General features: G+C 40.1%; 5 protein-coding genes across 35 annotated transcripts; 2 read left to right on the forward strand and 3 right to left on the reverse strand.

Annotated features, from left to right (window-relative positions):
* Positions 1-5858: 5858 nt before the first annotated feature.
* Positions 5859-10072, forward strand: LOC124115863. Its single transcript, XM_048393811.1, has 3 exons — positions 5859-5959; positions 7825-8186; positions 9916-10072. Exons 2-3 carry the CDS (start codon positions 7835-7837, stop codon positions 10008-10010), a joined length of 447 nt encoding a protein of 148 aa, XP_048249768.1. The 5' UTR covers positions 5859-5959; positions 7825-7834; the 3' UTR covers positions 10011-10072.
* Positions 10073-15019: 4947 nt separating this feature from the next.
* On the reverse strand, positions 15020-18261 carry LOC124115864 (neuropeptide-like protein 31). The gene is made up of 3 exons (XM_046477015.2): positions 18149-18261; positions 16008-16311; positions 15020-15084 (listed from the first exon to the last, which is right to left on the reverse strand). Exons 2-3 carry the CDS (start codon positions 16300-16302, stop codon positions 15080-15082), a joined length of 300 nt encoding a protein of 99 aa, XP_046332971.1. The 5' UTR covers positions 16303-16311; positions 18149-18261; the 3' UTR covers positions 15020-15079.
* A 5436-nt stretch (positions 18262-23697) lies between these two features.
* On the forward strand, positions 23698-32215 carry LOC124115835 (NF-kappa-B inhibitor alpha-like). Of its 2 annotated transcripts, none has more exons than XM_046476976.2 (2): positions 23698-23772; positions 29148-32215. In XM_046476976.2, exons 1-2 carry the CDS (start codon positions 23768-23770, stop codon positions 30202-30204), a joined length of 1062 nt encoding a protein of 353 aa, XP_046332932.2. In that variant the 5' UTR covers positions 23698-23767; the 3' UTR covers positions 30205-32215. The 2 variants fall into 2 exon arrangements, with proteins under 2 accessions (XP_046332932.2, XP_046332933.2); XM_046476977.2 differs by lacking the exon at positions 23698-23772 and adding an exon at positions 26877-26943.
* A 19640-nt stretch (positions 32216-51855) lies between these two features.
* Positions 51856-75009, reverse strand: LOC124115865 (fibrillin-2-like). Of its 29 annotated transcripts, XM_048393648.1 has the most exons (52): positions 74923-75009; positions 74590-74715; positions 74081-74206; positions 73748-73873; positions 73234-73359; positions 72901-73026; positions 72387-72512; positions 72054-72179; positions 71540-71665; positions 71207-71332; positions 70693-70818; positions 70360-70485; positions 69846-69971; positions 69513-69638; positions 68999-69124; positions 68666-68791; positions 68152-68277; positions 67819-67944; positions 67305-67430; positions 66972-67097; positions 66458-66583; positions 66125-66250; positions 65611-65736; positions 65278-65403; positions 64764-64889; positions 64431-64556; positions 63917-64042; positions 63584-63709; positions 63070-63195; positions 62737-62862; positions 62223-62348; positions 61890-62015; positions 61377-61502; positions 60863-60988; positions 60530-60655; positions 60016-60141; positions 59683-59808; positions 59169-59294; positions 58836-58961; positions 58323-58448; positions 57990-58115; positions 57476-57601; positions 57143-57268; positions 56629-56754; positions 56296-56421; positions 55782-55907; positions 55449-55574; positions 54936-55061; positions 54423-54548; positions 54093-54218; positions 53772-53903; positions 51858-52471 (listed from the first exon to the last, which is right to left on the reverse strand). In XM_048393648.1, the coding sequence occupies exons 1-52, from the start codon at positions 74987-74989 to the stop codon at positions 52461-52463; spliced, it is 6384 nt and encodes a 2127-aa protein (XP_048249605.1). In that variant the 5' UTR covers positions 74990-75009; the 3' UTR covers positions 51858-52460. The 29 variants fall into 29 exon arrangements, with proteins under 29 accessions (XP_048249619.1, XP_048249632.1, XP_048249631.1 ...); XM_048393662.1 differs by lacking the exon at positions 74081-74206 and having other exon boundaries at positions 51856-52471; XM_048393675.1 differs by lacking the exon at positions 73234-73359 and having other exon boundaries at positions 51856-52471.
* A 16079-nt stretch (positions 75010-91088) lies between these two features.
* Positions 91089-102227, reverse strand: LOC124115836 (nidogen-2-like). 2 transcript variants are annotated; one of them, XM_046476979.1, is made up of 8 exons: positions 102084-102227; positions 100932-101501; positions 98998-99066; positions 97757-97888; positions 96014-96127; positions 93694-93810; positions 92241-92372; positions 91089-91171 (listed from the first exon to the last, which is right to left on the reverse strand). In XM_046476979.1, the coding sequence occupies exons 1-8, from the start codon at positions 102145-102147 to the stop codon at positions 91161-91163; spliced, it is 1209 nt and encodes a 402-aa protein (XP_046332935.1). In that variant the 5' UTR covers positions 102148-102227; the 3' UTR covers positions 91089-91160. The 2 variants fall into 2 exon arrangements, with proteins under 2 accessions (XP_046332935.1, XP_046332936.1); XM_046476980.1 differs by lacking the exon at positions 93694-93810.
* Between the last annotated feature and the right edge of the window lie 12654 nt (positions 102228-114881).

Raw genomic sequence — 114881 nt, forward strand, 5'->3', positions numbered from 1 at the left:
CATATTTGATAAGTTAAATGTTATTACGAAAAGTTGAATTATAATGTAGGTGCATAATGTGGCCTTCGTTTACGCCTTTACGTCCATTTTATTGATCTTTATATGAAGCACAGTTATTTTTATTTTTTTCCTTAAGCATATATGTAGTGTAACACATAACTGGACATCAGATATGTGGACATGAGTGGTCAAAGGATATTCCTTGAGTAATCATTATTTATATTATGTGACTAAATGGACAAACGTATAAATGGACAGGATTCAACAAACGAGAGAACACTGTAGTTAGTTACAGTGACAAAAATCATACAAATCTTTGTACGATTTCGACTACAGCTTATTTGTGTATTTATGAATCGCTGTCAAATAGCATTGATAATACTTGTACCTTTATTCAGGGAGAGAATGTCTGGATGTCAACTTCTTTATTATGAGGAAACCCAACGTTTCGGAGTATATGCTTACTGCTTCATCAGGTGAATGAATGCTTTGAGGCAGAGAGTATTGGCTATTGTCGTTGCAGTTGATTCTGAGCCAGGAATTCACTGGACATTCTGAACCGTTGTTTCAACAAATAAAACTGCAAATATTGGTCAATAGGCACAATTATAGAGAAGATATCTCTCTCTCTCTCTCTCTCTCTCTCTCTCTCTCTCTCTCTCTCTCTCTCTCTCTCTCTATATATATATATATATATATATATATATATATATATATATATATACACTCTGCATCATAGCATTCATATATATATGAAAGAACAACAAAAGTAATCAGATAACATTGCCCATCAACAATCAATGATAATTTAAGGGCTGGCTTCCAGTTGTCCATAACCATCAGCGCTAATTACAGTAAAGTGTTGGCTTCCATTGTCTTTTGCTAATCAGCCATCTGTTGTGATATCTGTTGGCCTTGTTAGTTTCCACCTGTTGTTACCTTACTACTTTTGTTGTCCTTACATGTACATATAGATGCTCTCTGTCTCATGGCATTCAAGTGAGAAACGTTAGTCAGTCAGTCATTGTTTTCTCAGCTTCCGTCATGAGCGGTCGTCTCACAGCCTTACAGCCCCCTTCAACATATTTATAAACCAAACTCACCTTATTCACCAAATGGGATAACGAACTGTGCCTAAGATCAGCTTCAATGAACAACATGCTACCTGTGTGTTTTTTTTAAGAGTAAATATATAAGACACAAATACTATCCAAAATAGACTACGCCGCTCCGGTTCTCCACTATATAATGATAAACTTGAGAGAAAAAATCAATTCAATTCAATATAAAGCACTAACAATAGCCCTTGGGACTAGAACCGGTACTTCACTTAACACATTACAAATACTAACAGGCACAACATCATTTCAACTTAGACGCAACCAAACAATACTCAAAAATTGGGCTGGCGCACAACACAACCCAATCTGCAAAGAAACACACTCAGAAATACCAAAATGCTCGACCTTCAACACTTTAAAAATTTAAAAAACAGCCACCTTATGGCACCCCTCCTCACCCACCTGCACAAACTCATTAAACCCCACAGACTAGAACATATCAATCACACCCCATTACCTAACACATATTTACATGACAACCAGTAGTACCAGTAGTACAACCAGATACAATCACAACCAACTTCCACTACACTAGCTATACAAATACAGTAAACTACGGTTATAACGAACACGCTTATAACGAACTGACCGATATAACGAACTTACTTTTTAGTCCCGGCCATTTGTTGTATATATGCTGCATATATTCCTATAACGAACTACGGTTATAACGAACTGAAATTAGTGATCCCTTTGAGTTCGTTATAACCGTAGTTTACTGTATCAGTACAGCAGAACTACGAGCCATTCTTTGTGAATACCACCAAATAAAAGTATCTAATTATAAAAATGTCATTATCATTTCGGACTCTTTAGGCTCAATTAAACAAATAAATACTCCAAAACACGACCAGATATCATAAACAATGTTATAAACATACATTCCATTCCTGACCATGCAGCCAAGTTAGCAACAACACACCTACAACCCATCATAAATCTCAATACAAGTAAAACCGAAATAAAATCATTAATTATAATAAAATTTATTAACATTCAAAATTGTAAATCCACATGGAAATCCCCTTTTAACAAACCCATACTAAAATGCTGCAATTTTACCAATTCGGTCCTCTCAAAAAAGTAATAAATAGAATACATTGCGGCCAAGTTAACCTAAATGAAAAACTATATAAACAAAACAGACACCCACACCCAAACTGTACACACTGCAATACCATAGAAGACCATAATCACATATTGAATCACTGCCCCCAGTACAACCAACAACAACAACAACAACTCTACAATTCCAAAACACCAACCTTCAAACACGAATCAAGAAAAATCTCAAAAATAATTCCAGCCTCAATTCTCTCCCAATAACTCCCAACTTTACGATTCGGATCGGGATCGAAATTCCATGCGCAAGTTGCCTTCTACGACGTCCGCACGCAAAATTCTCCCATATCCATACACACTAATGGTAACACTCTCTAAAACAGCCACCTAGCCAATGTCAAGGACACTCTCCGCCACCCCCACCCATGCCACGACTCCCCGCACTAGGCCCAACGTTTTTTAGCACAGGTTTACTCAGTTATCGCCATTTTCTTTAACCAGTTTACTTATAATACACATAAATATCAGCTAAACTGATCTTATTATTATCTTATGCTTTATATTAACAATATATTTTATGTTTCAGATTAGGACTTTTATCAGCTCTCTACGTACAACCTGTTGTCACCCTCAACCCTCCTGTTCTTATTTCCTAACTTACTCCCCTTCTCTTACAGTTTTTTGGGCCAGACGTTTACGACTATTCCCCACTATTTGTTATTATTGAAAACCCGACTGGCACCGACTGCGACATAGCCAGAGGGTTGAGCGGTCGTTAAACGCAAAACTCCTAGCATCTATTCACCTGATGAAGGAGTAAGTATATACTTCGAAACGTTGTGTTTTCTCATAATAACGTAGTTGATATCCATAAATTCTCCCTCCTTGTGTGTATCGCCTCTATATGCCATTCAAAGGTGTGAACATTTATTGTTCTTACTTGATATGTGGGCGTCACATCATTAACAACGGATCATATTGTGGCAGTCACATCGTGCAAAGTACTTCATCACGAGCTCTGGAGACCTACCGGCGTTGCACCGGACAAACATAGCCATGCTTGACTGGGCACCTTGGACCAGCACTTGATTAACTCTTATGGTTAATCCCACAAGCCAATACACGAATTCATGGCTACAGTGAGTGAGTTGGGTTTAACGCCGCTTTTAACAGTATTCCACTTATATCGCGGTGTGTCAGCTTAATGTGGGAGGAAAGCCCGAAGTGATGCAGGTCTCAGACGTTTACCACTTCGGTGAAACCCATGAACATGGGTATGGTGCTGACAAACCTAGAAACATAATTGGGGCGAACCGGGATTCGAACCCACAATCACAGGTTTCTGGTGTGCCCAAGAGACGCAATTCTGCACAGCGAATCGCGGCGCCTTAGACGACTGGGCCACCCGTGTCCCCTCATGGCTACAGGCACAGATGGCTGCGTGAATATGATGGAGAAGAAATAAAGGGTCGATGTTGACAGTCAAATTTATCATTACGCGTCAGACAATTCATCTAAATCCCATAGAAGTCGATCGCCTGTCTGTACGGACATTATGACGTCATGGTGTTTCATATGACGTCATCTGCTTGACACGTCATAATTGACCATATCACATTTTGAGTTACTACACCGAGCCCACTGTGGTCACAAGGTAGGGGACCGCCTCCGTGGTCTAATGATAGAGCGTCCGCCCGGAGAGGGGAAGGTCCGGGGTTCGATCCCCAGCCGCGTCATACCAAAAGACGTTAAAATATGTTACTTGTTGTTACCCTGTCTGGCGCTCGGCATTAAGGGGCTAAAAACAAGGACTGGTCGGCTCGGAGTCAGTATACTGTGTCTGAGTGGGGTATTCATGTTAAACTGTGGCATGGTATCTCAGTGTGCTAGCACTATAAATCGGCATCAGTCCGGACTAGCACAAGCAGCAACACACACACACACACATACACGTGCATGCACGTCGCTATATAAGTGCAATAATCTTGGACGCGACGTTAAACCCCATTTCACCTCACCTCACAAGGCAGGGCGAGCTAAGCCAAAGAAATCCATGACAGGCATTTTATAAAACTATGCATTTCATTCTTCAGTTTGAGTAAACTTAACTGAACAAAAGATTTCACAACATTTCCTATTCATGGCCTACTCCACCCGGACTATTCGAGTTAGCTCCATCGTGTGGAGCAGCTGGATGAGAATTGTTCTTCAGCAACCCATGCTTGTGGAAAGCGGCGACTACCCGGAACGGGTGGTCAGGCTCGCTGACTTTGTTGATGCACGTCATCGTATCCCAAATACGTAGATCGATGCTCATGATGTTAATCACCGGATTGTCTGGTCCAGAATCGATTATTTACAGACCGCTGTCATATAGCTGAAATATTGCTGAGTGCGGCGTAAAACAACGAACAAACAAACAGAACTACTACTACTAGAATTGTTTCAGCTTCTACCACAACTACTATTATTACTACTACTACTAATAATACCACTACGACCTCTACGAACACCGTGAAGATCCGGGTTAGAATAGGTCCCCGGGAACCCATGCATGTCGTAAAAGGCAACTATGCTTGTCGTAATAAGAGGCGACTAACGGGACCGGGTGGTCAGGCTCGCTGACTTTGCACGTCATCGTATCCAAAATGCGTAGATCGATGCTCATGGTTTTAATCACTGGATTGTCTGGTCCAGACTCGATTATTTACAGACCGCCGTCATATAGCTGGAATATTGTTGAGTGCGGCGTAAAACAACAAACAAACAAACAAAACTACTACCACTAGAATATTTTCAACTACAACACAACCACAACAACAACTACTACTACTACTACTACTACTACTACTACGTCTTCTACTAACACTGCCCCTACCCCTAATACTAATACTACTTATTATCTGATCAAAACTTCCGTATTTACAGACCGTCGTCATATTGCTGGAATATTGCTACGACTTCGTGAACCGCTACTGAACTTGCTACTGCGACCTACGACCACCTCGACCATAGGTACCGTATCGACGTAATAAGCGCCCAGGGCGCTCTCAAAATTAGAAATAGGGACCTCTTATTAGAATATAATTTTAGTGAGAAAAAACAGAGTTGAAAGATCGTAAATTTCGTGGTTTATGCTGACAGCCTGAAATGAAACAAAAGAAAAGTCTGTGCTTATTATACATGACAGATATATTTTCCTGAATGTAATTGACCATATTTAAGGGTGCATATAACACATGAGGGCGTATCATACACGAATAAATAAATCTTGTGTACATTGATCAATCGGAACGGGTGCTAATTGGGATCGTTCACTTGCCAATATATTAACAATATCACCGTTGGCGCTTATTAGAGAAAAGCCCTTATTACGTCGAATACGGTAAGTGAAGTACTGTTCAATGAATCGTAAAACCCCACGTCTCCCTAGGCACCTGCTACAGTGAGAATAAATACAGACAACATCTACATACATTAACATGTAAGCTAAGATCGGTTTAATGTCATTTCGTGTTATTTCTTAGCAAGAAATTATTAGAGATTCACGACATCTTAATAAACGATAGATCACGCGAGTAATAAAATACTGTTGCAGAAAACGTGTCGTTTTGATTGGCAGGTTGAAATATTAATGATGATTCACCTGACAATACTTACGACAAACACGACCGCATATGACTCTTCTAGGTGATATATATAAGCCGAGTAGGTAGTTGGAAATAGAATAGATACTGACGGCTTGCTTCATTGAGATCTCAGAAGCATCTCTTTTGGTAAGTGTTTTAAAGACATTATGTATTGCTTGTTTTTCATAGGTTAATTAATCTGATACTTGTTTGTTTTGGGGTTTGTACTAGTCAAGAAAGATTAAATTAAAATCTCAATTAATCGACAGGTTTAACATTGTCAAGAAATTTCAGAAAATGATTTACCTTTATCAAGAGCTCACGTACAGTACCAAAGAATGAGAAACACTGTTATTAAAGGTAAGTTATTCATTGATCTTAACAAGTGTTCCTTAATACCAGGATGCGACACTATTCTAACTGGAATGGGTTTTTTTCATCCATACATGTAAATAAAAGCGTCAAAATCCTTTCCCTATTCATAAGAAATCTCAGCTTAAAGCAGAATCAATTGAACGATTCCGACTGTATCATGAGCATGTGTTTATGAATCACTATCAAATAGTGATGACACCAGGTGTTCGCGAATACTGTGTGCTCATCTTGCCCCGCCAGTCGCACCCGTCACAAACACGTGCCAAGGCAAGTCAACTGTTTACCTAAAAAACACAGGAACACACGGTACAAGTCAAAATAGGGAATTGCATCGAACATAACTGTCCTAACTAGTAGTTATATATACACTAGTGTGGGAAATGGGAATTCCTTTGTGGGAATCATGAAGTCGATTATCAACGTATACAAGGGGTATAAACACACATTCTGGTTTTATCATCTTTGGAATCAAAGAGAATGCATTTATCGGTATTTTTATTCCCATGACATTCATATCAGAAGTGAGTTTTGACTCTCACTGTTTCCAGACATTCAATTTATTTATTGGTAAGTACCGCGATTCGCTGTGTCCCTTTGGGCAGGCCAGAAACCTATGATTGTGGGTTCGAATCACGGTTCACCCCGATTATGTTTCTAGGTTTGCCGTGCTCGTGGGTTTCACTGAAGTGGTAAACGTCTGAGACCTGCATCACTTCGGACTTTCCCCCCAATTAAGCAGACACGCCGTGATACAATTGGAATACTGTTAAAAGCGGCGTTAAACCCAACTCACTCACTCACTCTTTGTAAGCAAGAACCAGGTGCTCTGACCGACGAATGACATGCAGCGCTAACGGTATATTTCGTGTTGTTAAATCTGAGACAAACTTATTTTTATCATTTTTTTTTAACAAATATTTCTTTTCAAATCTCTAATAACATTTGCTAAGCTGCATTTGAAATGTATCTTGTTTAAAAAGAGTTATATAGCGACGTGCATGCACGTGTATGTGTGTTTGTGTGTGTGGCTGCCTTTACTACTCCTGACTGATGCCGATTTATAGTGCTAACACACTGAGATAACATGCCGCAGTTTAACATGAATACCCCACTCAGACACAGTATACTGACTCCGAGCCGACCAATCCTTGTTTCAGCCCCTTAATGCCGAGCGCCAGACAGGGTAACAACAAGTACCATCTTTTAACGTCTTTTGGTATGACGCGGCTGGGGATCGAACCCCGGACCTTCCGCTCTCCGGGCGGACGCTCTACCATTAGACCACGGAGGCGGTACGTATGGTCATGATCACAGTGTCCTCTGGTTGATCATGTCCCGTGAGGATCCGGGGTAGAAATGGTCTTCAGCAACCCTTGCTTGTCGTAAAAGGCTACTGTGCTTGTCGTAAGAAGGTCAGACTCGCTGACTTGTTTGATGCATGTCATCGTATCCCAATTGCGTAAATCGATGCTCATGATGTCAATCACTGGATTGTCTCGTCCAGATTCGAATATTGACAGACCGACGTCATATTGCTGGAATATGGCCGATTTTGGCCTTAAACAACAAACAAACAAACAAATCGGGCTATACATGTAAACACCTCATGACATAGAAAATGCATTTCCTTTTTCTAGAAAACTCACAATGAACGGAGCTGTCATCTTTCTCCTCGTAGCCCTTGTGGCAGGTCCCGTAGTCAACGCAACAACGCTGTTCCCCAACCGTATACATCCCAGTCGATATAGCCCCAGACGAGACGCGTACCCTTGGGCCTACCGTTGGAAGTACCCTGGGGCCTACCCTGACGCTGGTTTCCAAGGCGGTTTCCCTCAGCCACTCCAGGGTGGATACTACAGGGATGAGTTGTACGACCGTCGAAGGTCAGGTTTAGGACGACCTATCGGACCCACACTGTTGCCTCAGTACGACCCTTACTACGCGGGTCCTGGCAACAGCTACTTGCATGGAGCACAGTTTGACTTGTTTGACACACAAGGTAGAGTGTATATATCTGATACAATCATATGAATAGCCAATAACACATTGTACATTTTTGTATTGAAATGTAGAGGTGAGGTAAGGTGTGACGCTACTTCCTGATCAAGATGGCACTTATTTAGCAACGTGTGCGTGCGTGCGTGCGTGGGTGCGTGCGTGGGTGCGTGGGTGCGTGCGTGCGTGCAGAATTATGCCGGTCCAATGGAGCAAGCCTTCTGAGATACTATATTTTAATATGGAATCCCCACTCACAACTCCGATGCGACCAGCCCTTGTTTCACTTCCTTTATGCCGAGCGCCAGGCAGGATAACAACAAGCACCATCTTTTAATATTTTTTGGTATGACGCGGCCGGGGAATCGAACCACCGACCTTCCGCTCCTCGGGCAGGCGCTCTATCCACAAGAGGCGGTCCTGACAATTAACATACCGTGGATTACAGGTTAATATGCTGACCCATTGTGTATCAGCCCCAGATTCGAATCACACGGATACAATGTAAGAAGTCCGATATAAAATATATCATATACTCTGGTTTTATATTTACGGGTGTTATTGAATATTTGATGCGCGAAATGTAAACATTTGAAACCTTCGCCGTCAGTTCAAAATAAATGCTACGGCCATCGAATAATGGATACAAAGAAATTTTGGTATTTCTTCTTAACATGTCCGGTGAAGACGGCCATGTTTTCTTTTGTGTTCAATGCCAAAGCCAATATAATAATAAATAAATCTGGTCGCGTTTATATATATTAATATGAAAAGCTTCGTGCGAACAATACTTTTGGAAACGAAAGAGTAAGCGGTACAGATCATTGTTTTGTTTGTTGTTTAACGCCACATACAGCAATATTCCAGCAATATGAGAGAGCCCTGTAAATAATCGAGTCTGTGCCAGAAAATCAAGTAATGTATTATCTTCACAACGACCAAGGCCGCCGGGGTACGATCAACCTCATCGCTAGTTTGTTTGTTTGATTGTTTGTGTGTTTGTGTGTTTGTTTGTTTGTTTGTTTGTTTGCGATTGATATCATGAGCATCGACCCACGCAATTGGAATCGACGACGTGCATCAACCAAGTCAGCTAGCCTGACCACCCGATCCCGTTAGTCGCCTTTTACGGCAAGCATAGTCGCCTTTTACGGCAAGCATTGGTATGTGTCACATGTGGGTTCGCCTTAGGCAAGTGACTGTTCTTACATATACCCTGTAAGGTGAGATGGTAATGTGACTGTAAACCCTCGAGATTATTTTTTACAAATAACAATACAACAATGCAGCAAAGAGAGTTTGGGTGATCAGGTCAGGGTCCTTGCCCGCTCTACACGCTGCCCAGATAGCGCAAGGGAATTCCCCCAGGAAGCGCTGCCTAGTCAAATCCACTCTGATCTTTTGGGAGAATGTGTACTCCCCAACACCCCAGCCTTCTGCATTACCCAGATTGTCAGAAGGGCTGTATTCCTGGTAGCAAACCCGGGTCCAAACAGTTTCACTTTTCAGGCCAGACGACTTCATCCAAGCGAAGGACTCTGCAGGATTGCTGATCCTTTCAACACACTGCACATAGCTCGATGCAGTGGTCTTTCAGTTAGCCTCTCCTTGAAAAACTGAGTTTTATATTATTATTATTATTATGATGATGATGATGATGATGATGATGATGATGATGATGATGATCATCATCATCATCATCATCATCATCATTCCAACCTTGGTCATTTCAGCTTCCAGACGGTCAGGTGTACTCCCAGCAACCGCCGCCGCCGTTCCAATGAACACACAGACAGGAGTGTATCCGCGTGCACCCGCCATGATTTAGCGCTGTCTTTACGCTGTTTAAGGACCGAGTGCATTATTAAATCCACGGTGTGTTTTCTCATTTGCTTTTGTTATCCATATGTGTTCTCATTGAGCGTGTTCAAACACAAGTGACACACATGTGTGTGATGCAACTCCCTATGTTCACTTGTATAAGATGTTCCCGTGTGTGTTTAAGGTAAACAATTGTCTTACCTCTGCATGTGTTTGTGACGTGTGCCACCAGTGAGACAGGATACACCTCTTGACGATCACCGAGTATAATCACTATGGGATAGCAAGTCATAAATATTATAGAGTCAAATCGTACACTGGACTCTTCTGGAAGAGACTTCTTATTGACACGAAAAGGGTTTTGCCGCATGTATTTATTGATAACCGCCTGAAATTGTTTCTATGCCTTATATTATGTTCAGAGGCGTTCAAACACAACACAACTCAATACAACGGTAGGGCAGGACATGCTTATCTTTTTCGCGAAAACCTGGTGTCATCACTGATTTTCAGTGACCTATAAATATAATTGTCACTTCTATTTAGCCTTTTACGTTCAACGGAATCGGTTTCGTTAGATAATCGAGACTAGTTATTCTCCGGCGTTGACGTGATATATGTACATGAATATTCATGTTACTTTTTATCATTAATAGGTCGAATTCACAAATCTATTTATTTTATTTTAATTGATCTTAAAGAAAAAGGCGGAAAATGATCCAACGATTCAGATATAAGATCTCACTCATCTGTGTATTGGCGTTCTTGGAATTCTGCAAGTAAACTCATCTGTGCATTCATGTTTTGAAATTCAGCAAGTGCACTCATCTGTGCAATCAGCAGAGTAAGTTTTTGCTTAATCTTTTGGGGGGCGGTCGGGTAGCCTAGTGGTTAAAGCGTTCGCTCGTCACGCCGAAGACCCGGGTTCGATTGCCGACATGGGTACAATGTGTGAAGCCCATTTCTGGTGTCCCCCGTCGTGATATTGCTGGATTATTGCTGAAAAGCGGCGTAAAACCGTACTCACTCACTAATCTATAGGATATACATCATTTCAAGGCTTAAGTGGTCCAGTTATCAAAAGCACTGCAATTCGCTGCTCAGCGTTCAAAGTCCCTTAGGCATGTCAAAAAATAAGGTCCTGGGTTCGAATCCCGGTTCACCCTGATTATATTTGCCTACATATCACCAAAGTGATAAAAATCTAAGACTTGCAACCCTTCTGGCTTTACTCCCACATATACCTGAAATACTGCTTGTAAACAACCTCTCATTTAGTCAACAAATAAACTGTCCGTGTGTTTTCGACAGCGGATCTATCAGGTGTGACAGTGACATATCTGCGGAAAGAATTAAGCCAGACATCAATCAGACATATATGCTGTCACTATGTCTTAGGGGGCACGGGTGCCCCAGTCGTCTTATTCGCTGTAATTCGCTGTGCAGAGTTGCGTCCCTTAGGCACACCAGAAACCTATGATTGTGGGTTCGAATCCCGGTTCGCCCCGATTATGTTTCTAGGTTTGTCAGGTCCATACCCGGGCTCGTGGGTTTCACCATCGTGATAATCATCTGAGTCCTGCATGTTTTCGGTCTTTCCTCCCACATTTTAGCTTACAAGTCGTGATGTAAGTGGAATACTGTTAAAAGCGGCGTCATATACCTGTTACTCACTTCTGTAGCACTTATGAATACTTTTACATAAAACAATGTCCTTAAGTTCATAAATGCCCGGGGGGCACGGGTGGCCCAGGCGCCGCGATTCGCTGTGCAGAGTTGCGTCCCTTGGCCACGCCAGAAACCTATGATTGTGGGTTCGAATCCCGGTTCGCCCCAATTATGTTGCTAGGTTGTCAGCACCATACTCGTGCTCGTGGGTTTCACCGAAGTGGTAAACGTCTGAGACCTGCATCACTTCGGGCTTTCCTCCCACATTAAGCTGACACGCCGCGATGTAAATGGATCACTGTTAAAAGCGGCGTTAAACCAAACTCACTCACTCACTCATAAATGCCCCGCATGACTTCGGACTTTCCTCTCAAATTATGCTGAGTGAGTGAGTGAGTATGGTTTTACGCCGCTTTTAGCAATATTCCAGCAATATCACGGTGGGACTCAAGAAATGGACATCACACACACATTAAGCTGACACGCCGTAATAAAACTAGAAAACTGTTAAAAGCGGCGTTAAACACAACTTACTCACTCGCCATGTCGGCGTCTTTTATCACTGTGACATATGCAGTTTGAGTTGTGACATGTCCTTATTATTAGATGACGGATGGTCGATGTGGAATGTGGGATGAGCCAATCAGGACAATCTTGGCCATATCCTACTGAGAGATTCCTGTCGGGTTCAATGGCGGATGTTTGTTCTCGGGAATTCCATAAGTTATTAAGATCCGCTTCATAAAATAACAAGAATCATAAATAGACATATAATGAAATCCTTTTTGCACGCAAACCCTACTTTTCCCAACGATAAGGTTCTTTCTACCAGGGAACTGAGAATTAGACGGATTTACAACGTCTCAATGTGTACAGCTGAATGTTTGTTGTATCGAACTAGTATTGCTCGATGCATACGGGGTTTTGTTTGGCTTTTATTATGAAGATATTTGTTTATTCAATCAGATCAGTGTGTACAAATGAGTCAATCAAGCAAGCAAGCAAGCAAGCAATCATTCATTCATTCATTCATTCATTCATTCATTCATTCATTCATTCATATATGCAATCAATCAATCAATCAATCAGTAGTTTGACCAAAGAGTGGTTGTTCACATAAGTATGTTCGTAGGGGCTACTTTCTGGAGTACATGGCAAAATTCAGAGTATACGTGCGTTACTACCGACGTTGCCCCTAAAATTAATCACTGACATATCTGATCCTGACTCAGTTTTTTTACAGGCCATGGTGATAAAGCTGGAACATTTTGACTGCGAATGTGTACATAGATGGCGATACAGGTTTCGATATTTGTGTGTTGATCTCAGATACCTCACATTTGTTGTGAGGGTCGATAATGGTATTAGGTGGAAGCATTGAAGTTTGTAAATTATGAACAGCACATACCTATTGCGAGTGTTCACATCATCAACCACTAGTTTTTCTGGTAAACATTACGGTGCGCGGTTGGCCTGGTCGGCATGGTACAAAACCCTGCAATCCCGCAGGGGGCACGGGTGGCCCAGTCGTCTAAGGCGCCGCGATTCGCTGTGCAGAGTTGCGTCCCTTGGGCACACCAGAAACCTATGATTGTGGGTTCGAATCCCGGTTCGCCCCAATTATGTTTCTAGGTTTGTCAGCACCATACTCGTGCTCGTGGGTTTCACCGGAGTGGTTAACGTCTGAGACCTGCATCAATTCGGGCTCTTCCTCCCACATCAAGCTGACACGCCGTGATATAACTGGAATACTGTTAAAAGCGGCGTTAAACCAAACTCACCCACACTGCAATCCGCTGAGGAGGACTGCGTTCAAGAAACCTACATGTATGATCGTGGGTTCCAATCCTCGAGTAGCCGTGAATATGTTTCTTGGTTTATCAGCATCATATCCGTGCTCGTGGGTTTCACTATAGCACTAGAATAGGCCTTCAGCAACCCATGCTTGTCGTAAGAGGCGACTAAAGGGATCGGATGGTCAAGCTCGCTGACTTGGTTGATGTATGTCATCGTATTCCAATTGCGTAGATCCTCTTAAGATGCCTATCGCTGGATTGTCTGGTCCAGACTCAATTATTTACAGTTACTTACTTCACATTCCGTAAAACAGCAGTCGGTGGTGTCAGAAGCAATCACAGTTTATTCCGTTTGGACCTTCAATATATCTTAACACCATTCGACGACACCGATCATTTATGATGACATGCGGGCGGTTTAATGCGAATGATATCCATTTTAACTATAAAATAATGTAAAGCGGGATGTTTTGTAGTCAGGTTGGAGCGGATGAAAATATGATAGTTAATTTTGTATTTCAAATTGGTCTATGAGAATTTTCCCTTTCCTGAATATGCTAGCCGTGTGTGAAATTGCCTCATGGAGAAACTCACTGGCCTGTGATTATTTCTGTAACTGACTGTGTAGCCGCGAATAGCTGCAATACTGCTGATGCGGCTTTAAGCAATATTTCTCACTCACTCACTGACGGTGATAGTTTTGTTTCCAGCTTTCGGACACATTAATGTTTTCACTACCATTGGACATTCATGCACGCAATTTATTTTGTAAATTATATTGAGCACGTTGAGGGTTTTATTATAAAGTACATAGGAAACTGTAACAACGGGAGATGACTCAGACTTTATGTATGTAAATTACATAGCATTTCCAAGCTCAAGTCATAATTTTGCTAAATGCTACTTGGAGAATGAAGAGCATGAAAGAAGCATGACCATAGGACTACTAACGTGCGCATGCGCTTGACCTTATGATATTACGCATGCGCACGGACAGCGTCTAAAACGCGAGAACACGAGAACGCGAGATCGCGAGAAAATGAAATGTCGCATTCTCGCGTTCTCGTGATTTCGTGTTTTTGTGGCCTAATTTGACAAGTCGAGATTGCGAGATTGCGAGATTTTGCATCATGTCCAAATGTCGCATTCTCGCGTTGTCGACTTTTGACAAAAAGTGCTATGTACCAAAAACACGAGAATGCGAGATCGCGAGAACGCGAGATTTTAGCCGATCTCGCATTCTCGTGTTTTGGGCATATTTAGCTCGTTTCCAAAGGTCGAGATCGCGAGAATGCGAGATCGCGAGAATGTCCCTTACAGTATTCCATACTTACCACTATCAAAAGATAGGAGAAAAAAAGAATACGCCTATGTTTGAAGCTGGTACGGGTATCATAGTTCAGTATTTTGGACGTTAAGTTTGCAGTGTTTGGGCGACATTTTTCAGAACTTTTCATAACGGTTGTAAGTTTTTGTTCAAATATAATTTTCAAGTGTATACGTTCTATTTCCCGGCAGCTTACGGTAACAGGCAATAAACACAAACAGGGTGTATGTTTTTACTCCTTTATTGTGTTGTAAGGTTTGTGTCAAGACACGAGGATCCGTCTGCTCAGTCTGAAAATTAAGATGCATAAACCTGTTAAGTCAAATACATAACGCAAAATTATGGCTGTTTTGATTCGATCTTTCGCAAATAAATCTATATGTAGCTTAAATAACTATATATGTTTACATTAACCTTCCATAAAAAGTATGAATTATTCATTTGATATCATGCCCTATTGTTATACACTTTATAACCGGTGTATAATTATTGGTTTTAGCAAAACCTTGGCTCCTCCAAAGTCGGATGTGAAAGTGTAATTTTTATTTTTTATTTTAATTCAGGGTGAATGAAAGAGATAGTCAGAAGAATATAATGCAATGCATGCATTTATGAACTTAGAACGTTGTTTTATGTGAGTGAGTGAGTGAGTATGGTTTTATGCCACTTTTAGCAATATTCCAGCAACATCACGGCGAGGGACACCAGATATGGGCTTCACACATTGTACCCATGTCGGGAATCAAACCCGGGTCTTCGGCGTGACGAGCGAACGCTTTAACCACTAGGCTACTCGACCGCCCCTTGTTACTATGTAATAGTGTTCATAAGTGCTACTGAAGTGAGTGAGTCTTGACGCCGATTTTAACAGTATTCAAGTTATACGGCGTGTCAGCTTAATGTGGGAGGGAAACCCGAAGTCACACAGACCTCGGACGTTTACCACTTCGGTGAAACCCACAAGCTTTGGTATGGACCATAAACATAATCGGGGCGAACCGGGTTTCGAACCCACAAGCACAGGTTTCTGACAATTGCAGCGCCTTAGGCGACTGGGCCAGCCGTGCACCAAGTGCTACAGAAAAATATATTATGCAAATCCTCTTTTTTTGTAAAATATAACAGAGTCACTCATCACATTTGTACGCAGGATGTATTTCATGAATTAAATGATATAGCAAAGAAGATAATTAAACAATGACAGTCAACTTACGTCTACCGTAATAGCCTCGTCCAAATCCACCAAAGCGAGCATATCCACCGTAGTTACCGTACCCGTAGCCATGACCGTCGTAGCTTCCGTACCCGTTGTACCTGACGTAGCCTCCGTTGCCGGCATAGTCACCGTACCCATACCCGTATCCAACAGGTCCGCCGTAACTCCTGTACCCGTAGCTGTAGTCAACTGGGTCGTAACTCTTGTAGCCGTAACTACGGTACCCTAGAGCAGAGGCACAGGCCATGGCGGCCATGCATGCGAGAACAGTGAGGACGAGAAGCTTGGCCATTGTAGAGCTCTAACAATTGAAAAAAGTGATAACATGCTTGAAATTAAAGTCCTGTGTGACTAAAGAACAATCTGGAATGGTTGTTAACTTGCAAAGAGAGAATCCCTTCTGTTACTTGTACCATATGTTCCCGTGTTGTTTCAGGTGAACGCTTGACTTGCCTTTGCACGTGTTTGTGATGGGTGCCAACGGTGGGGCACCTATTCGCGAATACTTAGTATCATTACTTTTTTTTATAGTGATTCGTAAACACATGCTAAAGAGTACAATCGACTCTGGTTTCGGCACAAATTTCTTATGAATATGGAAAGGGTTCTGCCGCTTTTATTTATTTGTAAGACTTGTAGGTTTCGTGAAAGGTTCATTTGACGAAAATCTGACATCGAAATTAATTATTTCGACCGAAATTTCATTCATTTTAATTCATGTTACTTTCATGAATTATCACGAAAACTAATTTATTAATATGACGAATGCTTAAAATGACAGTATTAAATGGACATTACTGTTCGAAACAGTCAGTCTGAAAATACATGGTATCGACTTCTGATACACGTATCTGTACATACGCCATCTTTCAGTTATATGTCGGCGTGTCAGTCTAAAGTGGGAGGAAAGCCGGAAGTGACGTAGGTTTCAGGCTCCTACCACTTTGCTGTAACCCACGTGCCCGGCTGTGGGGATGATAGACCAAGCATCACAATGAAGGCGAACATGGGATTCGAACCCAGGGCCATAGCAAATCTAAGGAACGAACAATTACGCATCGACTGGGCTACAAGTGCCACCACCCCACGTACAAGATCAAGATACCCGACGCGCGTGTCCTGGTCGGCTTGAAATCAATTGTGGTTCTGACATTCATATTGATAGCATAATAAATTAGGGTACAAAAATGTGTCAAAAACGGTTAAAGGAAAAAATATATGAAACACAGCTTCAAACTATGACAATTAACAATATGAGCAAATGTCACCGAGCCTACTGAATCTGCATTCTTTTACGAACGAATACCTTTTTTGAGTAAGGTTTCAAAAAGTAATTGATATGAGAAGAATTTTCTAGATCTGACACATCAGTGATCAAAATTATGTCCGATGCAATTAATTCCCTATTTCGACTTGCAACATGTGTACCCGCGTTTGGTCAGGTGGAGACTTGACTTGCCTTCGCATGTATTTGCAATGAGTAAAACCCGAATCAAAGTTTTTTTTAGTGTTTTCGGGAACAAATTTAAAACATAATCGCAAGCCGTCCTTGATAATCAATAGTCTGTCCCGCTCTGGTATTATGTGAAACTCGAAGTGTAAGCTCACATATCCTGACCGCCTCCGTGGTCTAGTGGATAGAGCGTCTGCCCGGAGAGCGGAAGGTCAAGGGTTCCATCCCCGTTCGCGTCATACAAAAAAGACTTAAAATGATGTGTTGTTACCCTGCCTTGCGCTCGGCATTAAAGGGCTAAAACAAGGACTGGGAGTGCGTATACTGTGTCTGAGTGGGGTATTCATGCTAAACTGTGACATGGTATCTGCGGCATGGATTAGCACAACAAACACGGCGTCAGCCACACACACACACGTGCATGCACGTCGCTCTATAAGTGCGATAATTTTGGACGAGACATTAAGCCCCGTTTCACCACACCACCTCACCCAAATATACTTAGCTACATTAGATCACTTTCGCAAAGGCTTTGTCTAGTCACATAAGTATAATGTCAATTAAACCGAGTTTAATCGTCAAGCAGGATGCATAATTTGAAGTTAAATGTAATATTTCAAAACAGTTACAGCAGTTTGTCATTGACAATCTCAGATCACTGAATGCGTAAAATAAGGCTACTTACCGGTCACGAGAGGCGATGATTGACCCTTGATTGAAACACTCAACGTGTCTTTATATACAATCAAGATACAATGTCCATCGCAATAAGATGCTTGTCCAACATTTTATTCAAACATACAAAACAAACTATCATGAATTTACATTTTGTAAGTACAAATCCAAAGGTGATGTCCAGGTGTCAATTAAACCCCGGAACCACCTTAGAACCACATTCTGTTTACTTCCGACAGACATTCAGACGCATTTAATGTCAACCTGGTATTAGGGGTAAATCGAATAAACAGTGACGGTGATGCATGGCTGTGGTTAAATATTGAATTTTAATTAGTCTGTCGTGACGATATGTCATCTTGCATAGACTGTCAGTGTATCGTCAACACCGTGGAACTATTTACTGAAGGAAATCGAACGAGAGAAGTCGGGTTTGGAGATATTAGGCTGATTAAATAGAACCTGTCAACACGCATAGATCAACACTGACGCTACGATAATGTAATTAGGACAGTGTTGGCGTGGGGGTCAGACATCTGGACGGTCATCGTACTCTGTCGTGTTTGGTAACATGTTTAAATGTCATCGGTCAGCAATTATTAAAGAGTGACTCACTTGTTCAGAAAATGGTTTCGATATGTTGTTAATAATTAACTTACAGAATGCGTTTTGGTTTACTGTTTTGATGAATGGTGTTTCGCTGTATAGATAATGTAATGTGTGTTATGATCTTATACATGGTCAATGTCTGGCAGGATCCGGGTTAGAACCCATGTGTGTGTGTGTGTGTGTGTGTGTGTGTGTGTGTGTACTGTGTGTGTGTGTGCGTGTGAGTGAGAGAGAGAGAGAGAGAGAGTGTGTGTGTGTGTGTGTGTGTGTACTGTGTGTGTGTGTGTGTGAGAGAGAGAGAGAGAGAGAGAGAGAGAGTGTGTGTGTGTGTGTACTGTGTGTGTGTGTACTTCGTGTGTGTACTGTGTGTGTGTGTACTGTGTGTGTGTGTACTGTGTGTGTGTGTGTGCACGCCAGTACCTATTCCTGACGGGCGGTCGGGTAGCCTAGTGGTAAAAGCGTTCGCTCGTCACGCCGAAGACCCGGGTTCGAATCCCGACATGCGTACATTTCTGGTGTCCCCCGACGTGATATTGCTTGAATATTGCTAAAAGCGGCGTAAAAACTATACACACTCACTCAACTATTTCTTACCTCCTACCATAGAGATTCAGGGCCAGAATACATAGGCCCCAGCCGCCGTCATACATCTGCAATATTACGTTGAACAACAAATAAACAATAACAAATACCTAATTCTCCCGTGAGGCCTTAATTGTTCATTCATACAACAATAACAGGCATTCCTGATCTCGACTGAGTACTGAGTATGGTTTTACGCCGCTTTGAGCAATATTCCAGCAATATATCGGCGGGGGACGCCAGAAATGGGCTCCACACATTGTACCCATGTCGGGAATCGAACCCGGGTCTTCGGCGTGACGTGCGAAAGCTTTAACCACTAGGCTACCCTACCGCCCCCCTGATCTCGAAATATGTTGGACAATAATCACGCAAATTCATAACCGTCGTCTAATATCTCACGCACAACATGTTTTTTTCTGTTCCATTACAGTATTTAAGATAGCGTCGTGATTGACCGAATTCCCTGAACATCAAATGCTAAGCGTAAAACTGACGACATATTTAAACAATCATGATCCACGTACTCTCTGCATAAGCGAAACTTGGATCCGTCGAATGTTAAAGTGCGGGAGTTTATTTCCGGCTCACAGATCATGGTGACGTGTCGATGTTTATGATCTCATATAACTACAGTGAGTGAGTGTTTAAGGTATGTCAATCTGCTCTCTCGGAACACACCGATTATCTGAGTTTTAGAGGCCGCGGTGCATATGCATATGCCAGAACCCGTCTCTTTGGGGTCGGCCTGATATATGGATCTACACAAACCGATGTTAGGTAGTGTCAACCGTAGAACCCGCTTCCGTGGTCTGGTGGTAGAGCACCTATCCGGAGAGTGGAAGGTCCGGGGTTCGATCCCCGGCCGCGTCATATTAAAAAAGTTAAAAGATGGTACTTGTTGTTACCCTGCTTGGCTCTCGGGATTAAGAGGCTTAAACAAGGACTGGTAGGTTCGGAGTCAGTATACTGTCTGAGGGGTATTTTATGTGAAACTGCGGCATGGTATCTGATCAGTGGGCTGAAACTATAAAGTCGACATAAGTACTTGCACAGCACACACCCCTCCCCAACGCACACACACCTCCCCAACGCACACACACGTGCACCTCACCTAGCCTCACCCAACCGTAGACAAACATACAAACACATCGAATCCCGGTTCGCCCCGATTATGTTTCTAGGTTTGTCAGCACCATACCCATATTCAATATCGTGTGTAACTTTAAGCTGTAGTTTTATCGGGGGCACGGGTGGCCCAGCCGTCTAGGGCGCCGAGATTCGCTGTGCAGAGTTGCGTCCCTTGGCCACGCCAGAAACCTATGATTGTGGGTTCGAATCCCAGTTCGCTCCGATTATGTTTCCAGGTTTGTCAGCATCATACCCGTGCTCGTGGGTTTCACCGAAGTGGTAAACGTCTGAGACCTGCATCACTTCGGGCTTCCCTCCCAAATTAAGCTGATACGCCGTGATATAGCTGGAATAGTGTTAAAAGCGGTGTTAAACCCAGATCACTCACTCACTTCGGTCTTTCCTCCCACATTAAGCTGACACGCCGTGATATAGCTGGAATACTGTTAAAAGCGGTGATAAACCCAGCTCACTCACTACAATCACCCGAGCAGAACAGTGTCAATCGATATCACCTCTCGTCTCAGTACTGTCACATTTGGGCAACTCGGCTGGTCACTCTGAGGTGTGTGTGTATTTTTGAAGCATATAACTCCTTGTGTCAGTACATTAAACCTATTAGCTTTTGATGAATGGTGTTTCGCTGTATAGATAATGTACTGTGTGTTATGATCTTACACATGCTCAATGTATGGCAGGATCCGGGGTAGAATTGGTCTTCAGCAACCCATGCTTGCCGTAAAAGCCAACTATGCTTGTCGTAAGAGGTGACTAACGGGATCGGGTGGTCAGACTCGCTGACTTGGTTGATGCATGTCATCGTATCCCAATTGTGTGGATCGATAGTCATGATGTCTATCATTGGACTGTCTGGTCCAGACTCGATTATTTACAGACCGCCGCCACATAGCGGGAATATTGCTATAACAAAAACAAAAAACAAATCAATGTATGGCGGAAACAATGTCGCTGCGACGTTAAAAATAAACTCACTCAACTCAACTCATGAAATGCATGCCACTCAATAAAGTTTCAAGATACGAACATTTACTATGATTACAATCCATTCATATTTTGAAGGATAATGCATAATTATTGTATTGTCTTTTACGACACATGCAAATAACCAATATGCATGTATCACGTAATTCATTCCTCGGGCGGTAGGGTAGCCTAGTGGATAAAGCGTTCGCTCGTCACGGCGAAGACCCGGGTTCGAATCCCGACATGGGCACAATGTGTGAAGCCCATTTCTGGTGTCCCCCGACGTGATATTGCTGGAATATTGCTAAAAGCGGCGTAAAAACTATACTCACTCACTCACCTACCTACCTACCGCAGAGATTCCGGGCTAGAATATATAGTTCCCAGCCACCGTTACACATCTGCAATATTACTTGATTCAGCGTTGAACAACAAATAAACTATAACAAATACCTAATTCTCCCTCGAGGCTTTAATTGATCATTCGTCCAACAATAACAGGCATTCCTGATCTCGAAATATGTTGGACAATAAAATCACGCAAATTCATTACCGTCGTCAAATATCCCACGCATAACATTTTTTCTGTTCCATTACAGTATTTAAGATAGCATCGTGATTGACCGAATTCCCTGAACATCAAATGCTAAGCGTAAAACTGACGACATATTTAAACAATCATGATCCACGTACTCTCTGCGAAAGCGAAACTTGGATCCGTCGAATGTTAAAGTGCGGGAGTTTATTTCCGGCTCACAGCTCATTGTGACGTGTCGATGTTTATGATCTCATATAACTACAGTGAGTGGGTGTTTAAGGTATGTCAATCTGCATTCTCGGAACATACCGATTTTCTGAGTTTTAGAGGCCGCGGTGCATATGCATATGCCAGAACCCGTCTCTTTGGGGTCGGCCTGATATGTGGATCTACACAAACCGATGTTAGGTAGTGTCAACCGTAGAACCCGCTTCCGTGGTCTGGTGGTAGAGCACCTATCCGGAGAGTGGAAGGTCCGGGGTTCGATCCCCGGCCGCCTCATGACGTTCAATATGGTACTTGTTGTTACCCTGCTTGGTGCTCGGGATTAAGGGGCTAAAACAAGGACTTGTAGGTTCGGAGTCAGTATACTGTCTGAGGGGTATTTTATGTGAAACTGCGGCATGGTATCTCAGTTGGCTGACACTTTAAAATCGTCATTAGTACTTGTACAGCAAACACTCCTCCCCAACGCACACACACGTGCACCTCACCTCGCCTCATCCAACCGTAGACAAACACACAAACACATCGAATCCCGGTTCGCCCCGATTATGTTTCTAGGTTTGTCAGCACCATACCCATATTCAGTATCGTGTGTCACTTTAAGCTGTAGTTTTATCGGGGGTACGGGTGGCCCAGCCGTCTAAGGCGCCGCGATTAGTTGTGCAGAGTTGCGTTCCTTGGCCACGCAAGAAACCTATGATTGTGGGTTCGAATCCCGGTTTCCAGGTTGGTCAGCCCCATACCCGTGCTCGTGGGTTTCACCGAAGTGGTAAACGTCTGAGCCCAGTCGATTAAGGCGCCGCGATTCGCTGTGCAGAGCTGCGTCCCTTGGGCACGCCAGTGGATTCGAATCCCGGTTCGCCCTGATTATGTTTCTAGGTTTGTCAGCCCCATCGTGGGTTTCACCGAAGTGGTAAACGCCTGAGACCTGCATCACTTCGGGCGTTCCTCCCACATTAAGCTGCCCCGTCCTGTGATATAACTGGAATACAGTTGAAAGAGGCGTTAAACCCAACTCTCGCACTCACCAGCATCACCCGAGCAGAACAGTGTCAATCACCGCTCAACTCAGAACTGTCACATTTGGACAACTCGGCTGCTCACCCTGAGGCGTGTGTGTATTATGAAGCATATTATTTATCCTTGTGTCAGTAAATCCAACCTTTAATTTCTCTACTCTGTTCGCTGTGTTGGTAAATTAAGCGAATATGTGGGAGGATGAACTAACACAATTGTTTCATCACCATCTTCAAATACTTATTTCTGTTACATTCATGCATTACATAAATTAGTTAAGATAACATCATGATTGACCAAATTCCCTTAAAAAATGGTCAACGTAAAACTGACGAATTATTTTTAGTACCATGATCCACGTACTCTCTGACTAAAGTGAAACAAGGATCCGTCGAATTGGAAATGTACCAAAGAGTATTTACGGCCAACAGCGCATGGTGACGTGTCGATATTTATGGTATCAGATATAAAAACTGGTTAGGATTTGTTGGCAGCAGTGTTACTGGGTATCCGATGTGAAATTTCCCCTCAAGACAAACCCTGATGAGGTGAGTTGACTATGCAAGTAATATGATATGTAGTTGATGTGGTAATTGGGTATTTTGTTAGGGAAGGCCAGCGTTATCTACAATAGTTCAGTGATGTAGCTGCATGTAACAATACAGGGATGTTGTAGTTACATGTAACAATACAGGGATGTTGTAGCTACATGTAACAAAACAGGGATGTTGTAGCTGCTTTTAACAATACAGGGATGTTGTAGCTACATGTTACAATACAGGGATGTTGTAGCTACATGTAACAATACAGGGATGTTGTAGCTGCATGTAACAATACAGGGATGTTGTAGCTACATGTAACAATACAGGGATGTTGTAGCTACATGTAAAAATACAGGGATGTTGTAGCTACATGTAACAATACAGGGATGTTGTAGCTACATGTAACAATACAGGGATGTTGTAGCTACATGTAACAATACAGGGATGTTGTAGCTACATGTAACAATACAGGGATGTTGTAGCTACATGTATGAATACAGGGATGTTGTAGCTACATGTAACAAGATAGGGATGTTGTAGCTATATGTAACAATACAGGTATGCTATAGCTACATGTATGAATACAGGGATGTTGTAGCTACATGTAACAAGATAGGGATGTTGTAGCTATATGTAACAATACAGGGATGTTGTAGCTACATGTAACAATACAGGTATGCTGTAGCTACATGTAACAATACAGGTATGGTGGTGCTACATGTAACAATACAAAGATGTTGTAGCTACATGTAACAATGCAGGGATGTTGTAGCTGCTTTTAACAATACAGGGATGTTGTAGCTACATGTAACAATACAGGGATGTTGTAGTTACATGTAACAATACAGGGATGTTGTAGCTACATGTAACAATACAGGGATGTTGTAGCTACATGTAACAATACAGGGATGTTGTAGCTACATGTAACAATACAGGGATGTTGTAGTTACATGTAACAATACAGGGATGTTGTAGCTACATGTAACAAAACAGGGATGTTGTAGCTGCTTTTAACAATACAGGGATGTTGTAGCTACATGTTACAATACAGGGATGTTGTAGCTGCATGTAACAATACAGGCGTTTTTATCACACTTGACTTTTGACAATTGAGAAACTAATTCCGTTATAGTGTAAGAAATTTAAGAAAGCATGTCGCTATGGCTATTTGCATGATCCTTTTGATAATTTCGCCATGTAGTATGATCACATGAGTGAGTGAGTTGGGTTTTACGCCGCTTTTAACAGTTTTACAGACTTATATCGCGGTATGCACGCAGAATGTGGGAGGAATGCCCGACGTTTATGTAGGTTTATGACAAACCTAGAAACATAACCAGGATCACAATCATAGGTTTCTGGCATACCCAAGGGACGCAACTCTGCGCAGCGAATCGCGGCGCCTTAGACGACTGGGCCACCCGTGCCCCCTGCTCACATGAAATGGTTCAAAAAGTATTAAATGACTCCTAATTGTTGTGACTTATTGATGGTACCCAAGACTATATAATTAAAGAGTGTCTTAGGTATTGCATTAGGTTGTCATTGTCCTGCACACTCGACTACAATTCTCGTCTCGTCCATTTCTACCCTAACCCTTAAACTATATCGTACGAGGTGACTACATGGATTGAGATGTAAGGCGGGGTGACTTTGTTGATAGAGTGTCATAGTAACACAACGCTGTCATTGCTCTCGTGTAAACAGCTGCTTTGTTTAGCCCGGGCAGGATTGTTTGTTTACAGATCTGGAATAGTATTGACTGCGGCGTTAAGCAAGAAATTTAAACAATCAATCTTTATTTGCATTTTCTTTAAATATACCTCTTCATCACAGGGCGGTTTATACCTGGGGATATTTCTATAGGGGTGCACAGAATCTCTACATTTCCAGTACCGGGCGGTCGGGTAGCCTAGTGGTTAAAGCGTTCGCTCGTCACGCCGAAGACCCGGGTTCGATTCCCGACATGGGTACAATGTGTGAAGCTCATAATCTGTGACGTCATTACGTATGGATTACTGCATCTATATCTCTGAAATGTCATATATTATGACGTCACATTTTAATCGAGAAGCACAGTCAAACAAAAGACGCGAATCAGACAACTAGCATGACTCAAAATATGTTTTTTCAGTGAGATTGCCCAGAAATATGTCTCCGATATCCCCTTGCTTTTAACGGAAGCATGACGACGAGAATACCCACTCAGTACTATAGTAGATCATAATATCGAGCAAGTTCCTACATGACGCAAAAGTAAAACTATATTTGATAAGAAGTATATTCAATGAAAGCCACCTGAAGTGGGCATGCCCGCAGATGACATCATCAATTGTCCCCTTCCAACTAAGCATGACATTAGTTTATTTTAAGTCCTCCAGAAAGGAAAATTCGTTTTGAAAAAAAATCAATATTTCCGCCTTGTATATAATATACTTCAAAATGTTATATATGTTGATTATTTAATATATATAACTCTTTCCCAAACGCAAATCAACTCTATATAATATACTTCAAAATGTTATATATGTTGATTATTTAATATATATAACTCTTTATCAAACGCAAATCAACTCTTTGTATAGAATGGATAGGGTGCGCAATAGGGAACAACGAAAATTATTGTTGCGTGTTATAATTACAATAAAAAAAGTCTATTCATGCTGCGCATGCAGTCAGTACAATGTTTATTCATAACGACTGAAATATATGTGACAGTTGGCATTCCAATGCATACATGTCGTCGGGAAATCCACACGCAATAAATTCAAGTCGCTATATGGGGATTCCCCGCTATATGGGGATTCCCCGCTATTTATAGCTTATAACGAATTTCATGGAATGACGAAGAGGATAAGTGTAGCGGTGAAGTATAGCGTCTGTTGCTCTGTAGCGTCACTGTAGCATATTTATAAACATTAGTTCAGGGGGATAAACTGTACAATGTGAATGCTACGTAATAATAACGCTGTTTCCAGTAACAGGAAGCGATAGGGAATGTCGGTTAATGGAAAATGACACGAAGGGGTTATCGCCCTTCCTTGTGACGCTAGGTTTATTCATTTCAGGGATTTCCAAACCCTTCACGATAAATAAACCGTTGATCGTGAGTGAGTTCACAACTGACTCATAGCGAGAAGCGGAATACTATATTTGAATATTGGGCATACAATCTGGGTAGGTGTTTCGGTCTCAATAATTTCATATTCAATCTTGTCAAATATATGTCCTGCAGAGTCACCTGTTATCACAGTTTTATGAATCCGCCAATGCAGTCATAATGAAGGACTCGGTATTATCTTACGATGTGTTTATTGTATTATTTTCTGTTATCAAAACAAACCTGCAAACAAAATTTATTCATTTTTTAAAAACATTTTTTAAAGCAATGTCGGCCATTAGTACAGAACGATGCATGCATGTGTTACAGTCAATGTCTAGAATCGGCCAATACAGTAAACTACGTTTATAACGAACACGCTTATAACGAACTGACGGATATAACGAACTTACCTTTTTTGCCCTGACTATTTACTGTAGTTATGCTGTATATATGCATATAAATATAACGAACTACGGCTATAACGAACTAAAATTAGTGGTCCCTTTTAGTTCGTTATAACCGTAGTTTACTGTATATATATATTGAGTGACTCACACAGGTATGCACATATTGACTAAAATGTTCAGTCAATATACATATTGCCTGAAATATTATACTGACTGACTGAAATCAGTCCGCTTCCTTAATTTAATCTCTCATTTTAAATTGGATTTATTTTGATCTTAGGATGATCAAAATAACTTCTGTTTACACAGAAAAATTCACGAAGAATACTCGTATCCATTGTGTATGTTTTTTATCTTTATTGACATAACATGTAGTTCAATTAAAAAATGCACACAATTGAAATTGTGCCAAAACGTTCATTTGAAACTGGAATAGCTCTTCAAACACGATTAATTTATATATAAGATATTGTAAACAAATATGTGAAAGGATAACAGTGGTATTGTTTAAACATACGTTTTCGCATGCTTGTGGATATGGAAAGGGTTTTGTCGTGTTTATTTAAATTTCAAGTAACGCAAACAAGTCGTTCTTGGTCAATTCATTTACGAAAATCTGTCTAAAATCCAGCCTATCTTACTTTTCCAGCATTATGTATATTGACTGACATATTCAGTCACTGTACATATTTCCTGATAATGGACATTGACTGTAACACATATACCAGTTGACACGATTTAACAGTGCCATCGATATATTTTTAACAATAAATCTATGAAATGACGACCTTATGACAAAACAGAAATTAATTTATTTACTATTGAATCTAAGTGTGCATAGATTTATTGAATAAGCCACATTTAAGCCGAGGCACATTATATGTTATGGCGTTGAAGATATTTGAATATATCAAACCAGCCTATCTGATTTAACTAAAAAACAGATTCCTAAAGTAAGGTGAAATAGGATTTAACATCGTGTTCAAGATATGACACATATATAGTAAGTCGACAGGCTTTGTTTTATGCTCTTAATGCCGAGCTAGGCAGGATAACAACACGTACTATTTAGTAAGTCTTTAGCATTGCATGAAAATAAACCAACAGGTTCACCGAATTGAAGTTCCAAGAAAACCTTCCGTTCTCCGGGCAGTCGAAAGTAGATATTGTGCACTATTATTAGGTTGGACTCAGGTGAATGTTAACGGAGCACACGCGTGACGTGAGATATAGCACATTACATTTATGCATATTCTTGGAACTTTCGGAATTACCCTTCGATTACTTCCTTTTACCCCTGTATAGATCGAAGCTTCACTTGTTATATGTTACATACTGCCAATGACACTTTCCTCATTCTGGTCAGTGGAAGAATGTATTACGTTAAGAAAATATTCCATTTGAGTGAAACCTATGATTGTTGGTTCGAATCCATGCTCGACCCAATTATGTTTCTAGATTTGTCCGCACCATACCCGTGTTCGTGGCTTCAATCAAAGTGGTAAATGTCTGAGACCTGTATCACTTCGGGCTTTCCTCCCACATTAAGCTGACACGCCGTGATATAACTGGAATACTGTTAAAAGCGGTGTTAAACCCCACTGACACACATCCTTTCTGTAATCTGAAATACTTGTTAACTTTTACATGTTTGAACCGCTGGGTATGTTGTATTCACATATGCAAATATGCAAATATTGATTCTGTCTGTCCAATTAACTTAATGTCCACTTGCCGGGTTGAATGTATGTCATCATCGCACTACACTCATTCGACGTTCGTCTCAGTATAAAATCTTATTTTTTGTTCCTGGATGTTTTTTTGCAACGTGTTTCTTTGTATCCGACTTATTCCCCTTTTTTTGTTTCCAGGAATATGAAACCACAAATGATATCTCCACCAGAGGAATGGTCTTGCTCTTGCGACTTGATGTGTGTTGTAGAACAAAGCCAAGAGAAACGTCCAAAAACCGATGGCGTGGACACCGACTCTCTTGCAAACTCATTTAAACAAATGAAGGTGGCAGATAGAGGGGAACATCACCACCCTTCTCTAGACGACGGCTATTTTAGTCAATCAATCAATTCACAAGACTTTTTATCAGACACAGGCCACGTGGATGAGATTACTGATAACAATATCGACTGCGATGGCATATGTCGACAAGAATGGTCTACAGAGGAGAGCGAAGTTTGTTCTGATTGTGACTGTAATTCAAACTGGAACGTTGTTTATACCAAAGACCAAGATGGCGACACTCATCTTCATCTGGGCATCATCCAGAAACAATCCAAGTTAGTTATGTGGTTTATATCGTTGGCGCTGAATCCGGACTGGCTCAACATAACCAATCGTCTTGTACAGACCCCCTTGCATATTGCTGTCATCATGAAAGATGCTTTGACGACACGTCGTTTAATGGCAGCAGGGTCTAGCGTTGAAGCTAGAGATATCAACGGCAACACACCACTCCATATTGCCTGTCGAGAAAGACATACCGAAATTGTATCCATTCTTCTTAAACCCGTTATGTTCGAGGAGACTCGGGGTAACAAATACGAACTACCTTATCAGAGAATACCCCAGGATCTTGAAATAACCAACTATGACGGGAACTCATGTCTTCATCTTGCTGCCATGGAAAGCAACATCGATATTCTTGAACTTTTGTTGCATCGTGGTGCAAACGTGAACTGTCGCGAGCACAAGAGTGGTAGGACTGCACTTCACCTTGCTGCGGAGGCAAATAACATCCCAGTGATGCAGTTTCTGCTTCGGAGGTCTAACATTGACGTGAACGCTGAAACCTATGGTGGACAGACACCTCTTAGACTTGCAGTGGGGAGGAATTACACAGAGGCAATTCAGCTTCTGCTTGCTCGAGGAGCGTGCAGTTTCAACGACTCTTTGGATGATTCTGACACGTAAAATGACTTCTTGTTAAGAATTATTTAGAACTCACAATACCAAGAATGTACCCTGGTAGTTGTGATTAATTTATATGTACTTTGTCAATACTAATATAGGTATCGATTGTCAACTGTTAGAAATACAGATTAGTGATTATTCCAATGTAATACGTATTAAGATGCTTCGTGATTGACATTGTAGGCATTCCGTTTGTGTATTTAAGTCAGATAAACCTTGACTGACATTGGCTCAGAATGATTTATACTTAATATAGTATAACGAGTTCATCGTTTTGCAACAGTATTCGTTACAATTGTGTAGTTATTGGAATCTTAGGACCTATACAATTAATTGATGCCATAAATGTCAGTTGGGGAGACGGGGTAGCCTGGTCGTTAAATAGTTCGCTCGTCACGCCGGAAACCCGGATTCGATCCCCACATGGGTACAATATGATACCTTTTGTGGTATCGTTATCGATAGTCCTGGAATATTGCCAATAGCTGCGTAGCAACTTACTCATTCACTCAGCCAGATGTCATTACACACGAGAGGCGCTGGTTGTGAGTTCGAACCCTATAGCATCGGTTTGTCGGAACCACGTGTAAACTTGTACCAATCGTGCAGGGATTTGTTCTCCCGTTAGGCTAATCGCAGAATTACATCCGCAAGACCTACAAGAAAGCTGAAAGAAAAACTTTTTTTTACCGGGAGTAAGAGATACATGGAATCTGAACAACAACCAAAAAATGTTTGGCTTTTATCAAACGTGTATTAAGTGTGTTTATCATTTTGCGATACTTATTGAATATTATGCAAATGCATGAAGGCATTTAGGTGTACTTGTGCACCTCGCAGCTCTTATATTGGAACATATTCTGTCTGTATTTACATTCCAAACATAAATGACAAATAATCTTTCATTTTATTTTGTCAAATTATTCTTTCTTAACAAATTACCATATACAATACGTTGTTAGGGTTTCCATTAATTGTGATAAAGAAACAGTTTAAAACCCCATTTTGTCTTTACATTAGTAAATGTGGAACGTATATTCAATGATATTTCTGGTTTATTAACATGAAATAAAAAATGCGTGATGTTACATCGACTCGTAACTGGGTCTCTGTTAAGGTAACAAATGCAAACCAAATAAGCAAAGTGGTTTTGAAAATATTATTCCTTTAATCAGTTGACTGACACAAAATATGAAGCTCATGCTTTAAGAGCCATTCCTCTGCTCTGTAGATGTATATGAAGTAGTAGTTGATTTAAAATATTTTGAATTCATTATATACACAGCTTAAGAACAACAACATTTAATTTGATGTTAGGTGGGCTCAACTGATGGGGTGCCCTTTAACGTAAGCAATTTTAGAACATGATCTCTCAGAAGCAAGTGAAATATAAGTCTCCATTCCAATACCATAACTGAGTTGTCGTTTCCAGCAAAAGTAATTTACTCAAACCGTTTCTTCACACATAAAAAACTGAATGGAAACATTTTCAGTGATTATATTTATAACATAAAATTGTTTTTCCAAATATCTTCTGTCATAATTCTCTTCATGGCCTCACCGCGGGTCCATATCACAATGTTTAAACAAAAATGCAAATGACGAAATGCTGCCATCGTAGGCAAGGACGTAGATGAAATGGCTAAGGGAAAAGTAACCTATGCACATGATGTAATTAGGTGCGGTGGGGTAGTCTAGTGGTTAAAGTGTTTGCTCGTCACGCCGAAGACCCGGGTTCGATTCCCCACATAAGTACAATGTGTGAAACTCCTGGTGTCACCCGCTACCATTGTTTGTCGTAAAAAGCCATTTGTCGTGTGTTTAGATAGAAGAATGAGAGATTCCTTAGCATCATAATTAATGTTGAATGTCAACAATGTCATTTTGTCTTTGAATATATATATGTACGTCATTTGTAATGTGACATGCTTGTTTGCTTTTAACTGTTAGACCTGTTTGATATGATTTATTCACGTGCATTATCGGATTCAAATAAAGTCTGTCGACTGAACATAATGTCTGTGTGTCTGTTTGAGCGTATGTCATACATAGATAATATAAGTACACTCATTCTCGTCAGATACAAAATATTTTCACAAAACGAGTTGACTTTATCTGGTATCTGACCGAGCGAAAACGAAGCCAGATACCATTGAAAGTCCACGAGTTTCGTAACAATGGTATCTAACGAGAATGAGTGTGGCATCTTATTTATAACCCACGTTACATAAATATTAGTATTTAAGTGTAAATACATAACAAATGTCCGTTAACAGACCAAACTGAAACCGGTTGCAAATCTGGTTGTGTATGAATATTAATATATGCCCAAACATGGTCATTGTTGACATTTCTATGCATACACATTAACAACATGTTTCTGCTGTTGTGTGTGCAAACCTGGTAGCACCAATGCTCAAAATCTTTATTTAAGAATTTCTGCAACTTTTGGTAATCCAGGGGCATTGTTGTTAGTACACGGGACAACTGTAAGAAAACTAAAAAAATTCTAACAGCCCCGCTCTTTGAATCTCGGATCCAGCAGTCGGTCACTCGCACCGACAGGGCCCCGTCTGGGCAGTCAAAATGGTGCGGGTACCTTGATCTATCAGCTGAATTTATGTCCTGTACGTACGGCTTTGGGGAACCAGAGTGTTCACCAAAGACGCTGATGTTACCTGTACGACCCTATACTGAAGACGTGAAAATAAACAAACTCGAATCCGCTTGACAGCTTCAAACGAAGGGCAAGGTCACCAGGAGGATAAGAAAAGACAACCGTAATCTACTCACAGCGTTATACGCTTGAGGTCCATGGGGAATGGTAGTGATCACATTTGGGCCACAAAATCAGAAGTAAGGCACGCTTCCACGGAGTTTTCTAATGATGTGTATCGGAACTGTTCACCTTGAGTAATCGGATATTGCAGTCGTGTACGTTGATGCATAAACAAATACCTTTCCAGAAACAATGCCACAAAATACGCTTCGAAAGGGACACTGATGGCACAACCGGAATATAGAACGGAAGTCTAGATATCTGTCCAGATAGTTTAAACTGACTTTCCTTCTGAACTGTTTACGTTTCAAATCAAATTGAAAGTAGAGAATGTGGTTGGGTGCACCCTACTCATACGGACTTCGATCTATCGGTAGTCGTACATTTCAAAGAAGTTATTAATATTACTTGATTATATAATGTTTGTAGTAGCTCTATGCATACATAGACTGCACAGCGAATTTGATGCGTGTGGTTATCTTGTTTGGTTTAATAACGTGAATGCCGTCTCGTGATTTTTTTATGAATGAAGAAAGTAGTCCCGATGTGAGAGAGGTCAAGGTTATGCAATCAAATGGAATATAACGATGTCAACCTTGTACGACACACGTGTGACGTACGGATTTAGTATCTTACCACCTGTATCTTCACCACGTGGGTAATATACAGCATTACCTGAGTGTCATATCATGGGGGTCACGTTCAGTCGTGTGCGATTATGACCAGTAGTTTGGACCTCATACAACGTAATAAAGCAACGAAACAACCTGGGACAAGAAACCTCATACAACTTCCCATTGACTCGAATTGTGCAGGAATTGTATCATGACTTTGAAAACCTGGCTCTTCTGATTAATCACTCTCTGGTTTAATATCACAATAACCACCTCTGATTGAATTTGACAGCCGCATCACGGCGGATTTCGAAGCTGCTCGTTCAGTTCCGAATTCAATTTAGGAAGGTAAAATCTACAAATCAATCTAGCTTTTACAAGTGTGAATGCGTAGATCGTCAGTGAGTGAGTGTAGACATGCATGGACCCCTTTGTATACAGTAAACTACGTTTATAACAAACACGCTTATAACGAACTTACCGATATAATGAACTTATTTTTAGTCCCGGCCATTTGTTATATATATGCTGTATATATGCTTATAACGAACTACGGTTATTACGAACTAAAATCAGTGCCCCTTGGAGTTCTTTATAACCGTAGTTTACTGCATTTGTATTAGTACATCAACTGTTTGATGACTTGAACCTGGCAAATATATACGAGTTGGTAGAATATGGCGTGGTCACTGTGGGCGACTGGTGGCGCCTCATTCTATTTGGAGCTCTGGTGTCGGTTTCAGTTTCTAAACGCTCCATTCGTCGTGCAATGAAGAGCCGGACAACTTTAATTTCATTCCACAACTCCATTTCTAGGACATGCAACATATGCTGCGAACAATTACATAAATTTGGGGGCGAAATCTGAGACGGTATTTTCTCACCCTCCCTAAGAATATGAAATTGTTCCACTTTAACGTTATAATAAACATCCTGATAAGTTGTTTACTTGACTTGGTTACTTCCGTAGTTTAACTAATACCATCGTGATCAATTGGTTCACTTCGCCGAACCGAGATTTGTTGAGGTAGTGTAAGACGAAGCGCATGCCACATAAGAGAAATATCCGACAAAGGTCGTCATTCAAACATGCACGAAAGAGTTGTTCCCCTTTGCAAGAAGATTTAACTTCAGATCGTGTTCGACATGTGGCTGCTCATGTATTGATCTTCAGGTGGAGAAATGTTGAGCTTCGTATATGCATAAAACTACAGCAAGTCCTCACCTTATGATGCGGGTGTGGTTGAATGTTTAACTTTAAACAATAGTTCTGACTTATCCCGGCCTTTGTTTGTTTGTTTGTTTGTTGTTTAACGCCGCATGCAGCAGTATTCCAGCTATACGACGGCAGTCTGTTAATAATCGAGTCTGGACAGACAATCCTGTGATTGACATCATGAGCATCGATCCACCCAATTGGGATCGATAACATTCATCAACCAAGTCAGCGAGCCTGATCGCCCGATCCCGTTAGTGGCCTCTTACGAAAAGCACAGTCGCCTGTTGTGGCAAGCATTGGTTGCTAAAGACCTATTCTACCAAATAGACAAATATGTAGCGTAGCGTCTGTTTGGCACAGTGTCTCGATTGTAGTGGCAGACAGGATACCAATATCTAATTCTGAATCTGGTTCTGGTTGTCCCGTTTTGTTTGAGTTAACGAAACCTTGAACTCTCGTTCGGTTTTATCACTGTAATGCTTAACATCCCAAAGGTTACAATAACAATTGCGCACATGAGTAGGATAACGCGAGTAAGTGTTGACAACAGAAGGATAAAACTGTCACTAGACGTCAACTTCGAATTCTAAAGTAATGCCCATCAAACAACCTATGTTTACTGCCTGTTTTCGTTATTTAGTTCATTGATGTCTCACAAGTCATCAACACCGGTACTTATCAGATACATGAATTATACGTTGCAATAACAGAAGAAGCGCCCGTAAAATCGTATTTCAGTAAGCTTTCGTTAAACAAAACTTTGGCAATCGTGAAATAATTCTGAACTTGCTGTGAAATTAGTCGTATCGCTTACTCTGTATTTCTTAACACTGTTTAAGAAATAAACGACTCGTGGTCGTACAATAAAACACTGCAGGGAGAATAAACCACGAGGGGCGCCCAGCAGCCGTAGAAGGCACTGTGGGGCAACAGGTGGAGGGCAGTGGAGAAACAAGAAATGGTTATTCGGTGTTGATGCATTTGATAATATCCTATTTTCGTCACAAATCAGGTTTATTAAGCAACGTTGGCGACGGAGAGTAGTTGGATGGGTGACCGTGTTCGGCAACATCACTCCCGAGAGTTTCTAGGGCTTCGGACCTGCCTCACACTGAAGCATATGTAACACATTCGTTGTCTGCTTGGGTATGTGACCCTGTTCACCCAGCAGTGAATGGGTACCCGGTAGGATGAGAGGACATTGTGGTTGTCAACCATCAAGCGCCTCACAGGCAACTTGGGTTGTATACTCCCCAGGGAGCTGAGAATGATTGTTGAGTGCACACTGATCCAGTGAACGGGGTAAAAATGTTAAAGTGCTCAGAGCATGTTTATGCATGGAGTACAACGCCATTATTACGTACAGATTAAAATATATAAATGCAGGAAAGAGGGTTCGGGTGATCCTGGCACAGTCAGGCTGGTGAGGCTCATCATCAGCTCAGGGTCCTTCCCCCTTCTACACGCAGCCCAGATAGCGTATGGGACTTCTCCCATGAAGCGCTGCCTAGTCGAACCCACTCAGAACTCCCCAACACTGTAGCCTTCTGCATTACCCAGATTGTCAGAATGGCTATATTCCTGGCAGTAAACCCGGGTACCCTCCCAATGTCAGTCAACAGATTGGGAGGTACCAAACCTAAGGCACCGAGAACATTTGGGAGTCGGACAACTTGGTACTTGGGATGCAAACGTGACATTTCGAAAACGAGGTCATATTTGCCATGTTTTTCCTCAATCTTGTCAATCACATTAGTGTCGAAATGGACAGAAATTTAAATGATATAAATGATTTCATTGGATTTATCAAAAAGGACAAGATCAGGTCTGTTGGCCTGGATACGTCTGAGACTGTAAATGCGCCTATTCCAAAGAATTTTATATTTATCATTTTCCATGACGCCCTCTACATATTCCGTGTCGTACCATGAGTGGACCTCTGTGTCAAAACCACAAGCATGGCGAAGACGGTAATAAAATGATCGAGCTACACCATCATGTCGCTTAAGATACTGTGTTTGTACCAAAGCTGGGCATCCACTGACAAAATGTTTGACAGTCTCATTCAATTAATTAAATAATCTACATTTCATATTTACATGCAAAAATTATGCAAAATCACACATTGACGGTTTCGAGTTGGAAGTGACTGGTCCTGAGCAGCAAACAGTTTCACTTTTCAGGCCAGACGACCTTATCCAAGCGAATGACTCTGCAGGATTGCTGACCCTTTCAACACACTGCACATAAACTCGATGCAGTGGTCGTTCAGTTAGTCACTCCTTGAAAAAATGAGTTTTATTATTGTTGTTGTTGTTGTTGTTGTTGTTATTATTATTATTATTATTATTCCAACCTTGGTCATTTCAGCTTCCAGACGGTCAGGTGTACTCCCAGCAACCGCCGCCGCCGTTCCAATGAACTTACAGACAGGAGTGTACCCACGTGCACCCGCCATGGTTTAGCGCTGTCTTAACGCTGTTTAAGGACCGAGTGTATTATTAAATCCACGATGTGTTTTCTCATTTGCTTTTGTTATCCATATGTGTTCTCATTGAACGTGTTCAAACACAAGTGACACAAATATGTGTGATGCAACTCCCTATGTTCACTTGTATAAGATGTTTCCGTGTGTGTTTAAGGTAAACAATTGTCTTACCTCTGCATGTGTTTGTGTAGCTCAGACAGCGCAAGGGAATTCTCCCAGGAAGAGCTGCCTAGTCAAACCCACCCAGAACATTTCGGTGAATGTGAAGACTCCCCAACACTGTAGCCTTCTGCATTACCCAGATTGTCAGAAGGGCTGTGTTCCTGGAAGTAAACCCGGGTACTCTCCCAATGTCAACAGATTGGGAGGTACCAAACCTAAGGCACCGAGAACAATTGGGAGTCGGACAACTTGGTACTTGGGATGCAAGCGTGACATTTCGAAAGCGAGGGCCGCATATGTCATGTTTTTCTTGAATCTTGTCAATCACATTGCTGTCAAAAGGTACAGAAAGCTTAATGATATAAATGATGTCATTGAATTTATCAAAACGATACTGTGTTTGAGCCAAAGCGGGGCATCCACTAACAGTGTGTTGGACAGTCTCATTAAATTCATTGCATAATCTCCATTTGCATATTTTTATGCAAAAATGATGCAAAATTACACATTGAACCCATTTGGGGAATCAAATCCGGGACTTCGGCGTGACGAGCGAACGATTTAACCACCACCGGATGATGATGATGATGATGATGATGATGATGATGATGATGATGATGATGATGATCACAAAATAAAGGTTCGTCCACATGAACTAAACATCTGCCTTTTAGAAAAAAGAATGGGGATTAATATTATGTTTAATGTCTAGTATGATTAAAGTGTTACCGAAAGTGATTTGCTTAATTTCCATAAATATGAAATTAACTGCCTTTATCACCTGGCATACGGGCGTTTGGTATTGATAGATAATATATAATATATTAATTATAGTAAGAATAATCTTGTAATCCCCACGACAGATGGACATGAAGTTTTAATGTGTTATAGATTACAGTTACTGCACCGCACCACCCAGAACACAGTGTAAACGTTCCAGCATTTTACCAGTGCTTGATGTCAGTTTCTAAGCAGTCCGTATCATGCACTGAATATAAGGTTCAGACAAAATCTGCTTTGACATAATTTCACACGCCCAGATTAAATCAAATTAAGCTCATGATCTGTTTGCGTGAAATGATCTTAAGGCGTGTCTTGTGTGAGTATTAAAATGTGTTATAAGTGATAACGTTATAACGTTATATCGGTGCTCAGAGACACCTTGCGTATTGACTATTTGCCTTCCCGCCCAAAGAGACTTAGCTAAAGCCTCATAATTGTCTCCGTGTCTAATGGACCTTTCGTGCAGCTAGAAATAGTATGTTTTTTATTTAAAATGAAAGATAAATATTTCTGAAATAGTATCCTACAATAACCCTTCAGTGTCGAGTTATCACCCGGTTCGAGATCCAGATTCAAAAAAGAAAACCAATTTGTTTCATTTCTTTTCACCGTTATCTCCCCTGACGTTTTCACAGCACATCAGAATGACCACCATATTGCATTTATCAAAAACTGGGATTCACAAACGGAAAATAAGACTTATAGCTGTCTGCTTCTTTGAGATGCTTTGTTGACAAGGTTGAATACAGAACAGATATAGAACTACTTGATCTACGTTTGGGGCCCCTTGTGTTGTAATTATAATGTGTCCACGTATATAAGGTTTATAGGTTTGTATTTAGGAACATATTGTGGAACACATTCTGGAGAATAAAAGTTAACTATGTAAATAAAAACGACAAGTCCATTGACGATTCCGAGTATATCGAATGCATGTGTTTCTGGTGTTCGCGAAATGGTTTGCGCATCAGGTTCCCTGGTTTTGACTTTGCCAGTCCGAGCAGAAAGTTTGACTTATCTGCAAACATAAGCAGTTTTGCAAGAAGGGAAGGACAATGTCAACCCATGGGGATGTCTGGTACCTGCCTAAATGTCCCATGCCCATATTTCACACAACTAGTATCAATGAGGAAGTCCAGCATTTCCAAGTGACTTGTTTTCACAATAAACTTCCAATGACATTTGCTTTCATTTTGTTGCAAAGACAGATATGTAACTGCATCTATGGTCACAACGCTAATAATGACAAATGTTCCATGATTCAAGGAATGAAGCTTTCCCTTAAGTTTGTCCTGTGGGATAGTGGTGTACCAAGTTTTATATTTTGGACGTGGTTCTGTTCTAAGATGTCAAAATTTCAAGCAAATCCTTTGAGCTTTTGATAATCCATTGCGAATGTAATTCCACCGGTCTTACATACTCTCTATGAATATAAAGAAATAACCATTCCATGATTGTGTTAGGCATTTTAGATAAATTATTGAGACAGGGATTTGGTGGTGGACTTGCTGGACCCAGCAATATATCACACCTTGTACGGAGGTTTTTGGAGCTTTGAGATCCTGTAAGAGAGGAATAAATGAAGAGTGAGACAACATAGCAAAAACGACAAAAACGGAAAGTATCTCCATTGTCTGCCAGAGTGAATGTCGCTTTGCTATGTAGAGATCAATCAAACAACAGTAGCGGAACAGATGTGCATGTATAAGGGATGGAGTACTTGATATTTCGCCTCAGAAAATTCTTGAAATGAATAATTATGCCTCACACTGTTGAAAGAAAAGAAAAATGACATTTTTGCAAGGTGTTGTTCTTTTTAATAAAATTAGGCTCATGGTTTTGAAATAATAAAATATCTGTTCTTTTAGCTGTAGCTGAAACATACACCACACAAACACACACGCACACGCACACACACACACACACACACACACACACACACACACACACACACACACACACACACACTAACAACCACACATTCGTTATATAGAAACAGAATACCATATTCATCCTCAACATCTAATCGAATTTGAAGTGTGATACAGTGAAGTGTGTACGATCGATATAACACCTATACATTCGCACCAATAAGCCATACATCATTTTTTCCTCCCTGACATTAATTACTAAATTTAATAAATCAAGGCAAATGTATGACAAGTATCGGACCAGATCAAGATCAAGATTTGCATAAAAGGTTTCCGACCCATATACACGTATAAAAATACAATATAAACACAAAAAATTGTGAATTAAATGACTCATTGCTTGTTTCCTTAATTCCAATGAATGTTTCCAGAATATAGCTAAATTCATGTGTACAGAGTCACTGAGGTGTCTTAAGTCGAACGATAGATAATACATTATTGTTAACATAGAAATATTTTTCACTATACATTTTTTTTAAAACATTATATTCGTTATATAGAAACAGAATACCATAATAATCCTAATCATGGGACTTGCATAATGGACAAAAGTCGTAAATGTTTAGGAATGGATTTATGCCGACCAGAATTAATGGCAATATCCGTTGGACCAAGTATAAAGCTACTGACTATATTTCCTAAGTGCCTTGATGTTAAGGAAGAGAGATAGTTTTGCAATTTGACTTATAAAAGGCCAATAGGCATCATACCTTGTACCATCACATAGAGCATCACATGTCAACTATCTTTTGTCGAAATATATCAATAAACATAATTTAATTCCTAACTCCTTGATTTAACAACACATAACTAAATCCATACGTTAAAAAACGTTTCGTATCTTGAAAGCCCATGTTGTGTAAACAATAATATGAAAATGAAGCATCATATTATATGACTTTCCGAGCCATCAACGTATACAGCGGACATTTAGAATTAATAGTCTTTCTTAGTTCTAATACTTGGTATTAACATTTTATACAGCTTGGCCCTCACGCTATGAAGGTTTATACTCCAATGAACCCACACAAAGTGAAAGTCAATTCTTATAATTTTTATTTCATTTTTTTACTTCAAAGGATGTATGCCTAGATCTATTCACAATTTTATTTGGTACGTGTGACTTCATGATTACACAGTCAGCATTACAACAACCAGCTGTATCGCGGAATACAATATTTCCTCAGCAAAACCCATCTGACACAACACATGTATTCAAATAATATCACCATTAGATGAGAATGATCTGTTAATATATAATACGTAATACATTTACATCAAGTACAAGACGTCAAAATGGCCGACCCGATAAACAGCAGAGATTTATAATATTGTTAATAAATATGTGGCAGTTACATGTTTTAGTCATCATGGATCAATGGACCGGTCATTGAAAGGGCTTACCACGGTCATGTGACCGAACCCTCGTTTAATGGAAAAGCCGTACATCGTGTGAACTTCAAATTAAAAAAATTACATAATGAGAAAACCTACCGCATTCGCCACAAACCATAGTATCAAGGGCCGGTAGACGTAAAGAAAATTTTACATGCTCGTAAATGTATTTTTTGCAATGGACTCAAACCTCTGAAAACCCCATACTTCAGAAACATACAAACGTATTGCAATTAGTTGAATTTGATAAATAAAAGGAATCACCTCTATATGTTCATTTTGCACTTTTAGATACTTTTAGATACCTCTCCTAAATATATAAATATTAGTTTTATTCAAATTAACATTTAGCTTCCATTCAAATATCCCATCAGAATATCTTGCCAAAATAAGAAAGAGAATTTATGGATATCAACTTCTTTATTATGAGGAACACAACGTTTCAGAGTATATGCTCACTCCTTCATCAGGTGAATGATAAAGGATGAAGGAGTGAGCATATACTCCGAAACGTTGTGTTCCTCATAATAAAGAAGTTGACATCCATATATTCTCTTCCTTACGTTTTTCACTTCTAAATGCCTTTCAAAGACCTGACCTTTCCAAAATGTTTAACTGATTCTGGAGATTAGCTATGGTATTAGCCACAAGTATATCATCGCCTGCAAACAAAAGCATTGATTTACTATTTCCAATAGATCAGGACATAACTGAACACCCTGTTTACTTTTTTTCTGCATAACTCATGAATAAAAATGAAAAACAATTATGGGCTAAAGAAACAACCTTGCTTTACACCAATGGCGCAGCCAAATTATTCGCATAATTCTCGATTGCATCGCACGCATGCTTTAACCTAACCATACATACATTGTAACATAAGTTAATTTCGCCTAAGACATAATGGTGGTGGTGAAATGGGGTTTAAGGTCGCGTTCAAGATTATTGAACTTACATAGCGACGTGCATGCATGTGTGTGTGGCTGCTTTACTAGTCCGAACCAATGCCGACTTTATAGTGCTTGCCCACTGAGATACCATGCCGCAGTTTATAATGAATACACAGTATACTGACTCCGAGCCGACCAGTCCTTGTTTAAGCCCCGTAATGCAAAGCGCCAGGTAGGGGAACAACAAGTACGGTTCTTTTTATGTCTTTTGGTATCACGCGGCCGGGGATCGAGCCCCCGACCTTCCGCTCTCCAGACGACGCTTGCCGCTACCACTAGACCACGGAGGCAGTCATGAACAAAACAAAGAAATCATATTTTAACCGGAGCCTTGGCAGGAGGCTTACAATATCAAATATATGATGACGATAACCTTATACGATAGACAGAACCAAACGCTTTATGAAATCTACAAATCGCACATATAATTCTTTTAAGTAAAAGTGTCTATTTAATAGTGTCATCACAAGAATAGCCCTTTCTACTTCCTGCTTGTGATTCTAGAATCTTATCTCTGGTACTAGTCTATTTGGTAAGTTTATTATTAAGAACTAACGTAAATAGTTTACCTAAAACACCAGATAAAAAAAATACCGCGAATGTTTGGCAGCTTCTTCGTGTCACCTTTCTTATGTAAAGGAATTATTATTGATTTTGACTCGGGGGGGAAACACCAAAGGTGAAAACAGGATTTATATATTTATCTCGAACAGGTCAGATTAGATTACATGGCTTTTCTATCATCTTCACTAAAATCTGATAAGGGCCAGGAAATATGCCATTTATATATTTTACGACTTCGCAACCGTCTTTGTACAAATGATGTTTAATTATTCTTGAGTTTATTTGCCTTTATTAATCAAAAGCTTTAATCTCCTCTTGTTGTATTGTGATGTGATTTATTTTCACAAAATTGTACACGTGCACATCTCTGTGCATATAAGTCTGCATGTTTATACTTGTACAACATTGTATATATATAATATTATTGTATGTATATGGGCTTATGGCCTGAATACAATAAATTATGATGATGATGATGATGATGATGATGATGATGATGATGATGATATTGTATGCCATATTTTGAAGTGGGTCAATCATTGACAATTAGTAACTGAGAACAGTGAACTACGTTTACAAACGCACACGTTTATAACGAACTGACAGATATAACGAACTTATTTTTTTGGCCCGGCCACTGCTGTATATATGCTATACATATGCTTATAACGAACTACGGTTATAACGAACTAAAATTAGTGGCCCCTTTGTGTTCATTAAAAGCGTAGTGTACTGTATTTAGATGTGGACCGAGTTTTCAAGGACTTGACTTCTTTCCAAAACTGTTTGTAAGTGCGTATATTGTTGCTAAGACGTTGTAATTACAATGACATGTTTATTAATATGTGGAAACCCTCATAAGATTTCAAGATAGAATGTGCAATATATTTTTGTAATACAGTATACGTTGTGGAATTGCGGTAAATGAAAGATAAAAACAGGTTCGATTTATGTGTGTGAGATTTTTTTACCTTATCACAAATGTAGACTACCGAAACAAGGCCGATGTAGGCCCAGCTTTTCTAATCTAGGTTACTAAGAGTAGCCTAAAACGTAGTGTTTATTTGTTGAAGGAGTGTATATATCTGGTTGGCATTTTCAACTTGTAACTTGTACAAAAGCAATATGAGAATGCATGAAAATGTATAAATGCCCCTGAGGTTTTTCAGTTTACATATAGAAGAACATATTTACTCCAATCGTCGGAAATAGACAGACAGAAAATCTTTATTTCCTCCAAATATTGAAGAGTAGATATCATATATAATATCATATCATGTAAGTGTTAAACACCAGTGACACACACGGCATTAAGAGGAAGTATATACATTGAAATGAAGTTTCTAGCAATATAACGGCGGCCTGTAAAGAATCGACTCTGGAAAAGACATTCAAGTGATCGATATTGTGAGCAACGATCCACGCAGTCGGGGTATGATGACACGCAACAAACCACGTCACTGAGTCTGCCCCCGATCCCATTGGTCGCCTCTTACGACCAGCATAGGTTACTGGGGACCTTTTCTAACCAGAAATGCCTACGGGAGACAATTAAAGTTGATGCCATGTGTTTGATTATAACATATTCTCAACATTGTAGGGGTGCACAGTATATGTGAAGGTATTGAGGACGATATTCTTGATAGTGAGGCAGAAATAGTTGGGACATATGGGAGAGAGAAAAGAGTGGTTTTGTCTAGACTAGTTTTCAATGCAAGAGTTTCTGGTACACAACCGCATAGATTAGAGAGAAAGGTTGCACAGACTAAATTGGGACAATTCAGATTGTCATTCTTTGAGCAAACACCTACTGAAACCATAATGGAGATCCTATAAAAACAAATACTCAATTCATAAAATCAGGTTCTAGGTTAAACCAAGAAAAGCAATACATGTAAATACAGCGAAAACCCCTTTAAAGAATCATACGAATTCTCTACTAAATAAAAGCGGTAAAACCCTTTCCATATTCTTAAGAAATCGCAGCGAAAAGCACATTGGTTGTACGATCCCGACTATATCATAAGCATTTGTTTATGAATCACTATCAAATAGTGATGATACTAGTTGTTCGCGAAAAGGTGAGCATATACTGCCCCATCTATATGACTACAATTACAGATACATGCAAAGGAAAATAAAGTGTTTATTTGAAGAATAAGTCAAAGTCAACATTTGGAATTGCATCAGACATATTTTTTGCAGCCGATTTTTTTCGTTGTGCTTTGTTTTCGAATTCCCATATCACAGTAAATGTGGTTAGTGTACTTACACGGGTGTATGTGAAAGTCAAATGCCATGGCAGGGTCGAACCCAGAACCGTCCTAAACCATAGCATATGTTATTCCAAAATCTTATACTTAATGCATATCCAAAGTCATAGTTGCAATGTGGTAAAATAAGTTATGTAAATAAGTTGATTTATAATTATGAACAGGAAAACATTGTGACCGAAGTCTCTTCGCGTTGCCAGAGACAAATGGCATAAGGCCATTGTAATAATTTTATTAACGTTTAATACTACACTTTCAATATGTTACCACATTTAGAACATGTTTATAACAATCAGACAATGTCCCAGAAAATGAACCTATCTGAAACCGTGGAACGACAAGGTTGCCAGGCCAGAGATCAATAGGTCGATACTCCACGAAACGTGTTCGCGTATGTCCAGTGGGATATACCATATCTCAACAACTCAATTCAAAGCATGTTTTTGTCCCGCACCATGTATTGCCTCTAACAGGCTGTGAAGGTTACCTTCAAAATGTTATCAATATCTTAGCTACTGACGCCTGCTCTGACAGGAAGGGGGGCACGGGTGGCCCAGTCGTCTAAGGCGTCGCGATTCGCGGTGCAGAGTTGCGTCCCTTGGGCACGCCAGAAACCTATGATTGTGGGTTCGAATCCCGGTTCGCCCCGATTATGTTTCTAGGTTTGTCAGCACCATACCCGTGCTCGTGGGTTTCACCGAAGTGGTAAACGTCTGAGACCTGCATCACTTCGGGCTTTTCTCCCACATTAAGCTGACACGCCGTGATATAACTGGAATACTGTTAAAAGCGGCGTTAAACCCAACTCACTCACTCACTCACTCTGACAGGAAGACAGAGACATTATATTGAACCTTACGTGCATGCAGAAGGTGACGAAAAACTTTCGCTGTGTTGTTATTTCTCACAAACAAACATAGTTCCACCGTTTTAAACAAAACACAACCATTACGCTCTTTAATAATTTCATGTGATCCCGATATTCAGATATTCCTTCTTAAACTTGCATTATGTTAATATTACCTGTCCGTGTAATTGGACTGATCTTGCCTGTAGGACAAACATTGCTAATACAAAACAATGCAGCAATTACAGTGTTCCATACGTAAACATATCCGGCTATAGCAATCCCCTGTACCAAAAAGTGCTACGCTTATGGTTCTTATAATTTTAAATATATAAAGTGAAAGCTGTTTCTAAAATAACACGATATTGGAAATATATTATTCTGATATACTAATAATTTCAGATACAATTTCTTCCGACTATTACATCAAATGTTTTGAAGATGTATCAATGGATACTTTTTAACTGAATCACCGGTAGATGCGGGAGGAAACGTGTATAAGTGAGTGAGTGAGTATGGTTTTACGCCGCTTTTAGCAATATTCCAACAATATCACGACGGGGGACACCAGAAATGGGTTTCGCACATAGTACCCATGTCGAGAATTGAACCCGGGTCTTCGGCGTGACGAGCGAACGCTTTAACCACTAGGCTATCCGACCACCCGTAACGTGTGTAAACCTGTATGTGTCTTGTGTTTTGTTTTAGCGAAGATGGCGGACGTTTCCGAGCGAAAAGGTATATGACGAACAACGTATATAAGGAACCGATTTGTCCGGTCCCTTGTACTTCGCTATATCCATGTTCTACTGTACTTATACTGGTAGAATAGGTCTTCAGCAACCCATGCTTGCCGTAAAAGGTGACTATGCTTGTCGTAAAAGGCGACTAACAGGATCGGGTGGTCAGGCTCGCTGACTTGGTTGATGAATGTCATTGATCCCAATTGCGTGGATCGATGCTCATGATAATAATCACTGGATTGTCTGGCCCAGACTCGATTATTTACAGACCGCCGCCATATAGCTGGAGTATTGCTGAATGCGGCGTTAAACAACAAACCAACCAACCAACTATAATACTGAATTATATGCTTCATATATTCAATTCAAAACGTCAAGGAATAAGAGAACAGTTAGCCTCGAAAATCTGTCGAAATGGATTTCAAAGGTGATGAGACCGCCTCCGTGGTCTAGTGGTAGAGCGTCCGCCCGGAGAGCGGAAGGTCCGGGGTTCGGGGCTCCTACTACAAAACCAGCTGTGAATATGTAAATGTCAGTATATCCTCATTGGCTTTGACCGCGGATTTATCTGGGAACTGCAGTATATTTTCGCCATTCAAACACTTTTTTATCAGACTTCATGTCACGCCTCAGTATATCTATGAGCAGGGTTGGCAAAGCCTTCTTTAACACAGTACCAAAATATTATATTCAATGTTTGAAGTTAATTTCGGAATATAGCTGTACCTCAATTGTGCATGAATATCTTGCAAGAAATTTAAGTGGCCCTTCCACAATTTCGATGTTTTTCGATCACTTGCATATTGAAACCGGAAGGTACCAGAATGAGGTCGATTATGCTCTTATTGCTCTTCTTATAAACATTTATGCACCAAATATAGACAAGAAGAACTCCGTGTACTCAAAATCTAGCTTGTACAATTATCATTATATGGACCGCCTCCGTGATCTAGTGGTAGAGCATCCGCCCGGAGAGCGGAAGGTTAAGGGTTCGATCCCCGGCCGCGTCATACCAATAGACGTTAAAAGATGGTACTTGTTGTTACCCTGTCTGGCGCTCGGCATTAAGGGGCTAAAACAAGGACTGGTCGGCTCGAAGTCAGTATACTGTGTCTGAGTGGGGTATTCATGTTAAACTGCGGCATGTTATCTCAGTGTGCTAGCACTATAAATCGGCATCAGTCCGGACTAGTACAAGCAGCCACACACACACACACGTGCATGCACGTCCCTATATAAGTGCAATAATCTTGGACGCGACGCTAAACCCCATTTCACCTCACCTCACCTCACAGGTGATGAAACTAAATGAATGGATCACCGAAAACAGTGACCCCAGCTGTTCGCGAAAAGGGTAAGAATGTCCGTGTTCGAGCAGCAGCATCCGTCTCTCACTCGTTTTTCATAAAATAGTAAGTGCCAGTGGTCATATCCTATGTCAAGGTGGGGGCACGGGTGGCCCAGTCGTCCAAGGCGCCGCGATTCGCTGTGCAGAGTTGCGTCCCTTGGGCACGCCAGAAACCTATGATTGTGGGTTCGAATCCCGGTTCGCCCCAATTATGTTTCTAGGTTTGTCAGCACCATACCCGTGCTCGTTGGTTTCACCGAAGTGGTAAACGTCTGAGACCTGCATCACTTCGGGCTTTCCTCTCACATTAAGCTGACACGCCACGATATGACTGGAATACTGTTAAAAGCGGCGTTAAACCCAACTCACTCACTCACTCACTATGTCAAGGTCTAAGCATGGATTATATTTAGCACCATGCATCAAGTTGACCGGCGACGTGCATGCCTCTCAATGGCCACACATTGCCTTCCTTGTGGTAAGTTAAGAATTCATAAAGACTGTATTGGGCTGTGGGGCTGTAGGTTCATGTTACACGTGACACTTTTATAAAGTATGAACTAATTGGAAAAAGATGAATCGATGTGGTCCGTTGAACAACATTTGAAAATTGTTCCCGGTAGATAGAACCGTATTTTGAAAGATGGAAACAAATCTTCGATGTTACGGCATGGGAAGTTTAAATTATCCTCAATGATTCTCATTAAGCATTATTATGTTTGCTAGTTAACGGCAATCATTCCATTGTTTACAATGTCCGTGATGTTGCCTATATCAACTTGACGTTGGGGTGCATGGTTGATGCATGTCATCGTATCCCGATTGCGTAGAGCGATGCTCATGATGTCAATCACTGATGTGTCTGGATCAGACTCGATTGTATATAGACGTTACAAAACAAACAAACCATCAACTTATTGATAAACTTTCGACCGAAGTCTATTTTATATTCATCTGCCCGCATAAATCGTATTTAAGACAAAGGTATTATTGTCAGATTGTATATCAATCCGTCTGTCAATTCAATCTCTTAAATAGAAGATATGACTGTATACTCAGAAATATAGCTAAGTATGTGAAGGAAGCTCTATTACCACGTACAAAGACCAAGTATTGTTTTCAATATTATTGCCTCAATTGTGTGTGCATGGGCCCATGGTAATCCCATACATGAAGAAAATCTTGCTCGTTAAAAGATTATCGGCACGTCTGCAAACAGATCACACATGTCTCTGCATCTCTATGGCGCACGAGAACCCAAATTAAAGAGATCGAATCCCAACTTCCTTCTGATTATGGTTCTAGGTTTCTCATGGGTTTTACCACAGTGGGGAGCTTCATATTAGTATGTTTTATTCTGACTTCAGAAAAAGTCACCCAGTGATCTTTGAACCAAGGCCCGCCAGGGAAATGAAGCTACCAACTCTATCATCTTTTTATAGAACGCTGATAATACGTTGAGCGTGCAAACATCCGGTACACTCGAATAATCAAATATCTGGCCTAAGAATCAGTTTCAGCTTTCTCATGTTTCATGGCCTACAAAAAATGTTATTCGTCTCAGTTTATTAAATATACTACATCATTTGTATAACTATAAAAAAAACGTAAACATCCCACCTGCCAGAGAAAATATATTACATTTCATAGATAAAGAATCCTTGTTTTACCCTTGGAGAGATATGAACCCAGACGAGGGACGATATACGTGGAGACAAACCAAACCCATAAAACAAGCCAGATTAGATTACTTCTTGTTGTCAAGAGACCTTGACAAATCCGTAGATACAGTTGGTATAGACCCTGCTTACAGATCAGATCACTCTATACATTGGATCTCGTTTAAACTTATTAGTATCGAGAAAGGATTAGGCTATTGGAAGTTTGATAATTTCCTACTAAACCACAAAACGTTTGTTTAAAAAACTAAAGAAGTAATTAAAAATACAATTTAACAATATAAAACGGGTGTCGACGAGCAAAGCAATGACAGATTTAATATAGACGACCAACTGTTTTTCGAAACATTAATGTTGATGATAAGAGGTCAAACTATAAAATACCCCTCGAAAAGGAAACAAAAGCGAGAACTGAAAGAAAACGACTTACAAAAACATATCGAAGAATTGCAAATCAGTCCAGACACCTCAAAGGATATAGAAATTAAAATCGAAATACGAAAAAAAATGAAAATGGCAAACACTGAACTGGAAGAAATAAATAACATAAAAGAAGGAATAAGCATGCGATCTCGGGCAGAATGGAGAGAAATGGGCGAAAAAAAACCAACAAAATAATGTCTCCTATAAGATGGCATCAGCAACAATAGCATATAGATTATAAAAAGTTCTGCCAACAATAGTTAACGAAGATCAAAGAGGTTTTATGTCAAAACGATGCACTGGAGAATACACCTGATTAATTTATGATATTATGGACTTTACTGAATGCATGGTAATCCCAGGGTTCCTGTTACTTATAGACTTGGAAAAGGCGTTCGATTCAGTAGACTGGGTTTTCATCCAAGAAGCTTTGACCTTTTTTTTAATTTTGGACCTTCAGTTAAGCAGTGGATAACAACCTTCTATCACGCTATAAAAGCGGTTTTGCTTCAGAAGTTTTAAATTAACAAGAGGATGTAGACAAGGTGACCCGTTCTCTCCTTTTATATTCTTGTTATGCGCTGAAAGTTTGGCAATAATGAAACACTTTGTTTTCGTTTTACATGGAACAGTAAACCAGACAAATTCAGAAGAAATATTATGATGAAATCTTATGAAAAGGGAGGTATAAGAGTGTCTGATATTAAACATACAATCAATGCTCAAAAGATGTCTTGGATTAAAGTTTGTTCCATTCACATCTACACTCTAAACTTACAACTCATGATTAATAATATAACTCCAACACAAATAGATTTTCTGCAAAATTGTCATTTCTACATTTTGGAAAAGGTTATAAATGATAGGACCAATGCTTTCTGGAAAGATGTTCTGTGTGCATGGGGAAACGTAATGGAAAAAAAGGAAATTCACTCAAAGGGGAAAAATATATATTATAACCCTTATGGCTAAATACGAATATAAGAATTGGGAACACTCCGGTATATTATAAACATTACTCGGGAAAAGGTATTAATCATGTAAATGATTTGACAGACGAGAGCGGAATTTTTCTAGGTCTTTTCAACCTAAAACATGCATACGACTTTAAAACACATTTTCCGGAATATTTAAGTCTTATCCAAGCAATAAAACAATATCTAAAGTGTAAGAGTATACCCCTAACATCTAAGTTACATCTGCCCTTAATACCATATTTCCTTGAAAACTGAGTGGAGAGAGGGGAGGTAGTGTATTTTATGATATTTTAAATAAAGTATCCAACAATATGATATACTCAAAATACATTCAGATTTGAACTAGATCTTGGCCTTAACATGACGGAAAAAGATTGGCAAACGATTAATCGTAGCCCCCACAGATATAATGTGTCCTCAAAACAAAAATGGTTCCAATACAGTATTATTCATACAATTATACCAACAAACGAGTTTCTGTAGGAAATGGGATATAAAGAATCATTTCTTTGCATTTTTTGTAAACGAGAAAAATAAACCTTAGTGCACATGTTCTTTGGGTGCAAAATTGGAAAACATATCACGAACAACCTTACAAACTGGATCAAAGACAAAACTGGAATAGAACTAGAATTTTCAAAATTGACAATTTTATTAGGGTATCAACAAAAACGAAATGATGTATTAAATCATATTATAACTGTAACAAAGCAAAACATGTAAACATTTCCGACTCAATACCAAATCACCCACACATCAAACAAGAAATAACCGATTCATATTACATCGACAGAAATATATTATATTTACAATGTAAATACACATAGTTCATGACAATTTGGTCTCTCTGTCACCACCTATTCGTGTAAACCTACGAACTTTCACAATCCAACAATATGATACTGGAATAGCTTTTGTTTGTTATCATCCATAGGTATACTTTGAAACTTGTATTTAAGATTGCATGTGAACCATATTCTGTAAACTTATTGTTTGTGTACTCTAAAAAAAAAAATAATTAAAAATAAAACTACACGATAAATTGTAGAAAGATCCAAGATTCCTCGCTGGACATCGTTTGTTATGGACAACCTGTGAAATGGAATATACATCGATAGACATGCTTTAACAAACAAACAGGCAACAAACGCATAGTTTTACTTTTACTTTTACGCAAAGTGTGTGAGTGACCGTCTCTTGCCACCAGTAAGGAATGACATATTTAACATTTTCGCAAACACCTGATTTTTGGTGATCCATTAATATAATGTTAAGTGCTATTTTCATTGTAAGCACAAAGGAATCTGTTTCGTGGGATAATCGACACTGGTTAGTCCCTGGCGTTGACGTTTTTATATTAAACTCAATTCAAAATTCCATATCGAACTTAGGTTCCGACAACAACAGTCATGTGTAAGTTATTTTAATCTGAATATTGACAATGAACTTCACACGTGTACATATGTGGTGTGAACAATATCACAACAATATGTACCTACAGCGTCTTTGATTATATAACTTGCACCGACACCATACATTGTCAATGTGTTGTCAATATGTGATACCCTGACTATGATCGCTGACATATCCAGATCCTTATCGTGTTACCAATCATCAAAGAATATCTGCCACGTTTTGCTTCTCTAAAGCAAGTCGCTATATAGCTGAAATAATGCCGATGCGAGTTTAATGTTAACTCACTCACTCGGAAGCAAATCGTGAAGAACTTCGTTCAAAGAACTTTATGATCAAACTGATTTGCTTTTTTGGTCGTTCGAAACGTAAACTCCAGAGAATAATCAATCTCTAATATCTGCCAAAACAGTTTTACATAGGGCGTAAAACACAGCGAAGCAAATTCTATGACTGGATCACTGAATGTCGGTGATGACACATGGTATTCGCGACAAGGGAAAGCATACAATGCTTCCTATATGCTAACTATGGCGTTTGTTTGTTGTTTAACTCCGCACTTAGCAACATTCAAGCTAAATGACAGCGGTCTGTAAATAATCGAATCTGCACCAGACAATCCAGTGATTGACATCATGAGCATCGATCCACACAATTGGGATACGATGACATGCATCAACCGAGTCAGCGAGCCTGACCACCCGATACCGCTAGTCACCTCTTACGACAAGCACAGTCGCCTTTTACGACAAGCATGGGTTGCTGAAGACCTATTCTAAACGGATCTTCACGGGGCTGCTAACTATGCAGTAAGACATGATAATGTTATGTTTCACTCGCCTGATTTATAGATAGCACGACGGATATCTTCATGTCACAGACCAATAGATACCGCAACATGATATTGGCCTCAATTGGAAAGGGGTGACCTAAATTGAATTAGTCAGTTAGAAATAAATATTAACATTTAGGCACATACCCGCACAAGTTCCGGCTATGCCATCACCAAAGAACCCGTCATTGCAAAAACAATTAAATCCTCCAGTTGCTGTTGGTGTACAGAAAGCGTCATCATCACAATTGTTGTTTGAGCTTGAGAGGCACGGGTTCACTAAAACAACATCAGAGTGTGAGTGTCACCTGATAAGACATGTCGTGTTTCAGTAATAAAAATCTGAACAACTTGAAGACAATACATTTAGAATCTGCCATGTAATAATAGTCACTTGAATGTTTTTAGCTCGCAGCAACACTAACTGGATAAAGTTTGTCTAATCAATCTTCACATGCAGACACCTACCAAAACAGTTGGTGCCATCGCCAACAAATCCAGCAATGCAAGAACAGGTAAAGTTTCCACTCGCAGTTGGAGTACAGGCCGCGTTGACATCACAATTGTTGTTTGAGCTTAAAATGCACGGGTTGACTGAAACAGCATTATTCCGATTGTGGTTATGATAGTCATCTGGTAACACACGTGTATTAACTATATATTTATCTGAACAATGTAAAGTCAATTTCCTTGAAAACTTAAAAGTGTATCTAACCAGTTGGTACATTTGATACTTTTTTTCGCGGAACCTTATATGGATGAGGTTCGTCGAATCGGTCTACACATGTAGGCACCTACCAAAACAGTTGGTGCCATCGCCAACATATCCATCATTACAAGAACAAGTAAACGCTCCATTCGCCGTTGGAGTGCAGGCAGCGTTGATGTCACAATTGTTGTTTGAAGTAGAAAGGCACGGGTTCACTGAAACAGCATCATTTAGAGTGTGGTTATGATGGTCATCTGATAACATATGTGTGTTAACTGTAACTTTATCTAAACAATGTAAAGTCAAAGTTTATGAAAGATTAAATATGTATCAAACCGAGTAGTCACTTCGATCTTTATTTATTCGGAGTAACCTCATAAGGATGAGGTTCGTGTGATTGTTCTACACGTACAGGCACCTACCAAAACAGTTGGTGCAATCGCCAACAAATCCATCATTGTAAAAACAGTTAATTGTGAAAAAAGTATCTATGAGGAATGAAATATTTACCATCACAAATAGTCAGTTGTATCGCATTTTGTTAAGAAGAACCCTTAAATTTCACATGTTTTCCCAAAGCGTCGTCGCATGCAGGCACCTACCAAAACAATTTGTGCCATTGCCAACAAATCCAACATTACAAGCACAGTTAAACGCTCCATTCTCCGTTGGAGTACAGGCAGCGTTGACATCACAATTGTTGTTTGAGCTTAAGAGGCACGGGTTTCCTGAAACAGCACCATTCAGAGTGTGGCTATGATGGTCATCTGATAACACACGTGTATTAACTGTATATTTATCTAAACAATGTGAGGCCAGTGTGTATGAAATATGAAATAGGTATCAAACCAATTAGTCGCTTTGACCTTGATTTACTTGCAGTAACATTATATGGATGAGGTTCATCGAATCGGTCTACACATGTAGGCACCTACCAAAACAGTTGGTGCCATCGCCAACAAATCCATCATTGCAAAAACAATTAAATGTGAAGACAATATCTATGAGGAATGAAATATTTACCATCACAAATAGTCAGTTGTATCGCATTTTGTTAAGAAGAACCCTTAAATTTCACATGTTTTCCCAAAGCGTCGTCGCATGCAGGCACCTACCAAAACAGTTTGTGCCATTGCCAACAAATCCAACATTACAAGTACAGTTAAACGCTCCATTCTCCGTTGGAGTACAGGCAGCGTTGACATCACAATTGTTGTTTGAGCTTAAGAGGCACGGGTTTCCTGAAACAGCACAATTCAGAGTGTGGCTATGATGGTCATCTGATAACACACGTGTATTAACTGTATATTTATCTAAACAATGTGAGGCCAGTGGGTATGAAACATGAAATAGGTATCAAACCAATTAGTCGCTTTGATCTTAATTTATTTGCAGTAACATTATATGGATGAGGTTCATCGAATCGGTCTACACATGTAGGCACCTACCAAAACAGTTGGTGCCATCGCCAACAAATCCATCATTACAAGAACAAGTAAACGCTCCATTCGCCGTTGGAGTGCAGGCAGCGTTGATGTCACAATTGTTGTTTGAAGTAGAAAGGCACGGGTTCACTGAAACAGCATCATTTAGAGTGTGGTTATGATGGTCATCTGATAACATATGTATGTTCACTGTAACTTTATCTAAACTATGTAAAGCCAAAGTTTATGAAAGATTAAATATGTATCAAACCGAGTAGTCACTTCGATCTTTATTTATTCGGAGTAACCTCATAAGGATGAGGTTCGTGTGATTGTTCTGCATGTACAGGCACCTACCAAAACAGTTGGTGCAATCGCCAACAAATCCATCCTTGCAAAAACAGTTAAATGTGAAGACAATATCTATGAGGAATGAAATAGTTACCATAACAAAATAATCAGTTGTATCGCATTTTGTTAAAAAGAAAACTTAAATTTCACATGTTTTCCCAAAGCGTCGTCGCATGCAGGCACCTACCAAAACAGTTTGTGCCATTGCCAACAAATCCAACATTACAAGTACAGTTAAACGCTCCATTCTCCGTTGGAGTACAGGCAGCGTTGACATCACAATTGTTGTTTGAGCTTAAGAGGCACGGGTTTCCTGAAACAGCACCATTCAGAGTGTGGCTATGATGGTCATCTGATAACACACGTGTATTAACTGTATATTTATCTAAACAATGTGAGGCCAGTGTGTATGAAACATGAAATAGGTATCAAACCAATTAGTCGCTTTGATCTTAATTTATTTGCAGTAACATTATATGGATGAGGTTCATCGAATCGGTCTACACATGTAGGCACCTACCAAAACAGTTGGTGCCATCGCCAACAAATGCATCATTACAAGAACAAGTAAACGCTCCATTCGCCGTTGGAGTGCAGGCAGCGTTGATGTCACAATTGTTGTTTGAAGTAGAAAGGCACGGGTTCACTGAAACAGCATCATTTAGAGTGTGGTTATGACGGTCATCTGATAACATATGTATGTTCACTGTAACTTTATCTAAACTATATAAAGCCAAAGTTTATGAAAGATTAAATATGTATCAAACCGAGTAGTCACTTCGATCTTTATTTATTCGGAGTAACCTCATAAGGATGAGGTTCGTGTGATTGTTCTGCATGTACAGGCACCTACCAAAACAGTTGGTGCAATCGCCAACAAATCCATCCTTGCAAAAACAGTTAAATGTGAAGACAATATCTATGAGGAATGAAATAGTTACCATAACAAAATAATCAGTTGTATCGCATTTTGTGAAAAAGAAAACTTAAATTTCACATGTTTTCCCAAAGCGTCGTCGCATGCAGGCACCTACCAAAACAGTTTGTGCCATTGCCAACAAATCCAACATTACAAGTACAGTTAAACGCTCCATTCTCCGTTGGAGTACAGGCAGCGTTGACATCACAATTGTTGTTTGAGCTTAAGAGGCACGGGTTTCCTGAAACAGCACAATTCAGAGTGTGGCTATGATGGTCATCTGATAACACACGTGTATTAACTGTATATTTATCTAAACAATGTGAGGCCAGTGGGTATGAAACATGAAATAGGTATCAAACCAATTAGTCGCTTTGATCTTAATTTATTTGCAGTAAAATTATATGGATGAGGTTCATCGAATCGGTCTACACATGTAGGCACCTACCAAAACAGTTGGTGCCATCGCCAACAAATCCATCATTACAAGAACAAGTAAACGCTCCATTCGCCGTTGGAGTGCAGGCAGCGTTGATGTCACAATTGTTGTTTGAAGTAGAAAGGCACGGGTTCACTGAAACAGCATCATTTAGAGTGTGGTTATGATGGTCATCTGATAACATATGTATGTTCACTGTAACTTTATCTAAACTATGTAAAGCCAAAGTTTATGAAAGATTAAATATGTATCAAACCGAGTAGTCACTTCGATCTTTATTTATTCGGAGTAACCTCATAAGGATGAGGTTCGTGTGATTGTTCTGCATGTACAGGCACCTACCAAAACAGTTGGTGCAATCGCCAACAAATCCATCATTGCAAAAACAGTTAAATGTGAAGACAATATCTATGAGGAATGAAATAGTTACCATAACAAAATAATCAGTTGTATCGCATTTTGTTAAAAAGAAAACTTAAATTTCACATGTTTTCCCAAAGCGTCGTCGCATGCAGGCACCTACCAAAACAGTTTGTGCCATTGCCAACAAATCCAACATTACAAGTACAGTTAAACGCTCCATTCTCCGTTGGAGTACAGGCAGCGTTGACATCACAATTGTTGTTTGAGCTTAAGAGGCACGGGTTTCCTGAAACAGCATCATTCAGAGTGTGGCTATGATGGTCATCTGATAACACACGTGTATTAACTGTATATTTATCTAAACAATGTGAGGCCAGTGGGTATGAAACATGAAATAGGTATCAAACCAATTAGTCGCTTTGATCTTAATTTATTTGCAGTAACATTATATGGATGAGGTTCATCGAATCGGTCTACACATGTAGGCACCTACCAAAACAGTTGGTGCCATCGCCAACAAATCCATCATTACAAGAACAAGTAAACGCTCCATTCGCCGTTGGAGTGCAGGCAGCGTTGATGTCACAATTGTTGTTTGAAGTAGAAAGGCACGGGTTCACTGAAACAGCATCATTTAGAGTGTGGTTATGATGGTTATCTGATAACATATGTATGTTCACTGTAACTTTATCTAAACTATGTAAAGCCAAAGTTTATGAAAGATTAAATATGTATCAAACCGAGTAGTCACTTCGATCTTTATTTATTCGGAGTAACCTCATAAGGATGAGGTTCATGTGATTGTTCTACATGTACAGGCACCTACCAAAACAGTTGGTGCAATCGCCAACAAATCCATCATTGCAAAAACAATTAAATGTGAAGACAATATCTATGAGGAATGAAATATTTACCATCACAAATAGTCAGTTGTATCGCATTTTGTTAAGAAGAACCCTTAAATTTCACATGTTTCCCCAAAGCGTCGTCGCATGCAGGCACCTACCAAAACAGTTTGTGCCATTGCCAACAAATCCAACATTACAAGTACAGTTAAACGCTCCATTCTCCGTTGGAGTACAGGCAGCGTTGACATCACAATTGTTGTTTGAGCTTAAGAGGCACGGGTTTCCTGAAACAGCACCATTCAGAGTGTGGCTATGATGGTCATCTGATAACACACGTGTATTAACTGTATATTTATCTAAACAATGTGAGGCCAGTGTGTATGAAATATGAAATAGGTATCAATCCAATTAGTCGCTTTGATCTTACTCTATTTGCAGTAACCTTAAATGGATGAGGTTCATCGAATCGGTCTACACATGTAGGCACCTACCAAAACAGTTGGTGCCATCGCCAACAAATCCATCATTACAAGAACAAGTAAACGCTCCATTCGCCGTTGGAGTGCAGGCAGCGTTGATGTCACAATTGTTGTTTGAAGTAGAAAGACACGGGTTCACTGAAACAGCATCATTTAGAGTGTGGTTATGATGGTCATCTGATAACATATGTATGTTCACTGTAACTTTATCTAAACTATGTAAAGCCAAAGTTTATGAAAGATTAAATATGTATCAAACCGAGTAGTCACTTCGATCTTTATTTATTCGGAGTAACCTCATAAGGATGAGGTTCGTGTGATTGTTCTACATGTACAGGCACCTACCAAAACAGTTGGTGCAATCGCCAACAAATCCATCATTGCAAAAACAGTTAAATGTGAAGACAATATCTATGAGGAATGAAATAGTTACCATAACAAAATAATCAGTTGTATCGCATTTTGTTAAAAAGAAAACTTAAATTTCACATGTTTTCCCAAAGCGTCGTCGCATGCAGGCACCTACCAAAACAGTTTGTGCCATTGCCAACAAATCCAACATTACAAGTACAGTTAAACGCTCCATTCTCCGTTGGAGTACAGGCAGCGTTGACATCACAATTGTTGTTTGAGCTTAAGAGGCACGGGTTTCCTGAAACAGCACCATTCAGAGTGTGGCTATGATGGTCATCTGATAACACACGTGTATTAACTGTATATTTATCTAAACAATGTGAGGCCAGTGTGTATGAAACATGAAATAGGTATCAAACCAATTAGTCGCTTTGATCTTAATTTATTTGCAGTAACATTATATGGATGAGGTTCATCGAATCGGTCTACACATGTAGGCACCTACCAAAACAGTTGGTGCCATCGCCAACAAATCCATCATTACAAGAACAAGTAAACGCTCCATTCGCCGTTGGAGTGCAGGCAGCGTTGATGTCACAATTGTTGTTTGAAGTAGAAAGGCACGGGTTCACTGAAACAGCATCATTTAGAGTGTGGTTATGATGGTCATCTGATAACATATGTATGTTCACTGTAACTTTATCTAAACTATGTAAAGCCAAAGTTTATGAAAGATTAAATATGTATCAAACCGAGTAGTCACTTCGATCTTTATTTATTCGGAGTAACCTCATAAGGATGAGGTTCGTGTGATTGTTCTGCATGTACAGGCACCTACCAAAACAGTTGGTGCAATCGCCAACAAATCCATCATTGCAAAAACAGTTAAATGTGAAGACAATATCTATGAGGAATGAAATAGTTACCATAACAAAATAATCAGTTGTATCGCATTTTGTTAAAAAGAAAACTTAAATTTCACATGTTTTCCCAAAGCGTCGTCGCATGCAGGCACCTACCAAAACAGTTTGTGCCATTGCCAACAAATCCAACATTACAAGTACAGTTAAACGCTCCATTCTCCGTTGGAGTACAGGCAGCGTTGACATCACAATTGTTGTTTGAGCTTAAGAGGCACGGGTTTCCTGAAACAGCACCATTCAGAGTGTGGCTATGATGGTCATCTGATAACACACGGGTATTAACTGTATATTTATCTAAACAATGTGAGGCCAGTGGGTATGAAACATGAAATAGGTATCAAACCAATTAGTCGCTTTGATCTTAATTTATTTGCAGTAACATTATATGGATGAGGTTCATCGAATCGGTCTACACATGTAGGCACCTACCAAAACAGTTGGTGCCATCGCCAACAAATCCATCATTACAAGAACAAGTAAACGCTCCATTCGCCGTTGGAGTGCAGGCAGCGTTGATGTCACAATTGTTGTTTGAAGTAGAAAGGCACGGGTTCACTGAAACAGCATCATTTAGAGTGTGGTTATGATGGTCATCTGATAACATATGTATGTTCACTGTAACTTTATCTAAACTATGTAAAGCCAAAGTTTATGAAAGATTAAATATGTATCAAACCGAGTAGTTACTTCGATCTTTATTTATTCGGAGTAACCTCATAAGGATGAGGTTCATGTGATTGTTCTACATGTACAGGCACCTACCAAAACAGTTGGTGCAATCGCCAACAAATCCATCATTGCAAAAACAGTTAAATGTGAAGACAATATCTATGAGGAATGAAATAGTTACCATAACAAAATAATCAGTTGTATCGCATTTTGTTAAAAAGAAAACTTAAATTTCACATGTTTTCCCAAAGCGTCGTCGCATGCAGGCACCTACCAAAACAGTTTGTGCCATTGCCAACAAATCCAACATTACAAGTACAGTTAAACGCTCCATTCTCCGTTGGAGTACAGGCAGCGTTGACATCACAATTGTTGTTTGAGCTTAAGAGGCACGGGTTTCCTGAAACAGCACCATTCAGAGTGTGGCTATGATGGTCATCTGATAACACACGTGTATTAACTGTATATTTATCTAAACAATGTGAGGCCAGTGTGTATGAAATATGAAATAGGTATCAAACCAATTAGTCGCTTTGACCTTGATTTATTTGCAGTAACCTTATATGGATGAGGTTCATCGAATCGGTCTACACATGTAGGCACCTACCAAAACAGTTGGTGCAATCGCCAGCAAATCCATCATTGCAAAAACAATTAAATGTGAAGACAATATCTATGAGGAATGAAATATTTACCATCACAAATAGTCAGTTGTATCGCATTTTGTTAAGAAGAACCCTTAAATTTCACATGTTTCCCCAAAGCGTCGTCGCATGCAGGCACCTACCAAAACAGTTTGTGCCATTGCCAACAAATCCAACATTACAAGTACAGTTAAACGCTCCATTCTCCGTTGGAGTACAGGCAGCGTTGACATCACAATTGTTGTTTGAGCTTAAGAGGCACGGGTTTCCTGAAACAGCACCATTCAGAGTGTGGCTATGATGGTCATCTGATAACACACGTGTATTAACTGTATATTTATCTAAACAATGTGAGGCCAGTGTGTATGAAATATGAAATAGGTATCAATTCAATTAGTCGCTTTGATCTTACTCTATTTGCAGTAACCTTAAATGGATGAGGTTCATCGAATCGGTCTACACATGTAGGCACCTACCAAAACAGTTGGTGCCATCGCCAACAAATCCATCATTACAAGAACAAGTAAACGCTCCATTCGCCGTTGGAGTGCAGGCAGCGTTGATGTCACAATTGTTGTTTGAAGTAGAAAGACACGGGTTCACTGAAACAGCATCATTTAGAGTGTGGTTATGATGGTTATCTGATAACATATGTATGTTCACTGTAACTTTATCTAAACTATGTAAAGCCAAAGTTTATGAAAGATTAAATATGTATCAAACCGAGTAGTCACTTCGATCTTTATTTATTCGGAGTAACCTCATAAGGATGAGGTTCGTGTGATTGTTCTGCATGTACAGGCACCTACCAAAACAGTTGGTGCAATCGCCAACAAATCCATCCTTGCAAAAACAGTTAAATGTGAAGACAATATCTATGAGGAATGAAATAGTTACCATAACAAAATAATCAGTTGTATCGCATTTTGTTAAAAAGAAAACTTAAATTTCACATGTTTTCCCAAAGCGTCGTCGCATGCAGGCACCTACCAAAACAGTTTGTGCCATTGCCAACAAATCCAACATTACAAGTACAGTTAAACGCTCCATTCTCCGTTGGAGTACAGGCAGCGTTGACATCACAATTGTTGTTTGAGCTTAAGAGGCACGGGTTTCCTGAAACAGCACCATTCAGAGTGTGGCTATGATGGTCATCTGATAACACACGTGTATTAACTGTATATTTATCTAAACAATGTGAGGCCAGTGTGTATGAAACATGAAATAGGTATCAAACCAATTAGTCGCTTTGATCTTAATTTATTTGCAGTAACATTATATGGATGAGGTTCATCGAATCGGTCTACACATGTAGGCACCTACCAAAACAGTTGGTGCCATCGCCAACAAATCCATCATTACAAGAACAAGTAAACGCTCCATTCGCCGTTGGAGTGCAGGCAGCGTTGATGTCACAATTGTTGTTTGAAGTAGAAAGACACGGGTTCACTGAAACAGCATCATTTAGAGTGTGGTTATGATGGTCATCTGATAACATATGTATGTTCACTGTAACTTTATCTAAACTATGTAAAGCCAAAGTTTATGAAAGATTAAATATGTATCAAACCGAGTAGTCACTTCGATCTTTATTTATTCGGAGTAACCTCATAAGGATGAGGTTCGTGTGATTGTTCTGCATGTACAGGCACCTACCAAAACAGTTGGTGCAATCGCCAACAAATCCATCATTGCAAAAACAGTTAAATGTGAAGACAATATCTATGAGGAATGAAATAGTTACCATAACAAAATAATCAGTTGTATCGCATTTTGTTGAAAAGAAAACTTAAATTTCACATGTTTTCCCAAAGCGTCGTCGCATGCAGGCACCTACCAAAACAGTTTGTGCCATTGCCAACAAATCCAACATTACAAGTACAGTTAAACGCTCCATTCTCCGTTGGAGTACAGGCAGCGTTGACATCACAATTGTTGTTTGAGCTTAAGAGGCACGGGTTTCCTGAAACAGCACCATTCAGAGTGTGGCTATGATGGTCATCTGATAACACACGTGTATTAACTGTATATTTATCTAAACAATGTGAGGCCAGTGTGTATGAAACATGAAATAGGTATCAAACCAATTAGTCGCTTTGATCTTAATTTATTTGCAGTAACATTATATGGATGAGGTTCATCGAATCGGTCTACACATGTAGGCACCTACCAAAACAGTTGGTGCCATCGCCAACAAATCCATCATTACAAGAACAAGTAAACGCTCCATTCGCCGTTGGAGTGCAGGCAGCGTTGATGTCACAATTGTTGTTTGAAGTAGAAAGGCACGGGTTCACTGAAACAGCATCATTTAGAGTGTGGTTATGATGGTCATCTGATAACATATGTATGTTCACTGTAACTTTATCTAAACTATGTAAAGCCAAAGTTTATGAAAGATTAAATATGTATCAAACCGAGTAGTCACTTCGATCTTTATTTATTCGGAGTAACCTCATAAGGATGAGGTTCGTGTGATTGTTCTGCATGTACAGGCACCTACCAAAACAGTTGGTGCAATCGCCAACAAATCCATCCTTGCAAAAACAGTTAAATGTGAAGACAATATCTATGAGGAATGAAATAGTTACCATAACAAAATAATCAGTTGTATCGCATTTTGTTAAAAAGAAAACTTAAATTTCACATGTTTTCCCAAAGCGTCGTCGCATGCAGGCACCTACCAAAACAGTTTGTGCCATTGCCAACAAATCCAACATTACAAGTACAGTTAAACGCTCCATTCTCCGTTGGAGTACAGGCAGCGTTGACATCACAATTGTTGTTTGAGCTTAAGAGGCACGGGTTTCCTGAAACAGCACCATTCAGAGTGTGGCTATGATGGTCATCTGATAACACACGTGTATTAACTGTATATTTATCTAAACAATGTGAGGCCAGTGGGTATGAAACATGAAATAGGTATCAAACCAATTAGTCGCTTTGATCTTAATTTATTTGCAGTAACATTATATGGATGAGGTTCATCGAATCGGTCTACACATGTAGGCACCTACCAAAACAGTTGGTGCCATCGCCAACAAATCCATCATTACAAGAACAAGTAAACGCTCCATTCGCCGTTGGAGTGCAGGCAGCGTTGATGTCACAATTGTTGTTTGAAGTAGAAAGGCACGGGTTCACTGAAACAGCATCATTTAGAGTGTGGTTATGATGGTCATCTGATAACATATGTATGTTCACTGTAACTTTATCTAAACTATGTAAAGCCAAAGTTTATGAAAGATTTAATATGTATCAAACCGAGTAGTCACTTCGATCTTTATTTATTCGGAGTAACCTCATAAGGATGAGGTTCGTGTGATTGTTCTGCATGTACAGGCACCTACCAAAACAGTTGGTGCAATCGCCAACAAATCCATCATTGCAAAAACAGTTAAATGTGAAGACAATATCTATGAGGAATGAAATAGTTACCATAACAAAATAATCAGTTGTATCGCATTTTGTTAAAAAGAAAACTTAAATTTCACATGTTTTCCCAAAGCGTCGTCGCATGCAGGCACCTACCAAAACAGTTTGTGCCATTGCCAACAAATCCAACATTACAAGTACAGTTAAACGCTCCATTCTCCGTTGGAGTACAGGCAGCGTTGACATCACAATTGTTGTTTGAGCTTAAGAGGCACGGGTTTCCTGAAACAGCACCATTCAGAGTGTGGCTATGATGGTCATCTGATAACACACGTGTATTTACTGTATATTTATCTAAACAATGTGAGGCCAGTGTGTATGAAATATGAAATAGGTATCAATTCAATTAGTCGCTTTGATCTTACTCTATTTGCAGTAACCTTAAATGGATGAGGTTCATCGAATCGGTCTACACATGTAGGCACCTACCAAAACAGTTGGTGCCATCGCCAACAAATCCATCATTACAAGAACAAGTAAACGCTCCATTCGCCGTTGGAGTGCAGGCAGCGTTGATGTCACAATTGTTGTTTGAAGTAGAAAGACACGGGTTCACTGAAACAGCATCATTTAGAGTGTGGTTATGATGGTTATCTGATAACATATGTATGTTCACTGTAACTTTATCTAAACTATGTAAAGCCAAAGTTTATGAAAGATTAAATATGTATCAAACCGAGTAGTCACTTCGATCTTTATTTATTCGGAGTAACCTCATAAGGATGAGGTTCGTGTGATTGTTCTGCATGTACAGGCACCTACCAAAACAGTTGGTGCAATCGCCAACAAATCCATCCTTGCAAAAACAGTTAAATGTGAAGACAATATCTATGAGGAATGAAATAGTTACCATAACAAAATAATCAGTTGTATCGCATTTTGTTAAAAAGAAAACTTAAATTTCACATGTTTTCCCAAAGCGTCGTCGCATGCAGGCACCTACCAAAACAGTTTGTGCCATTGCCAACAAATCCAACATTACAAGTACAGTTAAACGCTCCATTCTCCGTTGGAGTACAGGCAGCGTTGACATCACAATTGTTGTTTGAGCTTAAGAGGCACGGGTTTCCTGAAACAGCACCATTCAGAGTGTGGCTATGATGGTCATCTGATAACACACGTGTATTAACTGTATATTTATCTAAACAATGTGAGGCCAGTGTGTATGAAACATGAAATAGGTATCAAACCAATTAGTCGCTTTGATCTTAATTTATTTGCAGTAAAATTATATGGATGAGGTTCATCGAATCGGTCTACACATGTAGGCACCTACCAAAACAGTTGGTGCCATCGCCAACAAATCCATCATTACAAGAACAAGTAAACGCTCCATTCGCCGTTGGAGTGCAGGCAGCGTTGATGTCACAATTGTTGTTTGAAGTAGAAAGGCACGGGTTCACTGAAACAGCATCATTTAGAGTGTGGTTATGATGGTCATCTGATAACATATGTATGTTCACTGTAACTTTATCTAAACTATGTAAAGCCAAAGTTTATGAAAGATTAAATATGTATCAAACCGAGTAGTCACTTCGATCTTTATTTATTCGGAGTAACCTCATAAGGATGAGGTTCGTGTGATTGTTCTGCATGTACAGGCACCTACCAAAACAGTTGGTGCAATCGCCAACAAATCCATCATTGCAAAAACAGTTAAATGTGAAGACAATATCTATGAGGAATGAAATAGTTACCATAACAAAATAATCAGTTGTATCGCATTTTGTTAAAAAGAAAACTTAAATTTCACATGTTTTCCCAAAGCGTCGTCGCATGCAGGCACCTACCAAAACAGTTTGTGCCATTGCCAACAAATCCAACATTACAAGTACAGTTAAACGCTCCATTCTCCGTTGGAGTACAGGCAGCGTTGACATCACAATTGTTGTTTGAGCTTAAGAGGCACGGGTTTCCTGAAACAGCACCATTCAGAGTGTGGCTATGATGGTCATCTGATAACACACGTGTATTAACTGTATATTTATCTAAACAATGTGAGGCCAGTGGGTATGAAACATGAAATAGGTATCAAACCAATTAGTCGCTTTGATCTTAATTTATTTGCAGTAACATTATATGGATGAGGTTCATCGAATCGGTCTACACATGTAGGCACCTACCAAAACAGTTGGTGCCATCGCCAACAAATCCATCATTACAAGAACAAGTAAACGCTCCATTCGCCGTTGGAGTGCAGGCAGCGTTGATGTCACAATTGTTGTTTGAAGTAGAAAGGCACGGGTTCACTGAAACAGCATCATTTAGAGTGTGGTTATGATGGTCATCTGATAACATATGTATGTTCACTGTAACTTTATCTAAACTATGTAAAGCCAAAGTTTATGAAAGATTTAATATGTATCAAACCGAGTAGTCACTTCGATCTTTATTTATTCGGAGTAACCTCATAAGGATGAGGTTCGTGTGATTGTTCTGCATGTACAGGCACCTACCAAAACAGTTGGTGCAATCGCCAACAAATCCATCATTGCAAAAACAGTTAAATGTGAAGACAATATCTATGAGGAATGAAATAGTTACCATAACAAAATAATCAGTTGTATCGCATTTTGTTAAAAAGAAAACTTAAATTTCACATGTTTTCCCAAAGCGTCGTCGCATGCAGGCACCTACCAAAACAGTTTGTGCCATTGCCAACAAATCCAACATTACAAGTACAGTTAAACGCTCCATTCTCCGTTGGAGTACAGGCAGCGTTGACATCACAATTGTTGTTTGAGCTTAAGAGGCACGGGTTTCCTGAAACAGCACCATTCAGAGTGTGGCTATGATGGTCATCTGATAACACACGTGTATTAACTGTATATTTATCTAAACAATGTGAGGCCAGTGTGTATGAAACATGAAATAGGTATCAATTCAATTAGTCGCTTTGATCTTACTCTATTTGCAGTAACCTTAAATGGATGAGGTTCATCGAATCGGTCTACACATGTAGGCACCTACCAAAACAGTTGGTGCCATCGCCAACAAATCCATCATTACAAGAACAAGTAAACGCTCCATTCGCCGTTGGAGTGCAGGCAGCGTTGATGTCACAATTGTTGTTTGAAGTAGAAAGACACGGGTTCACTGAAACAGCATCATTTAGAGTGTGGTTATGATGGTTATCTGATAACATATGTATGTTCACTGTAACTTTATCTAAACTATGTAAAGCCAAAGTTTATGAAAGATTAAATATGTATCAAACCGAGTAGTCACTTCGATCTTTATTTATTCGGAGTAACCTCATAAGGATGAGGTTCGTGTGATTGTTCTGCATGTACAGGCACCTACCAAAACAGTTGGTGCAATCGCCAACAAATCCATCCTTGCAAAAACAGTTAAATGTGAAGACAATATCTATGAGGAATGAAATAGTTACCATAACAAAATAATCAGTTGTATCGCTTTTTGTTAAAAAGAAAACTTAAATTTCACATGTTTTCCCAAAGCGTCGTCGCATGCAGGCACCTACCAAAACAGTTTGTGCCATTGCCAACAAATCCAACATTACAAGTACAGTTAAACGCTCCATTCTCCGTTGGAGTACAGGCAGCGTTGACATCACAATTGTTGTTTGAGCTTAAGAGGCACGGGTTTCCTGAAACAGCACCATTCAGAGTGTGGCTATGATGGTCATCTGATAACACACGTGTATTAACTGTATATTTATCTAAACAATGTGAGGCCAGTGTGTATGAAACATGAAATAGGTATCAAACCAATTAGTCGCTTTGATCTTAATTTATTTGCAGTAACATTATATGGATGAGGTTCATCGAATCGGTCTACACATGTAGGCACCTACCAAAACAGTTGGTGCCATCGCCAACAAATCCATCATTACAAGAACAAGTAAACGCTCCATTCGCCGTTGGAGTGCAGGCAGCGTTGATGTCACAATTGTTGTTTGAAGTAGAAAGGCACGGGTTCACTGAAACAGCATCATTTAGAGTGTGGTTATGATGGTCATCTGATAACATATGTATGTTCACTGTAACTTTATCTAAACTATGTAAAGCCAAAGTTTATGAAAGATTAAATATGTATCAAACCGAGTAGTCACTTCGATCTTTATTTATTCGGAGTAACCTCATAAGGATGAGGTTCGTGTGATTGTTCTGCATGTACAGGCACCTACCAAAACAGTTGGTGCAATCGCCAACAAATCCATCCTTGCAAAAACAGTTAAATGTGAAGACAATATCTATGAGGAATGAAATAGTTACCATAACAAAATAATCAGTTGTATCGCATTTTGTTAAAAAGAAAACTTAAATTTCACATGTTTTCCCAAAGCGTCGTCGCATGCAGGCACCTACCAAAACAGTTTGTGCCATTGCCAACAAATCCAACATTACAAGTACAGTTAAACGCTCCATTCTCCGTTGGAGTACAGGCAGCGTTGACATCACAATTGTTGTTTGAGCTTAAGAGGCACGGGTTTCCTGAAACAGCACCATTCAGAGTGTGGCTATGATGGTCATCTGATAACACACGTGTATTAACTGTATATTTATCTAAACAATGTGAGGCCAGTGGGTATGAAACATGAAATAGGTATCAAACCAATTAGTCGCTTTGATCTTAATTTATTTGCAGTAACATTATATGGATGAGGTTCATCGAATCGGTCTACACATGTAGGCACCTACCAAAACAGTTGGTGCCATCGCCAACAAATCCATCATTACAAGAACAAGTAAACGCTCCATTCGCCGTTGGAGTGCAGGCAGCGTTGATGTCACAATTGTTGTTTGAAGTAGAAAGGCACGGGTTCACTGAAACAGCATCATTTAGAGTGTGGTTATGATGGTCATCTGATAACATATGTATGTTCACTGTAACTTTATCTAAACTATGTAAAGCCAAAGTTTATGAAAGATTTAATATGTATCAAACCGAGTAGTCACTTCGATCTTTATTTATTCGGAGTAACCTCATAAGGATGAGGTTCGTGTGATTGTTCTGCATGTACAGGCACCTACCAAAACAGTTGGTGCAATCGCCAACAAATCCATCATTGCAAAAACAGTTAAATGTGAAGACAATATCTATGAGGAATGAAATAGTTACCATAACAAAATAATCAGTTGTATCGCATTTTGTTAAAAAGAAAACTTAAATTTCACATGTTTTCCCAAAGCGTCGTCGCATGCAGGCACCTACCAAAACAGTTTGTGCCATTGCCAACAAATCCAACATTACAAGTACAGTTAAACGCTCCATTCTCCGTTGGAGTACAGGCAGCGTTGACATCACAATTGTTGTTTGAGCTTAAGAGGCACGGGTTTCCTGAAACAGCACCATTCAGAGTGTGGCTATGATGGTCATCTGATAACACACGTGTATTAACTGTATATTTATCTAAACAATGTGAGGCCAGTGTGTATGAAACATGAAATAGGTATCAATTCAATTAGTCGCTTTGATCTTACTCTATTTGCAGTAACCTTAAATGGATGAGGTTCATCGAATCGGTCTACACATGTAGGCACCTACCAAAACAGTTGGTGCCATCGCCAACAAATCCATCATTACAAGAACAAGTAAACGCTCCATTCGCCGTTGGAGTGCAGGCAGCGTTGATGTCACAATTGTTGTTTGAAGTAGAAAGACACGGGTTCACTGAAACAGCATCATTTAGAGTGTGGTTATGATGGTTATCTGATAACATATGTATGTTCACTGTAACTTTATCTAAACTATGTAAAGCCAAAGTTTATGAAAGATTAAATATGTATCAAACCGAGTAGTCACTTCGATCTTTATTTATTCGGAGTAACCTCATAAGGATGAGGTTCGTGTGATTGTTCTGCATGTACAGGCACCTACCAAAACAGTTGGTGCAATCGCCAACAAATCCATCCTTGCAAAAACAGTTAAATGTGAAGACAATATCTATGAGGAATGAAATAGTTACCATAACAAAATAATCAGTTGTATCGCTTTTTGTTAAAAAGAAAACTTAAATTTCACATGTTTTCCCAAAGCGTCGTCGCATGCAGGCACCTACCAAAACAGTTTGTGCCATTGCCAACAAATCCAACATTACAAGTACAGTTAAACGCTCCATTCTCCGTTGGAGTACAGGCAGCGTTGACATCACAATTGTTGTTTGAGCTTAAGAGGCACGGGTTTCCTGAAACAGCACCATTCAGAGTGTGGCTATGATGGTCATCTGATAACACACGTGTATTAACTGTATATTTATCTAAACAATGTGAGGCCAGTGTGTATGAAACATGAAATAGGTATCAAACCAATTAGTCGCTTTGATCTTAATTTATTTGCAGTAACATTATATGGATGAGGTTCATCGAATCGGTCTACACATGTAGGCACCTACCAAAACAGTTGGTGCCATCGCCAACAAATCCATCATTACAAGAACAAGTAAACGCTCCATTCGCCGTTGGAGTGCAGGCAGCGTTGATGTCACAATTGTTGTTTGAAGCAGAAAGGCACGGGTTCACTGAAACAGCATCATTTAGAGTGTGGTTATGATGGTCATCTGATAACATATGTATGTTCACTGTAACTTTATCTAAACTATGTAAAGCCAAAGTTTATGAAAGATTAAATATGTATCAAACCGAGTAGTCACTTCGATCTTTATTTATTCGGAGTAACCTCATAAGGATGAGGTTCGTGTGATTGTTCTGCATGTACAGGCACCTACCAAAACAGTTGGTGCAATCGCCAACAAATCCATCCTTGCAAAAACAGTTAAATGTGAAGACAATATCTATGAGGAATGAAATAGTTACCATAACAAAATAATCAGTTGTATCGCATTTTGTTAAAAAGAAAACTTAAATTTCACATGTTTTCCCAAAGCGTCGTCGCATGCAGGCACCTACCAAAACAGTTTGTGCCATTGCCAACAAATCCAACATTACAAGTACAGTTAAACGCTCCATTCTCCGTTGGAGTACAGGCAGCGTTGACATCACAATTGTTGTTTGAGCTTAAGAGGCACGGGTTTCCTGAAACAGCACCATTCAGAGTGTGGCTATGATGGTCATCTGATAACACACGTGTATTAACTGTATATTTATCTAAACAATGTGAGGCCAGTGTGTATGAAACATGAAATAGGTATCAATTCAATTAGTCGCTTTGATCTTACTCTATTTGCAGTAACCTTAAATGGATGAGGTTCATCGAATCGGTCTACACATGTAGGCACCTACCAAAACAGTTGGTGCCATCGCCAACAAATCCATCATTACAAGAACAAGTAAACGCTCCATTCGCCGTTGGAGTGCAGGCAGCGTTGATGTCACAATTGTTGTTTGAAGTAGAAAGACACGGGTTCACTGAAACAGCATCATTTAGAGTGTGGTTATGATGGTTATCTGATAACATATGTATGTTCACTGTAACTTTATCTAAACTATGTAAAGCCAAAGTTTATGAAAGATTAAATATGTATCAAACCGAGTAGTCACTTCGATCTTTATTTATTCGGAGTAACCTCATAAGGATGAGGTTCGTGTGATTGTTCTGCATGTACAGGCACCTACCAAAACAGTTGGTGCAATCGCCAACAAATCCATCCTTGCAAAAACAGTTAAATGTGAAGACAATATCTATGAGGAATGAAATAGTTACCATAACAAAATAATCAGTTGTATCGCTTTTTGTTAAAAAGAAAACTTAAATTTCACATGTTTTCCCAAAGCGTCGTCGCATGCAGGCACCTACCAAAACAGTTTGTGCCATTGCCAACAAATCCAACATTACAAGTACAGTTAAACGCTCCATTCTCCGTTGGAGTACAGGCAGCGTTGACATCACAATTGTTGTTTGAGCTTAAGAGGCACGGGTTTCCTGAAACAGCACCATTCAGAGTGTGGCTATGATGGTCATCTGATAACACACGTGTATTAACTGTATATTTATCTAAACAATGTGAGGCCAGTGTGTATGAAACATGAAATAGGTATCAAACCAATTAGTCGCTTTGATCTTAATTTATTTGCAGTAACATTATATGGATGAGGTTCATCGAATCGGTCTACACATGTAGGCACCTACCAAAACAGTTGGTGCCATCGCCAACAAATCCATCATTACAAGAACAAGTAAACGCTCCATTCGCCGTTGGAGTGCAGGCAGCGTTGATGTCACAATTGTTGTTTGAAGTAGAAAGGCACGGGTTCACTGAAACAGCATCATTTAGAGTGTGGTTATGATGGTCATCTGATAACATATGTATGTTCACTGTAACTTTATCTAAACTATGTAAAGCCAAAGTTTATGAAAGATTAAATATGTATCAAACCGAGTAGTCACTTCGATCTTTATTTATTCGGAGTAACCTCATAAGGATGAGGTTCGTGTGATTGTTCTGCATGTACAGGCACCTACCAAAACAGTTGGTGCAATCGCCAACAAATCCATCCTTGCAAAAACAGTTAAATGTGAAGACAATATCTATGAGGAATGAAATAGTTACCATAACAAAATAATCAGTTGTATCGCATTTTGTTAAAAAGAAAACTTAAATTTCACATGTTTTCCCAAAGCGTCGTCGCATGCAGGCACCTACCAAAACAGTTTGTGCCATTGCCAACAAATCCAACATTACAAGTACAGTTAAACGCTCCATTCTCCGTTGGAGTACAGGCAGCGTTGACATCACAATTGTTGTTTGAGCTTAAGAGGCACGGGTTTCCTGAAACAGCACCATTCAGAGTGTGGCTATGATGGTCATCTGATAACACACGTGTATTAACTGTATATTTATCTAAACAATGTGAGGCCAGTGGGTATGAAACATGAAATAGGTATCAAACCAATTAGTCGCTTTGATCTTAATTTATTTGCAGTAACATTATATGGATGAGGTTCATCGAATCGGTCTACACATGTAGGCACCTACCAAAACAGTTGGTGCCATCGCCAACAAATCCATCATTACAAGAACAAGTAAACGCTCCATTCGCCGTTGGAGTGCAGGCAGCGTTGATGTCACAATTGTTGTTTGAAGTAGAAAGGCACGGGTTCACTGAAACAGCATCATTTAGAGTGTGGTTATGATGGTCATCTGATAACATATGTATGTTCACTGTAACTTTATCTAAACTATGTAAAGCCAAAGTTTATGAAAGATTAAATATGTATCAAACCGAGTAGTCACTTCGATCTTTATTTATTCGGAGTAACCTCATAAGGATGAGGTTCGTGTGATTGTTCTGCATGTACAGGCACCTACCAAAACAGTTGGTGCAATCGCCAACAAATCCATCATTGCAAAAACAGTTAAATGTGAAGACAATATGAGGAATGAAATATTTACCATCTCAAATAGTCAGTTGTATCGCATTTTGTTAAGAAGAAACCTTAAATTTCACATGTTTTCCCAAAGCGTCGTCGCAAGCAGGCACCTACCAAAACAGTTTGTGCCATTGCCAACAAATCCAACATTACAAGTACAGTTAAACGCTCCATTCTCCGTTGGAGTACAGGCAGCGTTGACATCACAATTGTTGTTTGAGCTTGAGAGGCACGGGTTCACTGAAACAGCATCATTCAGAGTGTGGTTATGATGGTCATCTGATAACTCACGTGTGTTCACTGAAATTTTATTTGAACAATGTGAAGTCAATGTTTATGAAAAACTCAAAATGTATCAAACCAATTAGTAACATTGATCTTGATGTATTCGCAGTAATATTATATGGATGAGACTCGTCTGATCGGTCTACACATGTAGGCACCTACCAAAACAGTTGGTGCCATTGCCAACAAATCCATTATTGCAAGAACAAGTAAACGCTCCATTCGTCATTGGAGTGCAGACAGCGTTGACATCACAATTGTTGTTTGAGCTTAAGAGGCACGGGTTCACTGAAACAGTATCATACAGAATGTGAGGAAGATATTTCCCTAAAAAGACACCTCGTTTGCTCGGCAATTGTCGGTGAAAAACACAACTGATGTTTGAGGTAGAGAAGCATGGATTGATTGAAACAACATCAGCAGTGTGGGGTGAAGATAGTCACCAAGCAAGATATGTTGCTTCTAGGTAATACAGCTAAACAATGAGGTATGTTTTACGAGTAATGAAAATAAAATGTGCCATGACATAATTGTCACTTGGGTTTCAAATTGAATTTGATCACAGGATGATGATGTTGCAAAGAGTCTGAGCATGCAGGCACTCACCTACACAGGTCCCATTTGTACCACTGCCCAAGAAACCATCATTGCAAGCACAAGTAAATCCTCCAGTCCCCGAGGGAGTACATGTTGCATCATTGTCACAATTATCCATATTGGTGTTGCATGCATTTGCTGATAATACAAAATGAAGTTCAAAATTTATATTCAGATTAGGAATAATGTTAGAATGTGCTATGTAAACATTATGATCGTTTTCAAGTCTTTTTATTTCTTATAAGGTTTTGTTCCATTTTGTTTATCGATAATAAATGGTGACAGAATTCCACAGGATTGTCAACTGATACAGTTGGTTTAAAAACCAGTGTACAAACCAAACCTAATATTCATCATGTTGCTCTCTACATAAGAGGAAACTTGTTCCGAATATGTTGTATTTAGATATGTTATTGATTTATAAAATAGTGAGTAATTTGAGATTTAAATTTCTTTGAAGACTTACGGACAGAAAAGACATTTGTAACTTTAAAGGAAACGGGGTGCCTTAGATCTTTTCAGTTGACAGTCCACAAACGTGGACTCTTCTATTTTTGTAATGCTTGTTTGGGTATTTGCTGACAATGCACATATATCAAATTCTTTGGTGATTCTTGTCATTATGTGATATGAGTAAGTGAGTATAGTTTGACGCCGTTTGCAGTAGTATTCAAGCAATATCACGGCAGAGGACACCAGAAATGGGCTTCACACATTGTTCTCAAATGGAGAATCGAACCGGGTCTTAAGCATTACGAACAAACACTTTATCCAGTTGTTAAATCAGGAGAAACAGTTAGGGCTTTTGAAATGGAACACATACAACATTCGAGGAGCTCCACTATTTAGCATGTGTTGTCTTCAAATACTGCATTATGATCCAGGCTTTTCGACATTAACGCTATGCAGTTGTCATGGAAACGATGTAACATTCTCCTACTCACGAGGATTACAATTTCCCACAGTGCCATCTCCGACCATGGGTGGTGGGCACGTACATTCGAATGACGTGGGCGTGTCATTACAAGTCGCAGCTGGGTCGCAGTTGTCTGTGTTTTCTGTACACTCGTCGACAACTGAAATCAGTTAAATGAAAAGCTTAAAGCTTGTCCAACATTTTCACAAAAGTTTCCAAAAGAAAACAACACCTATCAACATATTATTACATGATAATTGAGAACTTCTATACGTGTCTAAACGCTGTCCGACTCACGAGGATTACAATTCCCAACAGTCCCATCTCCTACAAGGGGTGGTGTACATGTGCATGTGAATGAAGTTGGCGTGTCTGTGCATGTTGCAGAGGGATCACAGTTATCAGAGTTATCCGCACATTCGTCCAATACTGAAAAGAAATGAACAAAGTATTGAATTCGTAATTAATGTCAGCAAATAATATGTGAACTATAAACAAGCAATTCTTAGAAACTAAACATTTAAGTGTTAGTAGTTTACATTAAGGATGAAATATCTAAGGTTAATCAATTAACCGTCTCTATAACCTGTGCACATATTCCCTTGAGGTACGCTGGGACGGGTGGCCCAGTCGTCTCAGGTGGCGCAATTCGTTTTACAATACGCTGACATGCCAGAAACCTATTATTGAAGTTCGAATCCCAGTTCGCCCGGATTATGTTTCTAGTAGTGGCAGCAGCATATTACATCCCCCCCAAGCTCACACCCCGGGATATAACTGTAATATTGTTAAAAGCGACGTCAACCACAACTCACTTACTCACAGCCTTAAAGCTTTTAGACTGAAACTAAAAACAGTAACGGTTTATATTACACGTGTTGATTCACTCGGATTCAACTGCTTATACATTCCCATCACTGTAATCAAAGGGGCCTAAGAAACAAGTCCGATATTTATTTCTTCACATTACAAAATAATGTATTATAGAGATTGAACTATTTCACTACATCCGACGTCCCTAAAACCTAGACCAGTGGAGCACTCCCTACAACCTGAATAATGTTAGAGTTCTTTTAAGATCAGATTTGGGTCAAATATTATAACCGATGTTAACGTTACATTCCACTTCATTGTATCAGGCATTGTCTGTTATAGTGTTAACAGGAGTTATACCGTATTCGACGTAATAAGCGCCCCGCTCTAATAAGCGCCCATGGCGATATTTGCTGATATATTGGCTAGTGAATAAGCCCAATTAGCATCCCTTCCGATTGAACAATGTACACAATACTTATTTATTCGGTATAATACGCACACGTGTGTTGTATGCACCCTTAATTATGGGCAATTAAATTCTGGAAAAAAATATATGTCCACATAAACATTTCAGGCTGTCAGCACAAACCACGAAATTTATCTTTCAACTATGTTTTTTTTCACCAAAATTATATTCTAATAAGAGCCCCCATTTCTAATTTTGAGAGCGCCCTGGGCGCTTATTACGTCGAATGCGGTACTTGTCATGCTGGTACAAAGAGACTTGTACGAGAAGAAAGTAACACAAGTTGGGGTTGCGTCACGAATATTCCATTCAGTAACATAAGTGGAGTTTAGCAGTGGAGGGCATATTGGATGAACGGCGAATACTTGATCAAAATCAACGGGCACAACACTAAATGCATAATGTCTGCAAGATTTTCAACTTCATAATTGCAGCGGTTCAGCAATGGCTGTATCTAAGGGCTGTAGTATACGTTATAGTATACTGGCACAAGATTCATAATTGCAGTGGTTCAGGAATGGTTCTATCTAAGGGCTGTAGTATACGTTATAGTATACTGGCACAAGATTCATAATTGCAGTGGTTCAGGAATGGCTCTATCTAAGGGTTGTAATATACGTTATATTATACTGGCACAAGATTCATAATTGCAGTGGTTCAGGAATGGCTCTATCTAAGGGCTGTAATATACGTTATATTATACTGGCACAAGATTCATAATTGCAGTGGTTCAGGAATGGCTCTATCTAAGGGCTGTAGTATACGTTATAGTATACTGGCACAAGATTAATAATTGCAGTGGTTCAGGAACGGCTCTATCTAAGGGTTTTAGTATATGTTATAGTATACTGGCACAAGATTCATAATTGCAGTGGTTCAGGAATGGCTCTATCTAAGTGTTGTAATACACATTATATTATACTGGCACAAGATTCATAATTGCAGTGGTACAGGAATGGCTCTATCTAAGGGATGTAGTATACGTTACAGTATACTGGCAAAAGATTCATAATTGCAGTGGTTCAGGAATGGCTCTATCTAAGGGTTGTAATATACGTTACATTATACTGGCACAAGATTCATAATTGCAGTGGTTCAGAAATGGCTGTATCTAAGGGCTGTAGTATACGTTATATTATACTGACACAAGATTCATAATTGCAGTGGTTCAGGAATGGCTCTATCTAAGGGTTGTAATATACGTTATATTATACTGACACAAGATTCATAATTGCAGTGGTTCAGGAACGGCTCTATCTGAGGGCTGTAATATACGTTATATTCTACTGGCACAAGATTCATAATTGCAGTGGTTCGGGAATGGCTCTATCTAAGGGTTGTAACATACGCTATATTATACTGGCACAAGATTCATAATTGCAGTGGTTCAGGAATGGCTCTATCTAAGAGCTGTAACATATGCTATATTATACTGGCACAAGATTCATAATTGCAGTGGTTCAGGAATGGCTCTATCTGAGGGCTGTAACATACGCTATTTTATACTGGCACAAGATTCATAATTGCAGTGGTTCAGGAATGGCTCTATGTATGGGCTGTAATATACGTTATATTATACCGGCACAAGATTAATAATTGCAGTGGTTCAGGAATGGCTCTATCTAAGGGTTTTAATATACGATATATTATACTGGCACAAGATTCATAATTGCAGTGGTTCAGGAATGGCTCTATCTGAGGGCTGTAACATTCGTTATATTATACTGGCATAAGATTCATAATTGCAGTGGTTCAGGAATGGCTATGTCTAAGGGCTGTAATACACATTATATTATACTGACACATGAATGACTCTGTTAAAAGAGTGTTTGATCGACAACTCGACACAACAATTTGATATGATGGTATATGTTACTTGTAACACAGATGTTTTGAGTTCGATCACAGATCTGGTCGATGGGACAGCTGGAGACACAGGGCGGACCTGGATAAACAATGCATGTTATTCAATTTAAGCTTCATACATGTTGGTCATAGAATTACCAAACGATCAGATGTATCTAAATAAAATTATGATTTATTTATACATTTTCTACCATGAATTTAAGAAATATTCGATTTTGATTGTCAGTCAGGGGTATCAAATCATAAAAAATCACCCTCCGCGAAAGCTAATATTTTTGCAATAGTGTTTCGTTTACAGTCATTATCGGTGGGTATATAAACATATGTACAATTATATAGTACAAAATGCAAAGTTGTGGTTATCACAATATATATAATACAAAGGATGTGTGGCAATATATATCGTGCAGAAAACCGGATAGAAATCTTCAAAGGGAACGTATTTGGCAGAGTGCTTGCTCTATATACGACTGTGATGTCATATCTTTTGCGTCATAATGAGCGAATGACGTCATACTAGTGTCGTGAGGTGTAGAACATTACCTTTGCAAGGCTTGCTAAGTTTTGGTATTGCCTGTCATAAAATCGACTGAAGTGTTACGGTGTAAACAAACTGCTTGAGCACATAGTGCCCATATTTTGTTAAAAGGCTGTTGTCGGTGATTCCGTAAATTCTGATCGACAACCCACTTAAAACACAGGGCTCAACCCATGCCGCTTCACTCAATGTATTTGAAAACACTAATGAGTTTCCGTTATATTTAGTCATGGTAGAATGGATATAAAAATACTGTGTTTTCAATGTCGAGCTACGTTACCTGTAGTTTAACTGCGCTAAATTGAATTTGGAACCGAAAGCGCAGAGTAAGGTTTCAAATGTTAATTTTAGCACGGTTAAATCTACAGGTAACCTAGCTCTACATTGAAAACACAGTATCTTATCTGCTAAATGAATACACATCTTTATTAACAAACTATACTAATCGACCATACATGTGATACTTTTCTGTTCACGAAGGTAACAATGATGATGTGGCACAATTGGAAATGAGGACAAATAACGCTGTTAATGGAAAGGCTAACCTGGTTGAATTGTCAGGTGTCAGCACAACAAAATTGAAATAAGCTACACAGTTCAAGTTTCAGTTACATCTTCTGGGGCATACAATCAACTTAACGCGCATGTAAGGCCAGAGAGGTTATTTATTGTTCATACTTACACAATGCAGTGAAGAGCGCATCTCTTACAGTCATGAGTGTACCAGATGTCTCCAACTCATACACGTGCTCCGTATTCGGGTCTGAAGCAATATCTTGAAGTTGCATGAAGGATATTCCTGGCCCAATACCAACTGCGAACACTTCTGATACGTTTTGAAGCTTGGCAATTGCTGCTTGAAGTTCTACATCCGTATTACTCGCCCCTCCATCGGTCACTACGATGGCAACGTTGCGGGCATCTGGTCGTTCACCTCGCTCATTTGCTGAGAAAGTTTGTTCACTGGCCAGTGTCAAGGCCCCGGCTGTTTCAGAGCCAAATCTAGCCAAATAATCTAATATGTTAATAGCAGCTAGAAGACCAGGTTTGTCATTGGAAAAGTCATCAAAGTGTATATCAGTAAACACTCTGGTGTCGAATGTAATAACTGATACTTGCACCATATTAGGATTAATATTTGCTCCAGAAATTAAATCTACCAGGAACTGTAAGGCCGCCACAAAGCTATCTATTCCAATTGAAAAGGATTCGTCGATGATTAGGCAAAGGTCTACCTTTTGGGATGCACAATCTGCAAGAAACAAAAACAAAGGTTGGTAAGCATGACTGGAACATTTCGTATAATCTAATGTTCGTATAATGGAACACTGGTTTGTTTGTTTGTTTGTTTGTTTGTTTGTTTGTTTGTTGTTTGTTGCTTAACGCCACACTCAGCAATATGCATCTATATGACGGTGGTCTGTAAATAATCGAGTCTGGACCAGACAATCTACTGATTGATATCATGAGCATCGATCCACGCAATTGGGATACGATTACATTCATCAACCAAGTCACCGAGCCTGACCACCCGATGCCGTTAGTGGAACACTGGTTACTAAGTCAAAAGTCAAATCAGTTTTGCAAGAATTCTATATTGGATTTCTTTTTTATTTCAAAGATATAAATATACTTAGCACCCTAACTAAAGCACCAAGCCTACATTGTGTGAAAACGGACAGCACCTACTAACATCGTTATCTTTGTTGGGTCATCCGAATGTTTAAGGCAGATGCGTAGGTACTATATAATCGAAGAAGGGAATGAGCATTCAAAGGCAGAACGTCCTTACAAATTACCAGTCCAGTGAATCTGACTATTAATGTTGGTCGCTAAATACATATTGAATGTATGACCCTTGGAGTGAAATTTGACTGTCAACATCATAATCAGTCTCAAGTATAAAACATCATTCAAACCTGCTGCCCAGCATGGCACTAAATGTGATGCCCCAAGGTGGAGGTCAATGTAACGTCGGAAGCAGAGAGCTCCGTGTCTCTCGCTACCTTAAGAAGAAAGTAATCACATTCTCATGTTATTACTTTGACCCCCAATTGCACCAAATCTCATTCTTAATGGTTCTTGAAATTGGACGTTAGCTCAACAGGTTGACACTTCTTTTCAGAGAAAACATGTGTATATCGTCAAGCAGTGGTTGGCAAAAACAAAAACCAAGGCCTCAGCGCCTCGAAAGAAGTAAAAGATGTACATGTACCCTCCCATCCTTATTATCCCCAGGGCTCGGATGTCGGTGAACATACACTTACCCCTGGATCCATCCCCTGGTTCTTGCGATCTCAAATTACCTGCACTTGATTTTCATTAATTATTTACCGACCAATCAGACATCGAGGCAATCACAGAAAATGTTCAAAAGGGAAGGGACTATCCACCGCCACTGGCCAAGTTTCCATGGGACATGAAAACATTGTTTCTATCAAAAATAATTTTGAGGGCTTTCTTTAGCATATCGGTCAATTCTTCAATTTTGAATTTCCCGCAAACACAATCGTTATCAATGGCACTGGCCGCCATATCGCCAACCCAACATTAGCCTGGTTTAGGAGTTGTGTAGCAAATAAAACTGGCTCATGAAAATCAAGGACGAGTAATCGGGGATCGCAAAACCACGGTCATGGATGGAACCGCGTGGTTAGCTCACGAGATCAAGGGGATGATAACCCCCCCCCCCCCCCCCCCCCCCCCACAAACCCCCACCCCACCCACCCACCCTTTATGTTATAGAAGTTTCTAAACACCTTTAGTTTAAGGATCTAACATGTTTGATCTAACATAAAAAAATGAATGGCTTGTAAACCTAATTCTAAAAAATAGAACATATACATATTGTGACAAACAGATGACCTATAATTAGATGAGATAATATAGTCTTTAAAAAAGAAACGCGATATGGATATGTTTGGTCATAAAAGTAAAATTAGCGGACCAAGAGGTGCAAAATGAAGGGGTTTAATGTGTTATAGTGTCAGTGACAAATTTCCCGGATCAAAATGATGACAACAAGGACATGTGCAAACCATTAGTCGCGAAACACGTACGATTCGGAAAACGCACCCAGTGCATTAACAAAAGGGCAATGGAGGTGCTGGCACTGCACGTGTAGCTGCACTATAAACGGTATTAAAGTGCAGGGTTTTTAACTGCCTGGCATCTGCGTCAATTGAACAGTGACTGTTCAACAACATGCCAAGATTAACAGAAGAGCAAAGAAACAGCGTCATAGGCCGCTTGCAGGCAGGGGAATCCCGATCATCTGTAGCCAGGGTTTTCAATGTAGCGCCCAGCACCATCACAAGGTTATGGGATCGGTTTCAACAGCATGGGTCAACACGTGATCGGCCAAGAGTAACCACCCCCGCCCAAGATCGCAACATCCGACTGCGCCACCTACGTGAAAGGACAATCACAGCCCCCTCAACTGCATCCTAAATACCCGGACTGCGCAGAATCTCCGACCAGACCGTCCGAAACCGTTTAAGAGTAGCAGGTCTACGAGAAAGACTTCCTGTTCGACGCGTCATATTGAGTCGACAACATAGACAACAACGACTTCATTGGTGTCGTCATCATAAGGTATGGCCTCAACTGCGAAGGAGGGGTGTCTGGTTCAGCGACGAATCAAGATTGCGCCTCCGTCGAGGGGATGGAAGAACACGGGTCTACATACGTCGGGGAGAACGTTACGGCGGACACTGCGTACAGGAAGTGGACAGGTTTGGTGAGGGTACCGTTATGATGTGGGCGGGTATCTCTCATCATGGCAGGACAGGTTTGGTTCATATCTAGGGCAATCTTACGACTCAACGATACATCAACGACATTCTCCTACCACACGTCCTCCCGATTGCTGCCAACGGCAACGGTGTATTCCAGCAGGACAAAGCTCGACCACATAAAGCACGGATCACAAGAGCCTGTCTACACAACAACAACGTTGATGTTCTCCCCTGGCCCTACAGATCCCCGGAATCGAACTCTATAGAGTGCCTGTGGGATGAATTGGATAGACGGCTACGCCGACGTCAACCACATCCCCAGACGTTGCAGCAGTTGGCTTTTGCGTTGCATGCCGTGTGGGCTACCATTCCCCAGGATGTGATTCGCATACTCGTCTCTTTCATGTTCCTCGTATAAATGTATTTTCCTACCTCACACAAATCTGGCTTTGCGTTTTTGTTTATGAAGAGTATATTAAAGGTTATGTCATACGAATATAATTTGAATGCACTCTACCTGGTACCCTTGCTTCAATGCTGCACTATGCAAATCCGAGTGTTACTTTTGTAAATGGGTTAAATTATTTCAGCGTTTATTTTGGAAAATTGGCTCTACAAATGATTATTTGAATGCATACTTATATATGGTATTTTATCAGTATCTTCAGTCAATATTTCATTGAACAATACCTTTTGTTGTTTCAAAACATGAGTTATAATGTGCTTTAGGATACGAATAATAGTTTGTTTCCACCATGAGTGAGGCAAAAGGATGAGGCATGACAATCAACATGTGGCGCGAATTTGAGTTTTGAAGAAAGCCCAATGTCATTTGAAAAGAACTTGTCTCATTTAACTGATACATTCCAATACATTATAATGGATATGATACCAAGCTTAGTTTGTAAATGTATCTGGAAAGACAGTTGCATGTTGGTAAATGTGACCTAGTGGAATAGCATGATACAACGCTTGTGGTATTATTAAGGTCGAGATACTTGTACTTATTTGCGTCTGATGACCATATATTACATGACATGTTGCAATACATTTGGAGTTCGGGTGTTTTAGTCAGACATATTAAACATGCTCTTCAAAAAGTGGGGATAGGCGTTACCTACATGACTTGCCTTTGCATGTGTTTGTGACGGGTGCCAGCGGTGGGGCGCACCTTTTCGCGAACTCCTGGTGTCATTACTTTTTGATAGTGATTCATAAACACAGGCTCATGATGTAGTCGGAATCGAACAATTCTATTGGACGTGGAAAGGGTTTTGTCTCTTTATTTATGTACATGCATGCATTTCCTTTGTAAACACAAACAAGGCACGATCTATCTAAAACTAGAATTGACAAACCCGCATCTTCTTATGGAAAATATTTTATATGTGATGTTTGTTCCTATAACATCTGTGGAGCAATCTAACTGCATACAAATATTCAACTAAAAATATCCTCCATGCACGTGTACAACAAACAAACAAACAAACAAAACATGTGGGTGACGTGTCCATACGTTTTGCATTCTTAACGCTTCTCATCACATTGATAACCCTTATATTACCCCCCTATGCTGACCGCCTCCGTGGTCTACTGGTAGAGCGGAAGGTTGCAAATTGGGAGTTTGATCCCCGGCCGCGTCATACAAAAAGACGTTAAATATGGTACTTGTTGTTACCCTGCCTGGCGCTCGGCATCAGTCCGGACCAGTGCAAGCAGCCACACACACATGCATTGTATGTCGCTATATAAGTGCAATAGCCTTGGAATAACCCCATTTCAAATCATACCTTCCCATTCTGAAGTTCGTAAATGTAAGCAAGACAATGCAATGCGTCAAAAACGCCAGGGCTGACAACTCACACAGGGAAGGTCTGTGTTTCGTGATTAACAGTCAGTCTATGTGTATCACCTCGCCATGTGTAAGTAATTACCAGAACACTTGCTTGCTACACAATTCCGAACACACAATTAACATATATATCGATATTAGAACCTTCCATCAGAGGACATGTTTTCTGTGAGGTGAGGTGAAATGGGTTTTAACGTTTAACGTCCAAGATTATTGCACTTATATAGCGACGTGCATGTACGTGTGTGTGTTTGTGTTGCTGCTTGTACTAGTCCGGACTGATGCCGATTTATAGTGCTAGTACACTTAGATACCATGCCGCAGTTTAGCATGAATACCCCACTCAGACACAGTATACTGACTCCGAGCCGACCAGTCCTTGTTTTAGCCCCTTAATGCCGAGCGCCAGATGGGGTAACAACAAGTACCATCTTTTAACGTCTTATGGTATGACGCGGCCAGGGATCGAACCTCGGACCTTCCGCTCTCCGGGCGGACGCTCTAGCACTAGACCACGGAGGCGGTCCCATGTTTTCTGTAATACTGGGAACTATAAATGTGATGCAGGAAAATAACAGGACCTGGGTACAGAAAGTGATGGTGAAAGATATATGTATAGCTTACCGATCTGCCCCTTCCCCATTGTAACAAGCGCCAAGAGGACAACAATTGTAACTGTCATCATCTTGTCAACTTTGTCGTTACGACTGCTCCAATTGCAGTATTAGTCCGAGTTTAAGTTCGGGTCCAGCTTACTCACTGATAGGGACGTCAGGTTGTACCCAGACAAAACGATGAGTAACGCTTTCAGCTATTATTTAGCTAATATTGCATTCAATGTGTTTGATTCTATCTGTGTTTTGTTTTAACGGCTCACTTAGGATTATTCCAGGTGTAAAGAGGCCTGTAAATGATCGATCTGGTCCAGGCTGTTGTGTTACGTTAATTACGACAGGCTGTTAAACCAAGTCAAGCACCTGACAGTCCGACCCCGGAACAATCACTTAGAACTATCTTAATTTGACGCGAAGAGACAATGTTAACACGCAATCAAACACACCGCAATGTCTGACCATGCGAGGCAAAGCTTCAGGGGACTAATTTCTTACCAGACACGTTGTAATTTGAAAATGAAACGATGGATGGACGGACGGACGGAAGGATGGATGGATGGATGGATAAAATAACAAAGTGAACTAGTCAAAAAAGTACATTATTTGAGTAGTTGACTGTAAATGTATTTGGTCTGTTGAAGCCTTTTTTATATTAGTGACAGCCAGTTTAAAGTGATAGTGGTCCAAATGGACACAGAAATGGAACAGAACGAGTACCGGGCAGGCATCAGGCTTTTGACTTTAGAGAAAAGTACTCCCCAAGAAATTCATGACCGCATGTCACGAGTGTATGGGGAATAAGTGTCTTTGCTAATCCACTGTCAAACGTTGGGCAGCTATGTTTAAGGCTGGTAGAGCAAGCCTTGATGATGACCCAAGGTCTGGACGTCCCTCAACTTTCATCAGTAAAGATTCAATCAAGGAGACAGAAAACCTTATACTATCAGATAGACGTATTACCATTGCTGAAGATGAAACTATTATTCATAAACATTTACAGATGAATAGTTATCGACTCGATATTTGTCATTGCCAGAGAAAATATAGAGCTAACTGAGGAGGATTTCGTCAATTCAAAAAGAGACTAGTAACATGGGTCGACCACTATGATCCCGAGTCAAAATGTCAATCCATGGAATGGCACCATTCCACTTCTCCGGCACCACCAAAATTCAAGATCAGTGAAGACGATTATGGCCACCGTATTCTGGGATTAAAGGGTGTGATTCTTGTTGTTTACTTAGAAAGTCAAAAGGCAATTACCGGTACCTACTGTGCTGCTTAGCTTAATCGCCTGAGATATTCTATCAATGAAAAGTTGCGAAGAATGCTGACTGCTGGAGTTTCCTTTTTCATGACAATGCCTCTTCTGACACCTCTCGACTTGCAAAGGCTGCTGTGCGACAATGTGGCCTCGAAGAGCTTCTTTACCTCCAATACACGCCAGACCTGGCACCAAGTGATTTCCACCTGTTTCCTAAACTGAATGAACACCTGGCGGAAAGTGCGATGACGACAACGATGACCTCAAAGCTACCGTTAATGTTTTGTTCAGGGTGTCTTCAGATAACTTCTTCCTGACTGGAATTGAAAAGCTTCATTATCGATATGAGAAGTGTATGAAGAGAGATTTTGTAGAAAACAAAATACTTTTATAATTGTTGGTTTGGTTTTGTTAGGCTTAGGACTTTTTGACCAGCCCTCGTATATAACATGGTACACGCTGGTATGAAGGAATTCCGGTCGTGTTTGATCTCAACATCGGCAATCATCGTAGTCGGCCCCCGAAGGAAGAAGTTGATACTCCAAATGTCAAACTTAACATTGAAATCTTGAAATTTCAAGAATATACATATATAAAAAATGAACCTTAAAGGCTTCCGTCCTTAATTAAAACTTGTTTTCTTTCAAGAAAGTTTGTAATAAAATGTTATGCCAGATGAGGTGTGTGATGACCTTGTGTACACCAAGGAAAGTTTGATTGATTTTTGATTGATTAGTAAACTGTTTTATAGGTGTTCGGGCTACTAGGCCCATTTACACCTTGCCCATAATAAAGGTTTGCTAAGTACCTGGATATTTCATAAAGTATCAAAACTGCCACACTCTTGAATATAAGCGAGAATGACATTCTGAACATCATGGTGAACAATATTCCGCCAAAATAAAATACCAGACAATGAGAAGTCAATATTGAGAACTGTTAGTGCCTCCACCATTGCCTTACGCTGAGTAACATACTTTTGGCAATGCAAGAAAAAATGAGCTACATTATCAAGCTGATTACACACTGGACAAATACCTTCTGAAAATACTCTTTTTAATTCTGGTTTTGCATATATCTCACTCTACTCATACTCATGGCCATGAACACACAGTTCAAGCTTTTTAAGATCTTATGTCGTTTCTTTAGTCTTAAAACTTTTAAACAAATATTGCCAGATGCTGCCATAATACTTCTTCTTACTGTTGAAAATGTACAAAGAGGTGGTAAATATAGTTTTTTTGTGCCACAGGGTGACACTTTTTGTTTGATTATTTGATTGAGTAGACTCAAAGTTTGATTTAGATATAAACTGTAATTAGGTCCGTGTCATCTATAATCTATAAATGGCTGTACCTTATCAGCTGTTTCGCAAGTCTTAATTTACAATAGTTTAAGTCAATAGTCCCCTTCCTCATTGTAAAGTGCTTCATCCTCCCCATCAGCTACTGTCCTATTCCGCACTCTGTCACAAATATGAACCACCTTGTGGGTGCTGGGATACTATGACGTCATAAAGAAATGTTTAACGTCAACTTTCTTCCGCCTAAAAGCCATGTGTGCGGAATGTTCTTATTTTTCTCCGTTAGTTCGTAATGTATTAATACATAATTTCAAAACAGTTCCGCATACATGTCTACTTTCAGTTATTCAGGTGTTACATTTAAAAACTGCTATCATTACATAAACAGTCATAAGTCTGAAAATGGGACTTTGCAGAGAATGTGTCCAAATGTTTCATGCGAATGTATCTCTGTTATAAATATGAATTGAAGGTTATGAATTGTATTTTTGTGTCCCGGGACACTGTAGTTTTGTAATATAAATAAGCGGTTAAAATGTGATTTTTCAGCATACGGTCCCTTACCGCATGGTTGGTTACAGGAAAAACATTTTTTTATAAATATGTATTTGTGTTGTATCTGTGTAACTGTGTAAATTAAGTAGTCTGGTATTCTTTCTTTGTGTCTAAGGACGAACCCGAGCATGATGGTGGTTGCGCCTATTGTTGCGATTGTGAAGTGAGATCGTGTGTATTGTACTCTTTGTGTATTTGGGGTGGGGGTGGGGGTGGGGGTGGAGGTGGGGGTGGGGGGATGGGGGGTGGCACGGCTGACTCAGTCGTCTAAGGCGCCGCAATTCGCTGTGCAGAGTTGCGTCGCTTGGGCACGCCAGAAACCAATCATTGTGGGTTCGAATCCCGGTTCGCCCCGATTATGTTTCTAGGTTTGTCGGCACCATATCCGTGCTCGTGGGTTTCACCGAAGTGGTAAACGGATGAGACCTGATTCACTTCGGGCTTTCCTCCCACATTAAGCTGACACGCCATGATATGACTGGAATACTGTTTAAATCGGTGTTAAACCCAACTCACTCACTCTTTGTGTATTTGTTGTTTTATTTATATGGTATAGATAACATGTTCCGGATCAGTGATGTTGGTCCTTCAATCTCCCCAAGAACTATATTCGCTGGAGACAGCAAGGTCTCATGCTATTTAAATAATATATCCAGAGAAATCAAACAGAATGGACCATAGGCATTTTTACCATAATATTTAGTAATTATGTAGCATAGGCTTCCATGGGTATGTTATTCCTTCATTCTAACTAGATTAATAAAAACGTGTGATAAGGTCCCAAGGATGGTTGTCTTGAGAAGCGACTGAATGCATCGGCATTAGTGACCTTGTTCATTGCATGTCGTTGGAGTGGTATGTTGCACGTCACTGATTAGTCTGATCCAGCACTCGATTTTTATAGGCCGGATTTATAAAGCACGTGTATTTACGAGTACGGCGTTCACCAATAACACTAAACAACTATGTTATTACGTTGTAAACAGTTTTTATATTTACTTTTAAATTACCTGTACATTCACCGTGCACACATCATTTAAAACTTCTTTCAAACAGGTGAGGTGAGGTGAGGTGAAATTGGGTTTACCGTCGCGTCTAAGATTATTGCACTTATATAGCGACGTGCATGCACGATGTGTGTGTGTGTGTGTGTGTGTGTGTGGCTGCTTGTACTAGTCCGGACTGATGCCGATTTATAGTGCTAGCTCACTGAGATACCATGAATACCCCACTCAGACACAGTATACTGACTCCGAGCTGACCAGTCCTTGTTTTAGCCCCTTAATGTCGAGCGCCAGACAGGGTAACAACAAGTACCATCTTGAAACGTCTTTTGGTATGACGCGGCCGGGGATCGAACCCCGGACCTTCCGCTCTCCGGGCGGACGCTCTACCACACGACCAAGGAGGCGGCCTTTCAAACAGGTTATCTCACGAACTGTGCCTACACTCGTCAGTTTTCCCATCATGTCAAGCACAATACACGGGTCCAAGCATTTAGTGTCCTCGTATGACACGTACTCAGATACGTGGAAGCAAAATTCCTATTCTCACGGATTTGTTATCGGCTGATTGTTTCCACAAAATGGGAAAAATCAACAACAAATTTATTTTTTTTAAAAATCCCCAAAATTACCTTCTGTTTGGTAGGTTTTGGTTAGATTTAGGGTTTATACAGATAGATACCCAATAAATAATCTGTCATAGGCGTTGCTCAGTTGTTTAGTGACCTGCAGTTCAATGATTTCCCAAATCCCTGGCAATAAGCCAAAGGGCAGTGGAAGAATAAGAGAAGATATTTTTGTCAATGCTCTCTATGTTTATTTAACATGTACTACATGGTGCTTTGTAGATCGAAGGCTGGAAGATCGTTGGCTCAGAGACAAGCTGCAAAAATAAAGTTATGGTTAGACAGGCTTTATATTTAACTCACCTATGCCCTTTGAAACAGAGCGCGTTGACTGTAGTAGAGATGTTTTTCTTTGCTAAAGACATATATGTACAAATGGAAAGCTGAAAATTGACAAAGACTTATATATGTGAATGTGTACTCATGTGGAAATTTACACCACCCAAGATAACTTCAGTTAATGATTGGTTAAATGTGTGTGTCCCAAATAGCTTCATATACATTTTGCCTTTGCCTGTGGGATTTTGCAAATAAATTGTTATTTGGCGGCGTAATTTATTGTTAAACACTGATAGTAACTGTATTACATTGTCTGTTGAGATTCAGTAGACGTTCATTACATTGTATTTGGACAATGATAAGTTGTCAGGAATTTAGTATAATTTAGTGTTACAGTGGTGAGGACGTTATTATATCTAGATGCTCGAATTATCTGTAAACTTCCGGAATAGCATGGATGGATGCTAAGCGTTATAGAGACATGTGGTCTATTTCGTGATGTTCTAGGGACACTGGACTGGTCAAGCACTGCGTGGAAAGTTCTGGAAGCTAGTAGATTATATGAGTAGAGCAGGCGCGTACCTGTCTCATGTCACATTTCATCTGAGATACATCAATACGAGCGATTGTGTGAAGATCACTTATCACCCCGGACGCCAAGCCTAGGTCAATTTCAGAAGCTTGACCACTGACCATTTTGAAATCACGACTGCCAATATATTTTTTATTTGATACTGCTATTGAATACTGTACTTCCACTCTATTGCATACTGCCATTATAATTGCTGTTGCCGTTATTTGTATTGAATTGTAAACCTAGTTAATTGTGTGATACAACTGTCCATTGTATTCCATTAGCTGGTTGTTTGTTGGTTTCACACTAAGTTCTTTTATGTACAGATTTCCGTTTTAACATGCAGTTTCAAATTGGGTATCGACACGTAACAAAATATATGACAGATGAATTTTATCTTCCTTAGTCTTACTTAGATGGTAGTGACCTAATCTGGATTACGTTGTTCCTGGTACAATCCTCCAGTTACCTACCCATACAGGTTCCCTCTGTGCCATCCCCGAAGAACCCGTCATTGCAAGTGCAGTTGAATCCACCGGTCGCAAAGCCAGTACAGAAAGCGTCAACATCACAATTGTTGTCTTCGCTTGAGACACACGGGTCAGCTGAAACAGTATACAGGGTTAGTGTTAGTGTTAGTGTTAGTGTTAGTGTCAGTGTCAGTGTTAGTGTTAGTGTTGGTGTCAGGGTTAGGGTTAGGGTTAGGGTTAGGGTTAGGGTTAGTGTTAGTGTCAGTGTTAGTGTTAGTGTCAGTGTCAGTGTCAGTGTCAGTGTCAGTGTTAGTGTTAGTGTCAGGGTTAGGGTTAGGGTTAGGGTTAGTGTTAGTGTCAGTGTCAGGGTTAGTGTTAGTGTTAGTGTTAGTGTCAGTGTCAGTGTCAGGGTTAGTGTTAGTGTCAGGGTTAGGGTCAGGGTCAGGGTCAGTGTCAGTGTTAGTGTTAGTGTTAGTGTTAGTGTGAGTGTGAGTGTGAGTGTCAGTGTTAGGGTTAGTGTCAGTGTCAGTGTCAGTGTCAGGGTTAGTGTCAGTGTCAGTGTCAGTGTCAGGGTTAGTGTTAGTGTCAGTGTCAGTGTTAGTGTTAGTGTTAGTGTCAGTGTCAGTGTTAGTGTTAATGTTAATGTTAGTGTTAGTGTTAGTGTTAGTGTCAGGTTCAGTGTTAGTGTTAGTGTTAGTGTTAGTGTTAGTGCTAGGGTTAGGGTTAGTGTCAGGGTTAGGGTTACATAGGCTCTATCGATGAATAGGTTGCTATTAGTATCAAGTATGGTCGTTTGAATCTTAACAATAGCATCAAATGATGCAAACTATCACGGGACCTGATGAACCTGCAGCAATTCCGATCAGGAGTCAAACGTTTTGGGACCCAGACGTTCTCAAACCTTTGTCGTGCCCCGTTCATTCCTCTGAATGTTCTCAAATCTCTAATAAGAGAGGAGCGATGGGGAAGCCCTGTAGTGAAAGCGTTTTCTCGTCACGCCGAAGACCCGGGTGCGATTCCCTACATGGGTACAATGTGTGAAGCAATGTCTGGTGTGATATATTATCATATAAAATGTTGGTGGTCATCCTGATTCTCTACCTACAAGGCTCTCCCTTCCCTTCTTGAAATCTGCTACCCACCTCTCAACAGAGGCAACCGAAAGAGCATCATCCTCTATCGCTGACACTATGTCCCCATGGATGGCTCTTGGAGTTACCCCTATCAGTTGGAGGTAATTTATGACAGCACTGTAGCCAGATTTGTCCATTTTCATCACACGAATACCAAGCCACGCTTTGATGCCTACAGACATATGCTGCTTGTAACCATTGCAGGTATTGTACTTAATGGACGCAAAATGTTAAGGGTAAGTAAAACATCCTTCGTAGGTAGGCTCAGGTCCCTTCAGCTACCCCTCGTTCTTCACATGATCATTCAACATGCATACACCTACCAACACAGCTTCTGCCATCGCCCAAGAATCCGTTAATGCAGGTACAGGTAAATGATCCGTTCTCCATTGCATTACAGGTAGCGTTACCATCACAATCGTTGCCTATACACGGGTCAACTGAACCCAATCAAAGAGAATTGATTAAAGCAGTCACCAAACATAATGTAGTCACTTCATATGAAAGCGAACCATCAAGAATCAGTCATTTGTGTATAACGCCATTTATGGTATTTCAGTTACATCTAAGCGGTGAATGTTTGCCAGTGTTATTCCTTGTTTCATATGATGGTGGTATCGGGCTATTTCTACATATTTCAAGTGACATGTCAGAAAACTGTATGACATAAGAAGGTATAAACCCATGTTTAATGGCGGCTAACAATGACACAAACAAGATGGGTATTCCATGGCGATTACATGAGTAGAGAGAGGCAGATGTTTTCCTGATCAGCTTAAGCTGTCTGATACAAAACATTCGACCCGGCAACGTTTCAATTTTTTAGCCAAGTACAATATTCGAGTATATACTCCTTTTGCGCAACAGTTCATTTTGGTGTCCCCAATGATGTTGTAATTTTATCATGACTAAGGTACTCAAGTTGTCACTTGTACTTGTGCTTCACAATCCTTTGATGGTTTTAGGGAGTGGAATATGTGCAGTGCAAATGTATATATTATGGGTGAGGTAAAATGGGGTTTAACGTCGCGTCCAAGATTATTTCACTTATATAACGACGTGCATGTGCATGTGCATGTACGTGCATGTACGCGTGTGTGTGTGGCTGCTTGTACTAGTCCGGACTGATGCCGATTTACAGCTCTAGCTCACTGAGATACCATGCCGCAGTTTGACATGAATACCCCACTCAGACACAGTGTACTGACTCCGAGCCGACCAGTCCTTTTTTAGCCCCTTAATGCCGAGCACCAGACAGGGTAACAACAAGTACCATCTTTTAACGTCTTTTGGAATGACGCGGCCGGGGATCGAACCCCGGACCTTCCGCTCTCCGGGCGGACGCTCTACCAGTAGACCACCATCACTGGGAGATATAACAGACAGAGGATGGTACTTTAAAATTAGTACAGGTATAGATTGGCTTAGTATGGCATGAAACACAAGGTCGACTAGAGCCAGGTATATTATCCACCCATTGTACTGCAGATACATTTGTCATGAAAATTCATGTTTACTTTCCTTTTCTGTTCAGGCACATGCGTACAGTGGGGAATAACAAGCATTTACTACTTAAATGTCTCTATTCCATTTGCATGTAAACATTCCACATAGCTACGCGAATAAAAGAAATTAGAATGTGGGCGAATAATGTTTTTTATTATTATTTGGCTGAATATAGAAAAGAAATGTTAATGACGCTGTGGAAACCAAAAGCGTACGTTGTGATCAGACATCATGTTGTAGGCCCGGATCTATGGTATTGTATGTATAGCTTTCTAGTCGGGATCAGTACCTTCAGGTTCTACTACACCAAATCAGTACCAGTTTGGAGAGTGTGGTTTTCGTAGGGAGCCTTCAGTACAGATCGAGAGATATCTGCAGGCTGCGATTGGAGGATATTCTGTAAGATTTTTATGTCTTTCAAATGTTCATCCATCCAGTTAGTAAAACTGACCATGTTTTTCTATATTTAGTACTGTCTTTTTCAACATGATGACTTATGCTGAATGTGACCACAGCTATTTTCAAGTAGGTGACATTTGGTGCGAAACTGGAGGTGTTGTGTTTAGCTTCCGGTACTAGGAAAAGGAGCTGACTAAGCTAGTCATTTTTTATTTTTTTATTACTGCTCTAAGGCCAAACTGTGTACACACGTACAGGTAATAGCTGTTGAATGCTTAGTTATTTTAAAAAAAAAATTAACGTTACTATAGAAGTCTATCGGAAAACATTTGGTTGTGTGTAACCTTCAAGGTAATTTAGATGAAACCAGTTATCAGTATACATACTATATAAGTTTATGAAAACTACGCGATGCTAAAACATATCTCCCATATGCCATATATGCCTTAACAGGATTCCATATTTACAGGTTCTGTGGTATTTGTAAATGCACGAAAAATATATTGCTATATTCAGTTTGCCATTGTGGATTTGACTACAATTATGTAACAACGATTCAGCCACTATGAATACACTTTTATGCCTGCAGAAAGATGATGCATGGTTGTGTATTTGCAGCTTGTAACCAGGGAAAGTACTTAATACAAGCAAAATGTTAAAGGTGTATTAAACATCCTTCTTAAGTACGCTCAGCCTCTCCTCGTAGTTTAAATGATTCTTTAACATGCAAGCACCTACCAACACACTCTCTGCCATCGCCCAGGAATCCGGGATTGCATGTACAGTTAAATCCACTCCCGCTTGGAGAACATGTAGCGTTACCATCACAATCGTTGCCTAAACACGGGTCAGCTGGAACAATCATTCATCACTAATTAGAATAGTTACCTGACATGAATGTAACCTATTGGTATGGAATCTAACCATTAAAAAGTACAGGACATTATGTTTAACGCCACTTTGAGCAGTAAATGTTAGTATGCTGCCGGTAGCTTGCAATTAAACAATAAGAAATGGTTATCCAATGATGATGTCATGTGAAGAGGGAAGCAGGTATTCTCATGATCAGTTTAAATGATTACATATACAAGACATTAGGTCTAGTAAACTTTTGATAACATTTATTTAATTAAATCCAATAGTAAGTGAATCCTGCTTTTGCCCGGCAGTTTATATATGTGTCTACATGTCTATGATGATATTATGCATGTCATTTTGTCTGAGATATACAAGTTGTCACTTGAGGTTCTGCTTCACAATCCTTTGATTGTTCCTGGTCTTGGAATATGTGCAATGTAAATATAGGGTCGATAGTTAAAAAAAATTGTATTGTCACTCGAAGATATCATAGGCAGTTCATGATACTTCAAAATCTGTACATGTGAAGAGTGGCTTAGTATGGTATAAGTCACAAGGTGACAAGAGCCTGGAATGTTTCCCTGAAGATTGTCCACGCATTGTTACACATACATGTGTCATGAATATGCAACTTTACTTTCCCTTTCTTTCAAGCATATATGGGCAAATGGTGAGGACTGTCATTACAACAAACATTATTATTAAGGTTTCCCGATTCCATTTGCATGTCTGCAGTAAACAGTATATAAATTGTAATGTGGGAGATGTCTGATGGTACGGAAGCCCGTTAGGGCCATTTTTTTCTTTTCTTTTCGATACTATCTTGAAATTTCAAGATATAGAAGCTGATACTAGTATCTTGAAATTTCAACTTATTATCTTGAAATTTCAACTTAATATCTTGAAATTTCAACTTCTGTATCTAGAAATTTCAAGATAGTATCTTGAAATTTCAACTTAGTTTCTTGAAATTCAAGATAGTATCTAGAAATTTCAACTTCTGAATCTTGAAATTTCAATGCAAACTGAGAAGAATGATCAGTGGACTGGCTCTATGGTATTATATAGTCTGCTCATATAGAAGGAATATCTTGTCGGTGATTTAGACTGTATTTGTATACATACTATATAATTTGATGCATGGATGCCGACCATCCGATGCTAAAAACATTATAGTTTACATATACAGTATATGCCTTTACAAGAGATAAGTGCAGTGTCTGCAGTATTAGTAAATCCCAGAAAAGGAAATATTGTTATAATCAGTGTGCCATTGTTGATTCGATTTGATTTCTATTGTGTCACGACGATTCTGTCTGATACATGTATGGGAGGAAAACCATGGTACAAGCTGTTTACCAAACAAGGTGACACCGACGCACAATGCTAATGGTGGTCACAGACCTGGGCAAGACATAACGATGAAATGTCGTTGTAAAAAAAATATGTGTACAATGTTTTAAAAGGATGACCTGATGGGCACGTGGCCATATCACTGGTTTGTAGAATGTGATAATATCAACTTGTTATTTAAAGTTAGAGACCGACGGAATAGCAGGAATATTGCTGAGTGCGTCGTTAAACCACAAGCAGTTATTTTGTATAATAATGGGCTCTACTCACGAGGAATACAGTTTCCAACAGTCCCATTTCCGACAAAGGGCGAGTTGCACATGCATTCGAAGGAAGTGGGAGTATCTTCACAAGCTGCATTTGTGTCGCAGTTGTCAGTGCCATCTGTACATTCGTCAACAGCTGAAATACGATACAAACAAAGTGGTCGGTGAAGTATCTTAATGACATTCAGTGCTATTGGAATGGCGATATTTCATGATGAACGGAACTATAATAAGAACAAATATAACTTGTTTACATTCAGCAGTAATTGCAGAGGAAATGGACATTTTAAACGTTAACATGACAAAAGCGATGACATCATCAACTCAACACATATATATATCTGATAATAAACAATGTCACTCTTATTTCATTCGATAATTGACACAAAGACTACAAGACATATATTTACAAAATTGATCTCAATCTAAATCTGAATCAAACAAATGTATTTATAACCAAATGGTATTTTTTTTTATTTATATCCCGAACAGTATTTAGCTTGTTTATGTGTTAAAAATATTCCGAGATTCCGGAAGATATCGATGTTGTTCACATGACCTATTTATTAAAGCTGGGCGTTACACGTGTATTAAAAGAGTAGAACGCATGTGTCAATCGTGCGCCCTGAATGACATTGACGATGAATAACACTTCCTTCTTATATGCCCATTGTATGCAACATTAAGGGCTAAGTATGTACCTGAATATCACTATGTCAATCCCAATGTCTTTAAATTGATATCTCTGTTAAACAATTCGAAGTACTTACTTTTACAAAATTTATCTTTGTACATATATCATGCAATGAGACCCAGGAAAATAGTATATTATAGACTCTACTGCTCTGAATGTACTAATTATGACAGTACAGTAAACTACGGTTATAACGAACTCAAAGGGACCACTAATTTTAGTTCGTTATAACCGTAGTTCGTTATAAACCTATATACAGCATATGTACAACAAATGGCCGGGACTAAAATATAAGTTCGTTATATCGGTCAGTTCGTTATAAGCGTGTTCGTTATAACCGTAGTTTACTGTAGTATAGGCCTGTGGCCTCCTCGGCACGGACTTAGATGTGCGAGATACTCTAAAGTGTTATTATTACACGCGGAAAGCGCACGTACAATCTCCGAGTTAACAACAACAACGGCACGGACATAAAGAAATCATATCTAAAATGGAACGCTCAAAGAAAAGGAAAAGGAGAAGTGACCGTATAAAATAATAGTAAAGCTTACGTGTAACACAGACGCTGGCGGGTCGATCACAGATTTGACCAGTGGCGCAATTCACGACACATGGCGGGCCTGGATGAACATTGTATACAACAGGTTATGGATAGAGTTTATAGTTTGAAGAGTAGGTGACAGGTTCACTATTTTGGTAAACATAGGATTCTATAGACAATACATAGAAATCTACTCTGTGATGTTTGTACAATTGTGATTGGCGGCCGAATGAAACGGTAAGCCTTTAGTAATGGAAAGGTGTCAGCAAATTGACACACAGATATTCTTTCCTTGATCACACATCTCGATTAAGAGACCGACCATTTGATCTCCCAGGTAGGGTGTTGTGTGGATTGGGTGGCTGTTGAAGGGGAGACCTGGAATTTGCAGGTGTATCTCACATCCAGACAAAATCTACCCACACACACAAGCACACAGGCGCGCGCGCACACATACACACACACACACACACACACACGCACGCACGCACGCACGCACGCACGCACGCATCGCTTTATAAGTGCAACAATCATGGACGCGACGTTAAGCACCATTTCACCTCATCTGACATCACTTGTTGGAAGATAACATATTGCACACATGATAATGGGGTACACGTGCCCAATACGAAGACATTTCAAGGAAAATGACAAAGCTCAAATATCATGTGCTCATCATTTGACTGGCACATGCGTATGGGAGAAAGGAGATTACACATTGGGGAAGATTGCTGAAATCGGCCTGTACTGCAGGTTGTTATATGTGGTAATCTAACGCATAACAAGTTCACATCTGGCGATGCTGAAAGCACGTGAAGGAACTGTGCCTTGAGGTTCGGAAGAAATGCTACTGTTAAAGTTGACGTATGCGGTCTAGCATTGTCCTGTTGTTAGTTTATGTTAGCATTGCTCATAATGGGAATAACATGCAGTGGTGTTGCCTCGAACTTACACCAGTGTGGTAGACTCCCGCCCACAGCATTACACTTCCACCCCGTGGGGATTCTGTGTTAACATTGATCCCCAACAACCTATTGTGGTCGCAAGTGGCCGTCATATAGCAGAAGTATTGCGGATGTAGGCGTTAAACAAAAATGCGAAGCCTATTCTACTACGTCCGATTAGGACAACCGATACTTGAATTGCTGATGTTATAGAGGACACTGCTTTCCAACTTTCCCGCATGGATCGATCACGTGAAGTGAAGTACTGGCATTGGTACCGCTACCCAAGTCAAAAATTAAATATAGTGAGTGAGTATGGTTTAACGCTGCTTTTAGCAATATTCCAGCAATATCACGGCGGGGGACACCAGAAATGGGCTTTACACATTGTACCCATGTCGGAAATCGAACCCGGGTCTTCGGCGTGACGATCGAACGCTCTAACCACTAGGCTAACCGACCGCCCCATTAAAAAAATAAAAAAAGAAAGAAAATAAAGTAATGGTGGTCTGGTACAAATATAATACCCTGGCTTATAGCTGACTGCAATTCTCTTACTTTCAATCGTCCGACAATGTTGTTCTGCTGTGTTGCAGTCAGTCGTAATTTTGCAGTCGAACAGCTGCATACAGACGTTTTCAGCAACGGAGAACCTCCCACCAAACCATGCTTGTCGTAAAGGCGACTATGCTTGTCGTAAGAGGCGACTAACGGGATCGAGTGGTCAGGCTTGCTGACTTCATGCACGTCATCGTATCCCAGTTGCGTAGATCGATGCTCATGATATTAAGCACTGGACTGTCTGCTCCAAACGCGATTATTGACAGACCGCCGTCTTATAGCTGGTATATTGTTGAGTGCGGCGTTAAACAACGATCAAACGAACAAATTACCAACTTGGTACAAAACAATTTCATTGTATCACATGTGTATTTCTAGTTTTTGGTGTATATGTCACTGTAAGTATGATACAGACCACCCGTTTTCCGTTCATACTTACATAGTGAAGTGAAGAGCGAATCAATGATACACATGAGGGTCTCGAAAGTTGCTACTTCATACACGTGCTCCGCGTCCGGGTCTGAGGCAATGCTTTGAAGTTCACTGGCAGCTATGTCTCCTCCAACACCAACTGCGAACACCTCAGCTTTACCTTGCGCTGCAGTTATTGCCATTTGTAGAAGAAAAGCTGCGTTACTGGCCATTCCGTCAGTCAATATGATGATAAGGTTCCGGGCATCTGGTCGTTCGCCTCGCCGATTTGCTTGGAAAACCGTATTGGCTGCGAGATCCAGGGCACTCTCTGTGTTAGTACCCGATCCTGCACCATACGCCAAACCGTTAATAGCGGTCAGGAGGCCGGCTTTGTCATTAGAATAATCGTCAAAGTTTATATCAATACCTGCAGTAGTTGCGAATGTTATGACCGCTACCTGTATCGAATCTGAACTGATGTTTGCACCAGACACCAAATCTGCCAAGAACTGTTTAGAAATGTCGAAATTCGCGGTCCCCACTGACGATGACTCGTCAAGGATTATACTAAGGTCAACTTTTTCAGATGCGCAATCTGCATTGAAAAAAAACAGAAAATAAACATTTTGTTGTTAATTTGTGGAACGTTTCGTACTGTTCATTTTGAAAACCTAATGACTGAATTTGACAAAAGCATCGGCTAAAACATACTGAGATATTCTTTAATTCCTTAGTGTAATAGCCTATTCCCTTTTGAGAATAGATACATCCTTTACAAGAAATATAAATAACATTAACGGGTTTTTGAATCCTTGGCCGATGTTTATTCGTCATCTCAATTTATCATTTGATTCCGGATAACTAAATACATTTTAGAGTTCAACTGACACCAGAAAACCTTTACCAACCACATCGCATCATGCCGGAGTATCAAAATACATCCTTGATAAAAAGAACCTGATTATCAGAATCCTTCCATGTTCGTAGGTTATCATCAAATTGAACATTTTTGGAAAGGACGTAATTTCACCTCATAATAATTGTTCAAAGTAAATAAATCTGGAATTATTACGCATTGTACATAATAGAATAACATGGGTGCTACATATGAATTGTGATACATGTTTAAGATTGAAATAGGAATGTTATAGATGCATTTATACATGTATACACATACTTATCTGCCCATTCACCTTCACAAGGAGCCCCAATAGAACGACTAATACTTGAACAGCCATCATGTTGGTAGTGTGGTCGTAGACGATCCCTGTCGTGGCAGTTATAAGAACCTGAAAAGGTTCAGTCAATTCAGTAAAAGGGAGCACAGGTTGAAGTTATACACAAGGAATAGTAATGTCAAGTTGATCTTTTGTATTTATTTCACTTGTAGATAAAGCCATGAACCGTAAGAAATAACGGTATCCATAATGATGGTAAAAAATTAGATGTAATGCACCCTGAATATCAAAGTCTGAACATTCGAACTACCCATTCATGTATGGCACAGCTCATCAGTTTTTACGACCTGTAAACGGTTTGGCCAATCAAGTGTTTGGGCGGTTGACACACCCACCTTCCATATGGTGAACATAGATTACTGAAACATTCACTTTGATGAGTTAGTTTAAACGACATCCATGTGTCACATTATGAGGCTAATGTTCTGGCACATTAGACAGGTCTGTTATACAGAGACCATACTAGACTAACGTTTATATATATAGTCAATGCGACTAATCAAGTATAAATAGCCAAATGGTGTACTGCTTTCTCCAAGTGAGATTTGTAGAAGGTTTCCTGAAATAAGGAGTATTCATCTACTCGTTCAGTTACCTGCATCACCAGTTTGTTTGGGCTTTCTCCAAGTGAGATTTGTAGATGGTTTCCTGAAATAAGGAGTATTCATCTACTCATTCAGGTACCTACATCATCAACTTGTTTGGGCTTTCTCCAAGTGAGATTTGTAGATGGTTTCCTGAAATAAGGAGTATTCATCTACAGTAAATAACTCGTTCAGGTACCTACATCATCAACTTGTTTGGGCTTTCTCCAAGTGAGATTTGTAGATGGTTTCCTGAAATAAGGAGTATTCATCTACTCGTTCAGTTACCTACATCATCAACTTGCTTTTTTATTATCTACTGTGTTGTTATTTTCAGTGTTCAAATGACATTTCTAGCTTTGATTGGGCTCAGGTACGTCTGCTTGTAAGTTTTGTATTCCTCAGTGAACAGCCACGCATCAAATTCTAATCCAATCTATTGTTGATACATAGAAGTGATAGCGAGAATATTGGACAAAACATCAAATCGGAAATTTAAAGCGTTTGATAACATCGAACATGTGAATTAATCCCCGTTCTACAATATGTCGATTTGTGTTTTAAAAAAATCCCATTTCTGGTAGCACAATTGCCACGTTATGAGTGGAAAAGACAGGTCTTTTTGACATTTTATTTTGAGGTGAGGTGAGGTGAAATCAGGTTTAACGTCGCGTCCAAGATTATTGCACTTATATAGCGACATGCATGCACGTGTGTGCGTGTGTGCTGCTTGTACTAGTCCGGACTGATGCCGATTTATAGTGCTAGCTCACTGAGATACCATGCCGCAGTTTAACATGAATACCCCACTCAGACACAGTATACTGACTCCGAGCTGACCAGTCCTTGTTAAAGTCCCTTAATGCCGAGCGCCAGACAGGGTAACAACAAGTACCATCTTTTAACGTCTTTTGGCATGACGCGGCCGGGGATCGAACCCCGGACCTTCCGCTCTCCGGGCGGACGCTCTACCACAAGGCCACGGAGGCGGTGGTGGTCTCACATTGGAAGTCGTTCAAAAACTGTTTGCACTTTGTTTTTTAATATAATCCCCTTTGACTTTGACACAGTATATTTGATGCATATATTTTCACCACTGTTTTGCCTTTTGTGCCTAATGGGATAATCGAGGCTGCCTTTTCTCTGACATTGACGTTTTAAATTTCTTTATAATTCACAAAAAGTGTTTTATACAAGCTGATTTAAAACCATGTATATTATTAAAAATTCAAAGCATTTGCTTCATTTTGTTTCAATTTCAGTATCCATTTCAAACGATTTGATTTGTCAACATCATACGCCACTATACCACACGCCAACGGATAAAACGTCGTTCCTTGATTTATGGGGCGATTAAGGGGCTAAAACAACGATTGGTCAGCTCGGAGTCAGTGTACTGTGTCTGCAAAAGTGTGGCATGGTATCTAGCACTATAAAATCGGCATTATTCCGAATTCGTACAAGCAGCCACACAAACACATACACGCACGCACGATATGTAAGTGCAAATAATCTTGAGCGCGACATTAAACCCCATTTCACATCACCTCATGGATAAATAGTTGTGACATTTAGGGATAGAACATTAAGGCAAGATGTAGGCATCCTCCATGCCCACTAACTGTGCTCCCCTCCTCTTAATATGAGTGAGTGAGTGAGTTGGGTTTAACGCGCTTTTAACAGTTTTCCAGTTATATCACGGCGTGTCAGCTTAATGGGGGAGGAAAGCCCGAAGTGATGCAGGTCTCAGACGTTTACCACTTCGGTGAAACCCACGAGCACGGGCATGGTGCTGACAAACCTAGAAACATAATCGGGGCGAACCGGGATTCGAACCCACAATCATAGGTTTCTGGCTTGCCCAAGGGACGCAACTCTGCACAGCGAATCGCGGCGCCTTAGACGACTGGGCCACCCGTGCCCCCTCTTAATATGAAGTCATATGCCAAGATATGTCAGAATCGTTAATACATTGAAGGAAAAATATACAACCAAACATATCATTCAGCAGTTTTCAATCTAGAAACCTGGACCTCTGATCTCTTGACATAATATATGTTCTTAACATGTTTTCACGTTCTCTTGGCTGTTAGGCTTCTTAAAAAAATAGTGCTGTTGAATAGAAGTGTTTAACCAGGAGTAAAGATACCATGTGATAGCTATGATAAAAGTGTGCTGTGGCCACATATAGAGAGACGATTGAGGACTGAACGAAATTACCTTTGTAATGTAACAAAATGTAGAGAATCGGACCCGGATCTTCATTGTGACGAGCGAATACTTCAACCACAAGGCTATGCCACCTCCCCGTGAAATGACAGGGACCTCGTCTCTCCTCCCTAACTGAACTAGACAATCTTACTCCTCCACAAAGTTAAAGACATCAGGAATAGGCTGGGATTGGCATTCACAAAAGCATGGAGTGAAGTTTGTGACTAATCTTGGCCTTGAGCATACGACACTCTGAAATCAAATACAAACCTTAATCCTGTTTGAACCAACAGGAGGAATCTGGCTTCATAGAAAATGAACTACCCACCTCTCTAGGATTCGAACCTGATTATACCTGGATCTTTGGCGAGATGCGCTACACTACCGATTCAATTAAAGAGATGCTGAGAGGGTTTGAACAGTTGAAAGCTAATCTGTAAATAACAGATCTAGTGGATGAAATGATGCGTGATGTGATGCTTATACAGTGCAGTAGCTGACCTTTCCTGACCTGAATTGGCCGACTGACTTAACCTGATTTAGTCTACTGCCCTCACCTCAGTGAGTGAGTTTGGTTTTACGCTGCTTTTAGCAATATTCCAGCAATATCATGGCGGGGGACACCAGAAATGGGCTTCACACATTGTACCCATGTCGGGAATCGAGCCCGGGTCCTCGGCGTAACGAGCGAACGCTTTAACCACTGGGCTACCCGACCGCCCCTGCCCCCACCTGAAAGTACCTTGACCATTACTGCCTGAATTGACCCGAGTACTCGTAAATCTTAATCTCAGCATGCACACAGTGTTTGAAGTCTTCAAAATGTTGGTCAGCATCAATAAATAGTGCTGAATAAACTTCTCGATCGTTGCCTATCAAAACACTTTATATTATCCTAACCCCTTGCTCTTGTGAAACAAAACTGTCCTTTTCTTGGTCCAATCTAACACAATCTGACATTTCCGACACAGGATTATGTTTACAGTCATAAACGGAAATACAATGGGTCAAAAACATGTTGCACCAGCAAAGAATACAGATACTTTTACATAAATCAGTACATTCACGAATGTCCAGAATATGAATATGTCACAGCGTTATCTTTATCGGCTGGTTGACGTGGGCGTCAAGTTTTGGGACGGAGCTTAGACGATAAACACCCACAAGGCATTGGTCACTGCCCAAACTCATATTATTATACGAGCGCCTCAATCAGTTTGCTGCCTCTTACAATCGAGCATCTGGATGTAGAAATAAAATGTTACATAAAGATATTTACTTGCATTCATTGCACATAAAAATACTTTGATCGATACATTATTTTTAAACATGAAAAGTCAATGCAAGAGAAAACCAGTCTAGATTATCTGCCGAAACAGATTCCATTTGGCGTAAAGGTGAAAATAACTGCAAACATTTAATAAAGAGAGAACTGAAAATCAGTGATGACACCAGATGTTCGCAAAAAGGGTAAGTGTGTCCTCCCCTACTGATAGTACCCGCCACTCACTCAATTTGCATGAGACCCGTGAAGATTCCGGGGTAGAATAGGTCTTTAGCAACCCATGCTTGCCGTAAAAGGTGACTATGCTTGTCGTAAAAGGCGACTAACGGGATCGGGTGGTCAGGCTCGCTGACTTGGTTGATGCATATCATCGATCCCAATTGCGTTGATCGATGCTCATGATATTAATCACTGGATTGTCTGGTCCAGACTCGATTATTTACAGAACGCCGTCATATAGCTGGATTATTGCTGAGTGCGGCGTTAAACAACAAACCAACCAACCAGCCAACCAATTTGCATAAAAAAGTAAACATTCACTGCCTGACGCCATACAGCAGTACTCCTGTTAAACAAACCGCCTCCGTGGTCTAGTGGCAGAGAGAGTTGAAGGTCCGGGATACGATCCAAAATGATGTTCAAGATGGTACTTGTTGTTACCCTGCCTAGTGCTCAGCATTTTGGGGATAAAACAAGGACTTAATTTAACAATGTTGAAATAAAAAGCCAACATGACAGTTAGGTAAGCTAAAAAAACACTTCATTATATCAAACTCGTTTTAGTAGCGAGACGATTGATTGAACAAGTTCTGTTTGTTGGCCGCTTGATTTCATACACTGAAGCAAATTGTTGGAGGTTATGAACGTTGTTGCAAGTTCTCCAAGGCAACAACTCATGACACGGCGTTACACCGACGAGTATCGTTCGAACGACTCGACTCCTTGTCTAAGGGAGGCTACTCTTACTTTGCAAATCGAAATTCAAGGCCGTGTATACTCCGGCGATCAATTTTAGTACGGCGATGTGTCATTTATCACTGATGTTCTGAACGTTCAGGATGTTTGCATCACTTAAATGGAGGGCGGTTGGCAGAGTTGCATCCCTTTGGCCCGCAAGAAATCCATGATCGTAGGTTCGAATACCGATTCGACCCGATTGTGTTTCTAGATTTGTCAGAATCATACCACTGTTCGTGGGTTTCACCAAATTGGTAAGCGTCTAAGACCTGCATCACTTCAGGCTTTCCTCCCACATCAAGCTGACATGGGATATACTGGAATACTGTTCAAAGCGACGTTTAACCCAAGACACTCACTTAGTGATTACTATAATTCAAGGGACCGCCTCAGTGGTTTAGTGGTAGAGCGTCCGCCCGGAGAGCAGAAGGTCCGGGGTTCAATCCCCGACCGCGTCATACCAAAAGACGCTAAAAGATGGTACTTGTTGTTACCCTGTCTGACGCTCGGCATTAAGGGGCTAGAACAAGGACTGGTCGGCTCGGAGTCATTATACTGTGTCTGAGTGGGGTATTCATGTTAAACTGCGGCATGGTATCTCAGTGAGCTAGCACTATAAATCGGCATCAGTCCGGACTAGTACAAGCAGCCACACACATACATACACGTGCATGCATGTCGCTATATAAGTGCAATAATATTAGACTCGACGTTAAATCCCATTTCACCTCACCTCACCTATAATACTAGGTGAAGCGTCCGTATGTTCTCTCGAGTCCTGTGCTGGCACCAAGGCTGCTGCAAAACCTCCAATACCTGACATAATCAAGTAAACTATGTCAATAGTGTGATACATGCATATTATGCCGACGTATATCTTGAGTTTGGGAACAATTTGAAGGTTCTATTATAACCCGCTTTGAAGAAAGAAGAAACCTTGTGTGGACAGTTTTGCAGACGCCTACATTTGATTCCCCCAAAAGGTGAGGTGAGGTGAAATGGGGTTTAACGTCGCGTCCAAGATTGTTGCATTAATATAGCGACGTGCATGCATGTGTGTGTGGCTGCTTGTACTTGTCCGGACTGATGCCGATTTTTATAGCGCTAGCTCACTGAGATACCTTGAGGCAGTTGAATACCCCACTCAGACACAGTATACTGACTCCGAGCCGACCACTCCTTGTTTTAGCCCCTCAATACCGAGCGCCAGGCTGGGTAACAACAAGTACCATCTTTTAACATCTTTTGGTATGACGCGGCCGGGAATCAAACACCTGGCCTTCCGCTCTCCGGGGGACGTTCTACCACTAGACCACGGAGTGAGTGAGTGAGTATATGGTTTTTACGTCGCTTTTAGCAATATTCCAGCAATATCATGGCGGGGGACACCAGAAATGGGCTTCACACATTGTACTCATGTCGGGAATCGAACCCGGGTCTTTGGCGTGACGAGCGAACGCTTTAACCACTAGGCTACCCGACCGCCCCACTAGACCACGGAGGCGGTCTTATCCAGCAGCCCCGTCATCCAGGACACAGTGGGTGATGTAAATATGTTTATCAAACACTTACAGGCCCAACAATGAAAGGACAAGTGACACGAGTTGTTTCTGCTATGCTCTGAACGTTTATTTAACATGTGCATGTCGGTTTTTACGATCAAAGTCGAAAAGGTCGAAGATGTCGTCAGATGTCAACCCTCGCGTAAACTACCTTTAGGTCAAGATAAGAGACTGATGTAAGAGCGCAGGAATTCTTCCCGGATGTGATTTGGAATTTCGTGCCAAATCTACCGATAACCGAATTTATCACACCAAAATCAACAGTCAGGTATGTATGGAGAAAAAGCAACTTCCGGTTCTACTTCCGAAATCGCTGATCGTTATGGACAATGCTCCCTATCACAATGCACAAGACCAAAACAGTAGGGTGCCAACATCAAATTCCAGAACGTCATACTGGTATCTTGGCTGGAGTCACATGATATTCCGTTTCCCACCAAAGTACCATACCTGTGTAGTATGGCATCGGGATGGCCAAGACAAAGCGTGTGCACAAAGTGGACATTGCCCGATCATACGGACACGTGGTCCCTAGACTACCACCCTATCACTAAGGTAAGGTGAGGTGAAATTGGGTTTAACGTCGCGTCCAAGATTATTGCACTTATATAGCGATGTGTGTGTGTTTGTGTGTGTGTGTGTGTGTGTGTGTGTGTGTGTGGCTGCTTGTACTAGTCCGGACTGATGCCGATTTATAGTGCTCGCCCACTGAGATACCATGCCGCAGTTTAACATGAATACCCCACTCAGACACAGTATACTGACTCCGAGCCGACCAGTCCTTGCTTTAACCCCTTAATGCAGAACCCCGGACCTTCCGCTCTCCGGGCGGACGCTCTACCACTAGACCACGGAGGCGGTCCTATCACTAAGACCTAAACCATATAGAATATGTCTGGGGCATTGTGGAGGGCGATGCTGACAGAAGCAATCATTACAACATTCAAACTATCCGATGTGGAGAAACAGAAATAGTTCAGACAGTATTTGTAAAGAAATTGGGCCACGTGCGTTGACAAAGTTGAGATCGGAATTGAAGCCTTATTACTGGAAAGATATGGTTAAGATCATGCAGCAGTAAACGTGAGGTAAACAGTAAAATTGTTATTTCAGCTGACAGTAACAATCACACACACAAGCATCTAACATGATAGTTTGTTAAACAACATTTTCTTCACTTCTCCACATGTCTACGGTGGCCCATAAGGCACGTGTTGTCTGCCTTTCAATATTTTGATATTTCACTTACGTTTACCATAACCTTTTGCAAATCAACACAATTTGTCATACAATATGTGATAAATCATGTATAAAAACAACCGAAAACATGGAAAATGTACTTTCAAGTAGCTATTGAATCGCTGAAATGTGAAGCGAAAATGTCAAAAACTAAAATGAAAATGTCAAAAACAAAAACGAAAATGTCAAAAAACAAAAGCGAAAATGTCAAAAAATAAAATGAACATACAGAAAACTATAGTTTTCTGTATTTTCATTTTAGTTTTTGACATTTACCATCTCATCCTACCGGGTACCCACTCACTGCTAGGTGAACAGAGGCACATTTCGAACAAAATTACTTGCCCAAGGAGACACCACACGTAGAACATGGGCTTCAATGTGGAGCAGGACCGAAGCCCTAGAATCTCTCTGGAGTCACGCTCATCGTGTTCACCCATCGAACTACTCTCCGAGACCGGCGGTGCTTAACTTCCCCTGATTAGAGATGTTTGCGCTTTGCACAGGACCACGTGCCACCACAGAGTCAAGACAATTAATTGAAAACTTGACAAAAACATCGAAACATAATATGGTACAAACACAAATGAGGAAATGCATCGGACAACATTTTGGTCACTGTTGTGAGTGAGTGAGTGAGTTGGGTTTAACGCCACTTTTAACAGTATTCCAGTTATATCACGGCGTGTCAGCTTAATGTGGGAGGAGAGCCCGAAGTGATGCAGGTCTCAGACGTTTACCACTTCGGTGAAACCCACGAGCACGGGTATGGTGCTGACAAACCTAGAAACATGATCGGGGCGAACCGGGATTGGAACCCACAATCATAGGTTTCTGGCGTGTCCAAGGGACGCAACTCTGCATAACGAATCGCGGTGCCTTAGACGACTGTGCCACCCGTGCCCCCGGTGACTGATGTAAAGAATATGGAAATGCCGTCCACATGTCTATCATAAAACGTTTTGAAAACCTTACTATCACTGAATGCTGTAACCCTGATCAAATATCTTTTGAGCAAGAGTCATATAATGCTCTTTGAAATCTTCGTAGAAAATCCTCAAATGAAGAGCTTAGAGCTAAAAGGGGCCAAAATGCACTTTGGCCCTTTTTTGCATATTATGCATAAATAACATCTTTGAGTTCTTGCCTACCTGTAGAAAAAATATTGTTTGTTTTCATTGATGCGTTTTTGAAATATAGCTACTTAAATTTATATATGTTCTAAAGGGGCCAAAGTCACTTTGCTAGATTTTAACCCCTTTAGTTCTCATTTCCGTGTGTGGTTGAGACTGGTTGTCTGAGAGAGATTTTGAAAGTTTGGACTCCTTATTATTATTTTTCAACTATTTTAACAAAGTTGGCATTAGTTTAAATCATTTAAAAAAACTTCAATAGTATGTGTTTGTACTTTCAGTAGTAGTTACTCAGGCTCACATGTTAAATCCCATGCTAATGCCTGAGGGTAAAAAAGGGCCAAAATACAGACATTGACCCTTTCCGCCCTTACACAAATTAAAAACGTAAGTTTATTTCCTTTTTTGAATGTTTTTTTATAAACATTTATATCTCTGCTGTCAGAATGCGTTAATGTCTGGGAATTTATCGGTTTAAAAAAAGTTGATTAACATGCATTATATTTTGTGTTTTTATCACTTTTCTCAAAACAGACTCCACATGACATTGGCCCTTATGGCTCCAAGCTCTTCAAATGCTTGATCAAGTAAACTGTAACCGTAAATGAATCCGTCATATACATGAATCAAATTATTAACACTACTACTAGTACCTAAAGGCATGAAAATCATAATTAAATGCCATTACTGGCAGATGTTACGGTAGTGATTAAGTACACCCATTAATCAATAATCTCATACAAGTTTTAATCCAAATAGAGATACTCAAAAAAACAACGTTATACATTCAGAATTGCGCAAACAACGGGTGGTCACTTGCAGGGGATTGGTATTATGGATGGTTGCCAGCGGAGAGGGGTTTCAAAATTTAATTCACGCTTATGTATAAAAGGTACTCTCAGCTGAATTGAACGATTAAATTGACTGTAAAAGAGCGACATAATCATAAAATAAATCTTCTTGAAGCAGAGGAGTCTGCTGTGCGATTCCGACTTTACCGTTAATTTTTGTTTATGAATCACAACACTGATGTTCGATTGCACTGTGCGATCTCATGTAGAGTGAGTGAGTGAGTTCGGTTTTACGCCGCTTTTAGCAATATTCCAGCAATATCACGGCGGGGGATACCAGAAATGGGCTTCACACATTGTACCCATGTCGGAAATCGCACCCGGGTCTTCGGCGTGACGAGCGAACGCTTTAACCACTGGGCTACCCGACCGCTCCTATATCATGTAGAGGCCTCCAGTTCTAATGCGAGACAGAAAGTCATTGCTTCCAACTACATAAGCTCTTTTTTTCTAATTAGAACTCTAAGCAAACTTCCTTTGCTGAAAATGCTTGTCAAGTGCACTGCGACTCATCAGGAAGTGTCCTGCCTCGAACAACGTTAAAAAGAAAGTAATATGACTTTACTTCCGTTTGGGGACGTATGTCTAATACAAGACAACTAAATGCAGAAAGTGCCATATGTACCCAATATCAACCTTCTTCTTGAATTAGTGTGAACATAATACATCTTTGAGTGTTTGATGCTGAGGGTGAATCTGACTCAATATCGTTGCAAGTAATTCCAGAACAGTCTAGAGGTTATCCTGCATTTTAACCTACGGAAGCGTAGTAGGGCCACGGTGAATTTTTTTTGTCTAAGTATCTTCTAGGACTTAGTATCTGCTAGGACTTACTATCTCCTACGTAGGACTTACTATCTATGGAATATGTGATGTCTACATTGGATTTTGTGCCCCCAACGTGTTTCAAAGGTGAGATACATCTGTATGTATGAATGTACAGGACAAGGCAACCTTGTTTACAGACCCAAAACTGGACAGTATCCACGAAGTTAGGAGACACCCGTTTGTTTCACTGCTACTGGTTGCCGGTGACATAGAATCGAACCCGGGACCTACTGGTGGGGACTTCGCAGGATTGGAATCATCCTTTATAAATCATATTAAGGAATCTGAAGACAGGCTATTAAGAGACATACGATCTTGAGAGAAGAAGTTCATTCGATCAAGTCAGAGGTATATGAACTGAGAACAGAAGTTAGTGCGAATAGAGAAGAACAGGCTATTCTCAGACTAGATGTTGACGAAGTATCCAACAAAGTAGATGAACTGTATTACTGGTCTGACAGTATTAGTGACCTAGAGTCTAGAGAAGAACATCAGGAAAGACAGAGCAGACGAAATAATTTGATTGTATATGGGGTACCAGAGGGAGTAGAAGAATCTTATAAAGTGTGCAAGGAAAAGATACTAGACATTTTTAATAGAGCCAGACATCTGAATCCTACATATGAGGAACTTGCCTATAGAGACATAGAACGTGCACAAAGGATATCCAGCAAAACAACAAATAAACCCAGCAATCTTATAGTGAAAATGGCACACTGGGATGATAAAATCCAAACACTTGGATTAAGGGATACCCTGAGAGAAAAGGGATATGGTGTGGCTAATGACCTAACATATTTCCAGCGACAAGAGCTAGGCAGGTTACGACGTGAAAATCCCGATAAGAGGTATTTTTTATAAAGGAGGCAAACTTGTCGAGGATGTGAAGAAGGATAGTGAGATGAGAGATAACCAAGAGACACCAGAGAGATCTACAGCACACAGACGGGAGAGAAGGGATAGCCAGAACATCAGAACATCACCCTCGCAAGGACATAGACGGGGAGGTTCACACACAGGACCACGACTTCTGAGCTCTCGCTCTAAGGCCTGGGACAGGACAGCAACACACTAGGGGTGCGACAAGACCCAGCGTGATTGTAGGACGCCTCATGTAGATACGACAGATGATGTCGATGATTGTACATTTGAGAATAGAACATTTGTTTTCTGGAATGTATCAGGACTTAATTCTAAATTAACTGATCAGGACTTTACCGATTATTTAAACTCATTTGACTTCATCGGCATAACAGAAACATGGATGAAAGATATAGACATAAGTTTGATATTTCCAGGATTCAAGCTATGGATCAAAGAAGCTGAAAAGATTTCGAACTTTGGTAGACTTTCTGGTGGTATTGCCATATTAGTTAGACAGCAAAAAAAATGCAACTTCTTAAATATGTAAAATGGTCTAAATTTTACAACAGTGGCATTTTCATGCTGTTAGATAAAACCGTATTTGGAGTTAAAAAAGATTTGCTATATTCATGTGTCTATGTTCACCCTGAATGTTTGACTTGGTACACAAACCCTTTCAGGCAATGCAAAAATGGCATACAAATATTACAAAATGACTTACTTGATACACTAGCACATTGTTATTATGTTTATTTGATGATTGGGGGAAACTTGAATGCCAGAACTAGCACGGAATCTGATTTTGTAGAAGATGATATCCTTGAATATCTCGAGGGTCATGATAACAGTGTATGGGGATTTCTGTTAGACAATTTCAGCTTAAAAAGATTTTCTGTGGATTTATCTTTGAATAATTTTGGTAAGAGTTTACTAGATTTATGCAGTATACTAAATATACATATTATGAATGGAAGGTGCGGGTCAGACGCCGGGGTGGGAGATTTTACTTTTATAGGAAATCAGGGTGCGAGTGTGGTGGATTATGTTATTGCCTCGTCCGAGTTGTTTGATATGTGCCATAGCTTTGACATACCGTCTCGAGCCGAGTCATCACACCTTCCTGTCACGACTAGTTTACGTACGCTTCTAGTAAATGACCCTATGCCACGCAATACACGTGACAATGCTTCCTTCAAATTTGTGTGGGTTGAAGAGAAGGCTGA

This window comes from Haliotis rufescens, unplaced genomic scaffold (genome assembly GCF_023055435.1).
Source record: "Haliotis rufescens isolate VD_foot unplaced genomic scaffold, xgHalRufe1.0.p SCAF_12, whole genome shotgun sequence".
Classification (NCBI taxonomy): domain Eukaryota; kingdom Metazoa; phylum Mollusca; class Gastropoda; order Lepetellida; family Haliotidae; genus Haliotis; species Haliotis rufescens.

Excerpts from the sequence above, each read along its gene's own strand:
- LOC124115863 (XM_048393811.1), top strand. The coding sequence starts at position 7,835 with ATGAACGGAGCTGTCATCTTTCTCCTCGTAGCCCTTGTGGCAGGTCCC. Across the intron at positions 8,187-9,915 it reads TGACTTGTTTGACACACAAG|CTTCCAGACGGTCAGGTGTA; the intron begins GTAGAGTGTATA and ends TGGTCATTTCAG.
- LOC124115864 (XM_046477015.2), bottom strand. The coding sequence starts at position 16,302 with ATGGCCAAGCTTCTCGTCCTCACTGTTCTCGCATGCATGGCCGCCATG.
- LOC124115865 (XM_048393648.1), bottom strand. The coding sequence starts at position 74,989 with ATGACGAATGGAGCGTTTACTTGTTCTTGCAATAATGGATTTGTTGGC. Across the intron at positions 66,251-66,457 it reads CGATGGCACCAACTGTTTTG|GAAACCCGTGCCTCTTAAGC; the intron begins GTAGGTGCCTAC and ends GTGCTGTTTCAG. Across the intron at positions 62,016-62,222 it reads CGATGGCACCAACTGTTTTG|GAAACCCGTGCCTCTTAAGC; the intron begins GTAGGTGCCTAC and ends GTGCTGTTTCAG.
- LOC124115836 (XM_046476979.1), bottom strand. The coding sequence starts at position 102,147 with ATGATGGCTGTTCAAGTATTAGTCGTTCTATTGGGGCTCCTTGTGAAG. Across the intron at positions 99,067-100,931 it reads TTCGCTCTTCACTTCACTAT|GCCCGCCATGTGTCGTGAAT; the intron begins GTAAGTATGAAC and ends ATGTTCATCCAG. Across the intron at positions 96,128-97,756 it reads TGTTGGAAACTGTATTCCTC|CTGACCCGTGTTTAGGCAAC; the intron begins GTGAGTAGAGCC and ends TGATTGTTCCAG.